This window comes from Colletes latitarsis, chromosome 5, assembly GCF_051014445.1.
Source record: "Colletes latitarsis isolate SP2378_abdomen chromosome 5, iyColLati1, whole genome shotgun sequence".
NCBI classification, from domain to species: Eukaryota; Metazoa; Arthropoda; class Insecta; order Hymenoptera; family Colletidae; genus Colletes; species Colletes latitarsis.
This window is the reverse complement of record NC_135138.1, coordinates 37,204,814-37,325,973: the sequence shown is the minus strand read 5'-3', so window position 1 is coordinate 37,325,973 and position 121,160 is coordinate 37,204,814. Positions and strand designations below refer to the sequence as shown.

The window sequence follows — 121,160 nt, the reverse complement described above, 5'->3', positions numbered from 1 at the left end:
ATGCTGCTTCATTTACAACTCAACTTTATGTAGAACGTATATACAAACACATACAACGATACAGATTTGACAACAACATTTAGAGCAACCTCTATACGCTACTATGACGTATTCATACATTCTAAATACAGATAGTTTTCGGTAACAACGATGCATTGCACGCAGAATACACAAACTGATTACTGTTGATTAACTTCTTTTTCAAGCGAAGATTTTCGCGCGATTGCTCCTTATTTTCTTGGGTAATTTGTATCCAAAACCTCCCTCGTACGCCATTTGTACCGAAATATCGGAACTCTGTCCTTCGTGATCCTTGAAAACTTGCGGAAATTCGTGATAGTTAAAATTTGTTCGGCTTCCTTGGCTCGTAGCGTCGCTGTCGGACTCGTAGGCGTCTTTATTTCTGCTCGAGTACTTTGAACCGTACACCACTTCCGGTACTTCCTTCGCGTGCGCGTACCCTGAAATTACGAAATACTGTTTATCCTGCCACTCGTTCCAGTAATATTCTAACGACCGGAAGCAAAATAACACAAAGACTTTTACAACCCATGATATAACATCGATAATTCGTTATGCAATTGAAACCTCCATCAACAAATTAATATTCTTGAATTTCGTCTTATTTTTGCCTCTAAAATCTCCCATTAAAATTTTATATGCCAAAATTTATATGTCTACATATGAACTGATAAAAACGAGGAACATAATCACAGACCTCTGGCCACACATTATATTTGCAGTAAAGAATTTTTTTCTCGAAACTGAGTAGGATTTTGAGGGTATGTTTATTGACCAAAAATGATTGTAATTGACCCCAGAATCTAGAAATAATTTTTTTAGAACGATCTGAAAAATTTTTTTTTCACCGAAAAATTGAGGCACTTACCCCCTGTCGATTTTTCTTAAAAATTCCTTTTACATTTTTAGTAATTTTGTTTGACGCCCTACAGAAAAGTTGTCATGAGCTCTACTTCAGAAAAAAGTTTCATTGAAATATATTCACAATTGTAAGAGTTGTGGCTGTTTGAAAATTGGACCATTTTTATGGGGTTTTTCTCATTTTGCGGGGTCAAGGACCAACTTTTCAAATATTTTTGCAATTTGTACATATTCTCCATCAAAATATGCGTAGTTTGCTTTTTTAAACATCAAAATCGTCCAATCCGTTCAGAAGTTATGACATTTTAAAGATTCGCATGAAAATTCAGTGAAGCATATCAACGGTATGGTCAGACATTATATTTTCGGAAAAGAATTTTTTTCTCGAAAGTGCGTAGGATTTCGAGGGTATGTCTATTGACCAAAAATGTTCGTAATTGACCCTAGGAACTGAAAATAATTTTTTTTAAATGATTTGAAGAAATTTTTTTTCGCCAAAAAATTTAAACACCTACTCCGAGGAAAAATGTATATTTCCACCTTTCCCGTCAAAAGCACGTTACAAATGATACCTACTCTGCTTAGGCGAGACCTCGTACTCGACATCCACGTTTTTATCGATGTACTTGGACCTGTAGGTATCATCTGAAGTGTCCTCGGTTTTTTGGCTCTCGTAACCTTGTCCATCTTCCTCCTCCTCTTCCTCGTCGTCTCTGCTGTAATAGGGTTTAGACGAGGTGCCCTTAGAATGGTATTTAGCCGAGGGTGTGTCATCACCATCGTCATCGTCGCTCGACGAAGAGTAATCGCGATATTTCGAGAACGGTTTGTCCTCTTCCTCGTCGTGATTTTGACTCGAGTACTTGCCAAACTTCTCGTCGTACTCTTTAAAAGGGAAATACGTGGAAGGCTTGAAGTCACCCTCCGTTCGGGGCGCTTTAAAGTGCTTCTCTTCTTTCGATTCATAGTCGTCATCGTGCGCGTTTGGGGCGTATTCCCTATCCGGGGGCGTATACCCTGTAAAACGAAATCAATCGCGTTTTAAAAATCAGTTCCTCGGTCGTTCAGAATCGAAATAAATCGCGAACCTTCGTCGTCCTCGTCGTCGTCGTCGTCAGTTTTGGGTGGAGGGATGGAGGGCTTCTTTTTGTTAATAATCTCCACGTCGGTTCGAATTTCCTGCGCGGGCGAGAGATTACGATGGCCGCCAACGTGTTGAACGTTTCCGTGTCCAAAGTGCAATTGTTGTTGCGTCTGGAGGGGGGCATAGTTCGCTGGAGAAAATCCACCGACGGTCGGATAAATTTCTATGGCGGCGCCTTTGTACTGTGGAAACTGTGGATTGTTGCTGGACGTCGATATCGGTATCACTTGACTGTGAAAACTGGAAAGGGGCGATAAGAATGGCGCGGTCATCTGAGCGTTGTTAACTTTAGGTGTCCTTGCTGGGAAATTGAACTGATCCACAGGGTGCAGAATCAGTGGTTGGCTTTGGACGTTCGCGAAATTTGTGGGAATCTGTTGACCGTTCTGCGCGTATAGAATCGGCAAGGAGGTCTTCTTAGAGTACGGATTGCTCTGGAACGGGGGCACGTAGATCTGAGATCCAGAAGCTTTAGACAATGGGTAGTTGGTCTTGTATGCTGGAACCTGGAGATTAGATGCTCCGTGGACGCCTGAAAGGGAAATCGCGATCGATCGTAAAGTAAAAGCGAGGTTAAAATTTATGTTACGATCCAATACGTCACCTGTGCTTTGATGCGAAGCTTGTTTCACCGGCACAGCGTCGTTCGCGACTTTATAGCCGGCTGTCATGGTGAACAAGTTTCCAAAATATGGCGAAGGCTGGTCGTTGGATTGAGAATCCGATTGAGATAACCCAACGTATGGTTGCTTGAATATTCCGTCGTAGCTTGGCTGACCATTTATCGAGGACTCTCGTTGAACTCCTTTGGCGTCCTTGGAATACAACAAGAACTTTGGACTACCGTTTTGGGAGGTGTGTGAGCTCGGATTGGACGACTTCGATTGGTGAAATTTGTAATCCCGTGGGGCATCGTGGTCGGTCTCGACGGTTCCTCGCTTCGGTTTCACAAAACTGGCAGTCTTCGACGGACGATCCGCGCTCACAGCCAAGCTCAGCGCCGGTACGAACAAAGCGACATACAAAATCTGCAATATATTGTTCATATTTACGATCGATCGTCGATTTGTTTCACTGTTTGAACGATAAGATCTTTGAGCGCATCGTTACCGTTACGAACGAAAATAGAAAAGTATATCGAACCGAGTCACGGTAAACGTACCAGCATGTCGCCGATTTAACGAGCACAGACGGACACCAAAGTTTGTTCTTAACTGGCCGCCATCGAGCCTCGGTGATCTTTTATATTCAGTGATTAGCGATGCGAGACGTCCGAATGGGTTTAGCTTTTCTACGATTGACAAAAAGCGTGTCGAGAAAATCCGAGTCGAATCTCCGCGACTCTCCACCGATCGCGAACGTTTACGCGCCGTGTCAACGACCTACTTGTTCCTTAATCTACAGGGCGTAGCAAAATACCGTGTCTTCGTTCCAAGCCAATCTATTTTTGGACACCGTGTGCAGTCTCTGCGTTTAAATGCTGCACCTCGAAAGTTTAAACTTTAATTTAGACTTATAAAGAAACCACTCCCTTAATTGTTGCTTACGTAAATAGGAATCTGCGACATTTGTTAGTTTCCTGCTAAAAACTAACTCGTCTACGGCTGAACAGATTTCAAGTTAATTAGATATATTTACTGATTAGATGCAGCAGTAAAGTAAATAGCGTGTAATTAATATAGGTCCAAGGCACGCCAAGGTACACCGTAACTATCGACTTCACCGGAAGTGCAATTACTTGACAAATATCGGTCGTTATCCACGGAATATCGGCGTGGTTAATAGTTCCCAAAGACGAGGCTCGAAACTAAAAAATTTTGCTTCTAATTGTTCACCGACTATCGTTTCTGGAGAAAGTTTCGACGGTTGCTTGGCGATACACGTTATACTTTCGATGCGTTGCACTCTATTATAAATCGAATCTTTCACGGTTCGGCGCACTGGGTGTGGGAAATTGAGCGAAGAATACGCGTGACAGCAAATCGTGAAAATAAACGACCAAGGATACGTCAATTTTCCGCGGTTAACGAATTTCGTCCGCCATTATTGGATCGTCGTCGCAATCGGATAACGTCAACTCGACGTAACGCTGATTGCTTTTCTTTTTACGAACGGTATTATGTTCTCGCCCATCAAGCGGAAAATTATGTTAGAAATCCGGGGGTATTTTCGAACCCGCTTGTACGTACCACCCGTGATGTTCGAAGACAGAAAATCTTCACACTTTCCTGCTTGCCCTGTAAAACAAGTGAAATTATCCTAAAGGTCGATGTCAAGTTCTCAACGACGGAGAACTTTCGCCTCGCGACGGTACTTGAAACGGGATTTTATCGCATAGAAGGGTAACATAAAAAATGTATTGCGCACTCCTTTTATTATTGTTCCTCAGGGAACGACAGTGAGTCCTTTATCAACGTTGATACAGAAAAATTACAAAGGCGAAAGGGACGAACGTTACGTTTTTCGGTGAAAGTATCGTTTCACTTAAACATTCGACTTACATAAGTACACCGATTTGGTACTAAAAACAATGATAAATACTTTATGATCGCTTTCGTAAAATTACAGAATCTTTCTAAAAAGAGCCGCAAATTTTCTAAAAAGAAAAGAGTAAATTCGATGAATCGTAAGTCCAACGTATACATTTTTGGTTTATGGATAATATGTACAACAATCGTTAGCACCTTAAAGACAAACAATTAAGACTTTCTCCTCGAGTCTCCATCGTTTAAACTTAAAATAAGTATCTAACTTAATTTTCGTACAATTCATAAACAAGCGATAGCCTCTGTATGAACATAAATTGAACGGAAGGAAAATCGTCGTCCAAGAAAGTACAATACACTTACTATCTAATCCTTATTACACTAAATGTTGTCGTGGTCGAAATTTAGACTTTCATCCTATCATTTATCCCCATTCTTTTGATTTGGTAGAATTTTTCATCTATTCTTTTAATAGCACACATTGGAGCAGGCACGTCAAACACTCGAATGTCTTTTATATTTTATTCATCAAATAATCATTTTTAAGTATGTTCGACATGCCTGCATAACTAACATCTACAATACAAACAAATTGGCCATCGTCTCCTTCCAAAGAACACATCAAGCACCTTTTTGCCTGTAATATCTTCGAGTATCGGGTCCACCAGAGTGGCCCAAATTGGGATGCTTCGTACCCTCGGACATCTTGTAAAAGTACTCCCTCAAAGTATCGTCATACAATTGCTGGGATCGTTGCTTGTCGTCCTCGAAGAACTGCTTCAACTGATCCGAGCCCTGAAAGTAATTCGGGGCAAGGCCTTTGGGCAGCTGCTGATTCTTCATGAGCAGTCCAAGGAAATTGTGCATCCTGGGATGATTGATGCCATTGTCTTTGCCACCCTTGTGGTGATCGTTCCCCTTGAGGAAGCCGTTTTTATCGATGGACGAAGGGGTGAAAGGATACGAATCTATCGAGCCCTTTTTATATTCAGGACGATGGCGTCTCGCGTCATGGACGTTCTCGAACTGAGAGCTTTCTGCGTGAATCGGATCAGCCTTCGAGGGAGCTTCCATGTTACCAGATTTTGGAGAAAACGTGTGCTTGGGATACGTCCTCGGCCCGTGGAAATGATTACGATTATTATACCTGGATGGTCCGGACATTGGCCTCTTTTTACCTGGCTTATCGTGAAAATGACCTTTCGTACGATGAGAGCCAGACTGTGGAGGAGTCATGAAGTCCCTGACAGGCTTCGAGTCTCTGAAATCGCTGTTGGAACCAAAGGTAAACTTATCTTGATCCGAGGGCCTGCGATGTCGATGCGGTTTACCGCTTCCATGATGACTGTGCAAAGAGTCCGTGGGATGATTCTTCTTCAGCATCTGCTCCAAGGCTGCCAGCAACTCGTCGCGCTTTTTATTAGGCAATTCTGCAGTCTGAGCCTTCGTTTCGCTGTAGTGACCCTCGTGATCTTTGCCCCGCTGCGAATCAGAGAGCGAGGCCTTCAGTCTCTGCAGCTCCTTCTTCAGCTTCGCGATGTCCATCGTCTCAGACACGTTCTGACGATGGATCCCCGGCTTCCTATCGTTGTTCCACTTCTGCGAGTTGTATATAGTCTTCAGAGACTCCTTGAACATCTGCTCCGCGTAGGTCTCCAAGTCCGTATTCAACTTCGGCTTCGTCAGCAACTCGCTCTGAGCGGCGAACGAAGGTTTGAAGAAGTTACCACCAGGGATCAATGGAACGAGATTCAGACTCTGCTGCAGGGGATCGTTGGCGTGCAATTTACTATTCAGAGCATTCTGATTCTTCAACACGTCCATGTTAGGAACGAAGTTGATGGGATTGAACATGGGTCTGTCTTGCGATTGGAACGCTTTCATGTCGTCGAAGGAATCGCTGGTCGTGGACAGCACAGCAGGCCTCGAAGTGACCACACTAGTGGTGGTGAACATCGGGAACGGCGTAGTGAAGACTGCAGTGGGATAGTGCATCGTCTCGAAGGAATTTATCACCGCTGTGTCGACAGGACTTGGTTTAATGTTTGGATTCACAATTTCGACGTTCCGCGTGCCCACGTACGGAAGATGAGCGTTCTCCACCATCCCAGAAGAACCTGGATACGCGCTCAGAGTGTTAATGTTGCTGTTGCTGTGACTACCGACGCTGTCCATCGTCGGATAAGTCAGGGACGGCAGTTTAATGGTCCTCAGCGTCGATATTCCGTTATCCACGCCAGTATGAGGCACCTTGACGTACTGTTGGCCTTGATCTCGAGGCTGCAGCAGGAAATTCCCTCCGTGAATCGCGTTCTGTTGTTCAGAGATCAGCTGAGGAGTGCTGGCAGCGAAGGTAGCCAGAGTTGGCATCGGTTGCAGCACGGCTGGTAGCAGATGAGTCGTCTGAATGAACGTCTTCGTTTTAGGAGCCACATTGTGCTGGTACAAATTAGTCTGCATCTGTGGCTTCGCGAACTGCTGGGCGTTGGTGTTTTGCAAATAGTAGGAGTTCAACGGTTGCCTCTGGTCGTTCTGACCCACCGCCATGGTGGCAGAAGCCAAGAAGTTCGCGGTTGAACCGGAGTTCAGGGTCTTCTTGTTCTGCGACTCGGCGGTGACCAAGTTGATCTTCGTCACCGGCATGGTCTGGGGCGTGGACGTGATCTGGAAGTTGCCATGGTTGACCAGATTCTGACCATGCATGCCGTGAGGGTTCACCTGAATGTTGAAATCCGAACCGGACTGAATGGGAGTCTGTATCAGAGTCGGGACCGTTTGATGAGTGGGTTGGGGGACTATCAGCTGAGGCATATTTCCGCTCATGTGTCCGGTTGGCAGCTGTTGCATCTGGTAGGTTGGCCGTGGCGTGGCTGTTCCTTGGACATTTTGGATCGGAGTCACTGCAAACACCGGGGCAGCCGTGCTGGATACGTACTGAGGCTTCAGGTTCGTCTCGAATTTGTTCTGCTCCGTGATCCGTGGATACACCGCCTGCATGGAATTCTGATAGTTGTTCTGGCCGACGATGATGTCCGGGATGGGCGTGGAGACCCTGATCTTGGACTCCTGGCCAACTCCAGTGGGCGAGCTGACGGTGCTGACGGGCGTGGCCGACACGATGTTCTGCAGAACCGCGTTCGACACGTCGAAGCCTTGGCTGTTCCCCATCGCTGTCGCGTGGTCGAAGTTCGCCACGGGCACCAGGTTCACCTTCACCGGGACGATGAACTTGGGTTTCTCCAGCTGACCGATCTCGATACCGCTCGAGTGTGAAATCTCCAGGTTCGGAGACACCTGATTCCAGGTGTTGCTCGGTCTGAACTTGGAGCTCTGAGACTTGTGCCTATTCTCCGACAGTCGACCATTGTACTTGGTTTCCTCGTAGCTGTCGTTCTCGTCGCGATGTCGATCGTCGTCCATCCACGAGTTGCCCCTCACCCTCTGACGATGGGACTTGGACCTGGACGAGTGATGTCTCTTACCCTGACTCTCGTACTCCAAGCTGTCGTCCATCGATCCTCGATGCTCCTTCTGGAGCCTCTTCGATCCGTCGCTGCTGGAGGGTCGTCTCCTGTTCTTCTGGACTCTTCTGGGTCTCTCCGCGTACTCCGAGTAGTCCACTTCGTCCGACGCGTCCCTGGAGTCCTCGTCGCTGCGGAATCTGCCGTCCCTGTTGTTGATGGTAAAGTGCTGCGACGGTTCTTCGTTGACGGAATCGATCACTCGAGACGTTTGGTAATCGTCGTTGGTCGAATCTAGCATTATCGGCGACTGGTCGAAGGTGTAATTCGGTTCCGCGACCACGACTGGTCTAGAGAATCTTTGATGGGTCTCGTGCTCGGAAGGAGCCGCCACGTTGTCGTACGATTCCTGATAGTTGTTCGCGTTGCTTTTAGCGAGGTCGTTCGCCTGTTGGTCCGTCCTTGGAAAGGATCCCGTCAGACCGTTTTGTTCGCTCTGCCCGTGACCGTCGTACTTGAGGACATCTTGCTGATGATAATTGTCGAGCACTTTCTCCTCCGGTTGGCTCGCTTTTACCTCGTCCCTCGGTGAATTGCGCGGGTAATAACGATCGTAGGAAGAGCTCTCGTCGTTATTGTCGGTTATCGTCCCATAGTTTCCTGTGTAATTCTCCGACTTCTTTCCCTTTCCTTTGTGTCTCGAGGAGGGCTGCGTCTTCTCGTTTCCGCTTTCCGCGGAACCTGGTTCGTAAAAGTCCGGATAATTGGCCACCGCCGGCGTGTCGTTTCCGACTTTGAGCAGCTCGAAGTCGTTCTGCCGTGCTTGGTACTCGAAGGATCTGCGATTGTTCCCGTTCAAACGAGGGAAATTTAAGAATATTCTGGCCTCCGTCGAGTATGCAGGATCGTTCTCCAGTACGTCCTGGTCGTTGTCGACGGTCGCGTTCCTGCGTTTGCTCGAAGGATCGCTCCTGGTGGCGTTGTCGGGTGGTTTCGGGTGGTCCAGCCGACCGGACGGCCTGGACGTCGAGGACACCACCATAGGAACGAAACCGTTCGAGTTTTCGTAGTGCACCGTGGTGTCTATTATCGAGGTTATCAGCTGATTTCGAAACTCCTTCTCTTTATCCTCGAAATTCCCGTTTCGGGCCACATTCTCCGACGCGGTGGCAATTTGATCGAGAGCCGCCGATTTGTCCTCGGGATCCGCGACTCTGGCCCCCGTTAGGTGCGGCCAGCTCAAAGATAAGAGAACGACCTGCATCGAATACGAAATCATTAGCAAGGATGGTGCCCCTTTCGATCGTTTGCAAAAAATACAGGGTGAGTCTACGATAACAGGGCTTGATTTTCCCTAAATCGCGAATTCGAAAAAGCGTGCATGCCTCTTTAATTCAATGTTCGATCGTTCGAAACATTTCGTGGCGTTACCAACAGAAAGTTGCGTTATATGCACATATTCTGTAAAAATAGTTTCTCCAGCTCTAATTAGCAAAACGTTTTCTAGTTTAAACGAGTTTAACTCGTCTAACGGCGCGCAGAGAATGGAAAATAATAATATGTATTTTCATCGTTTAATGTGTTTTCATTATCGTAAAAATGAAAATGTCAGGAGCGCGTAAGAAGATTTATACTGCGAGCGAAAGTGCGGTTCGTAAATTGTTTTTTCAAATTAAATTTTCATTCTGCAATAGTGAAATTAATAATTCTCATGGTACGATGCAAGAACGAAGTTCTGTGAAATATTAATAACGTATGCATCTCCTTATTCTCGTGTTCAGTTTAAATCTCGTACAGGTATCGTGTGATGGATTTGAAAGAGCGTTTGGCTCGAGAAAATGGGAAATGGTTCCAGATGACTCGATATATTCCCTCAACCGCGACAATGTAGACGTCCCACAATAACCGGAAGTACCGTCAGCGTTTCGTAGCTAAATTTAACGGCGCCATTGGCTCGGATGACAGGTCTCGAACCGATCCATAGCACCGAAGGCAATAAAACGCGAACTCGTTAGAAGAAAGCTATCGATCGCGCTCGAGCTCGAAAGAAGAAAGCGCACCGATTATTGCGAACTTGAGATAATGGCAAAGTTAAACGGAATCATCGGCGAAAATAGCTGGCAGTCAAGGGACTGACCTAGAAAAGAAAAGCGGAGTGGAAAAGTAAAATGCGAATAGCATGCGTGTGTACTACGACGGACAAGGACTGAATGTGCACGGAAGCAGATCCTCGGAAACTTTCTCACCGATTCATGGCGATCAGATTCGTATCGACGGTGGGGAAGGTCTTGTGTAATTGCCAACGGACGATTATTCGTCGATAGATTCGAGAACGATCGAAATCGCCAGGCGATGCGGATGAAAATGCAAATTGCGAAGCTTTCTTCTCGTTTAGAATTATTCCGGTAGTTGGAAGGCATTCTCGAGAAGATTATCTCAGACAGAACGTGCATAGTAGAGCCTCCGTTCGAGCACAGAGTAGGGAGAGGATAGATTGCAACCTTAGATTTTATTTTTTCGAACGAAGAATCCATGGCGGAAAAATATAGTTTTTAGAATGGTGATAGTCTAGATGCCTTCATCTGTAGAGGGAACCTTCATTTATAGCGTGTCTATAGCCGGAACTATCCTCACCAATTTTTGTTATGCTCGGGTAAGCATCGAACTTTCAAAGAATTTTAGAATCTTTTATAAATATTCGGGAGAGATTCTGTCTTCGGAAAAGGTGATGTTCCTTAGGTGATTCAAGCATTATACATGGGTTAATGAATTTTCAATGAAACAATCACCGTCGATAGACGATCGCGAAGAGCTTTCGCTAAATTGCCTCTAATTGCAAAGAGGAATGGCATCGACCAGCGTGCATCCATGCAGGGAGCAATGAATTTCGATCCACTTTCGACGGAATCAAAATGGAGCGACGTAGAAAATATCCCTGAGCGCGAGGAAAGTAAGGTATTTCTTCTAATTGGCGATCTTATATGAGAGGTAAATTAGGGAAAACACATCGAAATATTAAGGAAGAAAGTGCTCCAGTTAGATCCGTATATGGTTAGATACACTCTAGAAATTTTAGCCGGCACCGAATCTATATTTTCTTGTCATAAATTTCCGGTGTTACGTCTTCCGTGAAATAAATTCCTTAATTTGGCTACTTAACCAACACTCTCGAGGTCCCTGGCCATCGTCGAATCGAAACCAGAACGTAGATATAAATTTCTCTAAAAATATTCTCGTACCGAACACTTCAAACGACGTTATTAAGTAATTATTTCGTAAATAATATTTGTATAGTTGAAATAAAATAGTATAGCTCGCGCGTACGCTGCTGGCAACCCGTTCGACCGAGCTGCGCGTACGGTAGCAGCGAAAGGGTTGAATAAAGCGGACGATTCGACTTGAAAGAAGCGTTCCACGAATAAACCTTTAAACTAATAAAAGGTTCGCACTAGCCCGTCGTCGTGGACACAGGATTGGCAGTTGGAAACCCTGGACGGTCCCCCGGTACTTACAAGATGGAACAACATTTTTCTGACTCGGTGTCGGGCGCACCGATCTTTCCTCTCGAATCACAGTTAGGCAGGTCCGAGTGTCACTAAACGTCGCGTAGAACACATTGATTGCAGCTTCGTGGACTGTCCTCCGAGCTTCTGTAATCCGAAAGACCTTGCGAGGCGAACATCCACGCGAGAACTGAGCTACATAGTAGACACGCGATTTTCTTTATACACTCCGGTAGCCAAGTGAAAAATATCGTTCTAAATATTATCCTACAGCCCACCGGCCGGAGGATACTTTCATTCGCGACACGCGACCGCCGCTGGGAAATTGTTGTCCGCAACAAGTGCAGGATGCGACCACCCATCATTAACGTGGAAGCCACGCGAATTTGCTGGACGAAGAAAAAGGCGCCCGCAGCGTTCGTATCGCGCTTCGAGATCTACGAATGTTCGGCGTAATTAACTGTAATTTCTTCTAATAGTATATAGCGCCAGGATCTTTTTTCCTGGAGCTAATCGTTGGTGCATCTTCGCGATGAGACCAGTATCGGTGGATCGGATGGAATCGAGAAGAACGGGTCGCTGTGTGCGTGATTTTTGGAATTCGCGGGTGTAAAGTATCGCGTCCGAACGAGGCGCAAAGTATAGGAGATTCGCCTTAGGTGGTCAGTAATTCTCCGTCGAGGATTTTATGCGCTCTAAAACGCACGCATTATGCACATCGCGCTCGCTCCTACCGATGCAACCCGTCTCACACGATAGAAACGACGGCCAGCGTCGGTGTGCCAGGACGCCGCGCGATGCTCCAAGATTTGGCTGTGTGCAAGAGCTCGCTCGCGCCGACAATCGCCACAGTTTAATGCCTTGTGTCTAATTGCCGTGCTCCGCAGATATGCGGAGATATCATCGTTGCCTCTCGTTGTGAAAACGTGGAATTAACTGTGCCCTACGACTATCGCGAGTAGTTTGTACGTCCCCGCCTAAGTAGACAATTAACGCTAATTACCCTCATCGCAACCGTGTCGCGTTCACTCATTTTTTTTTTCCCTCCCCCACCGCTTTTTCGTTGGCCATTTTGTCGCCGTTAACGGCACAGCGGTCTTTATGATAATTCGCACGGATGTTAAATTAGTCGGTAAAAATCAATTTGAGATTAACGGAGCTGGGGTAAATTTTCATTTAAAAATAAAATATGAAACGGCTGAAATGTCCCTTCAATCTTTTATTTCCCGCGACGTTATCTGGAAATTCGCGGTGTAATCGATTTATTCGATGGAACGGGTACAGTGAACGTAAAAAGTATTCGGGGAACTTCAGAAAATACTCTTTTAGGTTTATTCATTAATTTTCATAGCGTACAAAATTTATACATATTTCTAGAAGTGTCTAGAATTGATTATATACGAAAAAGATTGATATATTTGGGTCATAATCGGTATGAAAGTCTTTTCGAAAACTCTCGGATTGTTAATAGAGTAGGATATATGATACAGATTACGCAAATCAATCTGAAACGATACAGAGAATTTTTATTCGTATAGTTAAGGAAAATCAAAAAATAGGTTCGTGTAAATATTAATGTTTCACCTAGTAACGCCAGATATGGCAGTGTAGTAAAAGTGGAGTACAAAATATTAATTGCATATATATAACTTTCCTTATGATTAAAAGAAAGCAGTTGTACGAATATTTTTTACGGTTATTTCTTCCAAGTACGGATTTCTTCTGAATATCTTTGTCAAGAATGCAAGTATTTCATTTTTCCCCCGTGTCTAATTCATTCTACAACATGTCTGTCTGATGAAAAGACTATAAGATTAAGTGTATTCTATTAGAGTTTAAAATTTCAAAACTGTATTTAATATTTACTGTTTTTGTTGTTTCTCTGTTCATTTTTTGCGCTACGCGAATTAAGATAATTACTTTACCTTTCACTTAGCATATCTTCCTATCTCTAGCTGGAGTATAAAAAACTGCTTTAATTTTCGATTTTTCCTAGCTTCTTTCCATTAAGACATACGAGCAATTAAGAATAATGTAGAATAGACTTCAAACGATAAATCAACTTTTGCATATCGAACTTACGAAAAAGAGGTTTCCATTAGAAATCGAACGCGAGCTTTTACATTTCTTGTGTTCCCCACAGTGAGCTAATTACAAAATAAAAGAATATACGATCGTTAGATTGACGTGGAAATAAAAACGCTCGAGTCGATTAAGTACGAGTTTTATTCGAGTAAATAGGAATGTATACAAAACCACAGGTGTCTTGAGTCGCAGGGTGTCCTTAAGAAAACTAAACTTATTAGGTACCTTCTTGAAGCGAAGAATTTGGTTATCGCGACGGATTCCTCGCAAAGAATCACCGTCCAGGTACAGTTTTTCGTGGTAAAAAAAAATGTATTGCACAATCCCTCGTTAAATACCGTCGAACTGTAATTTCCCCCACCAGCGATGGCACGTCATGCGAAATGGGAAAAGAGTGTGCCGAATCTACCGTTCAAGAATCGTCGCTGTTCCTAACTCGTCATAGTATTCGAAGAACGAAAGTCTTTCCCGGTCGATGCGAGATCTAAGAGTCACTTTTAGCTCTTGGTCTTGTAGGTCGTGAACCTCGGGTCGTCCACGATCTGTACGTTCTTCACTTTCTGTCGCGTTGTCGAGCGTTCGCCAAAATGTCCGCCAGCGAAATCCGTCGGAACGTCCAAATTGCTTGCCTCGTAGCTCGATCTTCCGGCGTAGGTGGTCGAAGTATAACTGGGCCCGTCGCGGGCGTCGTCTTGCGTCAATCGAATCAGATCCAGCACCGGACTTTTACCAAGCCCAGAGCTCTGATCTTTTCCGATGGTTTCCGGTCCGAGATCGTAGGTGGACGGTCGCGCCAATTCTTGAATGCTGTTGGCGTACTGAATCAAGTACTGTTGGAGCAGAGCCTTCAAATTAATGTTCTGCGTGGTCTTGGTCTGAATGGGAGACGCCCCGTCCACTCTGAGGATGATGACGGGGATCAACGAGTTGCCAGCTTGCACGAAAGTCGGTCGAACGTTCAGGATGGAGGACGGGTTTCTGATGTACTCCGAGATGGAGGGGTTATAGTTCAACAGATCGGTGTACTGAAGATTGGAATAGTTGTTCAGATCGCTGTTGCTCGGCTTCTTGGGCTCCTCGCCGGCTGTTAGCACCGAGTCCAAGTAGTTCTGCACCTTGGTGTTATACTTGGACGTCGAACCGAAGAAGCTAGTGACAGGTGTCGTGTTGTTGACAGTTGGTTCCGTCACGTAGGAGTCGGTGTACTCCGGATTTGGGCTGTTTGCCTCGTACCTGGAGGGGATTTGTCGGTACAGCGTGTCGTAGTTAGGTTTCTGACTGCTAGGGCTCGGCTTCGTTCTTCCGGAATACGTGGACGAGAAGGTGTAACCATTGACGGGCTTCCGTTGCTGCGCCAGGTTCGCGTTCTGCCTCTGCGTTAGCAAGTTCTGATAACCTAGTCTGTACACTTGTTGCTGGGGCAAGCTCGAGGACAACGACTCCGAGGAGACGAACAGGTTCGCCTCTTGCTGTCCGTTCTGCTCGGAAACAGTGGGGAATTGCACCGGTCCCTGGGAGAGGATGCTGCTTTCCGTGGTGGCTTCGTAGATCGAATGGGGTCGCTGGGATTTCGTCAGATGAGTGGATTGTGGGTACTCCACGTAAGTAGCCGGAGGAACGTCGGAGACTCGACCGTCCGGGTACTTCCAGAAGACTTTGTTCTCGTAGCGGACTCCGTTCTCCAGCGTGTATCTGGACCCTGATCCCTGAAGACGAGGGTCGTAGCTTGGGGGAGCGATCGTGGACGACTCGACGCTTTGAGCTACGGTTTCGAAGCTCTGGGAGTTTACGTTGGGTCGAATGTTCTGTCTCTGGGGGAACGGACGCGTCGTAACGTAGTTGAACGAGGCAGTGTGCGAATTCTCCGTCGGGATAAAAGACGACTGCGTCGTAGTCGGGGCCACGTTGCTTCCGTACCCCGAATACTGTGCCCCGAACGAACTGACCGACGGTTTAGGCGTAGGCAGGAACTTCTGGTACGATCCGAAGTTGAAGTTCGACGGTTTCTGCGGTTTCGTGCGCGATCCAAACGGTGGTTGAGAACTGGGAGATTGTTGGAAATTCAGGTACTGCAGGTTGGATTGTGCCTGAGCTTGACTTTGAACTGGCGGTGAAACGAACGAGTTCTGTTGCGTTCCGTAAAAGAAATGATCCCCCTGGTTGACGGGCTGGACCTTCTCGATGATAGTTTTGGGCAGGAACGGGCTGATCGATTCCTCGATGGTCACCGCGGTTCCCGATTTCCCAGCTGGAAAATAGTAGTTGTATCTTCTCGGTTGCAGGGCGTTCTTATTGAGACCGTAACCGAGGCCACTGTTCACGGTTCGCTTGGACTTCTCCTCGGACGTGACGCTGTCGTCCGTGTCGTTGCCAAAGTCTAGTAAAATGATCGGTGGCAAAATGGGCAATCGATCTTCCTCCCCCGCGTTATCTTTCTTTGTGGTAGGGTCCTCCGCGTCGTTTAAATTTGCAGACTCGACGACGGCGTCGGCCTGGGCGCTCGCTTTTGACAGATCCTTCCTGGACGTTTTCGCTTGGCTGAGGCTAACTATCAGCAACATCGTGGCGATCTGAAAACGAAGGACACGGGTTAGGGACTGTCCTCGATCGTAAAAAGACGATGTTATCGGTGTAGCAATTTCATATATTAACTATAAAAGTATCGTAAAATGTAGCTTTGCATTCTGGAGGTTAGGATTCGGGCGGAATATATCGGTGGCTTAGTGAGACATAAAACTGCTGAACGAAAAAATAAACGTTGGCTAGAATTGTTAATACTGTTGTAATATTTTAATAGAGAGTCTAGCAACGCGTATTAAAAATACTAAAACTTTAGACGCGTGCAGTTCCGAAATTACTAGTGTTTTATCAAAAATTAAGTCATCGTTGGAAGCGGTAACCTTTCCCCTTTAAAATGGTTTTTGGTTTTTGTCGATTCGACTTTCCGTTTTCGAGATATCGTAATTTATGTAAAAGGGTAATTTTTTAAATTCCGCTCTCCGCGTTACGAAAGCCTATTAACGCGTATTAAAAATACTAAAAAGTTTAGGCGCGTGCAGTTCCGAAACTACTAGTATTTTATTAATAATTAAACCACTGTTAGCAGCGGTAAACCTTCCCCTTTAAAATGGTTTTTTGTTTTTGTCGATCGGACTTTCCGTTTTCGAGATATCGTAATTTATGTAAAAGGGTAATTTTTTAAATTCCGCTCTCCGCGTTACGAAAGCCTATTAACGCGTATTAAAAATACTAAAAAGTTTAGGCGCGTGCAGTTCCGAAACTACTAGTATTTTATTAATAATTAAACCACTGTTAGCAGCGGTAAACCTTCCCCTTTAAAATGGTTTTTTGTTTTTGTCGATCGGACTTTCCGTTTTCGAGATATCGTAATTTATGTAAAAGGGTAATTTTTTAAATTCCGCTCTCCGCGTTACGAAAGCCTATTAACGCGTATTAAAAATACTAAAAAGTTTAGGCGCGTGCAGTTCCGAAACTACTAGTATTTTATTAATAATTAAACCACTGTTAGCAGCGGTAAACCTTCCCCTTTAAAATGGTTTTTTGTTTTTGTCGATCGGACTTTCCGTTTTCGAGATATCGTAATTTATGTAAAAGGGTAATTTTTTAAATTCCGCTCTCCGCGTTACGAAAGCCTATTAATGCGTATTAAAAATACTAAAAAGTTTAGGCGAGTGCAGTTCCGAAACTACTAGTATTTTATTAATTATTAAGCCACTGTTAGAGGCGGTAAACCTTCCTCTTTAAAATGGTTTTTTGTTTTTGTCGATCGGACTTTCCGTTTTCGAGATATCGTAATTTATGTAAAGGGGTAATTTTTTCAATCCGACTATCTCTGTCTTTGTCTAGCGCGTCGGACCTCTGCGTCGCACGTGCATCGCGCTGACCTACCCCAATTTACTACGAGTGCGTACGTGACTGCCTTGCCAAGGCCGCTGCATTTCCAAGAATTTACTACGCACTCTACTTGCGCGCGCGTAGTCAATGGACTCGCGCGCCGATATCAACAAACTTCAAACCCTTCTATCTCCGAAACTAGCCACCGCATCGACTTGAAACTAAAAACGCTATATCTCGGGAACTAATAACGCTATCGACTCTCACAAACGCTCATTTTAAAGGGCATTTCATCCTGTATCTAATGATCATATCACCTACTATAATTTCCGCTATCTTCTATGTTTATTTTGAAATTTAATTGCCAAATAATTTTCAATTAGATTTATTGTGTTAAATTCTAATTTCACTTAATATTTCATGCAGAAAATTTTGCTTACGTTTTACATATGTTAAATTTAGACTGTACAAAATATCGTTGACTAAATTGGCCAACAAACAAATGATTAGGTCAGTGTCTCTCTCTGGCTCTACAATTCCACTCGTTAGACAGAAGATCCGTAAAATTAAACGTGGTTTTATAGTTGTAAAACAGTGCATAGGATAATCGTACTTTCGCTTCCCTTCTCTGAACGCAAGCCGCTCCCATTTGCGTTCGAGAGATGTTTACCGAGGCAATAATGATCGAGGGGAAATCTTGGTCGACGATCATCGCGGGGGTCGACCTTGGAAGGAAAGAGTTTGAATTTCTACAAGGTTACAGTCGGTGTCAAGCACCCGGAGAACGAGTTCCACGCGCGGTGCACTTGTGATTTTCACCGCTTTCTTCGACAGCCGCCTCGGGGGATATCCGCGAATCAACCTTCTAACGCGGATCTTCAGCGTGAAAAGCAATTAACAACCGCTATGATATATCGGCATTCTCTTCGAGTTTCTATGAATTTTGATTTTGCTCGAGTCACGGTTATAATAATTCTCGAAGAATGAAAGTCCCGCGTCCGGCCTGGTTTTCGTAAAACCGATCCGCCTGGAAAGTCGTTAATCGTAAACGTTTCGCAAGCGTTGTTTACCGAACGAAAGCGAGAGCCTCGTCATTTTCGTCGGGTTTATCCCCTGACCGGATATGAAATCAACCGTTACCCAACGAGGACCATGGGGAACGGACTTTACGACAGTTCTCGTGCCAGTGTTCTCCGAATACCTTCCAAGGACTTTCACTGACTTGCTCAAGAGCATCTGCCACGGTTACTTTGCCGGACGCTGAGCGACCATGGATGAAAGAAGATAAGAAACACTTTCTCCGTAATGACCTATTCAGAGGAGGCTGGACAACGACGCGAATAACGAATTCTCGTATAGTTATTCAATTTTCAAATTGATTTGGAAATTTCCATCTAGACGTTCGCGAGTTAATACCGGTGCAGTGGCGGTTTCGGTCGAATCGACGTGTATCGGTGGGATATTAGACGAGATCGGTCTATATAGACGTAACGAACGCACGCTCGAATGCATACGAATTAACGCGAATCAAAGGTGTCCCGTATTATCGTCGGCGAACGTACCCGGAGAATAATAGGAATAATCGCTTACAAACGCGATAAGACGGAAAACGGAGTCCGTGCACGTAAAACAATTAGTCTGAAATTTCAGCTTACAACTGCGGACGATTAAACTGCGCGACCTTGTTCCTCCATAACTTCGTTGTTTCGCAAAATCCCAACTACGATGCACAGAGGACAAGTTCGCGTAGAATTAAACGGGACGATCACTCGATACAAAAAGGTGCACACTGTTTTAATCGAATAATGGAGTTGTATAATAGGAATTAAGGTGGGAGAGGTCGCGATAGAACGAAAATCACCGTACTTACGTAGATCGCGTTAGATCCCATGGCGACGGTCGACCTTAAACCTGCACGCTTTGCGGTCTCGTGGTGTGTATTTGGGACTGATGAAGCACAGACCGCAACATCCCACCTTATATGCCTTCGCCTGAACCGCGAGAGGGACAGCACGATTATAGTTTCACCGCCGTAACACGGAGGCATTTCTCATTCGATACGTATGGAAAGACACCTGCCAGTAGCGTAGCGACGCCTTCGAGATTGCATGCTCATCCTCGATCAGCGTTTCGACGCGAGAAAACCAGGAACCACGATCCGATTCCCGGGCGTAAGACGAGCCATTCAAGCGACCGATAATCGACGTTAGGTTTCCGCGACGAGAATCTCTTTTTCTAGCCTACAGAATTTATGCAATCGCGCGAATCGTTGCCGCGCGGTCCGCCTAATTCCGTTGCGTCATTTCGCCACCTGCTAACGAAGAATTGGGAAACGTCCGCGCCGTAATCTATTTTAACACCTCGTTTCCCACAGTCTTGCTACGGTGGAAAATTACGCTGATACTATTTTACGTTCGTTCGAGGTAACGATAATAATATGAGTTTATCACTGTCACAATTTAAATTTAAATTTAACTTTTTTTATTTCTGATTACAGGTGTCTGATGAATTTCTTGGTCGTCTAGAGAGATTGTAAGTTAAATATTAGTGTATCAATAACGAGGACCAGAAGATGGCCGAACGAAGATCGTCGCGATTCGAACGAGGGGGGATTTTTTGGTGGAAAATTGTTGGTTCCAACGTACCTGAATTTCTGGGAAATTATTTCAAAAGCCTACACCATTGGCTCTTTCCTACAGCATCCGCTTTCTCATTTCGGCACGCCGCGACACACGCGCGACCTGTGGACGCGTGTGTGTCCGTGGCGTGCCTCGTGTGACATAGTCTCTTCCCGTCAGTGTACGCTGGTGTGCGATGATGGTTTTGTCACGAGTACATTAGCGCCCCAGTCGTAGATATTAGCGAATACGTTAGGTGTACGAGAAAAATTTACGGAGCCCAGATTTCGAACGTTTCTAACATCTAAATCTCATTAATCTTTCAAGGTATTTGAATAAATCGTACGGAGCGCCGTAACAAAATCCCCTTTAGTAATTCACACTGATATTCTCGGACGATTCTCTAATGCTCGAGGGAAATCTCAACTGACCTGTATAAATGAAATTGAAAAACAGTGAGTGTAATATCTTAACCTACTTGCACCGTAAGCGATTTAACGGTTTCTCGATTGAATATTCTCGAAAAGTCTAGTCCATGACAGTCACGATACGTATGACTTTGTTTTCCATTGTCTCCGACGCGAACAAAAGCACCTTAATCGTTCCTAGTCGCTATCGGAGCAATCGTCCGACCATTTACGCGCCGAATAAGCTTACAGCGATGCATCTTCTGTCTTAATTGCGCGAACGTATACAATTACAGATCGTACCTTTATTCGAGCCAAGGATAAGATCTCTCTTTTACTAATTGCCCGAGGATCCCGAATCGCTGTTGGACCAATTACGAAGTTTCGGCGCGATTCCAGGTAGATAACAAAAGACTTCTTTAATAAGACTTTTATTTTTTTTTTTTAAAGAATCGTATAAAACGTATAGGCATGTAAAAAGAGAGAGAAAAAAAGAAAACAACAGAGTAAGACGAAACACGACGTTCACGCTCGTTGCTCGACGTTCCTCGATGAAAGACTAGATATGCGATCGCGCCTTGTATCGTTGGCGAAATGTCTTCGGCTCGTAACTATTTCGAACGTCGAAATTGTCCATCGACGAAACCAAACACCCTACTGACCACGTGTGCCCGACGCTCGTCGAGACGAATCTACCGAATTAATCGGTCTTGCGTTTCTTGTGCAAGAAGTTCTCCTTCGACGGCAGAAAGCCGCTCTCCAATTTTATAGGCCTCTCTTGATATCTGCAACGAAACATTCCGTGTCAGCATGCGTCAGACAGGACTCGAGACAAGAGCAGATCCGAAAGTGGAGGTGTAAGTAAATTTTAAAATATACTTTTACACGTTTCATCCCCCTAATGGAAATGACTGGTTTTCCAGGGCAGTGGCTCACCTGGCGTAATCCTGGGCCGCGATTAATTTGCTGGGAACGTACGAGTCCAGCAGAGATCTTGGCTCGGATAGACCCACGTCATTCTGCGCTGAAATGGACTCGTCATCTTGCGAAGGGACGGGCAACAAGGGCGTTACGTCGGATTTAAAATCTTGAGCGGGCAGTTGGGGTGGCACCAAATCGCCGTTGGGTTCTTCCGGTTCCTGTCGCAACAGATCAAGTTATCAAAAATCTTCTCGTAAATTATTGTACGTCAAAGTAGCGAGGAGAAGCTCGTAACTGTTAGAAGTTTTCCCATGCATAATTACGGTCTGGCAGTCGGGCAGGTTCGGTTTCATTTTTCACTGAGTAGAAATTTTTTCTAAAAAAACTCGACCAGCAACGCCTTTTTATTCTAATAATTACTCTCGTTAACTCGGTTAATAACGTACACCTTTCGCTACTACAGTCTCTAGAGTCGGTTGTCTGCGGTAGTGAAAGGTTCCTAGAAGTCGATCGCGATCAAGATGAATCTTTCTCCCGTGGCCATTAACGAGCCCAGGGTACCAACCTTGACGTAATTTAGAGAGACGGTCTGGCTGGCTTGCTGTATCGGGGCTTGATTGGGCAGCTGATCGGCGATCGTCGTCGCGGTGTCCAACTGCTCGGTCGGAACATTGTACTTCCCGTTGGCGTGCGGGGCGTTATCCTGAGCGTAGGCAGGTGCACGAGCGTAAACGTCGCTGTAAACCGGCGTGGCATGCATGTAAACCATCGTGGGCTGAGCGTAAACCAGTTGGGGGACGTATTGCGGCTGGGGCTGAGCGATGTACGCTTGCGTGTATAAGAATTGCCTTCCTTGGGCGTACGATTGCTCCGTTGGAAAGTACGTCGGTACGCTCGCCAACGGGGCGTTTGTGTACTTCTTCGGAGTAACGGGAGTGGCGTAAACCGTGGTGCCTTTTATTGCCTGAAAGAACGATCGTTTTAGACCTCCGGCAGCCTTAAATCCGTCCACGCGATGCCGGAAGCGGCAGTAAATTGCGTTTGCTCGCGCGGTGAGTAGAATGCCGGATCGATCGTAAGGGAAACTAATTAGAACCGAGCCATTATCGTCGAAAAGATCGTTATTCGTTGCACCAACCTTGGTCGTGACAGCGGTCGGGTTCGCTGCATTGTATTTGCCGGGGTATTGAAGCTGATAAGTCGGCTTCACCGAAACAATTGGTTTCTGGTTTAGGGTCGACGTATAGACAGGAATGGATATCTGATCCGACGTGGCTGCAGTCAATCGTGGCACCAACACGCTGCTTTTACCGGGATTTACATCTAAATTCGGGTAATAGGTCAGTAGGTGCATCATGGGAACGTCGAGGTACACTGTTTCTGTAATAACGAGGACACGTGTGTACGATCCAACCCGAGGGTCAACTGATTTTCTGTAGAAACGATATCGATACCTTTGTTCCCGTTCCTCGCATACTTTGCCGTCGCCGATTTCTGCTGGGTGGCCTGCAGCTGATTGCCAACGGTCACTTCCGGTTGATAGATCAGGCGTTGGGTTTCGTAAACGTTCGGTGGAGGCTGTTGTTGCTGGTATTGATTGTAGTATTGAAGGGGTAACGTCTGTTCGGGTAGAACGTTGTTCTGCTGTTGATAAACTTGTCCCCTGGTGACGTATTTGTTCTGCTGGACGTACGCTTCCGGCGGAATCTGCTGAAATAAATTTCTTAAATAAATTAAGAAAATCTGTGACGATATTTATCTGTAAAAAATTTGCTTTACGTTTTGATTCGCCGGAGGCGTGACGTATGTCACGGGCGAGCTAGTCGGCCTATTATACTGGCTGGGAATCTGATATTGTTGCTGACTAACTTCCGGTTTCGTTATGTACTTGGTTTCCTCCGATCGTCCGATCCCAGACTTGGACGCTTCCACTCTCAAATTGTCCCTCTCTATGTCCTCCAGATTAATCTTCTTCTCCCCGTTTATGCCAACGAACAGCACGCCCAATACGAAATACAGCTTCTGCAAATTAAACAATGAACATTGCGATCCGCTAATCGAAGATTCTTGTCTCGATAATAACAGGCTATTTAAACGATAAGGTAAATCGATTTCCCGTTAATCTAACGAGCTAATTTTCATGCGGAAACGATTCCATCGAATGTTCGACGTTATTTAATTTCGATCATGTATGTGTTCCTTAACCATTGCGAATACTGGTAAAAAGTGAACTTGCATCGGGGTACACTTTCACTGCCCGCGAAGTTCTGGGTTAAACATCCGGAATGGACCAGTCTTTTATATACTGCGCCGCGCATCGAGCCCCTCCCGGGGACCAAGTGTATCCCATCATCAATACAAAAGTAAAAGTTTCTCTTTCTGGATCTCACGTAAATTTCGGTGCAACCCGGGCGAAATACAGGGTGTCCACTAAATTGTAGTATCGTCGAAAAAATAAAATACATCCCATCGAACTACTTTGAAAGAACTACGTGTCCAGTAACTTTCATTTCGGTCTAATTATTCGTTCCCATAAATGGAAAATCATAAGCTCTAACGTAGCAGTCTGATGCGTTAAGTATACAGGATGTTTAATGCTAAGTGCCGTGTATTCGTAGTCAAACGTTAATTTTATAGGGCGAACGTGTAGAGACATATATTTTTTCGAGCTCGAAGATTCTTTTCAAAACTTAATAAAATGATGGCATGTTAATGTCCAAGCTCATCCGGGATTAGACAGGAAATGTATGCACGTTAGTTTCGTAGTAAAAGCGACCTCCAAAGTAACTCTAAGATCCGAGCCATACTTTCTAATATGTAGGCCAGTTCCCAGAAGCAAAAAATCGACTCAAAAAGTGCAATAATTAGAAGCAAAGATTTTATTTCATTAATAGGTGTACTTGAATGTGAATTTAATATACATTTCATAGAAACGAATTCAGGTGGGAATATAGAAAAGGGAGCTGAAAAATATCTCCAAAGTTTAATTAAAAAAATGTAAAAATCGCGTACAGATTTTTGTATACTGCCTCGTCAAACTCATTTTTCGACGACTACATCTCGTCATGCACTCATTTTTGGTTGAACTTTCAAACATCACATCACCGGTTCTATTTATCGCGGGGGATTTTGCATGTTCTCGTTTCCTTCCGCTGAAAGCTAATTAAACATTTTTTACGTAATTTCAAAAACTGAAAAAATATTCCCCTTTCAACTTTTTCCTATATTCCCTTTTGAATTCGTTTCTGCGAAATGAAATATATTAAATTCACATTAATGCAATAAAATATTTTCAATTATTTAATCGAAAGACATTTTAATTGTGTGTTCAGTTCCTGACTTTGAACATTTCTGTCCAAGCTGTTTTTAAAAATATTTTCCTCTACCGTTGCCTCTCTAATCTAGTTATTATTTCTTGGAGTATCCTGCGGACGACAAAGTTCCTCAAAAATAGCGGTTCACGTTCGTAAGTAGAGCCTTCGAAGAGACATAATTTGATGAAATCATATACCACTTACCATGCTGCCCAAGCGTAAAAATGTACGATCGCGACACAAAGATCCTAGCTCTACTACAAATCCAAACTAGATTCACCTTCTCTTATATAGCCTTTACCCCTACCCGTTGCATCCCCTGACGCAGCACACACTTCACTTGAGGATCAAGGCGCGTATAATGATCCTCTTGGACCACGTGTTAAGGAATAAAATCGGTTCGTCCTGATAAAAGTGAAGGGATCAAGAGAAGGCACCGATTGTCCATTTCGCGGTTGAAACCCGTACAGCGTGCGTTCTGTCGCGTCGAAAACGAGAGGAACGTCGCGAAAGGCGAGTCGTAGAAACGTTGAATAATAGTTGTTCCGATGTTAGAGTAGAGCAACCTTGATTTTACACGCTCGCAAAACGCGTCAAACGGAAGTACGCGTATCCTGGCACTTCTCGACGAATCGCAGACGGGAAAAATCAATTTGTTTCGTTTTGGATGATATTAATTTTCTAATTTCTAATGTCTCCGGAGTCGTCGAGAGTTGTACACGTTTCCCACGACCGGTAGTAGCTTACGTCGAACGGTCAATTCGAGAAAAACAAACGTTATTACAGGTTCGACCGTGAGAACCTGTGCAGAAAATCGATGGAAACGCGGATGTGCTTCGTACCGTTCGGAAACTGATCATTAGTCGTGTATTTCTAACTTCCAGCCGTAGTGATCCACACCAAATGCATTTTCAATGGATGGAGGCACGTTAAACGGCTGTCGCGAAACAGAGGGGACCCGGCAATCTCCGTTTAAATCGTTCCAAGTTTTCCAGCACGAAGTCGTACTAATTATTCTGCCGGTTAATCGGTTCATTAGTTTGCTAATGAAGTGAATTCGTTCTCGGGCTGTGTTCGACAGCTTTTATCGGGAATTCACGCGTTGTATATACTGTGTGCTTTTGAAAGACTGTTCGGAACTTCTGGTACTCGCTATACCGAATAAATATATTCGCTGTATGGGTCCAAGCATTTATCCTTTCGGAGTAAATAACTATTTTAAATACCAATAATGTACATACGTAGGTTGAGAGTTAGTATTTCGATCTTCAATTAGACACTGACAGATAATTTTCATTACCAGAATATTCGAACAAATGAATCGTTTCGAAAACTTTTAAGAAGATCATGGATTTATGAATCGAGCTGTAAACTTTCTATCTATAGGGTGGAGTCAGGATTGGGAAAACACTTTTCTCGAACAATCGAAGAAAGGATATTCAGAGAAAGACGGGATTATCGTCGAATTACCAACAACTGAATCTAAAATTTTCGTCCCGCGTATGATTCAACTCAAATAGAATGAAAATGCTGCATTTCGTCGGGACAAAAGACAACCCTTTCAGCGTATAATCACGTTATTTGATTGATCTATTAAACTTACTACTATCTATTAACTTACTTATTTAAGTCGTACATTACAGGGAAGTAGAAAGATGGAAAAGAAAGCACGCACAAAAGAAATTTAATCGCCGGATGAGTTTGCAAAATATCCGTACATGTTTTTCACGAAACGGAGATCGCGAAGTATAGTCGTGAGCGTTATATAAATTACATATTCGCGTTACGCTATCTAGATGATCCAGTTTAGATATACGCTGGGAGTAAAATCGGTTAAATAAGAAATTCGTACGCTTTGCCAAGAGATACAAAGAAACGTCTAAACGACTTAACAGATAACCTACGGTAACGATCAAATAGAAAATAAAGTCGCGTGAAGAAACGGGCCAACGAGAAAACATTTGCATGCCAATTTCACCAACACGCTGGAACAATTTATCGAACGTTTTATTCTAAGACGTACGCGTAAAATAGTCGATCGATGATCTGGAACTTTTCCAGACACGCGCCTTGAAGATTGCTGATACCACATATCTCTACGATGTTCCCAGGAAATTGTATACTTTGAGATTCATTGTATCTGTTTGCAGAGTCAACGTACGTCCCCAGAAACACTTAACCCTTACATAAATTACACAGATTTTTCTGTAATTGCCATTCCGTCTGTGTTCCCGAATACTGGTCCGTACCTTCCTTTTCGTTTGTCATGCATATGCGTTGCTACAGTTCTTACATTTAGTAGATGACATACTTTCTCCCTGTTTTCTCCGATTCGACTTCGCCCTAAACCGAAAATGTTCTTGACATGATTCTAATCTGAACACCGCGGCGAGTTCGAATCTCCTACGAACTTTCGAAATATGTATCGACGATCGTACGATTACTCTTGTTATTGGCCAGGAAGAGGCACCGGTAATTCTCTTCGCGGTCGAGTGAAAATTAGCAGGAAAGCGCGGTAAACGTGGCCACGCGCGTAAGGAATGCCACAGAGGGAAGAAAATAGGATTTCCACTGCGAAAAATTAGTTTATGGCCGACAGAGGGAAAGGAGATCCCGCGATGACCGACGATCTATTCGCCATTGAATCGCGCGTTTCCGCAGACCCTTTCTTCGAACGTGCACAGGTACGAATCGCTCCAAGAGGAAAAAAACACTTTCTATCCGCAACCCGGGCGTGGAAGCGGAGGGACCGATCTATAAAACGATGACCGCGGCAAGTGCCTCGAATCGAATTACCTTCAATTAACTCGAAAAACTTTCTCGGTCGTGCGGTCGCGTGATATTTGCGAGAAAAAACTCCGGACGGCCGAGCGTGCTCCGCGTTTTCGGGATTTCGTCATCGCAGGTAGAAACACGAGCGTTCTACTAAAAATTTGACCTCACCATGGTCGAAAATCTGTATCATGGGTCCTGTTTGAAATATTTATTTTCACCACCGGGTCCTTTCCTTGCAATTGTTACTAATTGGACCAGAACACTTGACCCTAAACTTGAGAACCCAACTCTTACTCGTGCCACGGTTTCAAATTGAACCAGCTCTAAATCTCTGGCACACTCTCACCAGCAAACTTTATGGACGCTCGATCTCTCTTTTTATCTTTGGTCATCGGTACTTCGTCCACATTATTCATCTGTTACACTGTTAATTCAGGAACTGATCATTAATTCGTCCAGCTCGGCTAAAAGTAGGACTATCTGAGCCGTGCATCCAACGTTCGTGCAAACGCCAGTTCGCAGCAACGCCTTTTTTGTTACGTAGACTTAGAAGCCACGATCATCGTCGCGATAAATTATTTTTTTCCAATTACACCACCTATCAAAGATTTTTTCTTTCCTCGCGTTGCAAATTAAAACTCGTACGGCTGTCCGGTTCGTTCTTTATCAACTTTCAACTTCTTCGAGCACGCAGCTACCGCATTCATTATTCGACACTAACAATCAACTTTCCCTTTCTAGTTTTCCTCTTGGTTTTGTCCCTGGTCTCCACATTTTGCTGTTTACTTTCTTTCGCCCGGCGCAATTGCCATTTTATACACACGGGCATCTTCCAAATCATTATGCACATATTTTATGTACTTCCAGCGAGCCACTCCTTAGTTTTCTTTGGAGTATAACAAAGACTATTGTCTTGTTGAAAAATATAGCCCCCACACTCTGGTTCGAGCATTTTAATTCGATAGGTGGAGTAAAGTCAAAATGACAGGTTCAAAAATGGATAGGTTGGGGTAGTAAAAATACAAAGTTTCGCAATAATTAATTTTTATTCTATAGAATGTAGGTACAATTTAACACAGACTTCGCTCCTACGCAGAGGTCGAAGTGTGTCAAACGCGTCGTTTGCAGAAAGTTCACAGGTTACCGGTACGCTCACGGACAAGAAAGTTTACGGCGTTGCGCGACATTGAAACATTCGCAGTTTCATATTCCCAATCCAATAAATAATTCCAACCAGAACGAGGAGAAAGCAAATTCCGGGATTCCATCGCGTATGCAACGCGAAAGGAGACGATGGACCGATAACGTTCGTTTCCGAAAAATCACCGAATCTCAGAGGCGTTCCTTCTAGCAGAAGTATAGTTAAGGATCCTCGATGATCGAGAAAAGCGTCGATGTCGAGGTTCCAGGCCACCGTGTACGTTACGGATCTAAATCGAGCCCGCGAGAAAGTAAGAGGCTCGGTACGTCCGATTTTATTTTCGACCGCCGTGAACGCGAAAAATAAAGCAAAAAACGTTGGTACACGCCACTCTCTCTCTTACCTGACGCCGATCCACGTCCGAGAGATTCTGTTGGATCGCACTTCCCCTTTCCATTACCGCGCCCAAACGATCGACCGGACGTTGCCGCGATCCGGATCTCTTCCTTTCGTTCCGCGATCGTTGCTCTGCCCTTCCACGTGCATCTCGAAACGCTCGAGAACTCTCGATCCGATCGAAACGCGTTCGTCTCCCGCTCACCAGCTACGATCGAAGAAGTATCGTTCTTTTTTTCTTGGTCAGCGTTGCCAATGCGGTCGCGAACGTTTAACACTTTCTTCGGGCAACGATTTCTGGGGCTCCGCGGAGGAAAGGAGAAAAAACACGCTTCGCGGAAAACAAACAACAACGATAGTTTATTAGCTAGTGACTGTGTAACAAATACAAAATGAGTTGGATGAAAGATCGTCGGGATCGAAAACTAAAGGAATATTAGTACGTCTTAATCTAAAGAGGTCCTGCCCTTGGCACTCTGTCAGAAAGTATTCGTTATGAAAGAAATAAAATAGAAACTACGAAACAGTACGTCCAGAGATCGTTTTCTTCGACTGCGATTCAGCTGAAGAATGATATCAGTTCAAACGGAATTATACATCAGAGTCGAAGAAACGTTTCTGAGACATCTAACGAAGTTATTGCACCATGTCCACCGAGTTTCTCTCTGCCCTTAATCGCGACGAGTAATCTACCCTTTCTTCGTCTTGGCGCCAAAGTTCACGTCCTCCAAGTTGTTCTTGTACTGCTGCGTTTGTTGCTGTTGCGTGGACGTTTGCGACGGATTGTAGCCGGAGTACTGATAACTGTACGCCCTGGGTGGCTGTGCTGTGACAAAGTTGTTCGGGCTCTGATAATACTGTCCAGAATCGTTCTCGTAATTCTGAGGCTGCTTGTCGGTCTGGCTCAAACCACCGTCGTAATCCTGAGTACCCTGGGAGGACGGGTTCTCGTAGGTGTCGTACTCGCTAGAGTCGGTTTGCTCCTTGCTCGGTTTCTCGACAGCAGTGTAAACGCCTGGTGTTAGGGGATACTTGATGCCTTTGAGTTGGTTCATCGTCGTTTGGACCGGATGGTTCTGGCCGACGTTCAGCTTCCCCAGAATGTTAGGGTTCACGATGTAAGCCAGACCGGTCTTGGCGATGACGTTTGGAACGGAGACGTAGCGTTGTCCATCGATGCTCCGATCGTTCTGGTTCGCGTATTGGTTCGAGCCCGTTTGAGCATCCTTGTTCGCGTCGTTGGCGCGAAACAGAGCCGACTGTTGTTGCAAATTCTGCGCCATCATCTTGGCCCAGGTCTGGCTCATCAGCTCCTCCAGCTGCTGGGCCTTCAGGTAAGGCGCTGGTAGCGGATAATCGGGGCCCACTGGCTGACCAGCTACGCTGATCACTCTGTAGCTCGTCGTTGGGACTGGAATTTGAAGATTCTTAACGCGCAGATCGTTCAACTGTTCCAGTTGGTTCCGTGGACTGCTGGTCTTGTAGGTGCTCGATTGACCATCGAGATCCTTTCCGTTTCCAGAAATATAATTACCCCCGTCCACGTACTGATTCCCCACAGTGTCTTGGTCGGCGTCGTTGCCTCTGTACCTTTTCTCTCCGCTCGATTTCTTTCTGGCATTTTTGTCGTTGGACTCGGAGTACGGGTCGTTGGAGTAGTCTCCGGTGGGCGGTGGCATCGGCGGCGGCGGGTACAAAGGCTGCGTGTAATAATTGGGATAATAGTAAGGCGGTTGGTAGTAGTAATTAGGATAGGAGGCCGAGTAAGGAACCGCCGAATAAGAAGGCGGTGCCATCGCGTAGGGTGAAGAGTACGAATTGTAGTCGCTGTACGCCGACGTTGGGTACGGTGCCGTTGGATACGCTGTCGTTGGATACGCGTACGGAACGGAACCGTACGAATAGCTGGATGGAGTGGTAGCCTTGGAATACAGGTTGTAATTAGGATAATAAGGATCCCGGGGGTAATTACTGCTGAAACTGGCGCTGTACGAGTCTTTAGCGTCGACTTTCGGCGCGTACAACTCCGGAGACAACTGCGTGGACGACTCCCTGTCGGCTCCTCTTTTGATCAGTTTAGGACTGTACGGGTACACGGGGTATATCGGTAGGAAGGGCTCGTCGTTCGGATCGTTGCTTTTCCCGTAGCCCTGCACGGCGAACGCCGTTGACAGCAGTAACAATACCTGCAACAGTCGAGAAGGTTTTTAAGTGAGGAGAGTGATCTATAGATTTCGGGGTTGGAAATCGTCCCTCTCGGTGGACGCTTATCGAACGTAATATATACCAACCAGCATTTCCATATCAATGAACCGTCGCCCACGCCAGTCGATAATTACGAGCCTCTGATCCGTTCGTTCGTTTCTCGAGCCAGTCTCATTCGTTCGCCCGATTCACCGGTTCACCGTCGATGGAACAGATCGTACCGACACGCCGGCGCGATCTCTAATGACGTATCAGTCGACATTGAATTTCTCCTTTATACCCGGCCGGCTGAAAAATCGCGGAAACTAGTTTAACATTTCACTGTTCTTATATGTAGATAGCCGGTCGCGGCCGGTTCAGTGAAAACGCGTAGCAAAACGCCTCTCGATCTTGTCGCCGGTGTAGGGCACGCCGCGACAAACTGGTCCAAGGTGCCGCGAGTGGGATACAGATCCACCTCTAGTCACGTGCCGGGCGTCTCGCGAGGGGGAGACAAAGGCAACGATCGACAGGATCGTAACGTGAAAGCTCTCGTCCGACGTGGGACGGGCTAAGCTCCTTTGGACAGCGAGTAATTGTCGCTCGGGCCGCTGTCGGCTGTAAAACATCGAAGAACGGAGAGACAAAGAGTGTCTCGTTCGGCACGCGATCCTGCAAAGACGATCGAACCTCGAGGCTGGGGGGAAAAAAACGACACCGATTTGTTCGTTGGTCACGGAAGCGAACCACGACGTACGGCGAGGGAGGATTCGACTTTCGACTTCGAGGTGGACCGTTCGAGTTCATCTATTCAATTTGTTTTACTTTCACCTGCGTCGCGTTGGTCAGCTAGGAATCTCTGCGGGAGACCACACCTTCGACGACCGTGCGGTCGATGCGACGTGCGGTGGAAAATACAGGGTGTAACGCGTAGGACCTACTTCGAGGATGGATCGGGGACACGGAGGACAATGGGGAACGTTTCTAGATCGAAATAATAGTTGGAACGACAGGTTGCTTGCGTAGAAATATTAAAACTCGTGGCAATTTGGGAACGAGCTTTGTACAATACGTTTCCAGCTGCAATTTCAGCCCCAGAATATGCCTTGGTTGGTCTTACCGAAATTAATTGAGCAAACTGTGCTTGATATTGAATATTCTGTAAATACTGAATACAGTTCGAACCGAAGCAAAAGCGTTGCATGTTGCAGGTGACACAGCTCTCACGAGCTGCAATATGTAACGCTTTTAATCGAGTTTAAACCGCGCTCGATATTTATGGAATATGGCAGAGGCAATTAAAATTATCCACAGTCGAGCCATTTTATTCAATAATTGATCAATCCAATTTCACAATAATATTGCCAACAGAGTTTATCAATCTTTCAAATATTCCATATATTTCGTCGAATTCGTTAGTGCTATATAAATTTTTTACATCGATGGATCTTGAATAATTTTATGTAATGTTTAAATCTGGGAAACGAGCGAGCCAGGCTCGTTCTGCTTGACTATTCGATTGATATGTGGCGGTGCACCGTCATACATAAACTACACATAACGTATAGCATCTGGTGAAACTTCTTCCCACAACTCATGCAACTGATTACTCAGGAAATTTATGTAAGTTTAACCCTCTAATCTCCCGTGGAGAAAAACAGGTCCGATTACATTTGAACGTTACGCTAAATCGTATTCTTCCACTGTTCCTATTATTTCCTATTATTTATAGCCTCGAAAGTTTCGAGTTTCTTGAACATTTCTAGGCCCCATAAATTAGGGTACACCCTGTATAATAGAAGACAACCCGAGAGAACGTGCACTTGATTCGCGTCGAGGCGACAGCTTCAATGTTGCACACGTTTCGCCCGAGAAAGTGCCTTTTCCAATACGAGTCGAGAGGAAAGGTTCGCCGGTGATCTAAAATACGCCTCGATATCCGATGGTTCGCATTTTCTCGCTATATTTGCATGAGCGATCGCGAAAACCTTTGCTATCTGGGATCGTACGGCTCCCGGCGAAACAACAATGAACATTGTTGATCGTTTTAATGGCGATTCTGGCATCCTGAGCGTGACCGTACCGCCGATATCACGGCACGCTATTAAAAATTTCCGTTTGTCGATCCGCGATGAATAAGAGCAGAATTTTCGCTATTTTTGCTCGAGGCGTCTACCAGGACGGGCGTGAGAGTGAAGAGCAAGTATGTCGTCCACGGAACCGGTCGGAAAATAGTGAAACGTGGCTTTGGAAAGACAGGAGACGATAAAACCTTGTTTTAGATCCTTCTGATTCCTTCGACGACTCAATCGTTAAGACTGCCCCAAAATTGGTCACTCGTAAGAAAAATAAATTCTTTGGCCTCGGTATTTTTTTAAAAAATGATTTTTCCACCGCCTTCTTGAGGCACTGTGCGTCTCTGTCGGCGAAGACGCGTGTTTACTCGTGCATACGCACGTGCGATCGACCGGAAGTAGGTCGAACTCGTTCGAGAACGGCACCTGGGATACTGCGCGTACGCATCCGCGCGCTTTCTAGATGTGTGGGTGCTGTTTCGTATCGCGGATCGGACAAAGAACGGAGGACGTAACGACTGGGGAGGATTCTTTGAACGTGGCCCGATACCAGACGTTTGAAAATTACTTTTATTCGTTGCAACAAGAGCACAAAGACGGGTTACTGTGATACGGGTCCGTCCTTCGAGTACTTTCGAGTTTCGGCATTCCCTATAAAGTTTTAAATATTTGCGTTCCCTGAAAAGCTCGTCGAGTAAATGGCGCTTTCGAGCTTCGGCGCGTCCCCGGTGGGTCCGATAGAGCTCTTTAGTTGCTCGAAAACTTCGATACTCGTCCCCGCTCGAAGAGTTCTAGATCAACATGGAACCGGGCCGTACCCTCCTCCTTCTCGCAAAGACAGTAAAATTGGTGGAGTTTCGAACTAATTTAAGCTCGAAACTTTTAATCCCGGCGCAGCGCGACGCTATTAATACAGAGGAAAATGTAACAAATTACACCGCCGAGAAAGAGCGTTATTTAAAGAAGCCTCCGTTTGTCGAGTCAAATGGAATGCAAGCAATTAGGTATACGTGTAAGAGTTCTTGAATAATTTCCAAATGGCGAGGCGCAACCGCCTTTCGACCATGAAGTTGTACAAAGAAACATACACGGGCAGACGAAAATAAACGAGCGCAAGGAAATAAATCGAGTAGAAGGCGAATCTGAAAAGGGAAAGTCAAGCGAAGCGTAAAGGAATATAACAACTGGTGACACGTTTGAAAGCGGAGGATTAGAGATCATCAATATCGAAGAGGGAGTTGCGTATTTTAAAAACGAAAATTCGAGCTGCAGTGTCTTTGAAACAGTTTAGAGAGAAACACAGAGCTCGCGAAATGACTCGAAGAGAATTCTCGGAAGAAGAATTGGGTGAACAGGAGCATGATTTCAGGCAGAGCGAAGCAATCCAGAGAGAATAGACGTATTAAATATGTGGAGTATAGGTTCGAGGTAGAAAAGAGGCGGAAGATCCATTCTAAGGACTCGCGGAAGTGGGCTTAGTACATTGAGATCAAAAGATGGCTGCCTTTCCTAATGCTACCAGCGGAGAAACGTTGAAACACAGCTACTGTTTTCACGGCAAAATGAAGATTTCAGAGACTGAAAGATAGAAAGGAGAATATTAACTGTTATGGTAGTGTAATAAAATAATGTTTATACGGTACCTCTTCTGTTGCAACGTGGAGGCTTAATAATTACTGGCTGGAGACGTAAATAAAACATTACGACGATAGCGAGGCGGTACCGTTAGTGTCGTAGGAATAAAGGCAGAAGAAAAGTTCTCTTATGAATCATGTTAAACCGGTCTGCGGACTTGCAGGGGACGCGCGATACTTTCCCAAAAAGAACAAAGGTTTAGAAAGGAATCCGCCCATTTCGCCGGTGCCGGTCTCGCAGTAAAAGTGATCCTCTTTTTACGCTTTGGGGGCGCTTCTTGTCGCCGTTTTAATAATAATTATTATTATTATTATTAAGCAGCTACCGTTCCCGTTTACTTTTCCCGGTGCAGATAACTTTCTCGGCGAAATGGACGCCGATGAATGAAAAGAAACGTGGCGATCGTGACAGAGCCTCCGCTCATCGACGAGTGAATAATAACAACGTTGACGAGCACCGCTGTCCGGGATGCAAATTAACTTCCAAGCGGATCCTTTGGGACCCGGCAAGCCATAAATTAACCTTTTCCAACCACGCGGGAAAAAATTCAAAGCCGAGCGTTCGTTAATTAGAAGGCAAATTTGATCTGCATGCACGGTGCAGCCGAGTGTGGCCGGATTTTCGATTTGCCGTGTCTTTTTTTTCAATCTCGAGGAATCTAGATAATTAACGATGCGAACGCGGCTAGGTGAAAGCTTACGAATACATTACATGCTACGGGATTTTCTGATCGAGAGGTTTCAAACGGGACGTCTGGCGATTATAAAAAAAAATGAATCACTTTATTACAATAAAAAATGATATAAAGCTATATAACAAACGCGATCGTCGACGTTACAGAGCGCATACAACGGTCCTTAAAAGCAAGTAACAGCGATATAAATATGCAACGGCAACTTAAATAGATTAATTATACTAGTAACATAATTATAAATTAGCACACTGTCCTTCGATTCTCGGGACTTTCTGCTTCTAAATCGACGGTCGCGACGGACGTTTTCGAATGTGTATCGGCGCGCGGGGATTTCTACAATTTAATATTTTCCGCTAGGACTGGAGTACGAGATCGTGTCGTATTTGTTGCCAGTAGTGCTCAAGCCCTCGTAGCTCTTGCCAGCGGAGTATCCGACGTATCTGGGGCTCAGATTCGAGTACGATCCGTGAGGCTCCGAGGGGCTGCTGTACGACGTCGACGGTGCTGAGTAGCTGGGAGAATAGTTGCTGGAAGATCCAGAATAGCTGGAGCTATGACTGGGGTAGCTAGAGCCGGAGTCCGAGTAGCTGGAAATAGGGTTAGGGTAGCCAGGTCCGGAATAGATGACGGTAGGCTTAGAGTGGGTAGAACTGGCAGAGTAAGAGACAGAGGGGCTCGAGTGGCCGGATCCACCGCTGGAATAAGAGACAGAGGGGCTCGAGTAACTGGATCCACCGCCGGAATAAGAGACAGAAGGGCTCGAGTAGCTGGACCCGCCGCCAGAATAAGAAACGGAGGGGCTCGAGTAACTGGAACTACCGCCTGAAGAGTACGACGACGCGCCGGAGGAAGAAGGTATGTAATTAGAGTACGAATTCGACCCGGACGATCCGGAAGAGGCAGGAAGAGAGTAACTGGAGCTATCGGAGGATCCGCCGGAGAGAGCGACATGGCCACCGGATGATCCAGAAGATACAGGCAACGAGTAGCTGCTGGATCCACCGGAGTGGGATCCGGAAGATATCGGGATGTAGGTGCTGGAACCACCGCTGGAACCTTTTCCGAACGAGCTCCCGTCGATCACCAATCCTCCTGTCACCGAATGGGAGGAACTCGAACCGAGGGATTGAAGGGGAATGTTGTGTCCAGAGGAGCTCAAAGACGAGCTTGGCAGACTGTAGGAGCCGTGAGAGGATCCCAACATCGCCGGAAGGCTGACGCTGCTCGAGGATCCTCCGCTGCCGTAACTGGACAGTCCGTGGCCCCCGGTTGCGTAGACTGGCGCTGCGTAACTGCTGGAACCGGAATTCACCGAAGAGATTCCGCCTCCATTTTGGCCGAAAGTGACAGGTCCGTTCTTCGAGGAGGGAGTGAAGAGCGCGACGCTGGGCGAAGAGTACGAAGCTTGGCCGTGTCCGCCCAAGGAGAGCCCTTGAAGACCCAATCCGTGGCCCAGGCCCAGTCCTCCGGAGCCCAGATTCAGACCCGACGATCCCAGCGAGTATCCGTGCCCCAGAGAACCTCCCAAGCTTTGGAGACTCTGGATGCCTCCGTGGCCCAAGGAATATCCTCCGGAGGAGCCTCCTCCGCTGTATCCCGAGGTCAGGCTCGAGTGAACGGGTGAGTTGTAGGACGATCCTCCGGACGAGTAGCCCCCGGAATAATCACTGACGCCACGTTTACCTTTTCCAGGTGGTCTCAGCGGTCGCTTCTCGCCCTGCGTGTCCCGACAGGACACGCTCGAAACAGCGAGGACCGCGAGTCCCAATAGCATCTGCGAAAGAATGGCGAATAAAACATCTGCGCTCGAAGAGAGTGGACTTGGAAAGGTGGTAAATATCCGGTTAATGGGAGAACGTACGTGATTTAGAATTCTGTGAGACGCTTACCAATGACCGCATGTTGGCTCGAAACGTGTTTATCCAGTACGTTATTTCTCGTGGCTCGGTGACAACCGGGTGTGTAAGTGAAATTGTGGTTTCTGATGGCATTGCTACCAAGAAGAGACCTTTTATATAGAAATCCCCTCTCGCACGGCGAAAGAAAGGTCTAGGTGAAGGTGAGTCTCCCCGCGCTGGTACATAGCGCACCACCACCTTCACGGAGCCCCGTTCCAGACGATCGTAGATTCAATGTATCTGGAGATGCGAGGCTTGCAAATGAGAGTGCCCGGGCCCCGGTAAAAGTGACTAGATCGATATTTATCGCGCATTGTTCTTAGCGATCCTAAACTGCCACTTCCTTTCGGAGAAGTCGATGCTCTCTTACGAAAGGTAGGAAGAAAACGACGTTTCCTCTTTTAGATTACGTCGACCGAGACAGATACGAGACTAATTAGGACGCGTACGCGAAGTTCCTTTCAGAAACTTCTGTTCAGTACCGGTGAAACTTCGTTATCGGAATTTGATAGGACACCGGTTAATTACGGAGATCTTGCTTTTCTTGTTTTTCAAACTTCCCTCGACAGCAGGAAACGCACGATTATTGGATTCCACGTTGTGCAAAGTCGGAACGATACGCTGAAACGCGCACAGTATCAACTTCGTTTTGCGTACAGTGCAACTTCATTTCCGTGAAACGAAACGTGGATCAATTTCTACTCGGACGACAATGTTCCTCGGCATATTGCATTACCGAAGAAAGTACACTGTGTAGGGGAATACGTCACGGCGCTCGGTAATTAGTTCTGAGATGGGTTAGAACCGACACTCGCGGGACCCAGTAATTAAAACTTCTTCCTGGTGGATAATTGGATGGCGTTTACTAGACGTAACTATCGTACTGTTTCTGTGAAGTTCGTCAAATCGTCGGGCAAAAGGATTTCGCGGACTCTCTTTCTTCTCGTGGAAGAAGACTGGATTTCCTTCCGGAAAAAAACAGATTGTCGCGTGGGCGAACCCACGGTAGTCTGAATAGTTTCTCTCTCACGAAGTCGTTTATTTGTTAACATCCTGAACGTTCCTCGTTCTTCTGTAATCAGTGTACACGAGGCAACAAAAAGACCTTTTCCCCGAACGAGTAGCGAAACCGCAGTTCAAAGTAAAAACCATATTGCATCGGAGGATATGATTTAACCCAGGTTCGCAAGCTAATTCTGCATAATCAACGTAACTACGGCGGATTCTATCTAGTTCATTATTAGAGCCAATGTTTAAGTTTAAATTTCGCGTTTAGAAGGTTCTCCTTTTCACTCTTCGAACGATCCATAAAAATTGATTAAGCAAGTACTTTGTTAGAAACTTCGACGGAAAACGCAAGTCAGTCACGCGTCGAAGCTCGTACCAAGTTTCGCGAAATTCTATCGAGCTCTCGATGAGTGTTTAATGAAAGCAGCATCTTCTCTCCGTGCCTGTCAATTAAGCATGCGATGTGCATCGATATATGAAAGGAGCAACGAAGGTGTGGTTTGTGTGCTACACGCGCTCCACATTTACAACCCGCTGAAAGTAGCTTCGATCTAGGAAAGTGAAATGCTCGAGCATCCAGCAAAAAGTCACGAAGATTTTAGGTGTTTTTACGCTTCTATTTCTGCGAGGTATAATCCTGTCGCGAACGAAGAAATTAGTAGCGAAATTGCTGCAAGATCGTGGACGTCGGGCAGTGGTACGGATTCGTAGAATACGGGATAAAATTGTGGTCGAGAATCTCGTCTCGAGCGTACTCTAGAGCAAACTTGTTTTGGAACGAACAAATTAGATTAAACGAATGCTCTGACGTATCAATAAGGAAAGAAGAGTTGCCTTCTCTGAATCAGCATAATTAAAAAAAACATGTCTGGTTGCAATTTGCATTTCAACGAGAGCCATATTATTTTTCTCGACATCGTCAACGTTTACGAACAGGATGCTCGAGTCTCGAGAAGCAAGAGGAAAAGGAAAATACAATCGCTAGCTACGAGAACGACGCCAACCGTCTGTTGTGTCAACGATCTGTAACAGTTGAAAACACCGATTGATGTCGAAACTTTCACTCGTGGGACGAACGAAGCCTCTGCCATTATTCCTGTCCGGTTTCTCGGGCGGAATCATGGACCATCAAAAGTGCAATACTTTGTCATTCGAGAAACGAATCGAACCGATTCCATGGCGCCTCTGCGGGTTTTACGTCGGAAAACTTACAGTTACTCTCATTCGTATTCGTACACTACACGAGACACTTAGTATAAATGAAAGAAGTCACGTTCTCCAGTAATGTTCTCTATTTATTTTTATCGCGCAATTCTTTACGAGACAGTTTTAGCTTTCATTAGCTCGAAATAGAAAAAGTTAAAAAGGAATACAACTAACTGTAAAGTCCACTCTATTTGACTACTTCGAGTAACCTGTTCAACGAAAACTGGATCGATTCTTTTGTTCCACTCTATGTCTAACAATTCCTAGCTCTGTTCACAAATTTCTAACGAGGTTAATATCTGGACTCTGTTGGGGATTAAGATTCACGTGGAAGTTAATGGTTGTTTGTTTTGATTTAGTACTTCCTCTGTGTGTGAATACGAGCGGAAGTAATCGAGTCGTTGCACTAATTTTCTAATAACGTAATACTCGTGTGTTCGATGAAGTACAATAACGTTGCACTTCGCACATTACTTAAAAAGTGAAAGTGGCAAATGAGTTACGCGTAATTACGAACGCTTCTCAAACTCTCGTTCTTCTTTGCATAGTTTCATATCGCCATAAGGAATCGTGTCTCGGACCGTCGCTCCAAACAATGGACAAGATCTCCCCTGGATTAAAACACTTTTGAACGAACTATAACATTTGCATAGAAAATAACATGGCGTTTCTGTTTCCCGTCGAAGCGTTACGCGTTACATAGTAAGCGTTGACTTATTAAGTAACACGATCGCAAAGAAATCCTTAATGTCGAGAAAAACCGAAGAGGCTCGGGATGCTTTCGTTTCGCCACGTTATAAATTTAATACACTGAGCCCCCCCCGGAGCGATTTATAGCGGTCAACATAAATCACGGAGAAACAACGTTCCTCTTCTACTGTACTCTTGCAACGGAACCGCTAGAATTCATTTTGCTTTTAAAAGTAATCGAACGCAAGAACATCCCTGATCAACGTAGGAAGCGAGGCAGTACTGTTCATCGTCGGGTAAAGAGTTTTAAAACAGAAGCAAGCGATTGCTTAATCGTTTCGATTTTGTTATCCGACAACTTTACGCTTGTCCGATTTCTGTTGGACAGTTCGTAGGTTTCCCAAGATCCAAACGGTATCATCGAGAAGAAATCCCGTTCGGTCGGGTCCGAAGCGAGACTATAAAAGTGCACCAGGCGCGCTAAAACGAAAACCAGGATGAGATTAGGGTCAACCGCGGAAAGTGAGTTGACAAGCTAGTTTCATGGTGACGAAGCGGCGTCTACCCGTTCATTCGTAACTGTCGTCCGTTTTTCCGTTCTTGGCCGTAAATTTTCAGAAAATAAGTTGATCGCTGGCAATTATACCTGTTCAGTCAGTATTCGTAGAAATCTAGTACATTTAGCGGTATAATCGTGCGAGTGTCCATCGTTTTACTTTCTTAACTCGGTCGCACGAGTATTTGATGGCGTTTCGTGGTTGCATTGCGCCACGGTGTAATGTCATCGATGAACAGGTTGAGAAACTGGTCTAACACCAAAACGCAAAACGTCTCAAGTGTTACGGACTATTTTCTCGACGAGTATCAGGGACAGCAGAAAGGCTCTAGAAGAGATTTATCCCCTCATAAGCATAATCTATGGCTTCCACCGATAGCGAGACTTGGAAAATTAGCAAGAATGCGTATCGAATCGCCTCGCGGGAACACGGCCAACTATTACGAAATCTACGGGAAGGTGTGCACCTGCTGACGGGCGTATTATGTATGCTCAGGATTATCCGAGTAATCTGGCCGCGTTGACCGTGGTTAGAATTATCGAACGACTTTCGAGGTCACGATCGAGGTACAGCGGATCGGTCGATCGCCCATTACGACTTCGGTGAGAGTTCCGTACGGGCCGGAAGTCGAGACAATCGGTTCTCTAGGGTCAACTTTCCTCGACGCCGAAACGGACGCTCGCTAAGCCATGAGCTACCCGAGCTCAAGTCCTTTAGAGGAATTCAAACGGTTTCTAAACTTTCTGCGGAGGTGCCTAAAATTAACAAGGACGAAACGTCACGATACTTCGTGAAAGGCTTGGAAAGAAGAGTAATCATTTTATGAATCGACGCACCACGGAATCTGATTGCAATTGACTTTCAGCAGAATTGAACGTCGATTTGTTCTAGCGAAGAAACTATGTTAACAAGCAGTTTGCATCTGAATGGTTGGCATTGTGAATTCGTTATTACTTTTACCCATTGTTGCCGAAAACAATGCCTTTGCGGTACCAGAATTGTCCGGAATATGTTTCGCGTTGACAGTGCGCATAATTTCACAGTCGAAATTACAAGAATTAAAACATCGTTGCTTAGAGGTATACATGGTTATCGAAAGAAAGCTCCAATTGGCGGTAAAAAAATATTTATTCATGGTAATAAATAAAACGAGTGTATATACATGATTCCGTCAATGGAAGAGCATAGAAGCGTGAACAAATACCGTTTATCCCACATGATACGAATACGAAAAGCAAGTTTATCTTTATAAGCAAACCGGAAGCACCATTTACCGATATAACGCTAAGGACTTGTGCGTGTGAACAAATAACGAGGATCGACGCATAAGATATTTCTAGGGGTCTCCGCGAACGCACAGCCATAAACGATTAACGCCACGATCGGGTTGCATCGGCATTCATATTAATTCGAGCCACTTCGCGTTATCGTCGAAACCTGCGGCGCCGGTTCTTCCAAACGAGTCTCCTCGGTCTCTCCGATTCCGCGCGGGTAAACAGTCAGTCTCGATAATGGGTGGGCGAGTTACGATTCACTCGCGAGGAACTGGATCGTCCGTCATTTCCATATTTGGGCCGGTTTCGCTTGCGTGGCGTAGGTCGGCGCGTAGCTCCACGGATAAGTCGGCGCCGCTGGCTTTTGCAGCTGATACGCGACGTTAGGGTAATAGTAGAACGGGTAGACGGGTTTCACGGGCTTGTAGAGGAACGGGTTGATCACCGGCGTCTGTATCCCGTAAGCCGGATACGCGGACGACGGTGTTTGCGCCGGGGTCGCCGGAAGCACGGGCTGCAGAGGCGTCACTGGATGGACCGGAAGAGGCACAGTGTGAATCGGGGGAGACGAAGGGGTGGATGGTCGGTTGGTCGAGGGGTTGACAGGGGTCGACGAGGGCGTAGAGGTCGGCGTGGTCGTGGACGTTGGCTTCTGACCGAGATCCGTGGGGATAGGTATTCCGAAGTGCGTGGGCGAGGAGCCCGACGTTTGGACAGACGTGACGGTCCCGGGCGCGAAGAAACCGGGCCCGTAGGAAGGAACGTTCGATAGGAAACCTGCACCAGCGATTAGGGTTGGCACGAAGCCACCGTAAACGGGTAGTCCCGCGGTGGACGGCGGCAGGGAAGGCGTAGGCAGCAGATGACCGACCTGAGAGGTTCCGTCACCTTTCGTAGCCTGAGGAGGTTGCACGGTCGTGGTCGTTGTCGTTGAGGTGGTCGTCGAAGGCAACGTGGTGGTCGATAGTAGCCCGTAGTTAAGCGGTAACCCCGGACTGATCGTTGTCCCTGGTAAAAAAGGCGATTGATTGAAAGCTGTATTTCCGGGGCCGACGTTCGCGGTACCCGGTTGCGCGTGAATCTTCATTTGCTGTCCAAGGGAAGCCAGAAGATCTTGATTCTGAACGAAGCTCGGCTGATTTTGAGCGTACCTTCCTGCCGCGTCCGCATCCTGAGTCTGGGTAGCGAGAGCTCGTTGCAGCTGGACGATCAGCCTGTCCTTTTCGAGGGACTGGATTTGCTCCAGGGTCTCCTGGGCGCTCAGCGTTCCGGACGCGTACGACGGTAGGGGCCCGGAGAAACCGTTGGGACTCGGAGAGCTGGTCTCCAAGTTCTGGAACTGACCGACAGATTGTTGAACCTGATCGTTCTGTCCCGCGAACCGATTCTCGTTGTTCGGGGCGAAGTCTTGCTCGTTGGCGGGTGCCCCGTAGAGTTGTTGGATCGCGTGGGCGTTCTGAGCGAGGAACAGAGCCGCGTCCGAGATCTGTTCCGGCGACTGCACGAGACTCTGACTCTGGAAATTCGCCGACTGTCCGTTGTTCTGGAAACTCTGCGCGGCGTGCGTCAGGGAAAACGTTTGCGGCGACGTGTAACCGGGTAGTTTCTGGTTCTGCGGCGGCAAGTAATTCGCCGCGTGGGAGGCGAACGGTTCGTTGTTCTGGCTGGATATCGGATTCGGTTCGACGAAGTCGACCTGTCGTATTGGACTCGGAACTTCCTGTTCCAGATAGCCGTTCGGTCGGTTGTCGTGGTTGCTCGAATGCTGTTGACCGCCATTGTGGGATTGTAATTTGTCTCTATGCTGTTGGCCGTGAGGTCTGGACGGTGACGAGCTCTGATAACCAGGCGGTCCGTATTTGGTGATAGGTCTGTTTATTTGGGCAGGATGCCTGTTCACGACACGGCCTCTGTTACCGTTTTGTTCCAGCTGGAAACGGAGCCTCGAAGGCCTCTTGTACGAGTAGCCAGAATCCCTCTTTCTTTGCACTTCCGAATCATCCTCGTCGACGTCGCTTTCTCCTGCACCGAGATCCAGCAACTCTAACTTCGTAATCTCCGGCTTTTCTTCGACTCTGTCGGCTTCAGCAGCTGCTCCGACGGAGAGTAAACCCATAGCTATCAGACACGTAACCTAAAACGAAAATAAGCGATAACTGCGTTTTCTAATCGTAAATATTAACGATCGTCGTACTTCTTATTTGTTTTATTTAGCAAAGCGTGCGAAATGGACTGTTTTACAACGTGACATAAATTATTTCTGTCGCGAGGATAAAAGGAAATAATCCTGAACGGTACTCACTAAAAGGAACTTCATGTTTTTAATCCGAGTTGCACTTTATCACTGTACGGATGCTTCCTACGCCAGAATTATACTTTTCGCGGGACCTCTCGACATTTAATCGAAGCACCAGCGCTAAAAACAACTAATTCGTTCAAGGATGGACAGTCTCCCGTCGACTAAGACCACGGCCATACCTGCACATGTATAAATACAGTCGGGTCGCGACCATCCACGAATTACAATAGACTTTCTTGCTGACTTTCATCGATCACACTTAGGCAATGCTGTTACGGATTGGTGATGTTACACATATCGATGTAGGGTATCGTCTTCTCGCAATTACTCGTGAATTTCATCGCGTTTTTATACCGTGGACGTGTCGATCCTAAAATACACTAGAAATTTAAATATCAGGAACGACAAAAATTAATAAAATAACTAGGTGTCCCGTTTCCTTCGCTGTAGAAGTATGCACATAATGGTCGATGATAATTTTTGAGTCTTGCGCCACTCAGGAAAGACGCAAAGGTTCCAACGCCAATCATCGAGACTCGCGAGACAAGATATCGAGGTAAACAATCGGACCCTGCGCGTATCCTCGAGTGCATTCTCTTGCGTAATTCCCTAATAAATTCCCTTGTTCCGTAACAAAATCCGAGACGAGAGGATACGAGCGTCAGTCTAACTTCCGTCGAGCTCCTGACAGACATTCCGCGGTTGCGAGGAACGACGTCGGGGACATTCCCGTCACGTCCATATCCTTCGGAGCTTCAGTGAAAGTACTTAAAGTCATCAAGTCCCGAAGAATACAGAATAAGTGTTCATTTATAGTGATATATTCCTATTGTGTAATTCACGATTACGCGTATGTCACGCGCGCTCGTATTCCTTGAAACAATTCGAACTTGTTGTCGTCGTTACGCGAGCCCATTGCGATTCACCAAGTTCGATTAGATAACAAAATTGTAAAGTCACTACTTTCATCGTTCGCCCTTAACCCCTGGATGACCACATCACTCTACGTTTTCTACGGAATAATAAAATTTTTGTTTAATTTAAATTCACTCATCTAGTGATCTACAGCCATCCTCCTGCTGCAAAGCTGCTTTAAATTACAATAGCTGTTGTAGCTGTTTTGCCTGAAGCTACTTAATCGACCCCGACCGTGCATCCAGTTCTCACTTCGCGCTTAGAGAGTCAACAGTGAACATTTTTCGTTTGAAAAGTTTAAAGTGGTTCGCGTTGGCTTCGAAAACCTCGCGCAGCAGATTATTCGAAACAAATTGCCATTTAACAGACAAGTTTTGAGTACGCTCTTTCGCAGTATTTGGTAAACTGAAATTCAATTGAATAGAACTCATGCTTCGAAACTGGAATAACGAGCTGCAGCAAGAAAAGACAGAAGCGGTGAAATTGAAGAAACGTGTACGTCTGTAAAATTTACATACAGACAGAATATAATTAATACGTTTCGATTAACGTATCTGCGACTTTGATTAACTTGGCTAGCACAACTTTCATGCATATAATTAACACATTAACTGTCGTACGACGAGGTGGTCGTCGTATACGTTTTTAATTGGAACCTTTAAAAAGTAAATTTCATGAATCTAAATTGTATGTAGTAGTTCATTGGTTTGCAAACTTCACCCCGTTCTAGGAAGTATGACGTAATTATCGATAAACTCCTCGTAATCGGTAGAATATCGAACAGATGTTTGAAGCGACATCAGGATGAGAACGAGCCATCGCGATTTATTGAATTCCGAACGATTGGGTACTTTTTGACAAAATAAATGCGACGTACTGTGACAGAACTGTACCGAACAATGGCCATTTATAAAGTGCTTCAGCTGTGCTGCAATGAATACTGGAATGGAACCATTTATTCTTGCCTTGCGGATGCCATATTCATGAGATTATTTTAGGAGTGTCTTCGATCGAAAATAACTCTCCCATTAATCGAATCGAACGTGTAATATCTTTTGCGTTCCAGTCAACTACCATGGGCGGGAAGGGAAGACAGATCAAAAGAATTTCGAATTTAGAAATCTAGGCGATGCATCGGTACATAACTTCTTCTCGAACGATTGCATACTCTGGCCTAAATGATGTTAGAATTGCTACGGCAAACTGCATCCGATGACTGCACTGGATTTTGTTTGCAGTTTCACTGCATCCGCGACAGGAAGTGTTGCGACAATACAACGACACTTTACGACGCGTTCTCGTATTTAAGATGAAACTGCAGATACATACCTAATACGCTCGCGACTGTACGGCATATAGAAATTGCATTCGTGCCGGATATTCGTATACACGAGCATCGGTTATCGATTGCGTCAAATAATGTTGATGTCTCGTAGGGAACAGATATGCAGGAAATGTAAGAAATGCCATAAATCGAGCAGATTTCGTACGAATTACTTTTTATATTTAAGATCATGTCGTATATAAGAATGTATTAGAGTTACATCGAAAAATAGTTGCAACGAATGCGATTGTCGACATCGGAGAGAATTTTGTGCAACCGTTCGGTCTTGTCCTGTTCTGTTTGCAATTGGAATCGATTCGAAGAGAGTTGCCATGATCGTTCCCAAGTCTTGGTGTCAGAAATTCCTCAGCATCGGTCCTCATCTTGTCGCTTACAGATAGTAGGAGTAGTAGGAGTAAGGGATGGTGCGGTAGGAGTAGGCATAAGGCAAGTAGGGGTAAGCATACGGCGCAGTATTGTAGGTCAGGAATGTTCCTCTTTTGTCTCTTGGGGCATCCTGTGCGGGTTCTGGCTCCAATTTTTCGGGTTCGACCGGATTCGGTTGGCAGTACGCTACGGCGAACAAGGCCAGAAGGAGGATAGCCTAAAAAAGAAATAATTTTATCTTCTTTAAATCGACAATGTTAATGTTCTAATCTAATTTTTAGGGCTGGAGACACCCAGGTATTGTGAATTCATTATTACAAAAAGCCTTAGAAGTACTGCAATTGTACAGAATACATTACACAATGATACTGAGCTATAGATATTTTGCAAAATGTATGTAATTTTACAGTCGCGTGTTCGGTGTTGCCTAATGGCCCGAAAAAGTGCCTGTCATTATCTCGTCGAATAATGAGACGGTAATAATTTCACGAATTGCAATATTTATTGCGCACGTTCACGTTAAAGAGCTTCCATTTATCGGGTGATTATCGACGAATAATACTCGTGGATAAGATACAAATTAAAGCTGTCGAGATTACAGAATTATTAATAAGAACGCGATTACCGGGTAATAGAGTCATTAACCGAGTAAAATGTAATATCTTCTATACTTACAATGAAGCACTTCATGGTTGACGAGCTTAGTGGAGCTTTCGAGATCAGCTTCTGCGTTGAACTGAAAGTGAATGATGCTCCTGCATTTTGGTGGATACCTTTTATACCTGGCGGGCAGATTGTCCTACACGCGTCATTCGCCGATTGATCAATACGCGATGATACACAAGTGCGTGTGGAAGTTGTGTGCTGCGTGAGACGGTGGATGTAATACAGGGTTGTTCCACGTCTCATTGTTTACGGAGTCACATACGTAACGAGCATACGTGTGCATTCGACGTTGTCGCAGACGTCGACGAGGTCTGCTAAGGAATCTCGTTCACGTATTCCGTAGCAGAGCCATGTACAACCTCCGATGCACATGGATGAAGCAAGAGACCTTGGCAATCGGCCAAATACGGACGAAAGTGTTTTATTACATACCACGTAATACTAAGTCGTACACATCGCGATACAATTGTAACGAGTTCCCTGAACTTTAATGACAGTGACAGAACGGCACTCGATGCGCAACAAATCAGCATGTACTCGAAGGTTCGTTGACGCGTGCAATCAAAGCAAAGAGATACGTTTTACGCGGCAGACGGCTCTAAAAATATCGGTCAAGTATATTGCGCGAAGAAAAAGTAATATTGTAATGTCCATATCCGAGGAAAATATTTTTCAACGTACCTGGAATCTGGTTTGTACGAATCAGAAACATTTTACGAGGAAAAACAGCAAAATGTATGGAAATTTTATGGCGCAACTGACCATACAAGTACCGGGAAATATCCTTGACGTTGCGCGATATTAATTAAATTTTTACGACTAAATGAATCAAATAAAACAGAGACACAGTAGACAATCGTCTATTGTATGCACGTAATGTAACATTAGATTCCACAAAAGTAATATTGAGCCTGTGACGACGTTCTCATTTCTGTTTTGTGCGAAACGCATCCACTTTAAGGAATGCTTATCGAATAACTTTCTATAATTTGCATTTAACCGATATACATAGATTTTTCTAAATAAAATCACGCTTTACAAGGATCTTGATGAAACCTAGATCCAGAAATGTAGTCAAACCATTAAGCAATGAATCTAACTTACTGAAAAAGTACCACAGAGTAGCAGAACATGTTCTAATTTAATTTATGAACTGTTTAATGCAATGACTGGCTTTCGTTTGAGAGATTTTTGCAAATGCTCGTCCCACCTCTTCGTTCGAGCTGAACCTTAATACATAAATATCCAGATTTGTAACAAAGCGGTAAATTCATTTTTAATGTCGACACACGGACGTAAATAATTTTCTTGCGTTTTTTATTCGAGAAACATTTGCATAATGACCATATTTCTTACGAATGCTCAACGTAATAATTGGTTTCGTGCAATGATAGTTCTGGTTTTTCCGCGCTTTCTCACCACAAATGCATACGTCGAACCTCTTCTAGAATTGAAGGGCGCGCCCTTGCTGTATCGAATTTAATTATAGGAAGAAATCACGGTAATTGCATAATATATTTTTCAACGCACACGTATTACGTGTCTGATAAATCCTTCGATCTTCTTTAGTGCCTTTTTTCTACTTTAATGGATTTTTGGTGGGCAGTTGTTTGTTTCATATTTTGTTTTATTTATTTGTGGCCATAACATGTAAAAATACTCTTCCGAGAATACAAATCGGCAAACAAGTTTTATTTCTCATACGGATTCGGATCCCACTGAACAAAAAATTAAGGATTCGTCGTTATCGCAGTAACGAACTCGTTTTTCAAATAATCGTCGATTTTAATGACAGGTGCCAGACGACATGTGATTATACATTTATTTCTATAATTAACGAAGCCGTATTCTACGCACTAAGAAATGTATTATTATCGTATTCTGATCCAGTTCTACGGCCAAATCGAAACGGGCACGCGACATCTTTTTACCTAATTAATAATCCTGATGCAATTTATTCGTCTCAGCGGGTTCACTTTCAAATCCTTCCTTGGCAAAGTGTATCACCCTTTAAATATTTTGCTATGAATTTTAATGCATTGAAGTTGGCCACTGTTACAAACTCCAACGATTGTATTATTAAATGCAACGCGATTAAAAAATTGTTATAACCCTAGATATGTCAGTCCTGTTCATTCATTGTATATGTTTTCTATTTCTCAAAGTACGTTATTTGTAAGTAAATGCACAGTGCACTTTATACTTTCATAAAGTTTAAGCGAAGCCAGTTAAATTTAATATGCGATACGGTTGATAAAAGAACATACATTAAAACAGAAGCACAGGTATTCGAAAATCGACAATACGTTTTATATTAATAAATATTTTTTTGTACATCTCGAATTTGTATGGAAGCTTATCGAATAATCGAATGTTGTTCCTAATTATTGTCGTTATAATATTGGTTGTACTCATATGCACACTTTGCATACTTTGTGAAAGATGTCCGCTTCGATGGATAATTATAGAAAGACGCGCTCAACAAGGTAACTCAGTTTTAAGGGTAAATAAAATCAGTTCTTAACATTTTTATATCTTTCAGCATTACAGGAGGCAGAAGCTTAACAATAAAAATTACATTTCGGGTATTAAAAAATCGTTAAAAATATATTTCCAATGATACTTTATTTGTTGTAACATACAAAACTATATTAAATGCAATAAAATATTTAGTGTCATCTTCTGTAGTAGACGTCTATCGTTAACCTGTAAAGAAATTATCGTTCGCAATTGTTCTCGAATAATTTTATAAATATAACGATAATAAAAGAATTTCAGATAGAGCTAATAGATTGTGAATCATTTAAATCATTTAAAAGAAGATTCATCATCGTTATATTAGAAATCGATTATATCGATATATCGAATGTCTTACCAGTTCAAAATCGCGCTTTTATGTTTCGTGAGTGTAGTGTTAGAAAGTTGCGGGTTTTCCTATAAAAATGTAATTGTTATAGTTTATTGTGTTAAAAACCAGTGTTTATTAAAAAGTGCATTTGTGTTTCTCAGAGGTAGTGACGAAATATAAGGTATATATCATTATAGTTCAAAAAAAACAACTATCATCATTGAAATTTGAGGTTAAGGCAACGTTATACGAGATAATGTATTAACTATACTTACCATCACATTTAGTTGGTTTCAATAACACTATTGCTAGTGAATGGTTTAGTCTGATAAATAAAAAAATATATATAAATTCATTGTTCTTGCTAGCATAACTTATATCAAAATAATTAGAATACAATCAGATAGGAGCGAAAGACAAAATTAGTAGTCTTCAGTATAGGTCAGTTGAACTATGAATTCATCATAAAAATATTTATATTCTCGATAATTCCGTTTTTTAATATAAAAAATGTGTACTTACCAAATGCAATGGTACTCTTAAGTTCCATCAAGTTCCCAATTCAATGCAAAAGTTTTCTACAATATAAAATACAGACATCTAAAAACTTTATTACTATCAATGAGATAATTAATATTCTACTATAAAGTTATCAGATAGGAGCGAAAGACATATGAGTAAACATCAATGTAAATCAGTTGAACTATGAACTCATCATATATATTACCTACAATATTATTTTTTTTATCATTTCAGGAATACGTACCTGGTGCATCAAGATTACCGAGGTTTCTCAAATTTCCCTTGGACAAAGATTCTAGGCACATCTATATGTTCCTTTAAATTTACAGTACGCCTCTGTATGTAAGTACATGTTAAAGTTTTAAAGCCAACAGATTCAAATAGAGCTGATATTTCTTCCACAGTGAAATAATATGTCCTGTGTATCAAAACAAAAACCTTGTTAACAATTGCAAAAGCTATACATACCTTCATAAATAAATATGCATCATATAGGAAAAAATTTACCTGGTTCCATCTTGTCTCATGTAAAAGTTTTCACTAATTTTATGGCCAGGTTTAAATCTCATTTGAGCCATATCATATAGACCATAATCTCTGAAAAGCACAACTCCTCCATTATCAAGGATACTATACAAATTTTCCATCACTCTGAAATATATTAAACGAATCTAATCAATGATCGATAGCCGTAAAAAAAGTATAATTATATCGAAAATACAGGACTGTACTTACTTTCGAAATTTTTCGGGATGTATGGCGGACAAAACAAATATTAAAGTCGCTGCATTTACCGAACAATCCACATCGGCGAAACAATTATCCATCGTGATATCAGTTTGAAAAATATTCATGATCTCTGGATCGTAGAGCACGTGTTTCTGTAAAGAATCGTAATTTAAGCAAACGCGTGCATAAGTGAATTCGAAGCACACGATAAAATTAATATACCTTCGTTAACTCCACTGCTCTGGGGGAGAGATCGCAAGCAAATATTTTTCTGAATTTTAATCCATCCTCGATCAATGGATATACAAAATTGCCAACACCGCAGCCCACCTCGAGAAGCACATTTGGACTCGATTCCGTGCCCAAGCCCAACAATTCACTGAATTCTCTAGTGGTCCAATGTCTGTCTTTGAAGAATCTAGTGTCGTTTCGTTTGTAAAATAAATCCCAGTATTTCTTGGCGTCTTTTTCGAGCTGATTTGCCCGAAACTCCGAGACTAAACGAGAATTTTGAGTCTCCATTCTCTCGATCTCTTCCGACGTGAGACGCTTCGCCACGTGGCCAACGTACTCGCTACAACCTTCCATTGATTCAGCCATTTCCCCTTAATTCGTAGTAACAATTCCGCGAACCACGAGGCAAATCTGGCGCTCTACGAACCTTCCTCGATTTGTACGTATATTTCACGGCGATTGAACGGAACATTTATGCGCGAATGCAATAACGAAATAACTATCGAGTCGAGAATTACGTAAAGACAGAACGACCTCTCACCTTCGTGTCCCAAAAGGAAGTGAGTGAGAAATACGCACGTTCTCGGACACTGCCCCTCCACGGCCTTCACTTCGTCCGCCATAGTGAATTTCCTAGTCTAGTAACATCAGTGTTACCATCGTTAGAAAATTGACTGGGAAAATTCAAATCTGTGTCGACGTTGCTTCACCGAGATCGCGTATTGTAACAGGGAAACAATAGACTGGATAATTGCAACGTAACGACATTGTTATATAATTTATTACAGCGTATAAGCATCGCTTCCGTGATATATTCTTACGTTGCTTTATTAAAATTAATTTTTTCAGAAAAACAAGTTTGGGAAAAGGGTTTACAAAGGGATTGCAACAACGTCTTATACGAATTGTTTAAATTATTATAACTCTTAATTAGCATCGTTAACTTAGCCTTGCGGTACAGCGAAGTCATCAGTATGAATTCCACGCGCGGACTTATTCGATAAATTAATATGCGATCCCCGTTGGAAACGAATATTTTCTGGCTGCGTACAGCATTGTCACACAATGACATAGTACTGAAAGGGGTTAGTCGTGACTGAAATTTATCCGATGAGTCTACTGCCTACTTTGATCAAGACTCATAATTAAAATCTATGAACTTCACTGTACGAATAGAATTGCGCAAGCGTATATATTTAATAATAATTCTCTGCCCTGTGTCAAGTTTCACCTCTGAAATTAATTGCCGACCAACGAGGCAATTTGAATGCCTTCTTTTCTTAAAACAGAAGCTAAAAACTAGACTCAGACATTTTGACCCCTTTATGCTGTTTACTTTACTATTGCATCGTGCGCGTCTGCTTCAGCATTTAATGAATTACGACGTACGATGATCTTAAAATTTGCAAGCGAAACGAGGCCAAAGGAAAATTAATCGATCAAGTAGTATGTAGGTCATTGCAGACCACAATTTCGTCGATACCTCGACGGAAGCCATGATGATAGATTAACCGAATGAAATGAAAAACACGTTTCGCAACTCGCAGTCGTTAGTGCTTTTTCAAATAATACATTCTACGACCTTCGTCGCATCATGGAATTTTTACGATCTTAAAATAATTTATCGATTTTTTCCCCCTTCAAACGCGCGTTGCACTCGTTGAAAGAAGCCCTTAACGCTCTGCCACAGTCGTCGGAATGCATCGATTTAGAAATAAGCGAATTAAAAAGAATTGTCTGGGAATAAAAGAGATCTGAGGATTCAACGAAATTATTCTTCTTTCAGATTTGTGTAATTTCATGTTTTACTGGTGATTCTCCCCTTTCGTACATTTTCTGCGTGTTAAATATAACGAATTTTGAAATATGAACGAAGTTACAAAGACTTAAAGTAAGCTGCGCGCAAATAGAAATTGAGCTGAAATGAACTTTAAACACGCTTTTCTTGAAACTATGTTGTAGAAAATTGCTTCCGCGGTATCGAAAGAAGTAATTGACCAATTTACGTGGAATTTTATATGCGTGTTCTACGAACATCTTCGTAGCCAAAACCAGGATTACAAAAATACCCGTTATATATCTTTTACGATATCAGATTATAAAGATAATCTTGTAGATGAAAAATTCAGACGCACACTCGACTTACGTTTCGTTCTATAACTTTTTAAATAACAGCATTACATATTTTTGGTTCAAAAGGAAGGAACAGCTCTTTAAGTATTCAACAGGAGCCCTTTTCTGCCAGGGTTTTCAAAAGTCGTATCACGCTGTTTCTACTTTATTCGTTCGCGGAAGGAGAACGGAAAGAGGTGCAATATATCTTTGCATGAATGGGGCACACAATAAGAAAAATCGCCGCGAGCAGTGTGCCCTTAAGCAAATTAAAATTAATTTTTTTCCACGGACTGTTAGAACCTTCTCTCGCAGATTTCGAACATTTATTACGAATATTCATATTCCCGCATAACCGGAACAATTGTTCATCGGGTTATGTTTTACATTAGCGCGAAAGCTAAGAAATATCTTCCAGTTTATCATTCTTTTCGCTCCCGTTCGCCCGAAGAATAGGGCGAAAGACCCAACTAGGGTTTCCTGACCAAAAATCTCTGTTTATTCTTCTTCTATACGTTTCACAATTTACATACAGTATTTAACAGTGCTATAAAATGCAATGGATCATAGGACAAAAAGAATTAACGCACACTTTCACTGAATGTAAACAGTAGGCTTACGTATTTATAAGTAAAAGTATCATTAATTCGGAGCCTGTGTACTTTTACTTGTGAAACTGGTATGCGTTATAACAATTTGTTCACGCTTTTACCGTAACGATGTTATCTCGTAATCTCGCGATATTTACGTGCAAGATTTTGAAGCTCGTTAAACGGTTTGATTCTTAAAGGGATTAGCGTCTTTGGGCGGCGCAACGCGCCGGAGAGCGTCGATGAGGGATAGACAACACAGGCACGTAATTGTAGGCGCGGCGAAGATGCCTCGACCGTGCCTTTTCCATTTGTCGAGGCAGCCAGCGTCGAAGCATCTTATACCGTTCGTCCTCGTGGGCATTCCAAGCGGGAATTCTCGAAAGCCAGTTGTGCCGTAGAAACACGCGTCGCGGCCTGCCGTTCGCTGCGACTTTCGAGTGCTCGTAAAACCGACGTTTTCTCGCTTTGTGCCGCTTTCGTGTGCACCGAATTTTCTCGCCAACGGACCACCGACGAATACCAAAGTGCCGTAACCACTTGACCCCGACGCCCTCAGGTTCCACGGTCAAATTCCGGTGAGTACCAACTACCTGTCGAGTACCTGTTACCGTCAATCTCCAAATCGCCTCTAAACGAGCAACCGTTGCCCTGTTAACGGGAAGAAATGCACTCGAGGACGTCGAAATTCTATTTAACTTCACGGCTCGTCGATTGTTTTTTATTCGTTCGTTCAACAAAGGCTTGGCCTACTATCTTGCGCGAGCAACGCGTTCAGTATTAATCGTTTCTATTTAAAGTTTGAGTCACCATCGGCCCCACGGAGCCGTATGTATTAATAAAATGTGGACCAATTAGTTTTACTTCGAGAAAAGAAAAGTAAACAAATCGTAACAAAATGTAAATCAAATTAAACGAAAAAGAAAGTTGAGAAATCTTTCTGGAAGATGAAATATTAATAAAAACAAAACGGATTGAAGTCGAAATTAATTTATTTTGCTCGTGCATGACTGCAAACCGTTTTTGTTATTGTGCCAGGGATGTATTGTAATTGCATATCAAGAACAGATGGTTTTGAATTAAAGTTTAGTTGCTCGCGCCGATTAACGATTCGTTAAGCATCACGAAAACGACCTGCCAATAGAAAATTCGCGATTAATGTCGGGCGCATCATGTTCATGGTTGCAATGGACTGATAAGAGTTAATTAAGTGTGAAGTAGAGCATGAGTTAAGTGACCGAGTGGCGCGTGACGGATAAAAAAATATTACACGCAATACTAAACGATTTCCAACGCTTCTTATGCATCCATTGGAAACAATCGCGGCCGATTTGCAATCAAAGCATTCTTATTTGTACGATGAAGAAAACGATCTAAAAAATTTCTAGAGTCGACGCAAGTGATTCATTTTAAATGTAACTTTTTGAAAACTTCGCATTTACAACGCGCTCCTATTAATTTAGAATTCGTTTGAAAGCTTCGCTTCTGAATAGACGAAGTTTTTATTCCACAATCCGACGTTTCTCCGACAGCCCATACTTCAGCGAACTTCGCGAACTGTATTCGTATTTTCGTCATTAAAAAAATGTCAAGGCGTGGTAAACATCGTGTACAATCCTCTGCTAAAATCTCGAATTATTCATGCTTGTACGTTCCTTGCAAAAAGCTCGCAAAGAACAGGTTTCTTTCTGCTTCCGAAACGGGGAACACCGTTACGAGCTTTTCGAAACGTCCGCAGTAATTTCCGTGAAAATGGTCGACGGTCCCGCGAACGCCAGAACCTCTGATCACCGGATCGATGGTTCCCGGCTTTCGAGCAGTAGTCTGCGTTTCGTTGACACGGTTCGCCAGCAGCGATAATCGAAGGTTTCGAAGCGGAAGCGACGATCCTCGCTGAACAACTTATCGAAACAAAGGAGTTGTTCGTGCAACAGGACGTCGGTACTTTCGTTCGCGAAAACTTGCGGTGGTCCTCGACTTGGTTCTGTCGGCTAACGATCATGCGGAAACGTACCGAGTACGAACACAGCCTTTGGGCGTTTGCGACGACAAACGTCCGTTCCGTGGTCGAGTCTATTGACTCTGGAGAAACCACAATAGCAGGTAATCCATTCGCGACTCGCATTCCTGGACGAGCGTGTCGTACTCGGCGTTCCTTCCAGCCAGCGGCGGGAAAAGTGCTCGGTCGAAACTTTCTAAGCGTATATCGTATCGCTAACCGTGGCCAGCAATCCATGATCGAGATATCCGAGCGAACACGCCGCGGGGTGTGAGTCCGTAAAATCGTGCTCGAGAAATTCGCGACGTCGCACGTGGAGAAATTTTCCTATAATCTACTCCCGTAAACATATTTTCTTAGTCCCCGGGCGACGTGGTCACTAGATCTAAAATAGATTTCCAGTTTCACGCGTTGACTCTTCCCCGGTTTAGCTAGAAATTCTTAATTTAAAGAAAATTTTAATCACCTTGAAACATTGCGGAGATTACGTTACCAGAATGGCCATCACCTTTCGCATAATATAAACCAATAATAAGGAATGTCCGTGGTAGTCGAGGCCTTGTTTATGCATGCATCCCACGCCTTTCGACTGTTAGATCGACCCGATTTCATCGTTGAGAAGTCGTAGAATTTATTTTTTGATCAGAGAAATACAAATAACGTGGCTAGTCTACATTTGTACCAATATTTCGTCGTGTGCATCGTTGCGTAATCGACTTGCACAACCGGTAATTTGATCCATTCCAGTTTTGTCAACATTTTTGCATACGAAGGCCAGCGTATATTACCCAAGTTTGCTTACGATAAAAGGGTATTCGCGGAATTTGTGGATTTCAGCGACAGGTGTTCCGCGGTTGCGTCACACCGCGAGAAAGAAGAGAAACGGGAACTCGTATTATCGCTATCGTTACGTAAACAACAATGTAGCGAGGTTCGAAGATTGTCAGTGTTCATCTTTTCCTCACATACGGTCACTCGCGGTCAGCAGGTAGTACCGTTGCACGTTTGCTTGGAATTGGACGTATCTGGATACCAAGCAACCGTTGGCTCGCGCGATGTATACGCGACCCGTGCGCCGTGAAACGCCACTCGTAGGCGAATCGTTCTTGCGATTATAGTGAAAAGAACCGCGTGGTTGCCCAGCGAACTCCGTTAAATCGCGTACGCGGCCTTCTTCGAGTTCTTTGAACGATTCGAACGCGGCCTCGGTCAATTCTCTAGCGGGACACGAGCGCCCACGTAAAAATAGCGGGAACGACGACGCGCTGAGCAGAAAGTACAATGATCGAAATGGCCACTTTTCGTAATCGCTAGGAAACATTTTTGCATAATCTGCACATCCTACGGAATCAGGAAACAATGGCTATTTAAGCGTCGTACGATGGGAATGCTGTTCACTTAATGAGAATTTAACGTTCGTTTGTTCAATTATCAGTTTATTTGTTTCCTTAGACAAGTGCAAACCACACCACTTATTCGTATAGCCTTTTTGCATTTTTCATTGGATCGATTCTCAGCCATGATTTCCTGCAATAATCGTTGTGAGATTTGTATAATAGAGGTTTTCCTTTATTATAAATTACCATTTTTACCATTTTCGTTTCCTTGGAAATTCCCTGCAGCTGGAAATAGGCGTTTAAAATCGCAACTACTCGAAGCATTCGAAGCGTAATTCTCCTTCAGGTTATTTTGCTCGCATTTCTGACGGTCAAGTAATGCAACAATGCCGCAATGTTCCGCCACGCGGGTGTACAGTCCAAGGAAATTGTTTTGCAAGATTCTGGATCGCAAGGATCACGAGGTGGTAGGGCAAGGACCCTGTAATCGATATTCTCACATTCCCGTCGAATTTAGCACGAGCGTATAAACTCCCGTAATACGATAATGCGACCGCAAAACGTGACTCGTCCGCATACTGTTCGCGCGAACAAGGCTCGAACCCATCTTGACCGTTCACACTTGCTCGCGACTGTTCGACTTTAATCAAAATTATTTCCTATTCTTCGAAAAATCAATCGCTAGAATGCTGAATCATATCGTTATTATCTTCGAGTAAAATTCAAAGTCTGGAATTCGCTTAAAATAGAAATCATAACGCTTGCAGCAATAATCGAATCGTCGAAACAAATGAAAGTGTCCATGACTAGGTTAGTGTCGAAATTAGGTGCACTAACTTAGCTCGCGTACGTATACGTAATCTGTGTAACTTCCAGCATTCCGCTCGGTGCACGCCTCACGGCAGCCTCGACGATTAATAGAGATGACATAGCTGCTTATTAGCATGGCATTACAATTCTGGCAGCCGTCTGACGGAGGAGATAGCAAAGTCACTGTCCTTTAACACGCTGACTGTCAGACCGAAACCGTGAAACTTTCTACGTGGCCGAAAAGATCACATTTTCAGGCAAGCAGAAGTAACCGAAAGTTCGTACGAAGAAAGAAAAGTGCTCCAAACTTTTGGGCAGCAGCGTAAACGATGTAGCTGGTATTTTATTCATAGGTGAGCGATCTCTCCTCGGCGAACGATATCGGGGGAAAGTCTTTTACGGATTTACGAAGCTAGCCAGATTGCAAATAAATGTCAAAGATGCTCGTCTTTTACTCCGTCTCGCTCGAACGAAATTGCTAGGGATGTATTAGTATTAATGGTATCCGCAACGTTTTGTTCGTATCTTCTTAAACTGCGTGCGTTTATCATTGCCTGGTATAATCTTGTACTGTAAATGCTACGGGGAAAATAACGAGTACAATTTATGGGATGAATTTTGTATGTATTTACCGTCTGAACCTGAATATTTACAATGTTTGCACGCTCTTATGAATATGTACAATTCGAGCAACCGTGTCGAGCGATGTACCGAGTTGGGAATCGTTTTTCTTTTTAACGGAAGCTCGAAGAAAATTGTTTTGCGGAACGTCCAATCAACCGACGATTTGATGTAGAAAAAAATAAGCGGAACAGGTGTATAAAATAACCGGAATAGAAGCCAGCGACTGATCGCCTAGTTTGCTAAGTTTAGCAATCCGCGATAATTAGCGGGGGGAAATGAGATTTGTTGAAAAACGAAATTACACCGAAACGACCGGCGCATTCGTGAGATTTCAGATAAGCTTTCATAATTTCGTGGCACCTGTCTTTCAACTTGTTTTCTTTCCGTGCCTGCATTCCAGAGAAAGTTAGCCGCGATGATTTGGCACGCAAGCGAGCCGCGTACTCGTTCGCTTGTGCGTACTTACGTTTCCATCGCGCGTTAGCCTGCGGGCGTACAGCTGCATGCACGTTGGAAACTTTGACCATACGCGTGAACGACAGAGATACATTTTAATTTGCCATTTCAAACGGTCGAACATTCTTCGAAACGTCCCGCAATAATTCAATTCGCTCCGACAACCGATTACTCCAACGGCGAATTTTAATTATACTCGTCAAGATCAGCTGTTTTAAATTTTATAGAATATATACAAAATTGTTATAAAACGCGTTTATGGTTGGTATAGCTGTAGCTTCGATCGTTTGAGCGCGCGGAAACGTATTAATTCCGATAACCTGGTATTCGTGTCGGCTCTCAGATGACAAAAACGTAATTTGTCACGCTCGCCCCCGATCGACCTTCGTCGAGTAACCAGTCCCGGCCACGGAAAATCTCGAATTCAGTTTGAAATCGGAACCCATCGCTGGGAATACCCGGGAACATCGGCTCTCACTTTCGGCAATGGGCTTCCAACAGTGTATTTCGTTTGATCCGCCCAGCCCCGAAATATGAGTTTCACGGACCCCGTAGAGGAAAAGATCCGACTATCGGTTCGTTCCTGCGAATGAACGATGGAAACGTCGAAAATCCACCGACATTCCCAGCTATCAGCGTCGAAAACGCTGTTAAAGTTCCTGGCGATTACGGGCTTTGCTCTTTGAAACTGCAACTCGTTCTTTTTCGATTAATTTTATTTCATTTTTTACTTTTCTTATTTATAGACGTGTCATCACGAGAACTTAATATTGTCTATTAATACAAGATGTTCTCGAAACTTTAAGTTAAGGGGTACAAGCGATTTCAAAACTGGTTTCATTAATTTTATATTTGAAACGATTTCAAGCGAATTAAGTAATGATTTCGAAATCACTGGAATAAAACATTTCGCGTTAGAAGGAAGGGAGCAGGAAATAACTTTCTTACTTTATTTGTATTAATGATTAACACGTTCAGTGACTGCCAGCCAAATAGCAGGTGTAAAATAGCGAATTTTTAACCGTTTAATAATCAGAATAAGAATCAGCGGTCGATTACATACATACATTATTTATTAGGCTAGCGTCGAATCGACGGGATCGACAGTTTTCGTCGAGACGATTCGAGGGCGCCTTGGCTCAAAGTTGAATAAATATTCGAGCGTTGAAAAATGCCTCTTTATGTCGATCGAAATGCCTCCATCTTCCTAATCGAATCAGCACATTAACGGGAAACGTGATCGGGGCTATTAAATCGACGATATTCGCGTTCGATTTTGCGAATCGAAGGAGAATTCGTGACGAGGATCGACACCCGCGGAGAAACAGGAGCGGCTTCGGGGCCACGCCTCGCTGAGTTCAGATACGCTTTAGAAAGGCGAATCACTTCGACGAGCAAAAACCTTTCCAACGCCCTTCACTTTTCGCGGGAAAAACGGAATTCGCGATGCCTCCGTGAACGTTACGGGCAATCGAATCGCCCAACCGCGGGTCGACTTCCACTTCGCGGACCGGCAGGATTCCGTCTGAGAAAATGCGAACAGATCTCGTCGCGATAGGTTGCACGGTCCTCCTCGCCGAACGGATACTCTTTGCGTAGCGTGGTCGAGCGAGAGCCACTTTCTTTCGCTTTCCACGAAAAACATTTTCATTCGAATTTCAGCGGGAAAACGCCACGGTTCGCGGCTCAAAGAGTTTTCAAGTGGCGGTGCGCATTCTGCCATTGCACCGAAATGGAAAGCTTTGCGGAGTTCCGCGATATAACAGAGGAAAGTTTCATTAAAAACGTTTTTGATTTCATTTCCTAGAAATATTGTTGACAACGGGGTTCGCGCGACCCTGTCAAAGGGTTCAATTACAGGACTTACCGAAAGGAGAAATAGATTCGGCCGGGCCCTTTGTCGTTCCCATAGTATCGAAATTGTTTACAGTATTTGGCAACGCGCCAAATTTCAACGATTTTCGCAACTCCTATATTTTTCGTAAACCACTGGAACGATACGATTCGAGATCTATTACGGTAGCAATATATCATGCAGGAGTGTGTACCGCGTTATAGAGGGAAATTTTGTGTACGACTTCTTAGGAAATCGACAGATTTATGGCCCGCGAATTGAATATAATTCTCCGATGCCAGTAATCGATGAACACGTCGGGGCAAACTGCGATTCTCCATCAGACGGGACAGCAAGTTTCGTCGACAACGCGCGTAAAGATTCTTGATTTGTTGTATCGCTGCACGTTCAACTATTTTGCGGCAATTCCATCGTTTCTGGTCGCAGTTGAATATACTATGCCTTATGGTATCATTATTGATTGATCGGCTGTCAGCAGCATTCGTGCACAGAATTACGTTTCGCGGTGGATTTATACGGGCTGCGTGCAACCGTCGAAAACATTTGGACCGATAGAACCGACGTATAAATTGGGTTTCGTGTAGGAGAATGCTGGTCCCTTTAACCCTTTCGTTAAAAATATCTAGATATTATAATATCGTCGTGAACGATTGTTTATGCAAGACTGAGCGCGTGTTCGCGAGTGTCGGAGCGTTTCGTAATTCGACGTAGAATAACGACTGTCTCGTTTTGTACACCTTGAGCGCTTTTAGTTTCAAACGCGTCCTAGTCAAAGGGTTACCTGGAGTTCCACGGCCAGGAGACCGTGAGAACGAGACCGGTAGATTCGTAGAATTATGCGAGCGTGTTTCATGGTACACCTGGTCCTGTCAAAACTTGCAGTCCTTTGAAGGGAAGTGGTTGGAACCAGACCGTTGATTCCAAGTTGCTGATAGGGAAACAAATTAATTTAGCCAAACGTGCAAGCTAGAAATGTAATTTTAGACGTAGAAGACATCGAAAACGTGGCTGTGCATCGTATTGTATTCGCGTGCGAATCTCCGGCATGAAATTTAGCGTCGTGACGCGCCACAACGACGATGAGAAACTATTTCGGCGCATTGCGGAAGTAGGTGGGCCCCCGTGCGAGCCGGCTTGAATTGCTGGTTAATTGAGATGTAACTTCTGCCACGCAGATTGAATATTGCCCGGGAGGATGGACGTTGAAACCGGGGCCATTTTGGCCCTACAAATATTGGCTCTCTGTTCGATCGTCGCCGCCCTATTGGCCTATCTAATGCGGCAATCGAGGAACGCCACCGACGAGTACGAGTCCCGTAACAAACGTCACGTGCTCGTTACCAGCTGCGACACTTGCGTAGGCCTGCAGATCGCCCTTGCGCTCTACGAAGTTGGTTACAAGGTAATTATCCCGCGTCCCACGAGAATTCCTCAATTTGCGTAACGGTTTCGTTGCAAAGATAATGAACTAGGTGCACTGCGAACAGAGAATTTTCCTGGTTTATTGGCATAAACATTCACGAGGCGGAGCCAGAGATAAAAATCTGAACCGTTTAAATCACCGGATGGCTAATTGAAGTCTACCTAACGAGACACTGGTCTGTTGATTTTCGAAACAGGTACACGATTCGAGCTCGCCTTTGCATCTAACGTAGATCTATGGCTCTCCGAAATCACTCCAGAAACATTTTAGGCAAAGTGTCGTAATATTTACGATGGACGTATCAGAGTAAAACGCGAGGCTACGAGTTGTAATTGCTTTCCCTTCCGCCTCGATGTGTATGAAATTGAACGTGCTAAATTTAACGCGCCACGATCCGAGGGGTAAACGCAGCCCCTCGGGCAACGTGCAATTTCTAGTCAAGATGTAAATTGCAGGACAAAAGATGTCGTGTGGCTGTAATCCAGCGACGAAATCAATATCGCAACGTTAACGTTGACTGTCTACAGGTGTTCGCCGGTCTGCTGGATCCCTCTGGCAATTCACCATCGATCAAGCTCCTGCGAGCGATGGAACAGCAGAGAGAACGGGACGAGGAACCGGGGGACGCGACCCTGGGCAATCCGCAGGATCCGGAAGTACGTGCTCGCGGCCAAATCGTGCCATTGGAGCTGGACCCGACGAGGGAGGACAGTTTACGCGCTTGTTTGGACGCAGTTAGAGCAAAACTTCCGGCTGGCGAGGACGGCAAGCAATTGTCGATTTAATGCGGCTCGAACGGCGAAGATTCAACACGCTCCGTTGACCGTCCGGTTCTGTTCATTTTCACGCGATCTAGCTGTAATATTTGCACGGGTATGGCAATGCTAGCAGGGGACACCTTTCAGACGTTTTTAACCGGAATAATTACTCTACTTCCTTCACCTCTAATTGGATCGACATACCAAATCGGCGGACCTGATACTGACTTCCCTCTTACTTTCCTACGCGGTGAAAATCATACCGCAACGCAAATATTGTCTACTTCTTCCCTGGGCATGGAAATTAATTACATATTTTCTCAGAAAATCGTGAACAAATTATACGGTTTCGTAGAAAGCTCCGTAGGATGTATTTGTCCTTTTTAATGAAGTGATTCTCGTGCTTCTATAGTTTCTACGACTGGTTGTGTTTCTTTATACGTGCCTTTGCAATCCGTCGCTATCGAATAAATTATTTAGCTACTTAACAAAAACCTGCGCTACTCAAAGGGAACGCTAATTAGCCATCGCGTGATATTCAAGCTCCGTTTCAGAAACTTCCTGCCGTCAGTCAATGGCCGTCTAGAAACTCCTCTGGCTATGCATTTCGATCTTTATCGTTGGCGTATTATTTCTATCGTTAATTAGCGGCGGTATTTCCGTTTCTATAAAACTTATAAGTTTTGTTAAGTTTTCAATCTTCTGAGTCTCATTTAATCAGTCGTTAAGCTCGAGTACTTTTCCTGCGTTCTGGGAAATCACGTTTAGGCTTGATGTTAATCTCAAGTTAATGAGCATTTGAAACGCAATATCCAAACTATTAGAACCAACCACATACGATTGTAAGTTATCATAATTATAATTCCACGTAGTTGCAACTCAGGTTCTTCAGTTTCCACCCACGTTGCATAATAATCTGGTCTTTGAGCACAGATTAATTAATGCAGCGTTTGGCTGAATTTCCTTGTCCCAGATATAAGGAATCAGATTTGCCGATTCGATAAACCTTCGTTGAACACAATACTGCAAATCCACTTGCTTAGAAATCAAACCTAGCATGTTTTTTCCTCGGTATAATCGTAATAGAAGTAATGTTTATTGCTCGTAAAAGCAACGATGCAAAGGAACGTGCTTATGAGCCATAGAAATGCTTAGCAAACCGTTAGCGTTTCAGCCACGCAGGACCGTAACCTTCTTCGGAACGGAAACGTAAAATCGAGTGAAAACATGGACATTGCAGGTAATGTTAGGTAACGTTGGGACCTAGATAATGAATATAGAAAAGAAGAAAGTAGAATAAATATAAAAAGTAGAGGACAATTCTTGTTCTTATACAGGGTGTTCGGCCACCTATGGGAAAAATTTTAATGGGGGATTCTAGAGGCCAAAATAAGAAGAAAATCAAGAATACCAATTTGTTGATGGAGGCTTCGTTAAAAAGTTATTAACAATTAAATTCAAAAATTTCAGATCGTTCTAAAAAAATTATTTTCAATTGCAGGGGTCGATTACAACAATTTTTGGTCAATAGACATACCCCCGAAATCCTACTCAGTTTCGAGAAAAAAATTCTTTTCCGAAAATATAATGTCTGACCATACCATTGATATGTTTCACTGAATTTTCATGCGAATCTTTAAAACGTCATAACTCCTGAACGGATTGGACGATTTTAATGTTTAAAAAAGCAAACTACGCGTATTTTGATGGAGAATATGTACAAATCGCAAAAATATTCGAAAAGTTGGTCCTTGACCCCGCAAAATGAGAAAAACTCCATAAAAATGGTCCAATTTTCAAACAGCCATAACTCCTACAATAGCGAAGATATTTCAATGAAACTTTTTCTGAAGTAGAGCTCATGGGTACCTACAAAAAAGTATTAGACAACTTTTCTGTAGGACGTCAAATAAAATTATGAAAAATGAAAAACGAATTTTCAAGAAAAATCGACAGGGGGTAGGTGCCTAATTTTTCGATGAAAAAAAAATTTTTCAGATCATTCTAAAAAAATTATTTCTAGGTTCTGGGGTCAATTACAATCATTTTTGGTCATTAGACATATCCCCGAAATCTTACCCACTTTCTAGAAAAAAATTCGAGAAGGTGTGAAATTTTTCGACGAAATTAAAATATTTCAAATCGTTCTGAAAAAAATATTGTTAGCTGTGGCGGTCAATTACAGTCATTTTTGGTGAATAGACCTACCCCCGAAATCCTGCGCATTTTCGAGAAAAAAATTCAGTACTGTTGGAACTTTAAACGTTAATAACTGTTTAACGAAGCCTTCATCAATGAATTGGTATTCTTGATTTTCGTCTTATTTTTACCTGTAGAATCTCCCATTAAAATTTTTCCCAAGTATGGCCGAACATCCTGTATGTAACGGATACAATAATGATTTTGCAAATCGAATACCGTGCACCGATCGCGAGCAACAATGCAAAGACGAAGGCAATAATTGTTCCAGCAGTGAATCTGGCCAGTCGTTTCGGTTCGATATAATGCCCTGCGGATTTTATCGGTCGTTGTAAATAGAACGCGAGGAAAGGGATCTCGAATAAGAGAAAAGGGAGCCAAAATAGAGTTTCCGGACACGGTGGCCGCAAAGATTCGCGGATGTAAAATACCTTCGCCTCTCTGGAAATTGTTCGGTTAAAGCGAACGGTTTCCGTGGTACGGAGGTCTGATAACCGATCGTCGGATGCAATGAATTTGCTTTTATCGATTTTCGTTGCCCCCGCGTGTATCCTTAGCGATCTTACGCGACTACGGTACAACGCAATCGTGTTACTATCTCCTCCGTAAATTATTTCCAACACCGTGCACGGTAGTAGTTTCCAAACCCTTTCCAAGACACACCTCTAAAAAAAGAAACGAAAGCCCCTGCACCCCGGATAGGCGGTAGCTTTAAAACGATACAAGACAAATACACTCCAAGAGTTGTAAATCCTCGACGATCGTTGGAAACGGATCGAGCGTTTTATTTCTAATAAAACAGTAAAAGGGGCGACCGTCTAATTTCTGCCGTTCCTTTTCTTCCTCTGGAATCAAAGTGACCTGTGCTCGGCGAACATTAATGCAGCTTTAACGACGCGTTCGCGAACTTCCGGGCCGGACCGATGCGCTGGGACGTCGCGAATTCCGTGAGGCAAAGTTCCATCTTCGCCGCGTCTGCCGCGCCATACGAAAGCGGCCGCTTAAAGTACACCGAAGTTTGAACTTTACTTAATTACAGGTCTCTGGGCAGTTGTGCACACCGGCGGCTTGGCTCTTCCTGGTATTATAGAGAGGCAGCCGAGTTCCGCGTGGGAATCCATGTTGCGACACAACTTGGTCGCACCGCTTAGAACTGCCAGAGTGTTCACTCCCCTGTTGCGCGCTAAAAGAGGTCCGTTTCTAGCCTACAAATTACAGGATAGACCAGTTTAACTCCTTGTGGCGCAACAATTTCGGTCTTGACACCCTTCCGTGCGCAACGAGGGTCAAGAAATTGATCTCCATACTCCCCGCTATGTTCGAGCGAACGTTGGGAAAGTTCTATAATAAAACACGCGAACGGTTTCCAAATGGTCGGTAAATCTAACTAAGCCACTGTGCCACAAAGAATTGACGAAACCTCGAGCCACGACGCTTGGACAAGGCGGTTCGGATGATCAACGTTTTTACGTTCGGCTGTAAAGACGTTTTATGTTGAAGGTCGCATCGTTCTTTTCGGCGATTCCTCGACGAGCTACGGGACCAAAGCTGGGACAGGGTTGGTGGCGTACAGCGCCTCGCGGAAGGCCGTGGAGGGGGCTGCAGAGGCATTAAAGTGCGAGCTACAGTCCTCCGGAGTCGACGTCGTTCTGCTTAAACCACCGCCAGTGAATCCTCTTATTCTTTATAGTGCGCCCGTTCTCAAGACGTAAGGCTTCAAACATTATTTACAGACTACGGAAAGCAAGTTAGTTCGCTGAACACCGGAGGTGTTTGAGTTCCGTCTGTAATTTGAATTGCGTTCGTGCAGGGGTGATTAAGAGGGGTTTTAAGACCTTTATAGCGCCCACCCAGAGGAAAATGCTCAATTAACATAGATATTAAAATGAATCTGTTCTCGTCTTTATAAGAAACGCTCGATGCGTCTTTTTCCAATTAAAATAATGCTCGACGAGTAGCGTAAATCCCTGAAGTCTTAGATTTTCTTTTACTATGCGTAGCTATCGTTTTATCGCGACGGAGTGCCGTTCAACGCAAACATAAAGGTAACGTAATGTTTGACTTGCGCTTCGAATAATACGGAAACGATGCCTTTGTAGATCCGACGTGGAATCTGGGGTTGTGTCATCCGAGGGAACGTGGACGGCTCCTGTGTCGACTCACTCCATCCAGAGCTCGTTAATTCCAGCACTTACGGCTCCCTGTCCACGCGACTCTTACGACATGGCGGCTAAATCGAGACTTTTCTGCCGATGAATGGCCTCTCGATCGGGTTGGGACGCTAACGAAGGAAGCGTACTGTTACATAGAAGACTTAATTAATATCGTGTTAGGTTACGATCAGCCAGTAATACTTCGTAAGAGTAATGATCGCGAACGGAACCACGTTGACTTAATATTAATTAATCTTCCTCTGCGCGCGTCGATGGGCGATTAGCAACGTTAACCACCACCGAGGCGCCGTTGTCTCGACGCTTTCGTTTTTCAATATCTTTTCAGCCTGTACGACGCGCCCGAGGCTCAATATTCTAAGAACAATGTACAGTTTTGTAATTAATACAACGTTAACAAAAACTTGGGATCGTGGTTTCAGTGTCTTTTTGATTGCAAACTCTTCACAGTTGACTAAGATTGCCTAACTCCTGTCCACCGTCGTTTGCACCAGTGTCCGTAATTATTCCGTTCCTATTACGCGATTTCTAATCGAACAGCAGAATTAGTTCGGAAGAATTAGCTTCGCAAACTCATCTATCGTATCAAAATTGATAGCTTCCAATTCTTTAGCGATGAAACGAGCGCCTTAATTATTAGAGAGATCTGCCCAGTGAACCTCGGTATTTTTCGAGGAAGAACTTCGGTAGAAGCAATCTGATAGCGTTCGTTGCTTTTTGCTCCCTCGGTGCTTCGGCGTTGGCGTTTCCGTCGACAAGGATAAATAGCAAGGAGTATCAACAAGTACTTTCTAACAACTTTATACCGTTTTTGAAACGTTTCCATCGCATTCCACTGACGTTTCAACACGATGACGGTGTTCGAAAAAGGGGCATATTGCAAATCTTTGGGGAATGCTCGTAAAGAAGGTCTATCCGCACAATAGAATCGCGCGAGAAGTGGGCGGTAACGAAACGTTTATGCGTCTTAAAATATTCCGAGGTTCAACGTCGTCGTTGCATAAAACTCTATTCCAATTACTCGATGGACCGTGCATAATCTTTTTCCGATACTTTCAGCGGGAACAAGAAGGAAGCGCGGAAAGTCGACGAATTATAAAAAACAAAAAACTACGGTACCGGGTTTTCGTCGCGTAAGCAGTCCTTAGAATGCACGTAATTACTTATATAATCGCGATGGGTCCGTGATAAACGTTACGTTAATGCTAACTGCCCGGGACATTTATTAATAATGCATGAGGCAATTCGTCAGAAACATTTCATTACTCGTTGGCAACGTATAGCGGTGATAATCATTGAATCAGAGAGGCAGAGAGGGAGAGAATATTTGACTTTCCATCGAATCGATAGATTACAATTCAGCGAGAAATGAATGTATCATGCGAACGAACGGTACGCGGAAATGCAATAAATTCAACAATAAACTGTATTGCCAGGCTGGGATGCAGCTATTCAGGCGACATATTGACACTCGTTCGCTCTATCGTCGAATACGCGCAATTTATTGCTCATTAATCACGACAGTCCAATTTGCGTTGCCGATCGAATATACGATAGGGCGGTTTCTTTAATGGAATCGAGTGGAGCCGACGCGGGAATAATTGTAGCCCTATAATTTTGGAATTATCGCAGGTTCCCGGGGCTGATTAAAACTACTAAAGCATCGGGTAATGCGTTCGCGTGTGTAGCCCTCCGCTTCGGATAGTTACGAGTACGACTTGAAATTAAAATTCCAGTTCGCGTGAGGCATTCGTAAATCAGCCCGGGCGTTTTGCATGCGTCTATCGCCGGAGGAAGTGGCGTGTACAAGATCTCGTCAGAAAGTTCGAGGACTTCGCGTGTAAATCGTTTATTATTAATCTTAACTTTCGCACATCTCTTTCGACTTTGACGTCTCTTTGAAACGCGATGTCGAAACAGGAAGCCTCGATTTCTCGCCTGGCCAGGCATTTTGCAACCGATTTTTGCGGAGCAATATCGGTATCTGGCAGTGACGAAAACCAGAGTCATAATACAGCCATTAAAAACAAAACGATTATTCGCGAGAACAGTGCCACTGTAAAGTATCGCCCCCTCTCTCTCCATCGTGATTACCGATTAGGTGTGGCAAGCAAATTAATGCTTTAACGAGACCGTTCTGTCGTCCGGCGAACGCTCCTATAAAATGAGATTTTCGCTATCGAGCGTGCAGTCCATCGACGGTCCTCCGAGGAAGCAAATATGGCGCTGGTAGAGGTAAATCGTAAACTCGTCGACCAAGAATGGAAAGCATCGACGGCTGACAATTTTGGAATATCGTCGAACGGATCGAAGCTCCAGAGCCGGCTAAATCCAAATCGATCGTTCCAATTTCGAGCCGAAAAATATCGGGGACCAGCTTTTGTAAAACGGATCACAGTTGCCGTGGCAAAGTATTACAAAGTCGTGACCGTAAAGTAAGGGCGCGGCGTGTTCCGGAGGTCTTTATGCGACTGGCAAAAGCGTCTCCGCGAGTCCGTTTCGCGTACAGCCCTTGTTCTCGGCTAAAGAATAATGGCCCACCCTTTGCAATTCTGCCGCAGCTCAAACGAATTTCCATCGCGCCTTTTTCGCCCCGACTTTCGTGATTAATTTTCATAATACTTTGCACACTTCGTCGTTCACCATTTACCCCGAAAGCTGACATTTTGTTTCTCGCTTTCTGTTCCCAGAGACTGATCGTTCTTGCATTGATCTGCGTCGCGGTCAACGCTTATCCACAGGGCCATCACGATGGTACGAACGAAAAACTAATGTTAGAAGTGTTCCCAAAGTTTCTAAAACATTAACGAACTAAAGAATTTTCACGAGAAAATCCGTAGGGTTGGTCTTGCGATCGAGGGGGTGAGTTTGATCCATCTTAAAGCAATAGGTTTCGTAAGTTTATTCCAACCCGTTCGATTGCAAGAGCAATTCTCTATTAAATTGGCTGTGGATAGGAGAGGTTCTATCATATTTCGATGTTCAAAGATTTGAACGATCGATTTCAGGCGGTGGTGGCGGGGGTGGACACGAACACGGACACGCGCATTCCTTCCACCACTTCTCCGGACCGGTAGCGGGCCATCACGAAGAGATCACCTGGAAGGACAAGCATGGCCACCACTACCACGATTTCAGGGCCCACCCCAAGTATAAGTTCTCATATGGCGTGGACGATAAGCACACGAAGGACTACCATGGACAGCACGAGCATCGCGACGGTACGCATCGAGCTCTCGGAGCATTGATTAAACACCGGAAAGAAAGTATACCGAAACTCAATCTCGAGCTCTTAATTAGAATCTCGAACTAATTGGACGGTCGACCTTGCTCTTAATTAGAAGCAGATTTGCCCGTCGACGAGCTTTCGACGCAACTCGCGGAGATATTTTGCGTGGACGTTTGTTGGACAAAGCGTTCTGTAAAGTTCAAGCTTAGAAGAATAGAATATTTATTAGTAACGAGTCCAACAATCGTCAACGCGAATTCTGATGTGGATTACAGGAAAAGAAGTCGAAGGGGAGTATCATCTTCACGAGCCAGGCGGCAACGTGAGAACCGTGAAGTATCATTCGCATCCCCACGGTGGATTCTTCGCAGAGGTCCACAATTATGGTGGAAACGACCACTCCGGCGGCACTTACGGTGGCCACAAGCACAAATAAGGGACGCGACGCATAAAAAAGTACTAATTTAGTTGCAGAAATATATTTCTTTATTTATGTTATTGTTATATTCAGGGTACTTTGTTTTGGAGTGGTCCTCCGCGATGAGCGGAGAGGTCGTTTCCGTTGTTGCACCTTTGTGGATCGTTAAACACATAATAAATGAAACCAGTATTCTTTTGCTGAACCTTCACACGACCAACGATTTTTTCCTATATAAAATACGCGTTGATTAATATTAATGTATTCGTTAGCTAGAGACTTAATATATATCTGTGCATATTGTTACATATGCTTAACTAAAGGACAAACCGAGATAGACATCACGACACAGAATACTAACAAAGAATAATAAAGGAAAGAAAAAATTAATGGGTCCGTCTATGTAAAACCAAATCCTACCAGATCCTAAAGATCTTTTTACACGAAGCAACGATCACCCAGTAAAATTAAGAGAAGCAAAGGATGAAGTTAGTGGGAGGAATAATTACGAATTCCCTTTAATTTCTCGAGCGCAAACAAACATTCCGGAAGGTGTAAAAACACCCCACGCGATTAACCGAGGGTTTGGAACGGTAAAAAGGTTGTCGATCGCTGGAACAAATGAAATTCGACGTTCGAATTGGATGCAACTGCGTTGCGGGGATGACGCGGTCGCAAGAACCAGGATCAAGACAGGATCGTAAAGAGATCGCCACCCCAGTTTCGTCACTGACCCACTCCAGCAAATCCCGCTACGAATTCCCATCACCGGTAATTGCAATGCGCATTCGCTTCGACAATTTCTACTAAGTTTGCGCAGTGGATGATATTGAGTAGACACGGCCCGCCGATGAAGCACAGACGCCAACTTCCTCGGAAGCTCGAGGCTTTCTCCGAGGACTGGGCCAACAAAGATACACCTAGAGTTCCCCCGTCTTGGGGAACGAGTAATTAAAACGAACTGTGCGTGGCGTTTAAATATTTCTTCTCCCTTTCGCGAAAATATTCGGGTTAATTAACTAAAACCTCTTCGAAGATACACGGAGCCTATTTATTTCTGAAGACTAAACAATTTCGCGTATATCGGTGTAAACTGATGGTTAAAATGGCCAACAATTAAGGTAGAAATAGTTTAGGAAACATTGCGTGGTCGTGGAAGGATAAAGAATACTGGTTGCAAGTAGCGTTCCCGCGTTGCAGGGGCGATAATATTCCGCAAAATACACGGTCAGGGAAACGAAGACCGAAGCATGGCGGAATTAAAATGGAACGCTCAGCTCGAGGAATTCCAACGCGAGTCGAAGAACGCAGCCGTCACCGAGCACGAATAGAATTACAAACTAATTACGTACGGCTGTCGCTTCTGAAGCGAAAGAGCGGAAAGGTGTAGCTACGTTGAATACAAACAACACCGTTTGTTAGTCTCGAAAAAATCCTCGCTCGTTCGACGGTGTTCGCCCGATGCACGTGATTCTTGCGTTTCACGACGATGCACCGTACTTCGCGACGCCTTCCGCTTCTGCACTTGCAATACGTCGTTCTCGCATCGACGATTCCAGCGACAACCCAGTTGCGACTGGAAGCTTGTTAAAGTAATTAGCATTCAGAACAGACTGTCATTTCCATCCTCTACGGAGTGCCGGCAAAATCGTTTCGACTTTAAGGGAGGCACGGTACTTCGTATCGTTCTTCTCGACATACCTCTCGCGAAATTCACATCTTTCCTAGTTCCTAGTGTACTTCATCCTCGTAGTTAAGGGATGCATTCGCGATTAGATTCAGGGTAACTCGTCACAATACTTGTACTAAGTAAAATATTTTAAATTTCTAATAAATAGAAGTTCAGGAGATCTGGTGGTTTGCTTCACGGTACGTCGATTAAATATTGCTGCCATAACGCAATTGTCGATCGAAATCCGAGTCAGTCGTGTTGAAACTCCCGACGTGTACTTTCTATCATAAAGTATAGCGAAACGGAAAAAGGTATTGTCCGTGACAGTCACGGAGGTGCACAAGTCTGCCGATCGGGCCTTTCGAGGATGGACTTAGAGAACTGTGCAATTAAATACTCTTGTTGCGCGCGAATAGTATAAACAACAGCCATCGAAAGTATTACGAATAACATAACATGTGTGTTCCATCGAGGGAGAACCGGTTGACGTGTGCAGCGTGTTATTTCGCAGAATTAATTGAAGAACAACGTTCTGTTCGGTCGCGACGAGAACAATCGCGAATGCTTATGACTGTTGGCATATTTGCGGGCACCTAATTGCGGCGTAAATATTTCAATAAACGGCCGAACCATGGGGGTGGTTCGCGAGGTTCGAATGCATCACGACACCGAGCCACCCTCCGTGTGCCTACGCACAAATGACGCATATCCGTTCCGCGTACGAATGCGCGCTGCAACGCGCCGCGCGGATCGATACAGTCGTTTGCCGAAGAAAACGGATGGATTACGAGTTCCGCTGCGTGAAATAACCTCTTCTCCGAGGAAGTCGGGAGCCGCGGGACTCGACCGACCCCGTATTTTCATCGGTTATCCCGAGGGGAAAGGATTGTCCTCCCACGCCGCGCCCCGGTCTCGTCCCGAACGAATGCACTTATTTAATTAACTACATTACACGGTCCCTCGTTATTTTAATAACGTTATCTCGCTCCCCCCATCGAGATTAAGCTAATTATAATTTCGCTTCGCGCACGACGAGCGAACCGTTTTTCGAATGTTCCGCGGGCACCGTTCTCCAGCGTCGTTTCCGGCGAGGACAATCTCTCGCAGACGTTCCGCTATCGCGGCCCTGGGCACCGACGAAACAAAATATTTCCTTTGACGCTGAAAATGAAATTGCACCGGCCGTATTAATTACAACGTTTTAAACGAAACTTTTAATCGCGACGGGCGAAGAAGGAAAAAGCTTCCCCGCGAGCGAACGTCCGTCCCACTTTGACAATTTCAGACCCGATTAAACGTTGACTTAAAGTTGTACGAGGCGAAGCGTTGGCGGGGCGTTTCAGCTACTTACTTTAGGGTACCCGTTTGAAAAGCCCTTATGGAAGTTCGAAGACCTTTAAAGGCTCTTTGGGAACGTCGCCTGCACCGAAACGGAAGTCGATTCAGACCCCGCGATCGCGGAAACGGCACGAGTTACGCACGGCTGCTGTGTTTATATTCCGATTAAAGAAAACGCGACTTTTCTACAGCCTAGCTGTTGAACGCGCAAACAAGGCATTGATTTAACTTGGAATTAAACGAATATAACCACGCTATCAAAAGCAGGTCGACACACGGTGCCTTTGTGTTTGATTTACCAACGGTGCGTCACCGTTGTGTACACATTTCGTCGAATCGCTTTTTGCATCGGCGCATAGCAAACACCGAGCGCGCAAAAATACTTCCGCGACGGGATCAATAGAGCGGAATCAATAGTCGTTTCGGTGAAACGGCGGTCCATGTGCGTGCAAGGTTTATCGTTATGTTAACAACTGTCAAAGAAACGCCATACTTATGCAGAGAACGCCGATCGGCCGGTAATAGCCCTTTTTTCCTCATCTCGGAGTTAAGTAAGACCGCTGGGCCGCCATTCCACCTGCCAAAAACGACCAACGCTCGCTGGTATATAAACTCCTACGAACGTGTGTCCAGGCATCACTTCATCGCGATCCTGTGAACACTGTCAATATGGTAAACAAGGTACGGATAGATCAAATATAACTGCATCCATAAATTCTGGATCTCTTATTGCTCGAGACACGTTTCTGTCGAGTACAAATATGATAAAAGAGTTATTCAACTTGCAGAGTGCACTTGAGCATTCGGTAGATCGTTTGAAAAATGAATTAAACACTACGCGAGCGGATAGAGCCGAAGTCTGGATGGGAATGGGATTAGCACACGGGATAGATTTTTTCCGCTGCAATATCCGTCGTTCAAACTTTTCCATTGTGAAAATTCACCGTTCCGTCGATAGTTTGTTTTAGCTTTCCTGGTTGGCCTCGCGGCGGTGCAAAGCGGATCGGCGGGACACGCTCACAGTTTCGCGCATTTCCATGGCCCCGTGGAGGGTCCCGCGGAAGAAATCTCGTACCACGGCAAACATGGACACCACCACGACTATGTGGCCCACCCGAAATACGACTTCTCCTACGGCGTGGAAGACCACCATACCGGCGACCATCACGGCCAGAAGGAGCACAGAGATGGTAAGTAGACATCCAATAAAGAACGAGGCTTATCGTTTTTATTCTGGAACCTAAACCTCCCTCGATGTTCTTATTTTATATAATAAGGATGCACTCTTATCGTCCACCTGCAGGGATCTCGTAGCGGAAGAAAGTAAATTATAGACGCAAATAAATTCCGTTCAATAGGTTCATAAATTATATTTCTCTGGTGGTGTATCGTAACTTTGAAGATCTCGAATAATTTGAAATTTCGATTCGATGGATCATGGCGTGAATCAGTGATTTCCCCTTTGATTTTCAATCGTCGTTCGAGTTAACTGCAGTTCTTTTCGAGCAGGCAAGAACGTGGTCGGTGAATACTCGATCAAAGAACCAGGCGGCAACGTGAGAGTCGTCAAGTACCACGCTGACCCTCACGGAGGATTTTTCGCTTACGTGCACAATTCCAACGGCAACAATCACGAGGGTGGCACTTACGGTGGGCACGGAGAATCGCACGGGCACGGATATTATTAATAATTTTGAAAATATCCAACTGTTATCTTTGTTACGATTACTGAATATGCAACCGCGCGGTCGGACCAAACAGGATCGAAGCCGCTCGCGCGGTATCTCGTTCGTCGACTATACTTGTTATCGTTCTTGTTTTAACTATTGAATATAAACTTATGCTAGAGAGCCTCCGTCTATGTTTTAGTTATTCCTTTTGGCTTCTATGATCGAAGGAATTTCCAAGTTTGAATTTACAGGTACGCCGAAACAATCGCGTCGGAGAAATACGAGATTCGCGATATTTTTATCGGCCGTCCACGCGAACGTTATCGGTGTTTTGAAAAATTCCTGACCATTGCTTCCGCCTTTCATCGATTAATTCGCGCAAATTCGAGGACCCACTCGAAGCCCGTGTTTACCACTCGGTGGAAAATTGGTCCACTGAAAAATACAGGTAGACGTTCGCAGTTTGAGCACAATTTAAGGAATCGATAGAACCTATCGCACAGCGCTCCCCATTAACCCAGAAAAATGAAGACTTAATGACCACGATTCGGTCGATCTCTTTCTATTAATACATTTAACGAGTCTCGAGTCGGAATCGTTCGCCGTGTAATGAGAAGTCGCGTGGCGATTCGCGCCGCTGTTACATAATCTTTCCTGGTTCGTTACAGACTTCGTTTGGTCATCGATAGGACACAATTACTTGTCGAGATGCTGGCGAACCTCGCGACCAATAAACGAATGCATAATATAAAATTTTCGGCGAAAAAAAATTCTTCAATCGTTCTGAAAAAATTATTTTTAGCTATGGGGGTCAACTAGAAGCATTTTTGGTAAATAGACATACCCCCGGAATCCTACGCATTTTCGAGAAATAAATTCTTTACCGATATGTTTACTCGTACACCTAGGCTGTGGTTCGACTACTTTGAAAGAAAAATACGCACTCGACAGGTATTACCGTCGATAATGTTAGGAGTACCGATGTTACATCCACCCTTTTGCATAGTTCTCTGGTCTGCTCGACCCCCCATGTAGCTACGGACACGCTGCAAACTTGCGAACAGTTACGAGGGAACTTTCCGAGTTTAGTTTCTCTCGTCGTTCCGTCAATGTGATAAATGAAATCGCGCCTTTCTCCCAAAGAAATAGACGATTTTTCGATCTCCGTCCAACCAGATGGGTAATTTCTTAGTTGTTGAGACCAAAATCCGATTAAAAAGTGTACTCCTTATATTATGGTGCTCTTCGACTGCTGAACAAACGATCTGTCCGTATTAAACGTTGCTAGAATCTTTTATAAGGGTGGAACCAATATTGAACGTAACGTAATCCGATTAGATTTGGTACGATCGCTTCTACGAAGTAATTGCTTAAGAGAGCATCCCTTAGTTTTCAAGATATTACTGTTAATTTATCAGAATTGATTTCTGGACGGGTTGCTCGTCGTGAGAGATGCTTCAAATCTGTTTCCTCTCAGTTCGGGTTGTTTAGGGTGTCGAAGGGTAACCGGAAGGCACCGACACTATCGTGAACAGGGATGGCGGCGGCAACACCCATCGGAGCGTGGCCAGGATCAGGCGTCGATCAGAGGGTGGGGACGAAGTTGTCAGAAACAGGCGGCGGCAATAATACGCGATGGACGCTGTAGGGCGCGATCGATTTTCTCGATCTCGAGAGAATGGAGTCCTTATTATTCCAGCGCGAAGGCAGCGGTTCGGGGGTAGCTTCGTTATTCGATTCGAAGCAACGGTCGCTGGCAACCCCAACCCTCCCGAGTTCCAGCTCTTTTATGCCCCGCTCTTTCTCCTTCTTCTTTTCTCTTCTTCAGCCTACTTCCGTGTTGGTAAAAATCCAATTCGTGCCGGCGCGTTGCATAGGGAAATAAGAGGACGAGACGCTGAATTGGTGATACGTAACGAACCTACTCCCGCCGCGGGCTATCAGCCTCAATTTAAGTAAAATGCGATCGTCCGGGAGACGCGTGCTATCCGATGTTTTCGATCCGCCGTGATCCTTCGAGTAAACAATTCATTTTTAACGTCAGACTATTAAAAGAAATCAGAAGTATATTGCCTAAAATTAAGTAGCTTCTACCTAGAGATTTTGCACTCCGAATTAACTTCAATCAAGTTTTCCTACAAATTGTTTCGACTTGTTTTCGAGCGAAACGGAGCTTCTGCATTAAATATGCAATCATTAAACCGTTCTAATTTCTGGTGAAGCAAATATTTGTGAAAGCGCGAACGCAGGCTGCGAATAAATTTTTCGTTACGAGGCAGACGGAAGATTTTCGCGTTAAACGTGGAACCATTGAACAACAGTTTGCAAGCATGGTCCGCCGTTTGAAATTGTACGCGAAAGAAAGTATTTGTAAATGTGTAAAGCCCGGCGGTGCAGTTCCGCAAAGAACACGTAGAAGGGTTGAATTTAATAGATTATCGATTCGCGATAAATTGAAAATTACCTCGACAATCGGCCGCGGTACCGTGACCCTTTAATTCTTTACGATCGTTTCATCGCGTCTTAATTAATTTAGCATTTCATTTCGCTTTGCTTGGAGGCGAAGCTGAATCTTCTGCCCTACGGGGATCATTAATTTATTTCTATTTTTTTTTTTTTTTTTTACGTGGGGAAATCCTCATGGACACCCGCCGGCGGGTAGTGCCGGACTCCTACCAGCTAAAACCCCACGGTGACCATCCTCAGGCGCCTGGCGGGGGACCGTGTACTCTAGCGAGACATTACAAAATCCCCCGCCACGACGTGCCTTTTCAGCACCCTCCCGGTGGAAGGAGTGCATTCCCACTCAACAGCAGACGCCTGGTCACCAGCGCTCGCGGCCCCGCGACATGGAACAAAGCCTCTGCTTGTCTCTGCTTTCCTCTGCTGACCAACGCTTATATTACTAACAACGGATAGCGATTTCTACTGACTTGTACCAACCTCCACTGGCCTCTGCTGATCACTACTGACCACTCCTGATACTTCTGACAACGTATAACGATTACTACTTGCTACTGCCAGCCTCTCCTAGCCTCTGCTGGCCTCTGCTGACCACAACTTATATTTCTGACAACGTATAACGATTCCTACTGACTTGTACCAACCTCCACTGGCCTCTGCTGATCGCTACTGACCACACCTGATACTTCTGACAACGTATAACGATTACTACTTGCTACTGCCAGTCTCTCCCAGCTTCTGCTGGCCTCTGCTGACCACCCCTTATATTTCTGGCAACCTACAACGATTACTACTGCCTTCTGCCAGTCTCCGCTGGCTTCTGCTGACCACTGCTGGTCTCTACATGTCTCATCTGATTGCTAACTTGAATTAGCAGGTAATGTCATCAAACTGTTTTACCAAGATACACCCCCTTTTACGAAGGTACAAGATACGACTACATGTACTTTTGAATTTTCCTACAGATCTCCGCTGGCCTTTTCTGACCGCTGCTGACCATTCCTAATACTTCTGACAACGTATAACGATTACTACTTGCTACTGTTAGCCTCTCCCAGCCTCTGCTGGCCTCTGCTGACCACCCCTTATATTTCTGGCAACCTACAATGATTACTACTGTCTTCTGCAACCCTCCGCTGGCCTCTGCTGACCGCTGCTGACCACTCCTGTTACTTTTGACAACGTATAACGATTACGACTGGCTACTGTTAGCCTCTCCCAGCCTCTGCTGGCCTCTGCTGACCACCGCTTATGTTTCTGGCAACTTACAACGATTACTACTGTCTTCTGCGACCCTCCGCTGGCCTCTGCTGACCGCTGCTGACCACTGCTGACTCCTGCCAACATCTCCCGACGTCAGATGACCATCGCTGACCACTGCTGACCGTTCCTGACAACTTGTGACATGATATAATATAATATAATATGTTTATATGTATTAAAATGTTGTATAATGTAAATCTATGGCAATAAATGATATAATTTCAAAGAATTCTATGTGTTCTCATCATTTTTACCTTTCTTTTCCTTTCCCCATTATTCCCTTAGTTATAAGAAACCGTTTCTCTACTTAAAACTGGAATTCCAAAGTGCCAGGAGCGTTTTCTGAAATGCCGGTGACCTTGACCCACTTTCGAAACTGGGTCAAGGCCAAATCCTGATTCCCAAAGCGCCCGGAATTTTTCTAAAATTTCGAATGGCCTTGACCTACTTTCGAAATTGGGTCAAGGCCATCCGGATTTCCAAGTCGGCCGGAAGATTTCTGAAATTTCGAATGGCCTTGACCTACTTTCGAAATTGGGTCAAGGCCATCCGGATTTCCAAGTCGGCCGAAAGATTTCTGAAATTTCGAATGGCCTTGACCTACTTTCGAAACTGGGTCAAGGCCATCCGGATTTCCAAGTCGGCCCGAAGATTTCTAAAATTTCGAATGGCCTTGACCTACTTTCGAAATTGGGTCAAGGCCATCCAGATTTTCGAAGCGCCCAGAATTTTTCTAAGATTCGAATGGCCTTGACCCACTTTCGAAATTGGGTCAAGGCCATCCGGATTTTCGAAGCGGCCGGAATTTTTCTAAAATTCGAATGGCCTTGACCCACTTTCGAAATTGGGTCAAGGCCATCCGGATTTTCGAAGCGCCCAGAAATTTTCTAAGATTCGAGTGGCCTTGACCCACTTTCGAAACTGGGTCAAGGTCAAGGTCAAATTCGGATTTCCAAAGTTCCCGGAACATTTCTAAAATGCTGGTGAACTCGCGAAGAAGGTGGTACGCATCTTAAAAGTAAGAGAAGGATTTGGAGAGGAAAAAGACGGTAAAAAATGATGAGAACACATTGAATACTTTGAAATTATATCATTTATTGCCATAGATTTACATTATACAAAACTTTAATACATATAAACATATTGTATTATATTACATCATGTCACACGTTGTCAGCAACGGTCAGCAGTGGTCAGCGATGGTCAGCTGACGTCGGGAAATGTTGGCAGAGGCCAGCTTAGGTCGGGAGATGCTGGCAGAGGTCAGCAGAGGCTGGCAGTAGCCAATAGTAATCGTTGTACGTTGCCAGAAATATAAGCGGTGGTCAGCAGCCATCAGCAGCGGTCAGCAGAGGCCAGCGGAGGGTGGCAGAAGTCAGTAGTAGTCGTTGTAGGTTGTCAGAAACATAAGCGGTGGTCAGCAGAGGCCAGCAGAGGCTAGGAGAGGCTGGCAGTAGCTGGTCGTAATCGTTATACGTTGTCAGAAATATCAGGAGTGGTCAGCAGCGGTCAGCAGAGGCCATCGGAGGCAGGCAGAAGGCAGTAGCAATCGTTATACATTGTCAGAAATATAAGCGGTGGTCAGCAGAGGCCAGAGATGCTAGGAGAGGCTGGCAGTAGCTGGTCGTAATCGTTATACGTTGTCAGAAGTATCAGGAGTGGTCAGCAGCGGTCAGAAAAGGCCAGCGGAGATCTGTAGGAAAATTCAAAAGTACATGTAGTCGTATCTTGTATTTCGTAAAAGGGGGTGTATCTTGGTAAAACAATTTTATGATATTACCTGACAATTCAAGTTAGCAATCAGTAGAGGCATGTAGAGACCAGCAGTGGTCAGCAGAAGCCAGCGGAGACTGGCAGAAGTCGGTAATAATCGTTTTACGTTGTCAGAAATATAAGTTGTGGTCAGCAGAGGCCAACAGGAGCTGGGTGAGGCTGGTATTAGCAAGTAGTAATCGTTTTACGTTGTCAGAAATATAAGCAGTGGTCAGCTTAGTCCAGTAAAAGCCAACAGAGGCAAGGAGAGGCTGTCAGCAGCCAGTAGTAATCGTTGTACGTGGTCAGAAGATCCTATTAAACACTTGTTAATACAACCAAATTCAATGTATCTTACAAACAAAAATGTAACTTGTTACAATATCTTACAACTAGTTTAATAAAAGACTTCATTGAGCAACTATTCTGCTAAAGACTAAAATAACTAAGGATGCTAAGATCACCTCCGAATTTTCAGGTCGGTATGACAGCCAGATTGGTCCATGGTAGTCTATAAGGTGAAAAGTCTACTCGTATACCTCGTCTGTGGCAAAACGTTTAGTTCCGGTTGCGAACGGCGAAAACAATTTACCGGACGGTCCGAGGAAAATAAACACAGTCGCGGAAGAAACACACGAATTTCGTTGACCAATCGTTATATCACCGACGGGAAATTCACGACGGACTAGTTCGAAACTACCATCCGATCAGGCTCCGGTTCCAGGAAACAAAGCGCATCCGTGGCGCAAAGAAACTCTCTCCTCCGTTCCGAAGACTTCCGGGCAAGCTCTTCGTCCAGTAAACATATTTACATAGAACCACCGACGAGGTATAGGATGGACTATGCATCTTATGGAAGTTGGTGTTGCACGAACTAAAAAACCAATGGTTTTCGGGCGACCTGTTCGCGCAAAGAACCTGTACAGGGGTTGTATCGCATGCAACGTCTGCGATGGAACCTACCGGAAGTCGATGACGCGCCGTACTTACAATTAGAAAGTTTGCCAGCGCAGACTTCCGACACGGAGATGGTTTAAGTTCCCCCGGCGCACTTCCACCCTAATCAACGTCGAAATGATTCAATAAACGTTCGAGAAACCACCGAGCGATTTCGCGTAACGATTATTATTTCAGCGAAGTTTGATTACACGCGATCGACCTCGCCGCCAACGTGCTCGTAATTTTATCTTCCGGAAAATGTTTGGACGATAATGAATAATGACGTTTCCCCCGACTATTTGCTCCTGTGTCGAGCTTCACCCCCCGGATCGGCCGGCCTCGTTTCTTCCAGGTTTTTACACCGGGCTTTATAAGCTTCTTTCATCGTCAGATTCGGGCACAATGCCGCGCCATTATCGACACGACTCCCGGGGAACGGGAAAGGACGGAGGCTTATCGCCTGTTGCCAGCCTAACTCGTTCTCATTTAACTTTCGCAATACTCGTCGTCTCGCTGACGGGGAGTGTGTCTCGCGAACTCTCCAATCGTCCGTGAACTTTTCGCGAACCGTAACTGATTTCCACCAGAAATTACTCTTCCTATTACCGCCCACGCAGATTCGAATATCTTCTGCAGTGCGACTATTATTCTCTAACGATCTTTGGAACAACTTCTCGCGCTTAATCCCTTCCCGTTGATTCGCGAAGCGAGGAAATACGATTCGTCAAGTTATCGCTGTTGTATTTTTTGAGTAGAATTGCTACAAGTTTAATTAGATTAATTTTAAAGGTGGTAAGAAACACTTTTGGCATCGCGGATGCGTCGAATAAATTGCGACGGGTTGCTGTTGTAAGAAGAAACGAACTCGCGGCGATTATTAAAGCGAACGTCAGTATTCCCCGAAACAATCGATCATCCCGGTAGAAGGCGGTGGACGGTTTTCATCGAAAAAGTCGAACGAAAACATATCGAGATCGGGGCTCATACGTCTCGATGAACTCCGTACTGACGAATCTGTTTCTCCGACCACGATAAAGGATCGTTTCGCGTGTCTCGAGATACGACCAGTTTATCCCACTGGCGAAAAATCGCCCGTGACAGTTTCCTTTATCTTCCGTGGCTCCTTCGGGAGAGAAAAATTGCCGATTCTCGCGAGACGAAGCGGAGACTCGTATGGTAAAACTTTCGAAGCGACTCCGGATAAAGAGACAGCGGGAAAGACAATAAAATAGTGGCACGGGTTTCGCGGGGGAGAAGGAATCGACTCGGAACCGAAACGTGGAAAACATTCTAAACCGATTACACCTTGAAATTTTTATCCAACGAACGGGGCGAAGTTTAAGGAACGTTCTCCATCTTTTAATTGTCACAGCTCCGTTCGAATATTTATATTTTCCAAATGTTTGATGCACGGACACGAATTTTATTTACACGTATCGTTTGTACATAGCGTAGCCGCGGATAGCAGCCAGTCCGTAAATAAAATTGCAATGAACTCGGAGTTCGACGGATGGGCACGTATGTACAGACCATCCAAAACGAGGCCAGTTAAATCAGCAGAAGTGGCTACGAGGCCACGGCCGAGAAAGACAAGAGAGAACGAGATGGAAGAAGAATTCCTTTTCCCTTGACACCAGCTAGGTGCTTGGCAGCCTGCTGCTGGTCGGTAAATTCTTGAGTAACGATAATTTCGCGATACCTTACTCGCCGTTCGTCTACAACCGGTTCTCTTCGTTGCCGGATAACGTTAGAGCTTTGGTGCCGTGCCAAGATACATCTGCCAGCACTCACCGAACCTACGTACACGTTCCCGTGTATATATACAGGACCTCGTGATTCCCAAACCTCCCGAAATCGAAACCATCCCCGTCGTTCGTCACCCTAGTTCGATCTTCTTCTTCTCTGTCGCAACCCCTCTTTCGTCCCTCTTTCTTGTCGGTCGCGTGACGTTGCACGTGTAACGAAATCGATTGTCCATCCATTCGAGCTCGATTTCCACCGAGGTGGACGCCCTTTCGTCGTGACGCCCAGTAAAAGAACGCGTTATTTATGGTCAACACGCAGGCGCGCATCGCTGAAATTAAATTCTGACGGTTCTCTGTACGAAGAACGTTCCATTAACGATACGCGCCCATCGAATTACTTTTAGTGAAATTGGATCGTTCGCGAGCAGACCATTTTGTAAACGTCTTAAAGTATTCGCCAGTGAAGGAATAAATAAGTAGACGGCGCGTTACACATCTCGACGCCATACGTTTTATTATAAGTTCCGTTCTTCCGTATGCAAAGAGCTAAAAGTTCAGAAAAATGTTGCCACGTTGTCGTGGATTTTAAGCGGATGCAATTTGTTCGACGATAATGAAATTCTATTCCGTGCTTTCGATTTTCTTTGTATGGAGGGTGTTACAGTACTCGATTTCCAGGGAACCTTTTGATCGAGAATAGAATCTCATTCGTCGGAGGATGGTGAAATCGGTCCGTGGCCGAACGAATATAACGGGCAATAAATTAGTAAAACGCTCGACGTATTTTTATTCCCGCTATCGTTCTCCAGCGATTAAAGAAGCTTCTCGCATTTAACCTGGGCTTAGCGATGCATTAATTTTACAGTCGGAAGGATCGGGGTCCGGTTCCGTTTCTTTCTACTATCGTTAGCTTTAACAGCGGTATCCGATTATCTCTGTTTCACCGGGTCCCTTTTCATAATTGAAATATCGTTCCGTAATTTTAATCGGGATCAAAACGATTGTAATCCCATCTTCAAGAAATTTCACCGTGTTTCTTGATACATTTTGATTTACGTCCTCTTTATTTGTGCGATAAAATATGTACGATCGTACGGAAGAATTATGAGGAATTCTTTCTATACTGTGGTTTATGAGATTTTTAAATAATATTCCAGTTATAGCATGGCACGAACAATAATTCTGGGTGACCCAAATTCCGGCACAACTCAACGCCAGACCCCGGAAAAAGCTGGCGACGTTGTTGCAGAATTTTTCCGATATTAGTTTAAAACGTATAAAATTTTCTCGCGTTTAATAGCCGGAACTTCTAACCGAAGTTTTGAGACGTCAGGGGACATGGACGGGAGTTAATTTTTGCTTCTAAACTTGTTCCTCTCCTCTGAGGAATCCACTTTATCTTTCGATGCAATATCACGTTACGGAATAAAAATATACAGGGTGTTCGGCCACCCCTGGGAAAAATTTTAATAGAGGATTCTAGAGGCCAAAATAAGACGAAAATCAAGAATAGCAATTTGTTGATGGAGGCTTCGTTAAAAAGTTATTAATAATTAAAAATTTCAAATCGTTCTAAAAAAATTATATTTAGTTACAGTGGGCAATTGCAATCATTTTTGGTCATTATACATACCCTCGAAATCCTACCCACTTTCGAGAAAAAAATTCGAGTAGGTGGACAAATTTTTCGGTGAAATTAAAATTTTTCAAATCGTTCTAAAAAAATTATTTTCAATTGCAGGGGTCGATTACAACAATTTTTGGTCAATAGACATACCCCCGAAATCCTACTCAGTTTCGAGAAAAAAATTCTTTTCCGAAAATATAATGTCTGACCATACCATTGATATGTTTCACTGAATTTTCATGCGAATCTTTAAAACGTCATAACTCCTGAACGGATTGGACGATTTTAATGTTTAAAAAAGCAAACTACGCGTATTTTGATGGAGAATATGTACAAATCGCAAAAATATTCGAAAAGTTGGTCCTTGACCCCGCAAAATGAGAAAAACCCCATCAAAATAGTCCAATATTCAAACAGCCATAACTCCTACAATAGCGAAGATATTTCAATGAAACTTTTTTCTGAAGTAGAGCTCATGGGTACCTACAAAAAAGTATTAGACAACTTTTCTGTAGGACGTCAAACAAAATTACTAAAAATGAAAAAGGAATTTTTAAGAAAAATCGACAGGGGGTAGGTGCCTAATTTTTCGACGAAAAAAAAATTTTTCAGATCGTTCTAAAAAAATTATTTCTAGGTTCTGGGGTCAATTACAATCATTTTTGGTGAATAGACATACCCCCGAAATCCTACTCACTTTCGAGAAAAAAATTCGAGAAGGTGTGAAATTTTTCGACGAAATTAAAATATTTCAAATCGTTCTGAAAAAAATATTGTTAGCTGTGGGGGTCAATTACAATCATTTTTGGTGAATAGACCTACCCCCGAAATCCTGCGCATTTTCGAGAAAAAAATTCAGTACTGTTGGAACTTTAAACGTTAATAACTGTTTAACGAAGCCTTCATCAATGAATTGGTATTCTTGATTTTCGTCTTATTTTGGCCTCTAGAATTCTCCATTAAAATTGTCCACAAGGGTGGCCGAACCTATATCTATTTTCAAAGGGAATTGTCTGATTTTTTATATACATCGAGCTATAGTTCAATCTGCGGTACGAAAGGCACGAAGATCAGGATTTTCTTTAAAAAATGAAACGATATAATAAAATCTCCGAGTTCCTCGTCCATTCGTTTTTCCGGAGGTTTTCTTTCATACTTCCTGATAAGCTGCACCGTTGAAATTTGATACGCGGTTTCCCCGGCGCCCGAGAATAATAGGAAAAATCCTGCTATCTTAATGGGACAAAAATCCAAGTTTGTTTGACTGCACCGAAATTTCATTTAAGCTCGAACACAGCCCAGTCCTATCTGAGTTACTGGCGACTTCTGTACCAGTTGTTCCAGCATCAAATTTCACGATTTTCCGATAAACTTTCGAGATATAAAACAAATCAGAGACCAAGATGTTTACATTTTTGTATCCAGGGCGCTTAAAAACGCGGGGAATTCGTCGGTGCAAGGGTCGTAACAAATTGAGAAACATCGAAAACGAGGAACGTTCGATCGCGTCGAGCAGATCGGATCGATCGACGTCGATGTGCACGCGAGGTTCGATCCTACGAAACGTCGCGCTCCACAGTATGATTAACGTGATGAAAACGCCGCTTTTTACCGAGTCTGCGAACCGAATGAACGAAGTTCGTGAATGCGTTCGTGCCTTTTTATCCTTCTCCGCTCGAGCCCCTCTTTTTAGAACGTTCGTTCGCCCGTTCGCTCCCCGGTTTCTGGCTCTCTTTCCATCCCTCGTCCCAGATGCCAGGCCAGAAGGAAAAGAGGCGAGCGGAAAAGCGAAAAGTGAATACTGGGAAAATGTGATTCGTGAAGTACGGCCGTGGCTGCGGGGCTTTGCATTACCATTTTGGCCCTTGGCCAGTCTTACCTGCGATGTCGCTCCTATGATACCGCGTCGTTACGAGAAAACACTTGGACTGTATCGCGGTCTTATTAGGCGACGTCCGGAATATTATCCCTTACGATAGTTTTTGATCGCTACAAAGTTCTCTGTCCGCCTCGACGACGGGGGTAAAGGTATTTTCGAGATCATTACGGTCAGCTCTGTCACGCGCGACTCGTTTCAACCCCGGCGTCTGCTTTTCGCGCACGAAAGATCCCGTGTTTTCCATTTTTCTTCCCGTCCGGGAACACCATGACTAACGACCGCGTGGACAGTGGTCGACGTTCAAAGACCGCGGATGAAAATGACGAGGGTCGTCCAGGATATCGCGTGACACGGGTAATGTAATGGGCCCTCGAAGCTTCGAGCACCAACGAAGATCCTCGACCGTTTTAACGCTACCTCGAATAAACGTATGCAAATCACCATCGATCGTGCATCTCCATCATTATTATCTGAACTGGAAAGATCGCCCGCGTTAGAAATTTTCCAGCGCAATGTCGAGGATTTCCCTACGAACCTTCTGTCCAAACAGACAAATTCGAAACGCAAACAACCGTTCTTATGATTCGCGTCTACCACGACAGCAATCTTTTCTTCCCCGCTGTGGCCGGTCGAATGCACGCGGCGCGTAAATGCATCGACAAGTCATCGATGTTCGGAAATCCGATAGATCTTTGTACTCCGACCACGATCGCGGTGGTCCTTTCCTACGTGCCTATCAAATTCTCTCGTCTAGGAAACTTTGTGTACGGATCGACTCCCCCGTCATAGGAATGAGTTTGCATTGAGTTTGCTAGGAAAGAGATAGTTTACGTATCGGAAGCGTCTCGTTCTTTCCTCGGTCGTGGAAACTTTTCACGCTCGCGAGGAACATGCATCCGCGTTTCGAATTCTCGGAATATTCGGCTCGCCGGTAATCAGGTGTTTGCCTCTTCGTTCGTTGCAAATTCGGATTCCAAGGAGTGTTTTTAATTGGGCAGGCGCGGGCATTCGCAAATTGTTGGCTGCACTAATATTTGCTCGGAGGCTAGTTCGGTTTTTTCCCCCCGCGAAACGACCCACCGAACGGCCTCGCATTTCCGCGATTTTTCATTCGCGAAGCTCTTGAATTTTGGGACTGGCCCTTCGCTGCAACTCGAGGATAAATAAGAACCTCGACAGTACCTTGCAAAAAATAGTGGTAGTAATTAAAGTAAGCGAATTATAATTCTATTTGTTTCTAAGGTTTCACAGTGCTTTGTTTCACGCAAAAAAATGTTAATGTTTGTGATGGTTTTCGTAAAAATATTTCGATATTTAGCGGTGGTCGTGTGTTTACTTACGAGCTACATTTCAATACCGAATTTTCCTGCATTTTTCTAAAATGTGTCTAAACTCAAAGTCTCCTTTCCCTAGAAATACAAAAATTGCACGATGCTGTGAACGTTCAGGATCGAGTATCATCTCCGAGCGTTTCGACTTTTCCTCCTTAAAAATGATTGCGCGGACGCGCATCGTCGCGTTTAAAAAAAACTCGTCGATGGCGTGGTTCCTCTGTTTTGGCTTGTTCTCTAGACTCCTAGGTCCGTATTCTACTCGAAGCACGTACCGAGTCGAGTAACTACGACGAGTCAAAGTATCGACGGGCTTGGAGGAGTTATTGTTATCGTGTTCGTCTCTCCCCCGTTGTACGATTTCGACGATCGATTCGCGGGAGACTCGAAAAGGGAGGATTCCCTCTCTGTGGTTTCCCTGTTGGAGGAACGAATAAACCCTCGAAAAGCCTTTCATACCCTTTAAAGAAAGCTGGCACCGGTTGGGCTTTGAAATGGACCTTGGCACCCGAATTACCAGCGTCACAATGCAAACGCGGATCCGTACGTGGAAAGCTCCTTTATCAGAGACTATGCAGAGAACGTCCCACCGCATTAAGCCAGATTTCCGCGTATTATCGTCTCTTCGTTCGCTTCTGCTTTTTGTCCAAAGGAGACAGAAACTCTTTAGATGGAAGATACAAGAATCGCGTTCGTTATTATAGAGAGCGTATTCCTGTGAGTGGGAGCCATTTCAGGGACGATTTCAGCATCGAACGCATACGCAGAGTGCCTCCCAACTGATGGTACGATCCAAAAACGGCCAATTATACGCGAAAATTAACGATAGATCTATTAATCGAACTCGATGGGAACCGTGCGGAGTTTTAAACTGCTATCGATGTTCGACTTTTCCTCGAGGAAGTGTCACCCTCGTTCGGGGAGCGTTCGAGGCTCGTGTGAAATTTAAATACGATTTGAACCTAACGTCAAATTATTTCCCGCCTGGTAGACTCGATCCTTCGCAAACACTGGCGTCTCGAGTTGCCATGAACGGTTTCCGATCCGATGGAACGCTCTTAGATACTCGATGATTGATGCTTGCCAGAACGGCGCAACGTTATATTGAAACGTCGTCTCGACGCGTTCACTAATCAGTAGAACGTTACTCGATACGTCTTCTTTTTAATGTATGTTCGTTTCGAATATCGAGATCGATAGAAAATGTAGTATTAACACCAATTGATCGCGATTCCGCGCAATTTCTATTAAGAAAAGAACTATTCTCGGGTTTCGTCGATGCCGGTGCACGAAAAACAACGCTTGGGGAGCGCGGTGGGCGGCGTTTGTTTCCGAGCTCGCTTAAATTGCGCTTCAAACGCGTATGTCGACGCTGCGGGCAACCTTCGCTTTTGTTCTTGAGGCTTGCTACGACTACGCGCAATAGCGGAAATACAGAGAGCAACTTTGACTTCGCGAATGTTTCCCTGGTCGGTCTTACGGGGTAGCAAAATGAAACCGCGAGCAAGTTCTCCTACGCTAGTCTACTTTATTACCGCGCCATCCAGCGAAACGATCCTCGAGTTCCACGTACGCTTAAAAAAAGAGCTCGATCAGCGGCAAAGGCAAAGAAATCCATATTGAAACGGGAAAGCGTAGTCTTGGAAATATTTCGGTACGAGTTCAATGATCTTCCCGACCGAAACCACGACTATCGTTCAACTTTTAGGGATCCCTACCAGACTGCTTAATATATGGGGATGACTTTCGTATTTCCGCGAAATCAGGATGCTCGTACAAGCTGCACTGTCTTTGTTGTCGCAAGATTAACGAGGTATCTCGCGAAACGACTTGTTGTTCGCCGTACGTGAACTTGATGCCTGTATAACGAGACGCTTTCGCTGTTCCTGAACGTAAGATCGAGTTTTCCCGGAGAGAACGCCGAGAAAATCGCGAGCAGACTATTAAACGATGACGGAGCTTTTGAATGTTTCGTGCTCGACTGACAGAATAGATATGGTCGTTCATCAGACCATCAGATCGAACGAAAAAGTCAAAAGTTGTATTAGATTACAGTGAGATACAGGGGATCGTGTAGAGAAGAAGATGGTCAGTGATTTTATCGACTGTTTAAAGATTACTTTCGTGGCGATAAAGTTTCCAATCGTGGAAAAACGACGGGCTTTCGGGCGATCACGTCGCGCCGTCGACACGCAATTCCACGGAACAACAACAGACCGGGTCCATTCGTCGGATCCCGATATCCGGAAACGAGATGCGGAAAGCGATATGCGTGTCGATCATTTCCACCGTGAGCCACCGAAACGATGTATTGTGCGCGCCGCGGTGCATTGTGCAAGGAATCGCAATCTGCCTCCATAGAAAATTTAGAAAAATTAATCGACGTTTCTCGCCCTCCTGAAGTAATCACTCGAGGATCGTGGCGATCGATGGAAGTTTTTGAACCCTGGAGAAACGTACCAGCGGCGGAAAGAAGCGAAATATGTTGCTGGACCGACTTCCGCGTTGCACTTTTGAGCAGTCCGCGTCCGTAGTTTCTTGCAACGGTGCTTGCGAATTACCTGAAAAGTTCCATCGAAGTTCCATTATTCCGGAATCTCCGATTCCTCTTAAGCAGTCTCTAGAGGAAAGACAACATCCTGGCCGGGCGGTTAGAGTGGTAAAAAGAATGGTAACCAGACACGGCGGTCGGAAGGGAAACGATGTTCCGCGAATTTGAAGCATCTTCGTGAATCGCGGCTGCGTTCTCCGCGATCAAGCATCACCCACATTCCCGACGTTCTTACGCGGAATACCCCGTTCGTCCTACGCGAACAGCGTGCCATTTGTATTTTGGAGGTCTGCCAGAGACACGCGAGTTACCGGTAGGGAGAAATTTAATTGTTCGAGAATTCGGATTACCGTTCCCTTCAACTGTAATCTGATTATGGGTTTTCCCCGCTTCAATTACCGGTTCTGAGTCGGTGTAATTGCACCGAAGTCTACTAGCCGATGCAGTTCTCGTCAGCGAGTCAGAGTACGCTGGTAAATTGCCTCTACGGAACGGAGACCCCTGTCAGTTCGTTTATCAGTTTAAACCGAACGATCGACTTCGTTTCGTCCCTCGTCGATTCCCTCCAAACTAGAGTCCACGATCTAGAGCCTAAGTTGTCAAGGGTTTCAGGGTCTGGGGATCACGGAGAATTATTAGAAAAATTATTCAAGTAGTACAGAGTTTTACAAGAGCGTCTCGCCGAATTAACAAATCCCAGGAATGTTTTAGATCCTGTCCCCGGGGGGGGCCTAGCAAGAGTGATTTTCCGGGAAATTCAGCACGCTGTGGTAACATAACGCGCCGCGTAGGATACAAGCTGTGTACTCGACATTAACAACGCCTCCCAAATCGAACCTCGCGGCTCGCAACATTCTCCGGGTTAGATTCATGGAGATTGGCCGAATTGAATATCAGGATTAAATCCTGCCGGGACTCTCCCAATAAGGGAAGTTCTCTCAGTAGGAATTTCACTCCGGAAATCTCGGTGGTTCGCTAGACACCGAGTACCAACGTAACGAACTTTACCCTATCCCGTAACAGCGTCTACACGCGACTCCCACGTCGCCGAAACACTTTGATTACACATTAGTACGAGTCTAAGTACTAATTTAGACGGAACAGTAATCAGCAATGTAAATTGTTTGGATTCGCGGCACGGAGCGACGTTGATCAGTAATTTCCGTTCATTCTTTGAAACGAGTACTTTAAAAACTATTTATAATTCGTTCCAAACGACTTGGTTCCCGTATCAGCGCGTTTAATTAATGTTCCAGCGCGGCAGACTCGTCTACACCCCCGATTCCGGTTCCACGTCGTCCGATAAGGAAGCGCAAGAAATCGCGCGGTGGTTCGAACGCGTTAATACCATTTTCGAACATTAATCCTTCGGAGAAATACCGTTTCTCGCGAGTAAACGGTTGGCAAACAGAAACGGAAGCCGGGGAAAGGCGGGAGGGCTGTGGAGGAAGTGGGTTTTAGCAGATTAGAAACTGGAACCGCATCTTTCTAACGACGCCCGGACGTTCCCTGTGTTCGTCGAGGTGTGTAACCGCGAGTAAGATGATGAAGAAGGGGCTGGATGCGGTGCACACGCCGAATACGCGCGCGTCTCGCGAAACTTTCAAGTTTGGAAGCTTACCAAAGAGTAAATGGTGATGGCGGTTGCGGTGGCGTTCGCGGGACACCGGGTCTCGGCCGCGTCGTACCTTAAAACTTGGCAGCTGCGGCTTTTAAGCATTTTCGGTAGCGCCAGTGTCTCCTGCCCGGAATGCCAAAAATTCACGGTCCTTCTTGAACTTCCACCAAGACCATGGAAATTTACGGACGCATCGCGAAGACTGCGTGCTCGACATCTTCGATAAAAAGAACGATCCACGGTGTAACTTCCAATAATCCCGCGCGATACGTAAGTGTATGACGAATGCACTTTGTAAAATACTTCCCAATATCGGTGGTCCAGATGTACAGATGATACGAGCGTGGATGATGTATGGACAGGGCCATTTATACGGGATAATGGTCCCAACTTGAGCTCTACAGCATTATTCTTTCCAACCAGCCGCGACACATTGTGGCTGGAAAGTTTTTTAATCAGCATCACGCTCGGGATAGGAAGTCGAAGGGTTCTTGGCATTGGCAGTGGCTGAAGCATAGGGGGGCCGTTTATATACGGGCTGAAAGAAACCATTACAAATTACGAGAATCTATCGGTAACGGAATGAGATACATAAATCGAGCCGGGAACTAAAACGTAGTGAAAGCCGGAGGAACGGTTTTCCTGGGGATATGGAATTGATCTACTCCGAGAGGTCGTTGCATAAGAAGAAGAGGAAGAAGAAGAAGAAGAAGAAGATAAAGAAATCGAGGCGGACGAGAAAACTGCTGTTCCAACAGGTAGCTGCGAGGACGATTACGATTTAAAAGCTATCCTATTGTCGCGGCCCGTCACATTTTTCGTGGTTAATTTGAGATCGCGCGATCGAATTAGTTCCGTCAAACCCGTCTTTTACGTGCGACTAATTCGTTTGCATTTTTCTCCCTCGTTTCTTATGTCGCGCAAACTTTTCTTCGACGAAGTTCAGGACGAAGAAGAACAAACGTCGAAGAAACATTTCGAGTATTATTTATTCATGCTGGTACGGTCGCGGTAATCAATTCGAGCAACTTGCACGCCAAGAATATATATCCAGGGAAGCCATCATTATTATTGGGCAGCTCGGTCCTTCCAGACATCTCGCATTACTTATACAAACGACTTCGGAGTTCCTTTCAATATTCGAAGATATCGCGAACGATGACCAGGCTGGCCATCGACCGCGTACATTTGCCAATCGAATTCACGAGATATCGCGAGAGCAGCCACGAGTTGAAATATGGTCGTGTTGGTCATTCGATCGAAACGAACATCCGTCTTCTAGCTGATACTCCATGGAACCGCTCTTGTTCACCGACGATGGTTTCCCAGTTCGGTTATTCTTCCAACGAGGCGAGTAACACCGTCTCGTCCGGTTCTATAACGTACCGTTCAATTTCAAACCGGACGGAATATTAGAAACTTTGTCAAAGCAATTAAGGAATTCTTAAAAGAAACCTGATCATTGCTGGCTGTGAAACTAGATCCGTGGGTTCAAATATAGAATAATATTTCCTAGTGCTCAACTTTCAGGCGAGGACAAGTGTTAAATAATGTATTTCCATCGAACTGTGGAAGAATAAATAATCGGAGACTGATCTGGGAATATCCAAGAGACTCTAGTTCTAACGAGAAATATGAAGCAATCATACTTCGAGCTTAGGGATCAGGAAAACACGATATCGAGGGAGGTGGCGCGAATTTCACGAATTCCTAGAACGATGACGTCGCTTCCAAGAATTTTTCTGATCCAAAATTGCGGTGGTTCCGGTAAATTTTTCGATCTATTTTGAACACTGGTGCCAGGAGAACACGACAGGGAAGGAAGTGGCACGATTTTCACGCATGATTCCGTTACGTCGACTCCAAGGAATTTTAAAGTTGGTTCCATCGGTACCGGGAGAACATAATCGCAGAGGAGGTGGCGCAGTTTTAGCTATTACCTAGGAGAACCCTTTGTTTAACAGTGCAAGTGATCTATGCATCGAATCACTTACTGTCAGGATAAATATCAATACTAAAAGTATATTAAAGTTGCAAGATAAAAGTCATTTAATATTGAGGGTGTCGTTTTCGATTACAAGTTGTTATAGTAAGAGCCAAGTAATGGAATTACGCTCCAAAGAACAGGTTCTTTATTTTAATCAAGTGTCTTTTTCCCCGATGATCGAAAGGTGTTTTGATCCTACGAGGATGCTTCTTTCCGAGCAAAATCGAAACATCGTAGAGGTATTAAAAGTTGGACAAAAATACGGGAATGTGGAGGCCGCGATGGGAGAGGGAGAGAGAATGGAGGCGAGACGCGATCGGAAAAAGTCAGAAAGGTGTTGGAAGTCGCGAATTCAACGGGCCACGCCTTTGCCTCGCCGCCCCTTGAAAAGTTCCTGGACCGCGACTCCGTTAAGAACCTCGAACGTCGTACTTTCCAGTTGCTGCATCGAGACTTTTCGAGGGCTTTCCAGACCCGCTGGACATTTCGACTTACACGCGAACGCGTTAAGAGCCTCGACTTCTGGCCGTGTCGTCGGGGTGAAAAATCGACGCTAGACTTATCGTCCGTATCCACAGGGTATCCCTTACCACGCGCGTCAGACCGTATCTCCTCTTGACACGTCGCTGTCACGAATATCGCGGAGAAATATTACCATCGACCCTGCTCGATGCTCGCAAGGAAGACCGTACTTATCGATTTAATTAATTAGTTGCTCGTACTAATCCTTGGACGACCGCTCCGGAGTCCATTAGAAAGATCCACCTCATTATTTCTTTAATAATTCATCGACTTACTCGAAGTAATTGCCATTTTTCGGATCCTCCCTTTTAAACTAGTTAATCTTACGTCGACCGAAATTAAATAATTCTACGATACTTTTTACGGCTTGAAAGGATTTTAACGAGCCCTGTTAAGTGGTAGAATGGGAACGTTTGGTGTCGCAGGACGGTCTCTATAATGCGATTAGTGGGATCTACGTACACGGAAAGGAAACGCGCCCGATACATATGCAGCGTCTCGCTGGCGAACGACGTCCCAGCGAAATGGAACTATTTTTCACGGAACGGCGAGCCGATGTAACCAGAAGAACTTCCAGTGAAAAATTTAACGTGCACGGCCCGAAACTGCAGTTTCACAGTTTTGATCGAAACGCGGCGATAACTCACGCCGGATTTACAATCCGTGCTTGTTTCGGCGAACCGACCCGGGAACAGAGTCACTAGGAGAACTTGGGCGCCTCGTATACTTCCGGTCCCTCCGTTCGAAGCGAGACTAATCGAACAACGCTCCGTCATGCCGTTCCGCTCCCGAAAACGTTCGAGCGTCTGGAAAATCGCGAAAAGGTTACGCGAAACGCTGCCAGGAACAAAGTCGAAAACTAGTGCCTCGTCGAGAGAGAGAGAGAGTTTACAGTACAGTGCATTACGCCAAATGTAGATTCTGATCGAATGGCGGAGCATGCAATTGAGTCCTGGTGGGATAACGGAAGCTTAGACAGTCCCGGAAATGAAAGTAGACCCTTTGGTTGCGATAAATCATGCACTCGATTACCCACGGAGAATCCACTTTGATAAGGATTTCCCTGTGTTCTGTGGCTTCGTAACAAGCCCCCCGGATTCTCGATTCACTAATGTCCCGCGATTAGGGAATCGGTCAGGGGTGTATTGAATGAAAGCATCGATGGACCAAAATTTTCCTGCTGGCGATTATCGATCGCGATTGATTTAATAACGTCTCGCTGGCTTGTATCTCAGGGACGATTCCATGTGTAAAAGTGAGTCGAGAAGAAAGAACAATATTTTTTCGTTTGGGGTTCCGTTTTCGAGATAATTGAATTCAAAAATTCATCGCGCGAGCGATCGAGCGCAATTTGTCCGACGCGTCTGTCCATTAATCACTGTTTCTACTTACGCTGATGTCCGTAGCCGTACTTTATCGCGCGCATGCTCGATGAATCTTCCACGTCGACTTTCTCGAAACCGGAGCCGCAAATTTAAGAATGTTATCTTAAACATTAATTCGAAAACGACAATTAAACAAACACGTAATCGACTGACCTTGCAAACGAAATTTAATGTTCACGACCACATACTTGAACCCTAAAGCGTCCATCCTGAAGAGTGCAGCGTATTAGATCTCTCCTCCCACTCGCATTGGCTAGCTTGCATGCAACGATCCGACTAGTCAGCACAACTTCCGCCCACAAAGGGTTCCAAATTGCTGCGTTCGTTTCATCTTCGACATTAGACGAGGCGAACATATCGCCCCAGACTATAGCAAACTTAGTTGGCCGAAGGTAGATGGCTTCGTGGACGGTACTTCCTACCGTAGTCTGCCTACAGAGTGTTCGACGAGATATTCGACAAACTTGGCAACAACATCGGTAACAGGATTCATTGTTTTGCTATAAGTATACTCGATATATCTTTCGTGGACGCTTAGTTCACTGGGCGGATCTGGGAGATCTAGGGTCAAGCATAATCGTTGCAGAACTTTCTTGAGATGCCCCAGTGTCGCACGGAGTATTTCAAGAATTCTATTAGACCCTCTGTGGCTGACCTCCGGAACAGCATTCCACCTAAATTCAGACAAGCTGCCCACTTTGCATTCCTTCAAGACAAATTGGTACAACTGTTCGTGTACCAGAGTCACCATAGGCACTGTGCAAGCGAATGCATGTATCCTCGCTTCTATTTTCTCTATTTGCATACTCTATATCTTTGTTTTACACGTACACTACGCCCGCGTGAGAGCGTACGCGTTTTATTGCTTCGCTTCTCTGCTTCGCATTTTCGTTTCACTTTATTTTAACATTTATACTTCCACTTTCGTTCCTGTTCCCTGTATCTCTTTTTCCTCCGTTCGACGGTATTTTAATAAAAATTACAATTACTAGATAGGAAAGGGTTCTACCAAAGCTTGCGTTTCCGCAATTCGCATAAAATTCACTTTTGTCCGTGATTTTGCATGCGCCGAACTCTATAACCGAATACCCTTCAATTGGGCATTGTTCTAGAGCAAACTTTTTCAATGGAAAACTGAGTTGTAAAAATTGTAGGTTCCGTTAACCAAAAAGCGAATCGAGCGAATTTCTATATTAGCCAGAAGGGAAAAATTACGTAATTTCAGTACACGATATAGTAGAATTTTTATAACAAAATGAGTCGTAGCTGCGACACAGGAGACTGAATTCCACTGAATTCTACTTTGTTCATCCATTGTTAGTCACCCTTCGAGTCGCCTATTGTCTTCTTCTCTTTCAAGCGCCTCTCCCGAATAAATCTGCACGACAACAGCGACGAGCGTGCTTCGTCGAATAGTAAAAATAAATTTCTATCGCGTTCGTTCGTTTTATTAGCATTCCTTTGGTCCAGCGAGCGCATGCTACAAGGATCAGGCCTCTGGCTTCCGGGCGTTCTTTTCTTCTTTTCCGCGGCGGGTTACGTAGGCAGACGCAATATGAATCGGTCGAAAGTCGGATAGGATTTTCCGCCGGCGTTCCGGAACGCTTTGATTAAAGGCAACGATACCGAGTTCGTTATACGGGGGCTCTCGGTTAAAGAGACACTCGAAACTCGCGGGCCCAGAAGCGAATTTTTCGGTATAATTAGCGCCGGACGAAAAACCGAGGGAAATGCGGCTCACGTCGCCGAGACGAACCCGACGTTCAGACAAGGAGGACGTGATTTCCATTCCGGACCGGCCTTCGTTTAGATTGCTATCGTTTCGACGTGGAGTTTCAACGACGTAAGCCCGCGTAGCCAGCGAAACTCTTAATCTGCTATCCGTCCCCTGGCGTCGCTCGAAGTTCAAACGTTTTCGAGTTCGCCTTTCAATAACCGGGAAAGCCAAAGGAAATCCGTGTTTCCGCGAAATCTTTGCTGGTCCGGAGATGTTTACCCGCCCCGTATGTACTCCCCGAGTTACGAATCGCGGCGATCGCGCCGCGAAGATAAATTGTTTTCACGGGAAACAGCCAGTCGGTGGGACGATAACCGAAAGGAAACGCGACGCAGATTGCTGCCGTTCCTCTTTTTCCGCGTCCCCGTCCCATCGATGCCAAGAGAACGGATCAATTCCACTCTGTTTGTCTTTGAACATGATGGGAATTTATGGTCGCTAGCACGCTCCGGTCGTTCTACTCGCTGCGGATGGTTACAGGGCGACGCTAAGATAAGACCAAGACAAATTCTCAAAGCGAGGCGGAGGAGTTTGGTGCACGCTGCGGCGAGGGAAACAAGGCCGGAGCAGACGAGCAGGAGCGACACGAAAATTCATCGGGACAAAGACCGATGTGGCGTAAAGGCTGTCTCGCAACGACGTTCTCGTTCAGCCATCGTTTTAACGCTTCCTCGGCGCACGTACGGGTTTATCTTCCACGTAGCGATCGGGGGCTTCCTAATCCCACCGCGATTACTTTCCCGAGCAGCTCCGGTAAACCTTGTAACCCTTTTGTCGAGGCTTCGAGAATCCAACGTTGAAAGGCGAGGGGATTTAATGCACCGTGAATGTTATTTTAATTTTTACATCCCCCGGATGGGCATTTGCTTTTCCGTGGTTCGGTCCTTCCGATGCGATCGCGACCGGATCGATCGTGTCGACACGTTGGACGATTAGGTTCTTTCGTTAGAGCGATAAAACACTATTAGCAAGTGGCGCGGGTGTAAATGGACCTTGAAGCAGCCTGTACGTCACGGCGGTACGGTCGAAGCAAGAATAATTGAGAGACGAGGGTCGATCGAGCCGGGTGTATTAATTCCGCGTTTCGAGACGCGTCGGTGAAAGAGCTAATCGTGGCGACCTACGGTCATCAATCTCGGTGCTCGTGCCGGTCGATTCACCCTCGTCCTTCAAAACTGCGGGCCGCTGATAACGAGATAGGTCGCGGAGATAATTTTTCGCTGCGATGCCGACGGTACGCAGCCGGAGAAGTAACCCGGTGGCGCGTTTCCATTAGCATCGGTTAAAAGTGCTTTCCATTAGCGTCGACAGCCCACGGGAACAAAGGGGTTGGAGAACGAAAGGCGGGCGAGCTCGCGCGATAGAAGGGCGCGGTGAAACGAGGATGATGCCCACTGAGAAAGACCAGCGGAAAGAGGAGCGCGAAAGGTCGGAGGGCAAAAGGACCGACAGATAATGGCGCTTGCTCCGGGGCTGCTGGCCTAGGTGCGCGCCTACTCAAAATAATATTGCAGCGCGATGGGGCCTTCATCAATCACGCGCCCTAATGAAAAGCCTAGCGTTAAAGCTGCGCCGTGAATGAGTCAGCCGGACCGACTAAACTCCCCGAACCCACCCCGTTTCGTCGATGCACCCACGGAACGCAATAATTTTCTGCACGAAGAACGTGGAACCGTATACCTTGCGCCAACTCTGAAACCCGCTGGCGAAAGGTTGATTGTTTGGGATCGTATTTCAATCGCGACCGATACCGTCGAAGGTATTTTTAATAATCTCCGGCGAAACAATTTCGGGCCGAGGGGTAGCGACAGCTTTTACCGGAATAGTTTGTCTTTGTTATTGCACGGGACATTCCCCGCGTAGAATCGATCTCTTTTACCGCTCGATCGCAGCGATTTTCATTAAATCGCGATGCCCGCGGTTAAACTATCGACGATTCCAGCTATCGTTTTGCTCGACCATTCAATGTTCCGGCGACTAAAGCGTCTCTCTCTATCTCGATGACACTTTAATAACTATTTAATTTAATCAGCGCGAAGAAACCATCTCGGAATCGAGTTAATTGCTTTGCTCCGCCGGAAAATTGCCAGTATAAATTCTTATTCCTGGAAAGACAGGAAGCTGGGAGGTTTAATATCGTGGCGATGGCAGCTACGGCGACCGTGCATGGTCAATGTATTCTACTCGCGAGTACCACTTTCTTCAGAGTCCTACTAATGGAACCTTTCAATTCCGCGGCAAGAAAATGCTCACCGCGCTATCTGCTCGATCTTGATTCTTCGCATTAATAGCCACGCGGAATTTACGCGGACGCTTCCCACGCGACCTTGTCGCGGTGCTCGAGGTTTGCTCTCTTTTCGTGCACCCTCTACTCCAGTTCCTCGTCATTGGCGCTCTTTCCTTGCGTTTGCCTTTATTCTCGAGCTGACACACCTGTCAACACTCCGCTAATATACGGCCCACTTGCCGCTGAATGGCCCTCGAAATCTTTATTTCGCCAAGGCTACGCGAGACTTGTAAACGACCTTCCGACGCGGGGTAATAGTTTCTCTGGGAAATATTTCTCGTCGCGTATTTAAAACGCCCGCAACTACAATCGTTCGACAGAAAAAACCAAACGTTCCAGACGACGGTGCTTCATTATACTTCTCACTTTGTGCAATTCTTCCTCGCTACTGCGACGCGAAACCATCAAGTTAACGATACCGGAGGGCTTAAGAAATCTTATTCCAAGGACAACGAATGCAACGCTTCTTCGTTTCTTCGACTCTCTGTTAATGTGCACCACTGTTCTCGAGTGCCTCTAGAAATATCCTTTCTTCCAAATGTATTTCGGAACGTACATTATCAATGTGCCCGAAACCGATCCGACGATTTATTAAATTCCCAGTGACTTATGGACACAGACGTAGATCAATGCTGGAAACAAACGCCACTTCGACGAACCCAAAGTTCTTTAAGTTTATTGTGCCAGCGGTGTATCCGACATTCGGTTTCCTAGTCGGTTGGCTCTGTCCTCTTCCTTCTTTCCACTCGAAGACACCGCGGGAACAGTGCATCGACTGAATCGCAAACAGTTCGAGCACAATGCAATTTCATCGCCCACGCTTCATATCGATACGCGTGTCTGCTCTATTCTCCTCCAACGCTCCTTAGTTCCTTTCAATTCTCTGCCATTTCTCTCGCGGTATTGTTACACCCATCTTATTACGCAGAAACAAAAAGAGACGAATCCAATCCATTTGCAGCGGAACGATAATCGTGTCATTTTATTTTCCTCTCGCGTACTGTGTTCCGTGGCGCGACAGAGACGTTATACGAAGTAAAGAGCATGGATCGTGTGGTTTGCAAGAATATTCGTAGCAACTTTTCCTATCGGATTACCAGCCGCTTGAGAGCCGCGGAGATATGATAACGCGCACTGACACACGCGAAAATTACCGCAGAAAACTGTGAAACGACTAATTAATTGGAGTACAACGTGTGCGTGTTGCGAAAGAATCGACCGATCGCGTTACCAACGATATAAAGCATCGCGAACGGTGTTATTAACAAGCTCGTTGCAACGACTTGTGGTCGTGCGCGTGCACGTAACGAGCACTTTTCGTTCGACTTGTTCTGCTGCATTTTTCTTTTTTGCACGTACATCGATTTGTATCGCTCGAACCGTGTCGCGTTTCGTCAGTGAACACTGGAAAATATAAGTTGTCTGACTGTACGCGGTCTCGTTATAATTTTTATTCGTTGGAGAAAGTAGAGACGAAGCTTTCGAGGCACGAGAATTTTGGCTATTTTTGTAATAGGAGCCACAGACGCAACGATGTATGCAATTTTGCTTGATACGAATGTGTGGGCGATAACTGGCAATGTCTGCTGGGATCGTTGAACAATCTGTCACACAATACGGCAGAGCTAAATGGCAATAGGTACGTGTTGCTACACGACTGTCGGTGCAATTCAACATACTACTCATCGTACGATAAATCGTTACGTTTATGGCATCCATTACTAATGATTCCACTAGAAATCCAGGTCTAAGCGATGGAAATTGCTGTATCTTGCGCGCATATTTCCTTGCAACTATCGATCGATTAATTGCGATCCGTAAACGAAAATTCACATTTTTATATAGCGGGAATAGCGAGTTAACCCACCGTGGATCCACTATAAATAATTTAGAATGTAGATGAGGACGGAAATGCGTGTTTTAGTGGAATAAAATTACAATAATGGGACGCGAGCAGAAATTCGTTTCGCCTTTTAAGGATTTTAACAACGTATATTACGTTTTACATGTTTTCCATAAGTGCATATTTTGTATACATCCGCGCATGCTTGTACACACTGTTGCATACTTCAATTTCCGTGTAACAATCTTGTCGTTCCGAATACAGTGCAAATTCCTACAACCCACGAGATCTAAATACTGCACCATCAATTTGAAAAATAATAAATCCACAGAAATTCCTTATTTTTGATCTTGGTCAAATTGTAGTCGTATCCTTAATGGGATTACCATAGTCGAACACCTTGTGCGACCGCGTACGAAACATTTTTATCGTCGCGTCCGCGGTTTACGCGGTCCAGACACGTCAGACCGGAAGGGACAGAAAAAAATTTGAGGAAAGCTCCTCGTACGCGCTACTTTTATACTCCGGTTCCTGTTTCCGGAGGCGCGCAGGCGGGCGTCCGTGTGGCTCGAATTATGCCCGGTGGGATTTTTAAGAGGATTTTCGTGCGAGTTCTGCTCGTGTTCCTTTTCGCTCGCCGCCGGCAGTACAACCGGAGTTATTAAAGTCCGCGCTCTTATTCCCCGCACTGAATATCGCGATTCTTTATACCGAGTGTCTGCTTAGTACAAGAATATACTACGCGGTTATTTTACGGCTCGAACTCCGTTGGCAAAGTGACCGTGTCCGCGCCCAGCGATCCTCACACCTACGCTTCTATTTCTATTTATTATTCTCGACTGAACTGATAGTTTGTCCGACTCCATTCCCGGGGACGGATCGCGAGATCGAATTTGTGGAACGACAAACGCGGCTCTGGCGCCGGCGGAGAAAGAAGTCGCGACGAATAGCTCGATGCATAATTCTATGGCTTTATTTAAATGTAAATCGAAGCGCCGGCGTGCTCGAATTTCACGAGCCGCGTGATTACGGCCGGTCTGCCGTCCGTATTTGTACGCGAGCCTGCTTAATTGGCACGAATAGGGAATTAGTTATCATATCGATGCATCCAAATAATTTCCCAGCCGGCAAATGAAAGAGGAGCCCCGCTAATTACGAGCAAACGGAGTTTCGGCGCGACGACCACCCTCAGCGACAGAAACGCATCCGGGTCGAACGCCTTTCGATTCCGCCGGCGGTTCATCGGAAAGACTGGCGTGGTCGTTGTTACGCAACGGATCGGGTGCAGCAAAGCTCCGTTTGTCCGACTAACTGCAAGTTGTCGACACGGTCAATTCGTTCCGAAGCTTTCTCTGTAAATTCAATCGCGAATGCAGAGCTAAATGAAGCGTCGCTTTCTACAGAAATCTCTACACGCGCGGACGTTTGTTTCCTTTATTTTAATGGACAGTGGATCCAGTTAGCTCGGCAATTTGACCGGAAACTTTACAGAGCCGCACGGTCGATCGATCCCTCGCGATATTACTTAGCCGCGGGTTCGATCGGAGGGTCGTAATTGCCGTTAATTGGCATCAACGTGGACACGGCAGTTTTCTATTTCATTACAGGGGCCGTAGTCGTTCAGTTTTCGGGGATCGGAGCGCGAGCTGCGCGACAAAAATCGCGAAACGACGCGATGGGGTGAAAAGTCAATCAGAGATTGGTCGTTGACGGGAGTTGTCGTCGATGCTGGATCAACTTCGATAATCTGCAGTCCGATCGTAAAGGAAGGAGCGAGAGGGGACGACGAATCGACGGGACGAAGGCACGACGGATAGACGGATGGTTTTGAAGCGATTAGCGGAGCGAAGCAGAAATTCGGCCGAACGGCTGCGCCTGGCACTCGCCCGACTCGCTAATCGGACGAAAGCAATTAAAAATGTTTAATCGAACGTGAGATGGCTGCCCGAAGCTTTTTGCCGTGCGGCCATCTGATTTCGTTTCATCTCCGTCCGACTCGTTGTACCGATCGACCGACGCGTCGATTTCCGTTCGATTATTCCCCTCGCTGTTTTCGATAATTAAAAGGCATTTAGCGTATGGGATCGCGTCGCGTCTTTTTCCCTCTCGATGCGGCTCCGTTGCTTCGAATCGAGATTGTTTTTACGCGCATATCGATCTCTCACCTGTCCCTATCCTCTCTTTTGTTCGCACTTTTCTGCGTGAAAAATCTTCGCTTAGAACCGAACGATGCTATTAATCTCCAAAGTTCACGGATCTGTGATGCCTGATCGCATTCTTTCACAAAGGAATATACTAAAACAATTGCTGTACGGTTCGAACCTTCTATTATCCAACGAATCTCAGTGTATAATAATTACAGATATCAGAAGGTTGGAGACTATTATCTAACAACAGCTCGAGTAACGAATACTAAGACACAATTAAAAGACAACTGTCGACCAACTACACCGTGGAAGACACGAGACAAGAACTTCGTTATGCGTCGATGTACTTCTTTGGAGCCCCTGTTTTCAAAGTTGCTGTACTGTTGCTGTGTTTTCTGCCGACAACTTCATTCGGTTTCGCAAGGATCATTTTTGCCCAAGTTTTACGGAACTCTCTGGCCACAGTTTCCCAGCAAGAAGAGCACCGCGGAGCTGGCAAAAAGTTTATGTATGAGTAAACCATTAAATTGTATAAATAAACACTTACAACCTTCTCTAGAATAAATCTTTACACGTATAGTTAGTTTTGACCCAGATTCTGACCACTAGCCATTGTTCATACTTGCGTCAAAGAAATAAAGAACAAAATCAAATGCTACACTCCGCTGCATCGACGGCAGATTTTTACGCGCTCGTTGTCTAATATTTTTTCGCGCGTGGAGCGACTCCTCGAGCTTTTCTTCGCCAGTTAACGTCTCTGTTCCGAAGTTTGGAACGATCGTCGCGTAAAAATAAAAGCACGGCTTCGAGACGCGTGCCGGAGCGCGTTGCAATGCGTCGTCCGTGAAAATACGACCGAAAAACTTTCCGCTTTGCCCCAGTGACGCGTTTCCCCCGTCGAGGGTCGTACGGACGTTTATTTTACGACCGCCAGGAAAAGAAAAATGCTTTGCACGCTTCTCGATCGAGCACGGGAAACCTTGGCACGCGACTTTAACGCGGTAAATCCGCCAGGCGACACGTGGGTTAACTATAACGCTAATGGCAGTTTGAGCGCCACTGTTGGAGGGTGCTTGTCGCGCAAACCTCGGAGGGTTGTTCGTATTGTTCGCGAAAACAATGCTGTTCAGCAGGTAATTCGGCGCGAGCGTTGTACAACGAGGTGTACGTAGGAGACCCGTTTTCGTACAAAGCCCGAGCCGACTTGTCGAATCTTGTTTTACGAATTTTCGAACCACCGTTTGCCAGAGGGTGTCTCCCTCACAGATTTTCCCGGAGCGTTTGCTATGCAGGGTGATTGCAGAAACTGGGACAAACTGTAAATCTTCTCCAAGCGACGACATTAAAAAATTGATACATATGTGCTTGCTTTTTGAGGATGCAATTTCTACTGTAAGAGTAATGATAACATATAATATATACATGGAATTTCAAGCCTGTATATGCGACTACACTTCGAGAAACGACTTGCACCGGAATGTCCATCGCCATCGGTTCTCTCGTCCCGGAGTTACGGTCGGTCCGGGTCGTTCGAATCGCTTGCTAGTTCGTCCATTCCTATGACACTCGTATATCTTTTCGCTACGACTATTTTACTGTTCTGCAGGAAACAAAGGGTCGCTCGGCATAATAAAGCGAAACGAGTGCCCTGATAATGGAATTAACACGAGCTAGCCTTTCGTCCAATCTGTCCATTCGGAATATAATACCAGTCTACTATCCCTAGAAAATTAAGAAGTTTTTAACGATACATGGGAAGGGATACAAAATAGTGAAAACAGTAATTCAGACATCTCGTGAGTCTAGCAACGCGCATTAAAAATACCAAAAGTTTAGACGCGTGCAGTTCCGAAACTACTAGTGTTTTATTAATTATTGAGGCATTGTTAGAAGCGGTATGGCCTCCCCTTTAAAATGGCTTTTCGTTTTTGTCGATCGGACTTTCCGTTTTCGAGATATCGTAATTTATGTAAAAGGTAATTTTTTAAATTCCGCTCTCCGCCGTAGAAAAGGCTATTAACGCGCATTAAAAATACCAAAAGTTTAGACGCGTGCAGTTCCGAAACTACTAGTGTTTTATTAATTATTGAGGCATTGTTAGAAGCGGTAAGGCCTCCCCTTTAAAATGGCTTTTCGTTTTTGTCGATCCGACTTTCCGTTTTCGAGATATCGTAATTTATGTAAAAGGTAATTTTTTAAATTCCGCTCTCCGCCGTAGAAAAGGCTATTAACGCGCATTAAAAATACCAAAAGTTTAGACGCGTGCAGTTCCGAAACTACTAGTGTTTTGTTAATTATTGAGGCATTGTTAGAAGCGGTAAGGCCTCCCCTTTAAAACGGCTTTTCGTTTTTGTCGATCGGACTTTCCGTTTTCGAGATATCGTAATTTATGTAAAAGGTAATTTTTTAAATTCCGCTCTCCGCCGTAGAAAAGGCTATTAACGCGCATTAAAAATACCAAAAGTTTAGACGCGTGCAGTTCCGAAACTACTAGTGTTTTATTAATTATTGAGGCATTGTTAGAAGCGGTATGGCCTCCCCTTTAAAATGGCTTTTCGTTTTTGTCGATCGGACTTTCCGTTTTCGAGATATCGCAATTTATGTAAATGGTGATTTTTCTTAATTCGACTGTCTCTGTCTTCGTCTAATGCGTCGCGCCGGACCTCTCTTTCTCGCACGTGACTCGTGACCGAGTGACCTACTTTCCAATGTGCGCGCGCGGTCAACGGCCTTGACAAGGCCGAAGTAAACAAACACTTCGGACCCTTATATTTCCGGAACTAGCCACCGCATCAATGCAAAACTAAAATCGCTATATCTCCGGAACTAGTAAAGCTATCGACTCTCACAAACGCTCGTTTTAAAGGGCTTTTCACCCCCTATCTTATGAATGTAAAAACTATTATTATTTATGCTATCTTACATGTTTATTTTGACATTCACTTTGACGCTCGACTTGAAACAAAAATTGTCATATCTCCGGAACTAATAAAGCTATCGACTCGTACAAACGCTCATTTTAAAGGGCTTTTCATCCCCTATCTAATGATCATATCACCTACTATAATTTCCGCTATCTTCTATGTTTATTTTGAAGTTTAATTGCCAAATAATTTCTATTTCCAAAAATAAGAGTTGTCGCCAAATTATGTCATCGAAAAGGACTGTGGATAGCCGTGTAACAATGTATTTAGTGGGCCAATCATCGACTGGGACACGCGAGGGGGTGAGTTTATTGGCGATCCCGCGATGAAAAGAAATTACCTTGCTCTCGTTAGGAAGTCGATGCCAACGGGCTTAAAAGCACCCGTGTTTCGCGTTCAGGCTGCAAAATTTCATTTTCCCAGGGCATTCGAGTGTTTCGGGACACGAGCGGTTCCCTCGTGGAATGAAATCGCTACGCGAGATATGTACTGTTAAAAATCTGCAAACCGTTCGCGTACGACCGTTCATAACGGAGAGAATGTCCGCGAATAAACGGTCCCGGAAGCCGTTTTTACTTTAATTTGTTTCCCTTCGCACGCGCTGCTAACCTCCTAGCCAGCGACGACGACATTTTTGTCGTTCAATTACATTAATACGCGGCCTTTGAATTCTCTCGACTGTTTTAAGCGTAATCCAGGGCGCCCAATGAATGTTAGCCAACGATAATGGCTGTCCTACTTCCTTTCTCCGGGACAAGAAATTATTTCAAAAAATTGCACGGTCCTTCCCATTCCGCGCGGATAGAATCGACGTTTCCCACCGGCGCGTTTCAAAGACGCTCAATGGCAACGGGAATTTTGGTGAAATAGATGCACGCGTAATTACGAGGCAATCTCTCAACAACGCCACGAATTGTAGAAATTGCTGCCACTAAATAGATAGCATTGGGTTCCCCAGTTTTATTAACTCCTGTCAATTACGACGTCGTAATTCGATCGTGCCGCGTGTGAACAAACATAACAAATGACTAAACTGTCGTTCGACACATCGCGGTGCAATTAAGTTCGAGCGAATTTGACAAATTTTCGAAATTAATTTGCTGGAAAATGAAGCCTCGTATGGAAACATTTTATTCCAATATTCCGATTGTTTTCACACGAACGACAACCCCTTTTTCAGTTGTATTGTGATTCCGCGTAGCATGCTGTATTTCTTGCTCGATTTCATTAAAATTTCGCTACCACTCCACTTCGCCTCGAATATCTTTTCGAGTAATAATATCGCGACGCGGCTATCAACTTCGTCGTTGAAATTTATACAACGGCTCTCGAAACAATAAACATTTGATAACCATTTAATATCTCGAGCAGGAGTTGGAGAGAACCTTTAAAGTCTTTTACTTTTAACCAAGAACGATTCTTCACCGATATCATCGCGATCATAATCTAGTCGACACTCATACTTGGTAAGAAAGACGGTCGTTTAGACGTCGAAACTTCGGTTACTTTTTTGGAACATTCTGCTCAGCGAAGAAAACATTTCTCTACAATTTCGCTTTCCGATAAAAACAAAAAAAACTTACTTTTCATTGTGGTAGAGTAAAAGTACGGCCCTCAAAAAAGTACCGCCCGGGGCGGACCGGCCCCTCCGCCCCCCTTTAACTACGCCACTGCCTCTGAGACGTTAAAATTATTGCTCTTCTGAAATGCTTTCCATTCACCGTACACTCAGCCACAGGTTCGTCCCGATGGAAAAATATGGGCTGAAAATAAAAACATATTCTATAGTTAAACTGAAACAGTTCACGCGTCTAATATGAAAAGATTTTTAAGAAGAATATCTTTTCAAACTTCTACTCTTGACAAAAGGTCCTTTCTATTCTGCTCGTTTGATAGGGAACTGATTTATGCGGCAATGGACTGTCGAATTCTGGTGAAAAATGTCAGAGTTGACGTGGTTTACTGTTCCACTGTGGCTGATTACACCAGAGAAAAAACAAACAATTGTCTAGGGATCGAGACGTATATTAAATTAAAAAATACTTTATTCCTATCTTCGAAAGAATGACCGTTTCAAATTTATATTTTCAGTCTGTCCCTATTGCTAGGAATTCAATTCCTGCGAATTGATTAATTGTCGCGTATTTTTTTTTAAACGTGACACTCGAGCAAGCTTTTGGTAACAGAAAATGACCCGCAGGACCATTTGTATCGGTCAGGCTTGGACCGAAACTAACGAGAAAGGTCTAATAAACGCGGATCCTGGAACCATTTGTTTCAGAGATACAGTAACTTTTAGTTAAACGCATAACTTCGCGGAAAATATTCGATGCGGCCTCTATCGATAGTTACACACGCGCGTATACATCATATCGTTCGATTGCATTCCGCGTTCGAACAAAATCGCGGAAATTTTTCACAATGCCGGCGACATTTGCCTCGTTGGAATATTTTGCATTTAATGCACAATTATAAAGTTGTCGACATGGTTCATTTTACTTTGCAATTTCCATTTATCTTTTCCACGTTAGTTTCAGCTCGAACGTTTATCATCGAAGGGGAGCCGAATTTCTAAATTACTAAATTTAGTCTTTCCTCGTAGATAGCATCCGTGCCGCTGCTATTGTTTGATGGAACGGTAATAACACGGCGTATGAGAAATTACGCGAAAGAGGATACGTGGCTGTTCCTTTCTTTCGCTTACTGTTATCTTGCGCACGGACAGAATGCTCTTTCAACCCGATCGAGTTGAACAGTCGTATCACGTGCGCGATGCGATCGGATAAAGAGGCTTTTTTGTTACGTTGTCGTGTTTCTCAGTATTCTCGAACAGTTTCCCGCGATTTTGATAGATGAGAGAAATTCCTTGACCTATGATCTCGAATCACAGCCAAAGCGTTCCGCCCTTTTGATTTAATTTTTCTCGACAAAGAAATTTATTCGTCGCGAGTAAATCGACGTATACGTAAAAATATCTCCAGTAAAGTGAACAAACAAGCTATTAGATCAACGATCATTTCTTTATGAACAATTAGAAATAATACTACGCGTGTGGTAGCACAAGAAGAGAATGTAAGTAATTTATTTACGTAAACATTCGACGAGCAATCAAAGCACGAGAATTGTCATTCGAGAACGTTCTGTATAATTAAAGGCAAGCTGAAGCAAATGATACATCCTCAGAGTACCCAAAATAAACCTGTTTCGTTTTTCGTGTTGCAAAAACTATACATCTCGAATATGAAAATTTAACTACGGTCATTTCGAGCGTTGTCTAAACAAGATACCATCAAGAGGATAATGAAATTTACGACGGTTTGTTCGTAAAATACAGCTACAAAGATTTTATTTGGCAGAGCAAAAACTATTGAAATGACGATTGTAACATTATTCAGGAAGATGAACAGAACCACGAGGCTGAATTTATCGTTTAGCTTCTGATTTATTTTGTGTCTCTGTTGCTGGTCGAATCGAAAGAAATAAAATTGGTCTTACTTTCGTTAAGAAGAAGGTTGCGGGCAGAGTCCTGTCCTTTCCTTGGGTGATGTTTACACTATGACGGATCCGTATTGAAAGAGAGTTGCTCAACGCGAGGATTTCGCGAGACCCGGCCGCGCCCCACCACCAAACCACGCGTATTTGGCAAACGCGCGTTTACACGATAAGCTTTTTCGATGCACTTTGTACAGTTGATCTTAATGTTTTTAAAATTATGTCTTCTGCCTAAATGAGCATTCACCTTTTTAGCAGTGATCTGTATTCGCAGATGGCAAAAAGATCGACTATCAGGAAGGACAAAAATTATTTTTCCACTCCTCGAACGTGTCGTTTCGCTGCAATTAATTCCCAGAGAGTCGGGACTGTATTACTCCAAGAAGGCGTGGACACTCGAGTCCAAACTCTGACAAATTTTTCGCCCGAAGTAACTTCACTGGGAACCTCGTCTTCGTCTTTTTCCCTTCGCCTTCGACGGGACGCAACACGGTATAAAACAGGGACGAGGTGGCAATTACGTCGTCGAGAGTTTAATCTTTCACCCTGCGCGATAGAAAATGCAAATTTGCGTCGATGCGGAAGGTAGAGCGAGTCCTTCAGACGGCTTGAGGTGATCGCTCGGTTAACTGGCTCGTCTAATTGGAGCTATGCGGTAATTTCACACCACATGACGCCAACTGCAGTCGCTCGAGCAGCCCTGACGACGGAACGGAGTGAATGTCGAAGTCGCGTCGCGCATGATTATCAGCTACTCTCGCGGAATCGTCTTTGTCTCGAACGGTGGGCGAGCGTTTTACACCCGTTTCCGCGTTACAGCCATTATCGAGCAGGTCGATTGCTCGCACGGAAATAAAACCGGGCAGAAACGGGTCTCGAGTATCTTAAGGGGGCGAGCATCGATCGCGTTGTTTCGAACAAAGTCCGGGGGAAAATGGAGTAACAGCGACGCGAGTTATTTCGCGAAAACAACTCCGACGCGAGACACGACAATGCCGACGGAGGAAAAGATCGAGGAACTGGCAAAGGATCGCGGCCGGAGAAGGAAGGGTAGAAATGGTCGACGGTTCGGTGGAGAGGCGTGATTGAGTTTAAATCGATTGGAAAGATTAGAGATTGCGAGGAAATAAAAGGCTCGATGCGAACGCGCCAAGAGGAAACCAATGTCGAATTAAACTGGCCACGATGGATTATCTGTCTCTTTCTCTGTTTTCTTTTCGATTCGGGGGTGGAATCGGACAATCGCAACCGTTAGAAGGTGTTTCGGGGTTGGAAACGTCCTGGCGGCTCGATCGAATATGATCTATAGCTCGATATATTGTTTTGGAAAACGGAGAATACGCATATATTTTTATCCGTTTGTTGGGAGATATTTCATTCCACGGCCGAAATTACTATTTTTATTCGACTGGGTAAACTGGTTTATCTATCTTGCAGTATCGGAGTTATGTATTAGGTCATCCCATAAGTTCGTGCCGAATTTTGTGCTAGAATTTAAAGCGATATTTCAAACATACTATTGAATTTTATGAAAAATTGTAATCCCTTTCTCGTTCGATAACTCCCACCCATTTTTTCGACAGAGCCATTATATCGTCGCTATAAAACTTCCATGATCTTCCATTAAAGAGTTATTTAATACGTTGATATTTTAGATAATATTCGATAACAGCGATAGGGTATTATCTGTATCATTCTTGCCACGTATTGTTTAATATTGTATCATAATGAAATCTCATTGAATCAGGAAAATTACATGATCCCACGTCGTCCATACCGCGTTTCAATTTCCACAGAATCCATGCTAAAGGATCGCGAAATGATTCATAATGTAATTTTTCTATAACGCGTCGGGGTTATTGGCGATACGAATTCCCGCAAGATGCCGTCGCAGAGACTGAAGCGAGAATAAAAGGAGCCAATTTCCACGGTAGCAAGCTTGTCGCCGTTTCCGAGGAGCGCTGTGTAATTACCAATTACCAGCGAAAACCACCATAAAATTCTCGATCCGCGCGAATGATTCAGAGTGCCTGGGAGCGTGAAATAATAGCTCGTAAACCCGTGAACCGCTGGTGCATGAAGAACCAGTCGCTCGAATTCACTCAGAAATCGATGAAACTTTATTCCTGTAGCGGGTGTAAGAGCTGCATGTTAAGTGCTCCAACAGTGTCACGAAGATTCTAGGATACCATTTACAATTTACAATTAGATTAATACCGTAGCGATCCCACAGACGATCAGAAATTTAAGTTTTTATTTTTTAAATCGACGAATCTGTACAGGAATGCATCGTTCACTTTGCGATTTTCGGACAAAATAAAGTAAAACCATCGTCGAAGTTCTTTCTCCGACGAGGGCGATCTCTTGCGTTGGATTTTAAGGCCGCCGATAAGGATGCTTCTTATCGATCTCGGTACTTAGGGACCTCTTCCTTTAGAAGGATTTTACTGTGCCTTTTCACTTACCCAGGAAATTTATCCGGGAGTTCTGCACGAAATGAGAGGTGGGAGCGAATCGTAACGCCTCCCGTACGATACGTATCTTATCTTGTCAAGCTTTACGAGGAGTTTCGAGTTTAAGAGTACGCTCATATGCATAGAGAACGATTTTTTTTTAATACTGCGTGGTTAAATAGCTGATAAGCTATCTTCGACCGTGTCAGCGCCGCGGCGAAGCTCGCCTAAGACGGCCTCGAAATTTTTGTCTACGCGATGCAGATTCCACCGAGTTCCGCGGACTAATCCACGCGAACCCCGCCGGCCAAAAATCTTGAAGAATAATTTAAATATCGTACGTCGCTTCTTATAGGGTCGTAACTCAAAGAATTCAATTTTACGGAGTAATTGAAGAGAACGATACACTACCATTTTGTACATCACACAGCGTCGTTTTATACGACAAGATAACTGTATTCATATTCTACATAGTTTTTAGAAAACGTCCGGTCGCTGGAGTTTAATCAAACATCGTGGATTGTACTTTCGCGAGCAATTGTGTCAGCCCTCCCGTCAAAATGCAATATTCATCCGCTGCTGTTTGGACATCCTATCGTACCTTTTGTGCTTTAAAATTTATCGCAGAAAGTGACGCGACGTACGAAGCACGTTCGCATATGCTAGGAGACGTGCTCCGGTACCTTTTTTAATCCTCTACAAACTCATGAAAAATGAAAATCGTCTTGTTCCATGCATTTCGGTTAACAGTTCGTCTTTTTCGGGGCGAAAGAATTTAGTCAATCAGCGAGGGGATACAGTATTCTCCGATAATCTGGCGATTAGAAGGGCTCGTTGCGGGCGAAACGTTCGATCGAAAGGCAGACTGGCAAAGTTAAATGACGCGATCAGGAGGTATCGGTGGATCGGGATTATCCGGGGCTCTCGCTCACCCTTAGACAATTTCGTAGGATGCATTTGCGCCCCCGTGAACGGACACCTGCGCCCACACGGTGGCTCCTACCACGCACCGGCTGCTAACAAGCTTCGGATCCATCTCGTTGGGATCGGTAATTCCGTGCACGAAACTTAATAGTGCGCGGTAGTACGTGCCTGCGGTGAGTATCTTACGAACAATTACATTGCCAATCCATCGACAGTTCTTTCGAGGAGGTGGAAAACGAATTGCCTCCGCGCGGAATTGAAATCGAAACCCAGTTTCGCCAGAACGGAAAAAACCAAACGTTCTTATCGCCCCTAATTGCACGCGGTGCGATTATTTTTAAACGAACAGCGTAATCGCCGGGACAAAGCGATAATATTCTCCCGACGTGGCGGAAATGCGAAGCGAGAGAGAGACAGAGGATGTTCTCCTAACTGTGAGCAAAGTAGGTAGACAAGAGGCGTGGCGAGCGAGAGAGTAATGAGAACGGAGGTCTCTCCTCGCTGCATGCTAAGTGAAAAATGACATACTGTCCAGAAACGTACGACCTACCGCATAAACAATGCCCGGAGCTTTGCTCGCCGTGTTCCGCGAGGACGTCGTTGAATTTTACATTACTGTTTACAGCTACGTATTGAACGCATTTGTCACTTTGAGCCCTTTTCTATCTGTCGCCTGCAATATTCCTTCAACCTGTCCGATAACCATAGTTCAAAGGATTCTATCCCGATCGGAATCGATATTTTTATCGCGAAGTAAAACCTTTCGCATCGATTTCCAAATAGCACTTATTGTTTCAGTTGAAACGATAGAAAGCTGTGAAATGATCTGGCCAGTTATTAAACGATATACGGGCTCGCTGAATCGGGTAGTTATTGCTTTACATATCGGGGGTGAGTTTCAGGTAATCGAAAGTTTGCTGGCAGCTGTTTCGACCTCGTCGAGCTGCCGTGCATGGTTCTTCCAGTCGATCGATGGCTTAAAAATTATACGTTCGCCCAATAAATTAACGTCAAATTAGTTATTCTATTTAATCGACGGTAGTTTCATAATCGCGACACAGAGGGGAAGTTCCCGTCCGAACCTCGTCAGCCCTCAAACTTCTGAACCTAAATTGCCCACGGAACAATACACGCATCGCGCAGCTTCCACGACTACGGAACCAACGTTCGTTCCAAAGCTTGCAACCGAGGAAACGATTAGTTCTTCGGGCGTTAATTGCGCAATTATCGGGTAAACAGTCGTGACGACGAGCTACTGCGATACAATACGCCTTCTCGTTTAATCGTTACCTCCCACGCGTCCCGAACGAAGAAAATGGCGAAGTGTCTACGAGGCTGATAACGAATTACTGCACCTTCGATGGGCTCCAGATCGATCCAGACGTTTCCAGTATCTGTGATCAGCGTTTCTAAAAGAAAGGATTCGTAGTATCGGACGTTCCCAATTTTCCAGTAACCGAGGCACGAACTTCCGTCGTTAATTATTAGCAAATGTCGAGAGAAACGATCGAATCGCTGAACAGTACCGTGCACGAGGATGGAAGTACTGGCAACCTCCTTCAGAGATTGAATAATGTCCACGATCCGGTCTCCCCACGGCGGAGGTAAGATCATAACGCAATAAAGGGGCAAAGTCTCGTGGTCCTCCGTGGCCGAGCACCTAGCCGCAGTCTTCCAGCAATTTTTCACGGCGTTCTGGGTTGTCCCTGTCCTCGAGATTTCGCTCTTCAATTTCCTTCGAACGAAATTCGATTTCAGCGAAGGTACCGCAAGCTCGAACACACGAGCGTCGTAGATCGAAGTCTTTGGCGCAGAAACATCATTTTATTTATTTTATTCGTTTAAAGAGGCTTCCTAGAACACACAATGTTGTTCTTACGTTAGCTCCTAACTTTCAGGATGACGTGGCTAATATTAAAAATTATAATACGGTGTCTTCGTTACACAGTCGTTAGCTCTCGCCGTGGTTCAAACGATTATTAATTTTCCAGCGAGTGTATTATCGTCGAAACGACCGAAAGTAAAACTTACGAGATTGCAGGGAACTCGTTGGCCCTCGTAACGCGTAAAACTCGTCCGCGTTGCAGCTTCGAGACACCCTGACGGTTTTCATTATCCGTACGGAACGTTTTTCACGCGCAACGGCGGTATTTCTATTCATTTATTCGAGCTTACTCGCGTTATCGACGATGGGGAACGTTCGTCCGTCGAGGAATATAAAATTATACGGACAGGAATGTTTGCGTTAAGAGCGCGAACGCTACGGACCAGAGTCTGAACGATTCTTCGGCTCGAGTCGCAAAGTAAACGCTCAATGAAGAGTCGCGATCCATTTTCCGGCGGCGCATTTCACCTTCGTAGTTCGAGATCCGACTCGAATTTACGAGGATTCTTACGCGATCTCTCAGGAAACCGACACTCGACGAGGAGACGCAGTCGGGAACACCGTCGCTGCGTCGAAGGGATGAAAAGTAACCGGACTTCAAAGGTGGCTGTTGGCGTTTTTCAATTTTATTAAAAGAAGCCTGCTCCCGCTCGACAGTCGGGATAATATTTTTATCGCTTGTAAACCGATTCGCGTCTTACATCGGAGTCTTAATTACACGGAAAATTAAAGGATCGTCTTATAATTGCCTGAAAAATAACGAACTTCGGGGGCCTGTAATTTTATGAAGAATATCTTTACAACGCTGTAAAGGAAAGTACTTTGAAGCTCCGAGTCAAAGTGTAAAAAGAGGCTCGAGATGCTTTATTTTTAGCACGGTATTAAAACATCTTTTATCTTTACGGATTTTGATCAAAGTTAAATGGCAACGAATTGAAAAAAGAAGTAAATTGGTTCCAGGACAAAGGTGAAAGACATCGGGATATGACAACGCGAATAAACGGCAACAAAGTAATTGTAAATTTTCGTACAGTTCGTTGTTCGGATGAGGTCGCGTTTGTTACACGAGCCCGCAGGCATTGCGCGCATTGTTTTAATTAACCTTTGACGATAATGGCGGTAGTGTTTACATTAATTTAATTTCTCAGCCATCTGGCGAACGCGTTATTTCGTTGCCAACTGTAAATAATTAACGAGCGTCAACATTTTCACAGTATACTCAACGCGCGCGCCTGTTGAATTAGCTGTTAAAGATTGGCGGAACGCATTCGTACTTTTCTCGAAATGCTAAGCACAGGAAAGCGGATTCATCGATTCTCGCGGCAAGAAAAATTATGAACCTTCGCCCTAGATCGACTATTTTCCTTGAATAATACTAACTTGCTGATTGAGGCTTTGTTAAAAAGTTATTAACGTTAAAGTAAGAGTACTGTAATACGCATTATATGAATTTTGAATCATTAAAATCCTTCGATCCGTCCAGAAGTTGCGATTCTTCAAAAGAACGCATGGAATTTCAGTGAAACATATCAACGTATGGTCAGACATTATATTTTCGGTAAGGAATTTTTTTCTCGAAACTGTGTAGGATTTCGGGGGTATGTCTGTCGACCAAAAATGATTGTAATCGACCCCTGCAACCGAAAATAATTTTTCCAGAACGATTTGAAATTTTTTAATAACTTTTTAACGAAGCCTCAAACAAGAAATTGTTATTCTCGATTTACGTTTTATTTTGGTCTCTAGAATCTCCCATTAAAATTTTCCTTTGCATGTATCTGTGTATAAGTGCTTTTAAGCGCGCGTAACGAAGTGGTATCATAATAATAATCTTCGATATTGTCGCGAAAGTGTTCGACAATGTCTGGCGGACCCTCGGAATGGCCGAGTACGGTTTTAAAATAATTTTGTCCCTTTTGTACGCGAGGTTCCAAACCGGGTATGGCACGCATACCAAGATAATGTATGATAATTGGGCATTAAAGAGCGGATTACGCCGTTTAACACGCTCGAAGCGGCTCGTAGTTTCGCAAACAATGTATTTTTGTTTCCTCTGGCGTTGTGTACGCAGGCAATTAAGGACAGCGGCGCGATTAAAGGGAATGGAGGCGGCGCGGCGGTGCGGCGTCGCTCTTTAAAGGTACTTTCCGGATGAAATTTGCATAGTAAGAACGCTAACTTCTCGAGATTTCTTCGCTTTAACGCTCGCGCGAGCTCCGTGGGCCTGGGTTTCGCGCGCATTCCCCACGCAACAATTTGCAACGTCGGAACGGAACTACCACTCAAGTTTGGCCATTTGTCTTTCGAGAGACTGACGAAGAATTAATGAACATCACCGGCTGAGAGCCTTCCGAACGTGCCGTGGAATTATTCTAAGTGGGTTAATTATTTTAACTTCCTTCGACCGGCGTTGCATTCAACTCGAGGAACTCTCGAACGCCTCTGCAAAAATTCCCCTCCGGAATTCGGTTCGACGGGAATTGTTCTCGCAAAAACTCCGCAGTTAAAATTAAGCAATCGTAAACTTTGCTAATGCAATGACTGTTGCAACCATCGAATGCTAACGTCCGGCTCTCGTATTCTTTTAACATTCGCAGGCTCTACTGACTTTTGCTGGAGATACGAAATCTTTGAATAGCGTACCAAGTAGGTTAGAAATAATAATTATTAATCCACTCGTAAAATGGATAGCGAAATTCCAGCACAACTAGGATTACGCAAATGTATAATTCGCGAATGTATATATCCCCGGCATGCAAATAAATCGCGCTGCGTGCACCTCGTCCAACAATAAATCCTGACCTAAACGTCAGTTTTGAAATCGATTGACAGCCACTGAGAATGTAAGAGGATGCCCCTAAGCTGTTAATCCGAGGTGTCCGGATCGGTCGAAATTCGACAGTGGATAAAATATGATTATGCTTCGTGAAATACGAGCGTAGCCGTGCAAACTGCCCGGGGAAAAAACGTTCATACGACGCGAGAAAAGAACTGAGCTTTTAATACCGAATAAATCCTTGCGGACCCGCGCGAAGCGGCAGTTTTTGCGTTGCGATCCATACCCCTGTCAGTTTAGGGGCTTTCCACTTAGGCGACGCACGATTCGCGAAGATCGATCTTCGCATTAAGGCTACCTTTCATTCCTGAACTCCCATAGGAATCTTTGCTCAAAGATTACTGTGATAATAGTTTGACGTTCCAAGCAAATCAGTAAATTAGAAAATGAAATTTCTCAAAAGGTACAGTAATTTTGACAGCTGTTCGACGCCAAAAAAGTCGACTGGAGCGTGGCGGTCAGGGATCCTCTGGTTCCAGATATTATCTGCGCAGGGTAATCGATGTTGACCAATTGCAAACAACTCGGTATCGCGTCGCCACGGAGGATCATCTCCTGGAGGCGCAAACACGAGTGCCGTTTGTTGGTAGACCGGAGAATGGTCCAGCAAAGGATGGTATAAATTGTAACCGCGTTGTTTACGGAGCGACTATTACGTCACCCACGCTTTGGGTCGAGGCAAACGTCGACCAGTTAAAGCGAAACGACCGGGATCGACGGTATCCGTTAACCATTC

At 44.7% G+C, this 121,160-nt stretch overlaps 10 protein-coding genes and 2 non-coding genes across 16 annotated transcripts; 2 read left to right on the top strand and 10 right to left on the bottom strand.

Moving 5' to 3' along the window:
* Positions 1 to 5,133: 5,133 nt before the first annotated feature.
* Positions 5,134 to 9,237, bottom strand: LOC143342081 (uncharacterized). The gene has a single exon (XM_076765565.1). It carries the CDS (start codon positions 9,235 to 9,237, stop codon positions 5,134 to 5,136), a length of 4,104 nt encoding a protein of 1,367 aa, XP_076621680.1.
* Positions 9,238 to 14,058: 4,821 nt separating this feature from the next.
* Positions 14,059 to 16,122, bottom strand: LOC143342080 (uncharacterized). The gene has a single exon (XM_076765563.1). The coding sequence runs from the start codon at positions 16,120 to 16,122 to the stop codon at positions 14,059 to 14,061; it is 2,064 nt and encodes a 687-aa protein (XP_076621678.1).
* A 4,973-nt stretch (positions 16,123 to 21,095) lies between these two features.
* LOC143342079 (uncharacterized) lies at positions 21,096 to 29,049 on the bottom strand. The gene is made up of 7 exons (XM_076765562.1): positions 28,996 to 29,049; positions 23,142 to 23,384; positions 22,817 to 23,069; positions 22,501 to 22,742; positions 21,928 to 22,326; positions 21,378 to 21,580; positions 21,096 to 21,226 (listed from the first exon to the last, which is right to left on the bottom strand). Exons 1-7 carry the CDS (start codon positions 29,047 to 29,049, stop codon positions 21,142 to 21,144), a joined length of 1,479 nt encoding a protein of 492 aa, XP_076621677.1. The 3' UTR covers positions 21,096 to 21,141.
* Positions 21,604 to 68,848, top strand: LOC143341628 (D-beta-hydroxybutyrate dehydrogenase, mitochondrial). 4 transcript variants are annotated; one of them, XM_076764593.1, is made up of 7 exons: positions 54,979 to 55,413; positions 63,092 to 63,318; positions 63,867 to 64,104; positions 67,336 to 67,488; positions 67,797 to 68,004; positions 68,297 to 68,341; positions 68,396 to 68,517. In XM_076764593.1, the coding sequence occupies exons 2-6, from the start codon at positions 63,112 to 63,114 to the stop codon at positions 68,337 to 68,339; spliced, it is 849 nt and encodes a 282-aa protein (XP_076620708.1). In that variant the 5' UTR covers positions 54,979 to 55,413; positions 63,092 to 63,111; the 3' UTR covers positions 68,340 to 68,341; positions 68,396 to 68,517. The 4 variants fall into 4 exon arrangements, with proteins under 4 accessions (XP_076620706.1, XP_076620708.1, XP_076620705.1 ...); XM_076764591.1 differs by lacking the exons at positions 54,979 to 55,413; positions 68,297 to 68,341 and adding an exon at positions 21,604 to 21,625 and having other exon boundaries at positions 68,396 to 68,848; XM_076764590.1 differs by lacking the exon at positions 68,297 to 68,341 and having other exon boundaries at positions 68,396 to 68,848.
* On the bottom strand, positions 29,678 to 31,186 carry LOC143342078 (uncharacterized; the record flags this gene model as incomplete). The annotated part of the gene is made up of 1 exon (XM_076765561.1): positions 29,678 to 31,186. A coding segment is annotated over one exon (1,509 nt), but the record flags the coding sequence as incomplete, so codon positions are not given.
* Positions 35,917 to 37,477, bottom strand: LOC143341689 (uncharacterized). The gene is made up of 3 exons (XM_076764719.1): positions 37,466 to 37,477; positions 36,252 to 37,350; positions 35,917 to 36,080 (listed from the first exon to the last, which is right to left on the bottom strand). Exons 1-3 carry the CDS (start codon positions 37,475 to 37,477, stop codon positions 35,917 to 35,919), a joined length of 1,275 nt encoding a protein of 424 aa, XP_076620834.1.
* LOC143342095 (uncharacterized) lies at positions 42,493 to 44,526 on the bottom strand. Its single transcript, XM_076765583.1, has 2 exons — positions 44,512 to 44,526; positions 42,493 to 44,343 (listed from the first exon to the last, which is right to left on the bottom strand). The coding sequence occupies exons 1-2, from the start codon at positions 44,524 to 44,526 to the stop codon at positions 42,493 to 42,495; spliced, it is 1,866 nt and encodes a 621-aa protein (XP_076621698.1).
* Positions 46,946 to 47,865, bottom strand: LOC143341957 (uncharacterized). Its single transcript, XM_076765396.1, has 2 exons — positions 47,810 to 47,865; positions 46,946 to 47,351 (listed from the first exon to the last, which is right to left on the bottom strand). The coding sequence occupies exons 1-2, from the start codon at positions 47,822 to 47,824 to the stop codon at positions 47,139 to 47,141; spliced, it is 228 nt and encodes a 75-aa protein (XP_076621511.1). The 5' UTR covers positions 47,825 to 47,865; the 3' UTR covers positions 46,946 to 47,138.
* On the bottom strand, positions 50,407 to 52,713 carry LOC143341690 (tRNA N(3)-cytidine methyltransferase METTL6). 2 transcript variants are annotated; one of them, XR_013079666.1, is made up of 8 exons: positions 52,122 to 52,713; positions 51,906 to 52,051; positions 51,678 to 51,821; positions 51,415 to 51,588; positions 51,171 to 51,226; positions 50,924 to 50,973; positions 50,676 to 50,734; positions 50,407 to 50,506 (listed from the first exon to the last, which is right to left on the bottom strand). XR_013079666.1 is itself a non-coding variant. In XM_076764720.1 (5 exons), exons 1-4 carry the CDS (start codon positions 52,497 to 52,499, stop codon positions 51,429 to 51,431), a joined length of 828 nt encoding a protein of 275 aa, XP_076620835.1. In that variant the 5' UTR covers positions 52,500 to 52,713; the 3' UTR covers positions 50,407 to 51,226; positions 51,415 to 51,428. The 2 variants fall into 2 exon arrangements, 1 of the variants encoding a protein (XP_076620835.1); XM_076764720.1 differs by having other exon boundaries at positions 50,407 to 51,226.
* LOC143342276 (small nucleolar RNA snR60/Z15/Z230/Z193/J17) lies at positions 51,038 to 51,126 on the bottom strand. Its single transcript, XR_013079773.1, has one exon. It is a non-coding gene; the product is annotated as a small nucleolar RNA snR60/Z15/Z230/Z193/J17 (small nucleolar RNA).
* LOC143342275 (small nucleolar RNA snR60/Z15/Z230/Z193/J17) lies at positions 51,293 to 51,375 on the bottom strand. The gene has a single exon (XR_013079772.1). It is a non-coding gene; the product is annotated as a small nucleolar RNA snR60/Z15/Z230/Z193/J17 (small nucleolar RNA).
* Positions 68,849 to 71,166: 2,318 nt separating the features above from the next.
* LOC143342077 (uncharacterized) lies at positions 71,167 to 76,812 on the top strand (the record flags this gene model as incomplete). The annotated part of the gene is given in 6 exon segments (XM_076765560.1): positions 71,167 to 71,221; positions 71,476 to 71,688; positions 71,972 to 72,036; positions 72,039 to 72,152; positions 76,083 to 76,314; positions 76,634 to 76,812. Coding segments are annotated over 6 exon segments (858 nt in total), but the record flags the coding sequence as incomplete, so codon positions are not given.
* Positions 76,813 to 121,160: the final 44,348 nt, after the last annotated feature.

Coding starts and splice junctions, on each gene's coding strand:
- LOC143342081 (XM_076765565.1), bottom strand. CDS start 9,237: ATGCAGGTCGTTCTCTTATCTTTGAGCTGGCCGCACCTAACGGGGGCC.
- LOC143341628 (XM_076764591.1), top strand. CDS start 63,112: ATGGACGTTGAAACCGGGGCCATTTTGGCCCTACAAATATTGGCTCTC. Junction 63,319..63,866: donor TCTACGAAGTTGGTTACAAG/GTAATTATCCCG, acceptor GACTGTCTACAG/GTGTTCGCCGGTCTGCTGGA. Junction 67,489..67,796: donor CCTGTTGCGCGCTAAAAGAG/GTCCGTTTCTAG, acceptor TTTATGTTGAAG/GTCGCATCGTTCTTTTCGGC.
- LOC143342080 (XM_076765563.1), bottom strand. CDS start 16,122: ATGTTGCTGATAGTTAGCCTCAGCCAAGCGAAAACGTCCAGGAAGGAT.
- LOC143342079 (XM_076765562.1), bottom strand. CDS start 29,049: ATGGAAAGGGGAAGTGCGATCCAACAGAATCTCTCGGACGTGGATCGG. Junction 21,581..21,927: donor TCTCTCTAAATTACGTCAAG/GTTGGTACCCTG, acceptor CTGTTGCGACAG/GAACCGGAAGAACCCAACGG. Junction 21,227..21,377: donor GCGGCCCAGGATTACGCCAG/GTGAGCCACTGC, acceptor GTTTCGTTGCAG/ATATCAAGAGAGGCCTATAA.
- LOC143341689 (XM_076764719.1), bottom strand. Junction 36,081..36,251: donor CGGTGGATCCGGCCACTCGA/GCCCCTCTGTCT, acceptor CCAGCTACTCAG/CACCGTCGACGTCGTACAGC.
- LOC143341690 (XM_076764720.1), bottom strand. CDS start 52,499: ATGGCTGAATCAATGGAAGGTTGTAGCGAGTACGTTGGCCACGTGGCG. Junction 51,822..51,905: donor CATCCCGAAAAATTTCGAAA/GTAAGTACAGTC, acceptor AATATATTTCAG/AGTGATGGAAAATTTGTATA. Junction 51,589..51,677: donor ATGAGACAAGATGGAACCAG/GTAAATTTTTTC, acceptor TTTGATACACAG/GACATATTATTTCACTGTGG.